The sequence below is a fragment of the Pelodiscus sinensis genome, chromosome 26, assembly GCF_052426305.1.
Source record: "Pelodiscus sinensis isolate ZL-2025 chromosome 26, ASM5242630v1, whole genome shotgun sequence".
Taxonomy (NCBI): Eukaryota; Metazoa; Chordata; order Testudines; family Trionychidae; genus Pelodiscus; species Pelodiscus sinensis.
This window is the reverse complement of record NC_143077.1, coordinates 18,651,208-18,788,306: the sequence shown is the minus strand read 5'-3', so window position 1 is coordinate 18,788,306 and position 137,099 is coordinate 18,651,208. Positions and strand designations below refer to the sequence as shown.

Genomic DNA, 137,099 nt, shown 5'->3' with positions numbered 1-137,099 from the left:
ATTCCTCATGAGAAGCAGGACTCCCGGTGCCAACGGGAGCACCCACTCAGTTCGAATTAGTGGGTCTTCACTAGACCTGCTTATTTGGACCCTGGTGATCAACTGCAGCAGCATTGATCTTCTGCATAGTGTAGACGTGGCCTTACTTGAGCATCAACTAAAAAGCAAAGGAAGAGAGAAGTGGAGAAGACCAGAGGACAGAGAAAGAGGGTGAAAGGAGATGATAATTAAGAAACTAAAGAGGAGGAATGGGTGGAGAGGTGGAAAACGGGAAATTTTTAAATGTAATTCAATCTGTTGCCTGCACATTCTCCCCCAGGAGTTTCCTGGCACATGGGCAGCATCAGCTTTTGTTTATTTTTAAAATATCCACAAGTCATAAAGTGCCTGAACTTACAAATGCTCAGCACCTCCAGCAAAGTAAGGAGCACTCTCAACTCCACTGAGTGCCACAGGAGCATGAGGACTCAGCCCCTGGTACAATCCAGTTCAGAGCCTGTTTGTAAACGATCAGTCACTTAACTCTGTACCAAGGCCCCTAAATATCCATTTTGGACATCTACAATAAGTGCTGGCACTTACCACCACAAAATGCTTGCCTCAGCCTGCTCTCGCCGACTAACATCCGCATGGAGCTCATGCCGTACAGGGTCATTCCCACAAAAGGAATGCACTTGAGTGCTGAAAAGAAGGACCAGAAGAAAAGGAAGACAGACAATTGACTGTTATCTGCCTTCTTACTATCGCATTTAGAAACACCGCTGGGTCGGATGCTATGGGCTCCTAGGTCATTTTGTGCTGCGTACACAAATGATAAGGCAGCAGTAAAAAATCAGTGGGGGATTTACCCTGAGGAGGAGCATTCTCCACCAATGTGCAGCTGTGCCGGATGCCCAATCCTCTCCCAGAGTAGGAGAGAGAGCACTGGGGAGGGATGAGAAATGGAATGGAGAAGAGCTCCACTAGACCTGATTTTCCTCAATCCTGTCCTTTAAGAACTTCAAATGGGGCATAAGAGCTTGCACCTTGGTGTGGATAGCTCATGGTCTAGCAACTAGAACCAGCCACAGCAGTTCATCTCATGCCCCCCAAATAGCACTCTGTGTAGCTGTACAGAGCGTGAACCTCTGTCCTTAAATGGAAGACAATAACTTTGAAACAAAAGATGGAAGTTGACATACTATAGGCTGATGATAGGTTGCCCAGTGTAATCAAAGTGAACTCGTCAGACAGCTCCAGTGGTTTCAGATGACATTGAAGCTCATACATCACCTCATTGAAATAGCAGCGTGCCAGAGCCACTAATGTGTTGCTCGCTGCCACTTTTAGTTCATTTGTTGCTTCCTTAAAAAATACAAAAAGAGAGAGACTGAAGTGATTAAAGCCAACTATACCAGCCAATGCTGCTCAAATGAATCAAGTTTTTATTTCTGTTTTCCACCCAACTTTCTGTGAACAGAATCATTAGTCATAAATAATCATTGAATCGTTTGGCTAAACACTTGTCAGCCTTTCAGTTGTTTGCAAGCTGCTTAGACTATTCGCTATTAGCTATTTGTGGTGGATGATTGGCTATCATAGTGACATGATATTTTTCCCTCAGAGGAGGTGGGCAGCTTCAAGATATTCAGAGAATTTTCCTGAATAAACTATACCCTAAATCCAAATACTGCTTCTTTTGGAAATAGCTCAGATTCTGTTTTAAGGTTTCATCCTGCTGCTTAACACCATAGTATCAGAGCACCTTCCACAGAAAATCAGTATCAATAATGAAATCCCTAGTAGACTTCACAAAATACTTGCTTGTTAAGAAACGGTAGGCCTCTCTGCATCTGATATATGTCACAACATCCTGACCTTACAAAGCACTTAAGCACATGTGTAACTTGAACAAGATGAAACTAGTCACATGCTGCTTAGGACCTGGGATTTCTGGAGGACGGTGTGGGGATCTATGGGCCCCTAGCAGTCATTAATCCTGGAGTTTCAGTATATAGTTTACAAAAAATGTTTTAATTAGTTTAAGCTTTCATTCCTGTCATTAGCATATAGGGAAAACTAACTTACCTGAGTATCAGAGGGGTAGCCGTGTTAGTCTGAATCTGCAAAAGCAGTAAAGTGGGTCTTTGACCACAAAAGCTTATGCTCCAACACTTCCGTTAGTCTAACTTACCTGAGTCTCTCTCATGTGGTTTGAGGCAAGTGTTATTATTTTGCTCAGTAGCCTTCTCTCTAGGACCTGGGCATCCTGCTGTAATACTTTCTCCAGGATACAGTAAATGTCTACTCTGTTTTTCTGGGGACAAAACATAAAAGAACAATTGGGGAAAATGTTTCCTTGATGACAATATAGTAATGCTATAAGCTAATATAGTAACGCAATATAGTAACACTTACGCTAATAAGCTTCTGCCCAAAAGAGTTTACAATCTAAACATGAAACAACTAGCCCAGGCTAAAAGAGCAGATCAATAGCCAGGAAAATAATTCAGGTCTTCTGATTCACTATCTGGAGTCCTCTCCACTAGACCACACTGATTCCACAGCCTGCATACTCACTCAAGTAACCCCTTGTCTTCATTTGTGTAAAACTTGCTATGCCCTCCACAATCACCCCAGCTAGCAGCACTTCAGAAGAAGCTGAGCAATTCACAAATTTTTTAATCAGAATAAGGGCCCTGCACTGCCCCCTTATCTAATTTTGTTTATTATTGTTGTTATTATTATTATTATTGTTATTGTTGTTGTTGTTATTATTATTAGCATCTTGCCCTTTTTTATCCACTCCAGGCAGAATTTGTAAATACAATTATAAAATACCCAACTCCTGCAGTAAATCTTCTGCAGCTTTTAGGGAAAATTAGCTCAGGAGTTACCTCTACATTGACAGTAGCACACTTGAAGGTCTCTTTTATGGGGTCCATCAAAGTTGAAATTCACAGATGATACTAAATATGGAGGAGTTGTAGGTATGAGTTGTGACAGAGAAATAATAAAGAGGGGCACAGAGAAATTAGAAACCTAAGCAGAACAAGACTGATTTCAGAGAACTGCAAACTAGCGCACCTAGAGAGGGGGTCAATATAACTGACATAATGAGAGGGAGAAAAGTGGGAAACAACAAGTGACCTGGAGTGACAGTGAAAAAAAAAGACAGCCATCTGGGCTGGGTTTGTTACATACAGGAATCTTGTCATAAAGCAGGAAGTTTCTCATTGTTCATCTGAGGTGTGACTGCTTCTGGCTTATTTCACTTTTTTGGCACCACATTCCCCAGAAAAGATCAACAGCTTGGAAGTAATTCAGGAGAAAATTTTAAAAAGTGCAGGGAGGCCAGCAGAACTGACTTTTAAATAGAGACCTGCAACCTCTATGGGATCTGACCTCATGCATCAGGGTGAGGTTGGGTGGGTGTAGGGGAGCCTGCCTTGACAGTAAATGGCCACGTCTCCCTTTAACACGTGCGGATCTCTAACAAGCAAAACCCAGGCCTGTCTCAAGTCTGGTGCACATAAACATGCAGGCAAGGTCATGGGAGAAGCTGTGAGAGGAAGGAATGTTTTGCATAACAATGCAGATGAAGCGTGGTACCTGAGACCATGTCAAGAACACATGGCAAGCAATCTTGTACAGGTACTTCTGTTTCTGATAACCACAAATTACAGATGCAGCCATACAACTGTCAACTATGCACATAGCAGCAACATCCTGAGTGACAGGATGTACTCCAGATAGGGTATTGGGCATGTTCCATATCCTACACAATACGTAATCAATTGGTAAATATTATTAGAACAACCAAGTCTCGCTTTGCTATAAAATGGGCTTAGTAAGAACAATCAGTGGGAGGGAATGAGCAGGATTGACCCACAGGTACTGCTCGATGTAACTAGAAGTAAATAGGCCCTTCACACCGGTGAGCCAGTGCATGGTGTTCCAATGCATGGGAAGAAAAGGAACCCTGACCTCCTGCCTGCTACTGTAGGTAGCATACGGGTGAAGTGTAAGTGAACTAGTCTTTCTTATTGTATTATAGTAGCTCTTTTATTAATTGCTTTTGCATTGCTTTGCACTATATTATTGCTTTAGAATGTATGGCATTTAAGGTTTAAATTGTGTAGTAATTGTTTTTAAGGCTTGTAAAACTTAAACAACTGTAATAACTGCTTAAAGCTTGCAATAAATAAGAAAGTGGTTAAGTACCCCTGGAGTGTCCCGGTTTCTCTTGGATCTAAAATAAATCGAATCACATCACACTGGGAAAACAACTGGACTCCCGTGGGCTCGGCTCAGATCAGGTCAGCTCTCCTCCACAGAGTCAGCACAACCATGACTGCCTACTCCAGCCAGCCACCACCTCCTTGCTGCATAGCATGCACTGTGGAGTGAGGATGCTTAGGAGTCAGTGTTTCCTACCCTGCAGCACGTACATTGCACAGCAGAGAGCAGTATCAGAGACATAAAATTTAGACTTTAACATCAGGAAAAATGCCCCAGCTATAAGACATCTATCAGGTTATTACATAGTCTTCATTGGAAAGTGGTGGAAACCCAGTCACTAGGAGCTTTTAAAATTGGTTTGGCCCCAAAAAATGAAAAAGGCACTGCTGGGAAATTGGATGATCCAACAAGCCTTTCACATCTGTCTCCTGTGAGTCTATAACTCTGAATTCAGGCAGCTGAAGGGGTGAACTGCCTGCTAAGGTCATAAAGCACTTTGGAATGTTCAAAGCCAATGGTTGGCTACACATTCCAGTGGTTGTGCTTTTAAAGGATGCAGCTGCAAACTGCTATCACTGCTCTAGTGGGGAGAGGCTCTGCCTCTTTCCATTCATTTTTAAATGTAAGGAGGATTTTCAATTGAAAATCATAATTGATAACTTATGAATACATGAGCCCCACACTATTCAAGCGAGTCAGAAATGAACTGCTTGTCTTGGCTTCCTGGTACTTGAAACTAAAATGCCTTCTGTGTTGACCCTTAATAGAGAAATGGACTTTGCTGGATGCGAGTATTAATAAAAGAAAAAGGGGTTTGGATTATTTAAGAACCCTTCAAAGCTATATCCCAATCATATGTCATTATAATTAAGAAGTGTTGTCTTGGATTTAGAGCAGAGAGTCAGTTCACATGGGTTTTATTCACCATTCTTCTACTAACTCACTATGTGGTGTTGAGCAAGTTATTTAATTCCCCATGACACAGCCCATCAGTAAATAGGGAAGTTTATCACTCTCCCAAAGGTGCTGTAAAACCTAATTCATGAGTAAGTAGGTAAGTGCTTTGAGGTTTTTGGATGAAGATGCTAAAGGAGGACAAAATACTGCTATAAGAGATTATAGATACCCCTACAGTGCACTTTTATAATATACAGCCCATGTACTCCAGTGTGTACAAAAGGACAGTGCTCCTCTGAGTGTCTCTTTATTATATCATCCTGACCTGTAACAGAATTTTGCATGATGAGTTTTGCATGAAGACAGAAGGGTAAATACTGATTACACTGAAGGTGGGCTGAGCCAAGTTCTGTATTGAATTACTTCCATGAAGTCAAACAGAATTTGGAGTGGAAACATGGAAAACAGATGTGATTTGATGAAACTGCCCTACCTCATCCTGCTGAAGTTTTTCTAGCAGAACAGTCACAACGACAGCCAGTTTGGTCTCAGCAATCTTGACAATCTGAAGGGCAATAGTGGCCTTATCTTGATCGTCCATGTGGTCCAGGAGTAAAACAACCTCGCTGTAAACAACTGAAATTAAAGGAAAGGATTCTGCTGGTTATCATTGATATTGGGATTCGGTGCTTGTGTCTTTAATTCACTGTCTAGTAAAGACTCTGTAGGAGACCAGACATGGTGATAAGTGGACCTGGGAGTCATGCAAATCCTTTTCTTCCCTCATGGTGACCATGTCTGTTTGCAGAACTATTGTGGGGGGACGGATTATAATAAGGAAAAGCTGCTCCTTTTAAATAAGATCCCCACATAAAATCATCTTTTCCACCTTTACTATTAATTTAGGCATTTTGCTAGCACACAGAATAATTTATAGCCAAGATTTTTAAAGCTGGGTGCCTAAACTAAAACTCCTAAATCCATATTAACACGCCTACATCCTGATTCAGCAACTTAATCACATGCCTAACTCTATGCCAACAAATAAATCTAAAGTTAAACACGTGCATGCTGAAGTGTTTTGCTAAGCCAGGGTGTCATTTCCAAAAGTGCTGAGCACCCAGAATTACCTATGGATAGTGCAAAGAACTTCTAGGGGTTCAGTATCTCTTGAAAATCAAGCCACTTTTTAAAGACCCCACTGTATGAATTTAGAAGTCAAACTTTATGCACTCTGTTTTGAAAAAAAGGCTTCAGTTTTATTTTATGGTAATTTAAATACTTGCAGAGAAGACACACGGACTAGGTATTTGTCCAGTTGCCTCTAGAGACCCTAAAAGATTTTCCCCCAATGCACAACATAAGAACATAAGAACGGCCGTACTGGGTCAGACCAAAGGTCCATCTAGCCCAGTATCCTGTCTGCTGTGTTGACATACCCTTCAAGAGTGACAATTTTTAGTCCAAGACAAGTTTTGGTTTCAGCATAGGGTTGCTAGGTGAAACGTAATGGTTTGTGACATACAGAAGATTAAAGTACATGATCTAATGACCTACCACCCTTAAACTCTATGAAACTGTGAAATAGTTGATGTATTAATAAAATCAGGATTTTATCTCCTATGTGTGTCTCAGCAGAAATTCTCCTGGAGACTTAATATTTAACAAGAAATCTGAAATGCCATATTTATCTGTCTCCATTGTAACAGCATTCCAAGGCATGGAGGAGGAATTGATCAGAATTTACCCTTCCCATGAAAGATTGCTCAAGATTAGGCGATTACCCACCCTTACCCTTCGATTCCAACACCCAGATGCAGATGGAATCAGAACTGTAACTTACATTGCCCATACAGTTGCAATAGTAATGGTGTAGGATTAAGAGCACTAGTGTTGCTAAGAAACGCTTGGTTATCCTCCATTTAATATGCTAGCTATCCACTTAATATCTTAAGTAGACAGCAGGTACATCTAGACTGCAGAGTTTGTCCAGGATACCAGAGATATCCCAGAAAAGCTCTGCCACGTCCAAGGAATGCGTCTGCTTTTCCAAAAAAATATTGGAAAAGCAGACATGTTTTTTCAGCATCTTTGTAAACCTCGTTCTACGAGGAAGAAGGGATGTTCTGAAAGAGGCTTTTTTTCTGACATTTGGCCCAGTGTAGATGGGCCAACTGTCAGAAAAGCCTCTTTCAGAAGAAAAGTGATCGAACTTTGTAGTCTAGACACAGTCAGCTAGAAGAGAAGTCCTTCTGTGTTTTCTCTTCTAATTTCTCCCATCTCTGATGCTTTGCACCACTAGATTTTGGCTCCAAGGATGCAGAAGCCATAAAATAAGGACCCATATTAAACATAAAACAACTGGAGAAAGGAAAGAAGACCTTCCCCATAACATCCAAGAGTGACACAGATTGTCAGGAAAGTTTCCAGGTTCAGAGGCTGTAGGCCAGTCCTTCAACTCAAGTCAATTAAAAGGGAAGTCAGCAGAGGCTCACTGGATTTACAGCAGCTAATGATCTGGTCATAGAAATGGAGAATATTACACGTTTCTATGCACCCATGCTCTTGAATGTGTATGTGTGGATACAGGTTGGATATAAAAAATACAATAGTGACCCTTACCTCTATCAATTACCTCCTGTTCACTCACAAATGTATTCATGGTTTAGTCTTTCCTCAACACCTTCTCTCAATCCTTTCTCCAACTAGCTCCAGTACTGAGAGATAGATGGCCTCTCAGTCTGTCAACCAGAACTTCCAGTTGAAATTACACAAGCACTATTGTGACATCCTTGTGACCAAAGCAAATTCCATAAACTGTTGATGACCAGGTAGGCACACAGGGACTCTGTCACTGTGCTGGAGAGAACTATGGTTAAGATGACCTGTCACCTGTCCATGACTTTTACTAAAAATGGCCCTAAATAAATTTTAGGTGCTGGGGATAGGCAGCGCTCCAGCAGACTCCACTGCTCTGAGAGCAGGCTGGGGTGCCACTACTACTTCCACTCCAGGTGGGGGAACTGCCCAGGATACCCTGACTGCTCTCCAACCAATGCTCCAGCACAGCATCTGGCCCCAGGGATGCCCTGAGATGTACCACGCCAACTACTGTGGAAATCACAAAGGTCCCAGAAAGTCCCAGAATCCATGATTTCTGTGACAGAAATGTAGCCGTGTTAGTCTCGTGTAGCTGAAACAAAAACCAGGACTATGTAGAACTTTAAAGACTAACAAGGTGGTTTACTAGATGATGAGCTTTCTTGGGCCAGACCCACTTCCTCAGATCAAATAGTGGAAGAAAATTGGCACAACCATATATACCAAAGGATACAATCAAAAAAATGAACACATGAAATTTGATTTGTCCTTTTCATATGTGTACATTTTTTTGATTGTATCCTTTGGTATATATGGTTGTGTCAATTTTCTTCCACTCTTTGATCTGAGGAAGTGGGTCTGGCCCACGGAAGCTCATCACCTAATAGACCATCTTGTTAGTCTTTAAAGTGCTACATAGTCCTGGTTTTTGTTTCATGATTTCTGTGACCTCCATGAATGATTCACAGCCTTATTCATAATCACTTTCACCCAAATAGGCCTCTACCTACAGGTTCACAACCATCTCCTCCCTGTTGGTCAGAATCAATTCTTAAATGCCTATGCCCTGGGTTACTTCCTTCAGTTTCTGAAACAAAGCATTGTCCCCATGACATTCCAAGAACTTATTGGATATTTTGTGTTTTCCCATATTACTTTTCCCACTGATGTCTAGGTAGGTAAAGTCCCTCATTACTATTAGGGCCTGTGTTCTGGATATTTGTTTTATTTGTTCTAGAAATGCCTCATCTCCCTCCTCCTCCTCCTGGTTTGGATGTGTTTTCCCCACTTCGTCTTTACCCAGAGACTTTCAACTGGTCTGCCTCTTGCCTCTTTCTGGAACTCAGAACAAGTGTACAATACAACACCACCTCCCTTTTATTCCTACATGCTCTTCCTGAACAAGATGTACCCCTCTATGCCAATACTGCACTTATGAGATTTATCCCATCAAGTATCTGAGATGCCACTTAAGCTCAGTTATGACTTGTCTATTAGTACTCCCAATTCTGACTGCTTAGGCCTGTTATTCCTTGAATTTGTGAGTAGACGTCTAAAGCAGTGATACTCAAAATGGTCCATGAAACCACTTTGAGAAAACTGCTAACTGGCTACACTGGTGTGTTTATTTACTGGTGCCGCAGCCACAAAGCCTCGTGGCTCCCATTGGATCCGATTTGCTGTTTGCAGCCAAAGGGAGCCATGGGAAGCAGCAGCCACAGCTCCTTTTGCTATGACTGGCTAACCAGAGTCAAAGGGACCTGCAAGGCTCCGTGGCCTCAGTGCTGGTAAATAAACACACCGGCGCGGCCGGTTAGCAACTTTCTCAAAGTGGTTTCACGGATCACTTTGAGAAACACTGATCTAAGGTATTGATCAAATTCCCCCCAGGGATTTCCCTCTTGTTGCTCCTGTAATTCTACTCTAATTTTCCATATCTGATTCTCCCCAAAGAACTAGTCCTCTATTAAAGATACCTTTTGAACCTAGTTGCCTTTTGTCACCTGCCCCTACTCAACTTAGTTTAAAGCCCTTCTAATAAGATTGGTGAGTCACTGCATTAAGATGTCCTTCCCTTTTGTGGTCAGATCCACCCCATCTCTTCCCAGCAAACCTCCTTCCTGCAACAGTATGCCATGACTGAGGAAGTCAAAACCTCCCATCCATCCATCTTCATCACACTATTGTGTGGACATGCTTACCATTTAGTGTAAAGAGCAGAAAAAACACTCAGTGCAGGAAACAAGGAGACTCAAACTGAAGCTGTCAAGTTCACATGCTTCCATTTTCAGTAACTGATCCATCTGGATCTCTCAAGTTAGTGGGGATGTCCAAGGCAGAAAAATATTTCTGTAGATCAGCATGTGATTATTTGCATTGCGGTACTGCCTCATAGTCCCAGTCATAGGCCAGAATCTCATTGCCTTACCACCTGTACAAACTCAGAATAAGATGGTCCTTAACTGTCATTAAGTAATATTTATTCACAGCACAACAGAGAAGATAATTAAGCAAGAAGATAAGCCTACTTTGACCAGGTACCAACATGAAACTAGTGTAATAATACTACATATTTAGGAAACTTTCTCCCTGATTCAGGGTCTGTTGTGGCTAAGCCCCAGTTCCATACCATTGTGCAAACTGGGGTCTTATACAACTGCGCTAGATAGAAAGTGTACAGCAGTACAGTTCAAGAGTACTCCATATTTAATACATGCACAGGAGGCCACTTCCTCAAGAAGCTAAGGGCATGGTCAGCACAGAGAGACTTCCTGTCTCTGCTAGTTTTACGCATCCCTCACTGTCTACACCTGCTCCATAAGTTCAGGCCTTTCAAAAACACCGCATCATGTACAGGTAACTGTAACAATGCTTGTTCGTTGTATCTGTTCACATGAGGGCAAGGCATCCAATATCAGTCCACTATGGGTGGATCAGCAATAGGAATAATGTTTGTGCATGTGACAAAGAACCCCAGGACCACAGAACAGATTAAGGACACCAATGTGTGTGGCAAAGTCATCACAAACACCGTGCAGACGTCAGGGAGCTCATAAGTTAGCATATAACCTTAATTCAGATCTTGGTGCAATAGTATATCCTCAAAAGGAAACTTTCCTTATTAATTGGTTGTATTTTACTTATCAGTTGGTTGTATTTTACAAGATAAAAAGCTGAATCTTTGGTTGAATGTTAGTTTATTTGCCCCAGGGCCAGATTTTTACAAAAACAAGTCATGTGCACATACACAACTAAGAGTTCTGCAGCAACGCACACTGTCCTGCAGCAATTAGTAGTGGGATCCTGCCCTTAGCAAGTCCTGGGCTTACAATTCACAGGCTTATCTCACTAATGAGTATCAATTGATCAGCCTGTACTGAATATGGCTTGACAATTTGCCATCACTCAAAACACATTACAATCAGAGAGGATGATAAATATACCATTTATTCACCATTATGTACAAAGTCCAACATGTCCAAGGAGGCAAGAAAACAAAACTGGTGAATACAGAAAAAACATTACAGCCTCTCTCCGAGTTACAGACCAAACACTTGGCTGTAACTCGATCAGTTTGTAACTTGGACCCCATTGAGTTACACGTGACCGCGCTGTTTGTAAGCGTGGGTCACATTCGTAACTCAGGGACCGCCTTTACGACTGCTCCATGGGAGCTTTGGTCGTAAGTGCGAACGGTCGTAACTCGACCATTCGCAACTCGGGGAGCAGCTGTACTGCAAAAAATAGACTGATAGCAAGAAGCTTTTGTACAATGTGCAGTAAGATGCACACCTTAATCCCGCTCAGTGTTTGACTGACTCTAATTCAACCTAAGTTTTGTCAGAGTAGGGTATGAGGCCCAGATCCTCAAAGGTATTTAGACTAATTTCCATTGAAACCAATGGGAGCCAGGAACCTCAATACCTGGGAGGATCTGAGCAAGGACGGCAGAATTTGATGCAACAACAATATGCATTTCTAGAGAGATTTTCTTTTTTAAATAATTTTACTAACTCTCTGATTCAAATATAAGCCATTATTAGCAAATAATTATATTTTTCCTATCCCTATTAGAGCACAGACAAATAGGAGAGTGGAAATAACATGATTTATTTAAAAGATTTTAACCAGGTTCTTTCATGGAAAAAAATTAAAGATCCAGCACTGTACAGATCACTCTGCTGAGATGTGAGCCAAATGACTTAAAGCAGAATTCCAATATTACTTCTCTTTTTTGAAAGTTTTCTCACAAACTCCTCAAAATATCTGCCTCCACCTAGTGGTGTGGGTTTGCATAACTTTTGTTATTTATATTCCCTGTTGTAGAAATACATCAAATTATACTCCGCATGATTCTATGATTCTATCTGTAGGGACAGGGACAGGGACAGGGACAGGGACAGGGATAATCCTGGGAAGAGGCTCTTTTTTCCTTCACTACTCTATAGAGGTTCTTATACTGCTTGTTGTCAGCAAGACATGAGAAGTCATTCTTCCACTCTACTCTGCGCTGGTTAGGCCTCAGTTGGAGTATTGTGTCCAGTTCTGGGCACCATATTTCAAGAAAGATGTGGAGAAACTGGAGAGGGTCCAGAGAAGAGCAACAAGAATGATTAAGCAATGGGCTTAAACTGCAGCAAGGGAGATTTAGGTTGGACATTAGGAAAAAGTTCCTAACTATCAGGGTAGTCAAACACTAGGGCTGTGTCTAGAATGAATCCTTTTTCCGTAAAAGGGATGCAAATTAGACACATCACAATTGCAAATGAAGTGGGGATTTAAATCCCCCCCACTTCATTTGCATAAACATGGCTGCCGCTTTTTTCCGGCTCGGAGCTTTGCCGGAAAAAAGTGCCAGTCTAGATGCGGATCTTTCGGAAAATAAAGCCTTTTCCAAAAGATCCATTATACCTCTTAAAAAAAGGAATAAGGGATCTTTCGGAAAAGGCTTTATTTTCCGAAAGATCCCCGTCTAGACTGGCGCTTTTTCCGGCAAAGCTCCGAGCCAGAAAAAAGCGGCAGCCATGTTTATGCAAATGAAGCAGGGGGGATTTAAATCCCCGCTTCATTTGCAATTGCGATGTGTCTAATTTGCATCCCTTTTACGGAAAAAGGATGCAGTCTAGACACAGCCTGGAAGAAATTGCCCAGGGAGGTTGTGGAATCCCCATCTCTGGAGATATATAAGAGTAGGTTAAATGAATGTCTATCAGGGATGGTCTAGACAGTATTTGGTCTTTCCATGAGGGTAGGGGCCTGGATTCGATGACCTCTCAAGGTCCCTTCATCCATAAACATTTTTACAGACAAAGGGAACGTGATGCAATTGACCTGACCTTGGGATCCCCTCCCGGAGGCCCTATGGTCCGACCATACCCTGCCTAGAGAGACAATAGAAAAGTCCTCCAGGCAGACTGGAGTGGCTGTGGGAGAAGCAACCAATCAGGGCCAGGAAAGTCCTATAAAAGCAGCTGAAAGACCAGTATCAGTCAGTGTCTCTGGAGGCCACAAGGTATGCAGAACCAGGAGACAGGCTGCCTGAGAGAGTGGCAGCACTGCAGACAGCTCCTTGTGAAGAGCTATTGGCGAGTGCTGGACTGTGATGGGACTTTGAAAGAAAGCCCTGAGGTAAGGGCAAAAATGCTGTATTTTGGTGGGGTAGCTCTGGGGACACCACTCTCTTTGAGTGGGGAACAAACTTGAAAGGACATAAGAGAGCTAACCAAGATAGGCGCCGATTAGATGTGTACCCTGGAAGGGGTTTTGATGAGCACACACAATGAGTGAGACTCGGCCAGAGACTGTGTCACCGAAGTCAGACAAGAGAGTGCAGGCACGTGTGCTTAGCCAGAAGGGGTACTCAAGAGAGGTGAATGCTGCTCTGTTACACAGAGCAGTCCAATATGCACATAAGGGGTGTGGCGCTCCCTGCCTCCGAGCTACCCAAAGTGTGTGGTGCTCCAGCAGCAATTTATAGGGTCTTGGGCTCTGGCTGCTGCTGCATTAGCAGCAGCCCTTATTGGAAAACTTGAGAGCCCCAAGCCCTCTCTATCCCTTCCCCCAAATCCCACTCCTGCTTCACCCCACTGGGTACTGAGACTAGGGCCAGGACACTCTGCTTCCCGGCCACCACCATAGTGAAGTAGAGCAACCCAGCTGGGAGATGGTGGAGCACAGTAGGCTGTTGGTTGTTCCAGTTCCCACCACTGTGGTGTGTGCTTAGGGGCATGACCCCCTCTGACCGCCCTGTGCTAGATTTCCCCAGATAATTCCCTGGGCACCATGGGTCCCATCCATCAGATGGTTGAGGCATCCACTGTGGGGCCTGGACAGCTCGCATGGGCCAATACAAACTGCCTCCTGTGTTGCATCATTTAATGAAGCATCTCTTGTAAACAGGCAAGACTAGGAAGAGCTGACAATTACGCTCACCATTGTTCCCAACTGGATGGACTGGACGCCATTCACAGCGAAGGTGTCCCATCCCTCTGGTCAGGAGAGATGAGAACCCTAAGCTGACTCAATGCAATGGCAGCCACGTCAGCTGACAGAACAGTAGCACAAAAGAGTGGCAGGGCAAACTCAGAACAATATTTTTTTTTAAAAAAAGAGAAAATTGAAAGTTTCAGCAACAAGACAAAAAACAGGAGAAAATGACTCAAGTGGAGAATTAGGTGGGAGTGAGGGAGTGAGGGTCCGTCTACACTACAGCGCTAATTCGAACTAACTTAGTTCGAATTAGTTAATTCGAACTAAGGTAATTCGAACTAACGCATCTAGACTAAAAACTAGTTCGAATTAGCGTTTTGCTAATTCGAACTAGCATGTCCATATTGAGTGGGCCCTGAACAGGGCTTCAGGATGGCCGGAAGCAGTGCCGGCAGGGCATCAGAGGAGGACTTAGAGCGTGGAGCTGCTGTCTCAGGCTAGCCGAGGGCTGCGCTTAAAGGGACCCGACCCCCACCCCGGACAGACAGTTCTCACGGGTGCCCTGCTTGAAAACCAGTCCTGGCTTGGAGTGCCCGGAGTGCCCACACTGGGCACATCACACCACTCGGCCATCAGACCGGCTGCACTTGCCGCAGGCTGCCATCTGGGGAGAGGGAGCAATTGGGGGGCTGCAGGAGAGCTTCCACCCCCAGAAGTCCGCAGAGCCAGCCCAGTCCTCCCCATCGGGGGCTCGTACCCCATTCCTCCCTCACCTCCTTCCACTTACCCCTCCCTAGCCCCCCTTCCTGATGTACAAAATAAAGATAACGTTTCTTCCAACATGGACTCCGTCTTTATTGAACAAAACTGGGGGAGACTGGGAAAAGGAGGTGGGAGAGGGGAAGAGAAAGGCTGAGAGAGGGGAGGGCAACTAACATGATCAGGGGTTGGGAACAGGTCCCAGATGAAGAAAGGCTACAGAGACTGGGACTGTTCAGCTTAGAAAAGAGCAGATGGAGCGGGGACAGGATAGAGGTCTCTAAAAGCAGGGGTTGGGTGGAGAGGGTGCATTCAGAAAAGTTCTTCCTGAGTTCCCCTAAAGAAGGACTAGAGGACACGAAAGGAAAGGACTGGGTAGCAGGCTTGAAACTAGTAAGAGAAAGTTGTTGTTCTTGTTGACAAAGCAAAGAGTTAACGTGTGGAACTCCTTGCTGCAGGAGGCTGTGACGGCTACAACTAGAACAGAGTTTAAAGGGAAGTGAGATCAAGCCATGGAGGTTGGGTCCATGGAGTAGTCTTAGCCAGGGGGTAGGAGTGGTGTCCCTGCCCAAAGTTTGTGGAAGACTGGAGAGGGATGGCACGAGACAAATGGCTTGGTCACTGTCTTCGGTCCATCCCCTCCAGGGTCCCTAGGGTTGGCCGCTGTCGGCAGACAGGCTACTGGGCTAGATGGACCTTTGGTCTGACCCAGGACGGCCATTGTAAGCTCAGAGCTCAGGGTCGGGGGTCTCAGTGGACCCCCTTGATTATCATGCACACCTGCTCCTGGGTGGCCAGGCTGGCAGCTCTCCTGCCCTAGCTGGCCACTTTCCTGTGCCTAGTGGGGAGATCGTGGACGAGATCCACGATGTCCGCACTAGCCCAGGAAGGTGCCCGCCTCTTGCGGTCCCGGGCAAGGTCCCGGGAGCCGCCAGCCTGGTCCCGGGAAGAGGGGGTGGTCTGGGGGACATCGGGTGGGTGGCTCTGTGCCATGCCAGGTGCAGGGTCTTCCAGCTGGGTGCTGGCAGGCTTGCACCTGGCACGGGCACCGTAGCCAGCCTGTGCCCCTTTAAAGGGTCCGGGGCCGGGAGGGGGGCATAGAGTTTCCCTGGTGTTGGCCAGAGTGGCCACCAGGGAAAGCTGGGGAGGGCTAGCCTCCCACTAGTTCGAATTAAGGGGCTACACAGCCCTTAATTCGAACTAGTAAGTTCGAACTAGGCTTAATCCTCGTAAAATGAGGTTTTCCTAGTTCGAACTAAGCGCTCCGCTAGTTCGATTCAAATTCGAACTAGCGGAGCGCTAGTGTAGCGGCTATGAATGTTAGTTCGAACTAACATTGTAGTGTAGACATACCCTGAGGGAGTCTTTCTTAGTATACCTGCGGGGCAGGAAACCCTATTCAGACCTAAAGGGCAGACACCAAGTCTAAGGGCCTTATGCCCAGAACCTCAGAGGTATTTAGGCTCTTAGGCTATGTCTGCACTGCAGTGTTTTTCCAGAATAACTGCCGTTAGTCCAGAAAAAAAGACTTGCGTCCATACTGCTATTGCATTCTTTTGACAAAAAGTTGAAAGAACGGAGGGGTTCTTTCACGAGGAAGACGTCTTTGTCTGAAAGAGCAGAAGAGGGAGTTCTTTTGAAAGAAGAGGCCTCCAGGAAATAGCACAGGTGCCCTGGTGGCCACCCCGTCCAAACTAATCAGAACTCTATAGTCCCTGTCTCCGGCCAGCTCTTAAAGCTGCAGGCACCTGGGACAACACTTGTGGCAGGGGGCTGGCCCAGAGAGCTCAGCCAGAGGCCCGAAGAGGTTTGTGCCATCGTGGTCCGGGGCAGAGATCCTGGCCTTCCTGTAGGTGTGGGGTGAGCAGGAGACCCTGCAGGATCTCGGCTCCCAGTGGCACAACGCCGACATATACGGTCGGATGGCCGAGGCTCGGGCCACAAGAGGCCACCACTTCCAGAACCTCATACAAGTATGGAGCAAAGTGAAGGAGCTCTGCCAGGGCTATGCGAGGGCAAGGGAGCACAGCTCTCTCTCTGGGGCAGGACCCCACTCCTAGCCCTACTACGCTGAGCTCCACCACATCCTGGGGGGTGGTTCAGCCCCTTCCTCACCCCTGGTGGTGGACTTGAGGCTGGAGACGCTCATCTTTGCCAACCCAGGGCTCCCAGGCCAGGAGGAGGAGGAATCCGACGACGAGCTGGAGGAGGAGGAGGAGACGGCCAGCACAGTCACCCTCACCCTCAAGCCCGTACCCCAGGGCCCGGATGTCTTACACGCATTCTCTGAGCACGGGGAGGAATCATCAGGTGAGTGCTCTGTTTTTCACACACACAGGGCAGGGAAGGCGGGCGCAGAGGGGATGGGATGCAATCGTCGCTTGGTCATCTTGGCCTGGATATTGTGCTACGCTCCGTGCACGTGGAACTACATGCAGTGCCAGTCTGCAACATGCAGGCTCAGGAGGCAGCCCCAAAGCACCTCCAGGCAGGGCTGGCCCGAGCCCTTTGGCACCCTGGGCCCAGGCATGCGGCGCCACCCCCAGGCGCAGGGTGCATGCGTGGGCCTGCCCCCCAGGGCGCTCGGCGCATGCGCGAGCTGGTCACGGCCATTGGCGCGCAGCCCGGGGCCTGCCCCCAGGGTGCACAGCACATGCGCTGCCCAGCCTGGCCCGGCCAGCGCTGCTGGCACGCACGCCGGGCCGTGCAGGGCCCCGCAGCCATGGGTGGAAGGGTGCTGTTGGCCAGCGCCGCGGGGCCGGCGCTGCGGGATCCGGGCACGTGGCTTCTAATGGCAGCTGTAAGGGACGCCATGCACCCCTTACAGCTGCCATCAGGCGCCCCTCATCGGTTGGTGCCTTGGGCAGCTGCCCGGCTCACCCATGCCTCCATCCGGCCCTGTCCCCAGGGTCCTGTTCACGGGCTCTGGGGAGGCCACACACACATCTGACCCCTGGGGGAGATGGGGAGATGCCCTCCCACCACTAACCACTGCTGGAAGCAGGCTGGGGACAAGGGCACACACATGGCTGCACACAGACTTAGGAGTGCCGCACACGACACACGGGAATGCCTGCACACTTGAGGCACCACCCACTTCCACGGACAGCGCTGGCAGGTGTGCGTGCAGCCCCCTTGGAAGAGCAGACTGCTCCAGGCCCCTCTCCTGCCCATGGCATCCCACTGTGGCCAACCACTTCCCTTGCCCTGCCTGTCTGTGGGATGAGGATGGGGGGGAGCAAGAAGCATGGTCCCCTGGGCACCTCAGGGCCTCTGTGAGGCAGGGCCGATGTCCAGGCCACACATAGCCTTGCTCCTGGAACATCCCTGCCCTCTAGCCTGAGGACTCTTGTTCTCAGCTCACAGAGGAGGGCACGGACTCAGGGACAGTGTCTGCATGGATGACTGACCGCCTCTTCCTCTTTATTCTCCACAGCCGGACTAGCGTCACTAATGGGCGATCACCGCCAGCTGAGGCAGCCGCCTGACCCTGGGGGAGCCACAAGTGCAGGAGAGTCCAGGGGGACCTGATGAGACAGCACGTGGTCATCCTCCAAGGCATGCAACGGATCCTGGCCCAGAAGGACCAGGAGGACGCTCAGGGGCTGTGTCTGCATTTGTAAGATTTTGAGCAAAAACTTGCCGCCTGTCTATACTGGCCGCGAGTTCTTGCGCAAGAACTATGATGGCCATCGGAGCTTTCTTGCGCAAGAGAGCGTCTACACCGGCACGGATGCTTTTGCGCAAAAGCACATCTCTTGCACAAAAGTACATGCCAGTGTAGACGCTCTCTTGCACAAATACTTTAACGCAAAAACTCTTGCGTTAAAAGTATTTGTGCAAAATCTTGCCAATGTAGATGTAGACAGGGTGTGTCTAGACTACAGGGTTTTTTCAAAAAAAGTGGCCTTTTTTTGAAAAATCTTCCCCTGCATCTAAACTGCTGCCATGTTCTTTTGAAAGTAAATCGAAAGACCATGGCTGGTTTTTTAACTATGGAAAACCTTGTTTTACGAGGAATAACGCCTTTTTTCAAAAATGCTCTTTCAAAAAAAGGCACTATGTATTGCAAACTGTGCTTTTTCGAAAGCAAGCATCCCGACTGTCTCGGTGCTCTCTTTTGAAAAAGTGGCTTGCTTTTTCCAAAGTACCGGTTGTAGTCTAGATGCTCTTTCGAAAGAGGCTTGCAGTCTAGATGGGACCCAAATATGGGCTCAGATGGTGCAGCAGAGCCAAAACATGTGTGCTACCATATATGAAATGACGGCACACCCAGCAACTGTCCCTGTCCCTGTCCCTGTCCCCGCTGCTCCCACTGCCCTCCCTGCTCCAGCTTCTCCTGTTGTCCCAGGCCCCACCCACCCCCCGAGGTTGCCGAGGTCCTGAGACCTGAGGTGGCACTTCCAGCTGCACCACGCACCACTCCCAGCCCTGAATCCCCCTCCTCCTTGGCCCTATCCAGGGAAGAAAAGGAGGAGTTGCACTATATGTAAGAGAGCACTATGACTGCTCTGAACTCCAGTATAAAGAGGGAGAAAAACCTGTTGAGAGTCTATGGGTTAAGTTTAAAGGAGCAAACAACAGCAGTGATGTTGTGGTTGGTGTCTGCTACAAGCCACCGAATCAGGTGGATGAGGTAGATGAGGCTTTCTTCGGACACCTGAGAGAAGCTTCCAGAACTCAGGCCCTGGTTCTTGTGGGGGACTTTAATCACCCTGACATCTGTTGGGAAACCAAAATGGCAGTACACAGGCAATTCAGGAAGTTTTTGGACAATATTGGGGATAACTTCTTGACCCAAGTGCTGAAGGATCCAACCAGGGGCCATGCGCAGCTTGACCGTCTGCTCACAAACAGGGAGAAACTAATAGGGGAAGTAGAGGTGGGTGACAACCTTGGAGGCAGTGATAATGAGATGGTAGATTTCAGGATCCTGACCAAAGGAAGAAAAGAGAGTAGTAAAATACACACTTTGGACTTCAAAAAAGCAGATTTTGACTCCCTCAGAGACCTGATGGGCAGAATCCCCTGGGATGCTAACATGAAGGGGAAAGGAGTCCAGGACAGCTGGCAGTATTTTAAAGAAGCCTTATTGAAGGCACAGAAAGTAACCATCCCGACACGTAGCAAGAGAGGCAAACATGGTAGGAGACCGGATTGGCTTACAGGGGAGATCCTTGGTAAACTTAAGCCCAAAAAGGAAGCTTACAAAAAGTGGAAACTTGGACAAATGACCAGGGAGAGCTATAAATGTATAGCTCAAGAATGCCGGGGGGTTATCAGGAAGGCGAAAGCGGAAATGGAATTGCGATTGGCTACGGATGTGAAGGATAACAAGAAAGGTTTCTACAGGCATGTTAATAATAAGAAAGTGGTCAGACAGGGTGTGCGGCCCTTACTGGATGAAGGAGGTAACCTAGTGGCAGATGATGTGGGGAAAGCTGAAGTACTCAATGCTTTCTTTGCCTCTGTATTCACGGACAAGGTGGGCTCCCGGACTAATGCGCTAAATGACACAAGATGGGATGAAGATGGACAGCCCTTGGTGGGTAAAGAACAGGTTAGGAACTATTTAGAAAAGCTAAACGTACACAAATCCATAGGTCCAGACTTAATGCATCCGAGGGTGCCGAAGGAGTTGGCAAATGTCATTGAGGAGTCTTTGGCCATTATCTTTGAAAAGTCGTGGAGGTCGGGAGAAATCCCGGATGATTGGAAAAAGGCAAATGTAGTGCCCATCTTCAAAAAAGGGAAGAAGGACGATCCAGGGAACTATAGGCTGGTCAGTCTTACCTCGGTTCCTGGAAAAATCATGGAAGCGATCCTTAAGGAATCCATTTTGCGGTACTTGGAAGAGAGGAAACTGATTAGGAATAGTCAGCATGGATTCACAAAGGGCAAGTCATGCCTGACCAATCTGATTAGCTTCTATGATGAGGTAACTGGCTCTGTGGACGTGGGAAAGTCAGTGGATGTGATATACTTGACTTTAGCAAGGCTTTTGATACCGTCTCCCACAATATTCTTGCCAGCAAGTTAAGGGAATGTGGATTGGATAAATGAACGGTAAGATGGATAGAAAGATGGCTAGAGGGCCGGGCCCAGCGGGTAGTGATCAATGGCTCAATGTCAGGATGGTGGTTGGTTTCTAGCGGAGTGCCCCAAGGTTTGGTTCTAGGACCGGTTTTGTTCAATATCTTTATTAATGACCTGGATGAGGGGATGGATTGCACCCTCAGCAAGTTTGCAGATGATACTAAGCTAGGGGGAGAAGTAGATACGCTTGAGGGCAGAGAGAGGGTCCAGAGTGACTTAGACAAATTGGAGGATTGGGCCACAAGAAATCTGATGAGGTTCAACAAGACGGAAGAATCCAAAGCATAGTTACAAGCTGGGGACCAACCAGCTAAGTAGTAGTTCTGCAGAAAAGGACCTGGGGGTTACAGTGGATAAGAAGCTGGATATGAGTCAACAGTGTGCCCTTGTAGCCAAAAAGGCTAATGGCATATTAGGTTGCATTAAGAGGAGCATTGCCAGCAGATCCAGAGATGTCATTATTCCCCTTTATTCGGCTTTGGTGAGGCCACATCTGGAGTATTGTGTCCAATTCTGGGCCCCCCACTACAAAAAGGATGTGGACACATTGGAGAGAGTCCAGCAGAGGGCAACCAAAATGATTAGGGGGCTGGAGCATATGACTTATGAGGAGAGGCTGAGGGAGTTGGGTCTGTTTAGTCTGCAGAAGATAGGAGTGAGGGGGGATTTGATAGCAACCTTCAACTTCCTGAAGGGAGGTTCCAAAGAGGCTGGAGAGAGGCTGTTCTCAGTAGTGACAGATGGCAGAACAAGGAGCAATGGTCTCAAGTTGTGGTGGGAGAGGTCCAGGTTGGATATTAGGAAAAACTATTTCACTAGGAGGGCAGTGAAGCACTGGGATGGGTTCCCTAGGGAAGTAGTGGAGTCTCCATCCCTAGAGGAGTTTAAGTCTTGGCTTGACAAAGCCCTGGCCGGGTTGATTTAGTTGGGATTGGTCCTGCCTAGAGCAGAGGGCTGGACTTGATGACCTCCTGAGGTCTTTTCCAGCTCTATGGTTCTATGATTCTATGATTCTAGGTTCTGAATCCTGCTCCTCCCTAGTTACTTTTATTATGGACAAAATACAAAGTTCTTGGTTTTCAACACAAAACTGGTATCTGTACTGATATCAAGGAAGGGGGGAAGGGAAAGATTGTTGTGGGAAAGGCAGAGAGGGGCAAGGCACAGGCCTCTAGTGGGGGGGGGGGGTCATGGGGAGAGTTGATGGGGTCTTTCAAAGAAACTCTCCCTCAGAGCTTCCCAGATGTGCACCCTCATTTGATGGGCCTGATGGATGGCAGCTGTGCACGGCGCATTCCACATGGATACAGGCCCTGTTTAGGTGGGTATTAAATTGGTCCCTGCTGAGGTCCAGGTGGCAGGTGTATAGCTTCATCAGCCATGGCATGAGGAGTAGGCCACATCCCCCATGATGCACAGTGGCATCTATGTTATACCAAATAAAAGCAAGCAGGATCTTATGAGGGGGATAAGGCAAAAAGCCACGTTTATTGTAAAGATAATAATAAAAAATGAAGAAAAGATAGAAGCAAACAACGTTGTTTAACTACTTAACCCTTATACATATAAACATTCATTCATCCATTTATTCAGGTTCTGTGTATTTGTTATAGTTACCAGCCTGGAAGTTGCTTGTGACAGAAAAATGGCCAGGTATTCTGTACACAAGTGATGGTAGTGGGGAGCGAAGTCCTGATCAGATGTGCATCTGAAGCTCCTGGTAGGCTGGCAGCAGAACCTTGGACTCTGATTCCATCGTTTTTTAGTCCAGTTCTTATAGGAATTTTTTCCTATGCCAGTCTATGGAAATTGCTGCATCATGCTGATGTCTCCAGGGTGGCTGCCAGGTGCTTGACAGTGACCTTCAGTATTTGACACCTTTTGGTTGCACTGGCACCTGACGCCTTTTTCAGCCCTTTGTTGCTGTATTCTCAGGCTGGCACCTCTCAGAACCATTCACTCATCATCCAAGCACTCCGGGTACGTCTACACTACAGCGCTAGTTCGAACTAACTTAGTTCGAATTAGTTAATTCGAACTAAGCTAGTTCGAACTAACGCGTCTAGAACTAAAAACTAGTTCGAACTAGCGTTTTGCTAGTTCGAACTAGCAAGTCCACATTGAGTGGACTCTGAACAGGGCTTAAGGATGGCCGGAAGCAGTGCCGGCAGGGCATAAAAGGAGGACTTAGAGCATGGAGATGCTGTCTCAGGCTAGCCGAGGGCTGCGCTTAAAGGGTCCCGACCCCCACCCCGGAAACACAGTTCTAAGGGGTGCCCCGCTTACAAAGAAGTTCTGGCTTGGAGTGCCCTGAGTGCCCACACTGGGCACATCACACCACTCGGCCATCAGCCCGGCTGCACTTGCCGCAGGCTGCCATCTGGGGAGAGGGAGTAATTGGGGGGCTGCAGGAGAGCTTCCACCCCCAGAAGCCCGCAGAGCCAGCCCAGTCCTCCCCATCGGGGGCTCGTACCCCATTCCTCCCTCACCTCCTTCCCTAGCCCCCCTTCTTATTGATGTACAAAATAAAGATAACGTTTCTTCCAATATTGACTCTGTCTTTATTGAACAAAACTGGGGGAGACTGGGAAAAGGAGGTGGGAGAGGGGAAGAGAAAGGCTGGGAGAGGGGAGGGCAACTAACATGATCAGGGGTTGGGAACAGGTCCCAGATGAAGAGAGGCTACAGAGACTGGGACTGTTCAGCTTAGACAAGAGGAGACGGAGGGGGGACAGGATAGAGGTCTCTAAAAGCAGGGGTTGGGTGGAGAGGGTGCATTCATAAAAGTTCTTCCTGAGTTCCCCTAAAGAAGGACTAGAGGACACCAAAGGAAAGGACTGGGTAGCAGGCTTGAAACTAGTAAGAGAAAGTTGTTGTTGTTGTTGACCAAGCAAAGAGTTAACCTGTGGAACTCCTTGCTGCAGGAGGCTGTGAAGGCTACAACTAGAACAGAGTTTAAAGGGAAGGGAGATCAAGTCATGGAGGTTGGGTCCATGGAGTCCTATTAGCCAGAGGGTAGGAGTGGTGTCCCTGCCCAAAGTTTGTGGAAGGCTGGAGAGGGATGGCACGAGACAAATGGCTTGGTCATTGTCTTCGGTCCATCCCCTCCAGGGTCCCTAGGGTTGGCCGCTGTTGGCAGACAGGCTACTGGGCTAGATGGACCTTTGGTCTGACCCAGTACGGCCATTGTAAGCTCAGGGCTCAGTGTCGGGGGTCTCAGTGGACCCCCTTGATTTTCATGCACACCTGCTCCTGGGTGGCCAGGCTGGCAGCTCTCCTGCCCTAGACCGCCACTTTCCTGTGCCTAGTGCGGAGATCGTGGACGAGGTCCACGATGTCCGCACTAGCCCAGGAAGGTGCCCGCCTCTTGCGGTCCAGGGCAAGCTCCCGGGAGCCGCCAGCCTGGTCCCGGCAAGAGGGGGTGGGCTGGGGGGCATCGGGTGGGTGGCTCTGTGCCGTGCCAGGTGCAGGGTCTGCTAGCTGGGTGCTGGCAGGCTTGCACCTGGCACGGGCACCGTAGCCAGCCCGTGCCCCTTTAAGGGGTCCGGGGCCGGGAGGGGGGCATAGAGTTTCCCTGGTGTTGGCCAGAGTGGCCACCAGGGAAACCTGGGGAGGGCTAGCCTCCCACTAGTTCGAACTAAAGGGCTACACAGCCCTTAGTTCGAACTAGCTTGTTCGAACTAGGCGTTAGTCCTCGTAAAATGAGGTTTACCTAGTTCGAATTAAGCGCTCCGCTAGTTCGATTCAAATTCGAACTAGCGGAGCGCTAGTGTAGCGGCTATTAAAGTTAGTTCGAACTAACGTCCGTTAGTTCGAACTAACTTTGTAGTGTAGACATACCATCCCTCTCTTACATACATTCCTTAATTAATGTTTCCCATACAATATTTTTGTATAATAATAACTTTACATATCTCAGAGTTGTAGTTACAAAAAGTTTCTGGATGGTATTGCTTAAAACATTCTCTGAGTGCTGAATAAAGTTACAATGTTTTAAAGAGAACAGGCGTTAAGTAAGTAATAATGCCCTTAGTCAATTACAGGGCTTGGCTCCCATAGCAGAGTTAGTGGATTGACAGTGCATTGTTACAATGTATCTCTGCAATGTCAATTTCAAGCAGCCCCTTGCACAAGCTTGAGCATGCCCTGGAGCACAGAGGGGGGGCTGTTTCTGGCTACATAGGATTCTATTCTTAACAGTTCTAAATTACATAACCTAATACATTATATTCTAAAGGGGCAATAATAATGATAAATCTAAACATTTAACAATCTTAACAAATAATAATAATAATAAGAAGAAGAATTAATAATAAATCTAAACACTTTAAGTTGTGGGGAACAAATTATGGGGAGTCACTTTCATTTGGGGGAATCATTTTCAATATATGAATATGTTATCCCTACATCTGCACATCCCCAACCTGACAGTCACGCTGGGGGAAGAATGTGCCAACCTCCAGCTAGTGGTAGAGGCTGGAATTCCTGAAAATGTGTGCATCGTGAGCTCTGCCCAACCACCCAACAAAAATGTCCATGAACTGTCCATGGTGGTAGACCAGGGCCTGCAGCACCATGCAGAAATAGCCCTTGCAGTTGATGTATTGGGCGGCTCGATGCTGTGGTGCATGCATGGGAATATGGGTTCCATCTATGGCCCCACAGCAGGTGGGGAAGCCCAGGGTGGCAAATCTGGCCATGATGGGGTCCAGGTCTCCCAAGCAGATGACCCTGTATAGCAGGATGGAGTTAGGCCTTCACCACCTGCAGAAGGAGACAAAGAAATACAGAAAACAGAGAATGAGAGGGGGTGCCTGAGCCCTTGGGAGGTTCTGGAGTCCCTCTTCCTCCTTTCCCCCTCAAACACCGCAGGAGCCACCCCCTATGAGTCGTCCCCCACCCCCTGCAGGGCTGTGTGAGGGCGGGATGGCACATCCCCCCCAGGGATGGGACTTTCCCTCCACTCCCAGCCCACCCCCCCACAGCCTCGCACCCCTTTCCCTAGGGTCCCCTTTTCCAAGACTTCTCTCCCCCCCCCAGAGATTCTGAGAACACCTTACTTCCATGAGGAGGGTCCGGACAGTGGACTTTCCCATGCCAAACTACTTGCCCATAGACCACTAACTGTCTGGGGTGGCGAGCTTCCAGACAGCGATGGTGACCCACTTGTCCAGGGGGATGGCGGGTCGTATCTGGGTATCCTGTCAATGGAGGGCAGGGGCAAGCCAGGCACACAGCTCCATGAAGGTGGCCTTCCTCATACGAAAGTTATGGAGCCATTGCTGGTTGTCCCACCACTCCATGACCAGCTGGTCGCACCAGTCGGAACTGGTGTCCAGCCTCCAAAACCGTCTCTTCACTGTGGGATGCAGTTGCCAGGGCCTTGCTCCGCACACAGGGAGAGGGTCTCAGTGATGAGCTCGGTGTCGAGCTCGTGCAGGGCCAGGAAGCAGCCTGCACAAACAGAAGCTGCAGCAGTGTGGGGCCATCGCATGCCCACAGGCAGCTTCGGCTCCATGGCAAAGAGTATGCTGTGGTGTCCAAAAGCCGGGCAAGCAGAGCACACACTGCAAAAGCTTTGCTGTCCCTCGGAGAGGTAGGCAAGCAAGCAGCGGGGTCCCTTTAAGCACATGTCTCAGCTAGCCTTAGGCAACAGCACCCAGAAGCAACTACTGGTAAACCTCATTGCAGGAGGAATAACAGCTAATTCAATGTAGGGCTTTAATTTGGAATCCCGTTTCACTGCCGCGTGTAGACGCGGGCAGTTACTTCGGCCTAGTCAATTTCTAAAATGGCGACTGGACGGGAACATGCTAATGAAACGCGGGATATTTAAATCCTGCGCTTCATTTGCAATTTCGGTCACCCTCATTAGCCTCCCTAGATCGAACTAGGGGGCTAGTGTAGACATACCCTTCCAGAAAAGCTTATTCCAAAAGAAGCTTGCAGTCTAGACGTAGCCCTAAAGTCCATTGCTTTCAATGGATGTTAGAAGGCTAAATACCTTTATGGATCTGGGCCCTACTCCTACAAAATGATCCACACAGATAGATCTGTGTGTCTGCATTCATGTCAATGGTACTCTACACAGACACAATGAAAGATTAAGGAGTAAAGGATATTTATTTGTGATATATCTCTTCAGACACGCACATACATGCCTGCATACACAGTAGCCCAACAGTTAGTTTGTTCTTTTAAAGAAATGATGTGACACACATAAGGCTGACTCAAAGGCAGGGACTCATAAAAACGTGTAGTGATATATGCCTGTCAACTTGTACAACTATAATCATTAGGAAATACAACTTAAACCAGTTTTATTTCCTAACATGCAGCGCACATGTAGGCAGGGAATAGCAAGCACTTTGAAATGTATCCACACACTTGCTGAGCTGTCTATGGAGAGCGACAGTCTACATCCATAAACTCCAAGGCTGGCATGTCGGATCCAAAGCAATGAGCAAAAGTCTTAGTGTCATCAACTTCCACAGATGTCAGTGGGAGCTACAGATACTGAGAGCTTCTCAGCACAGTATGATTAACTATGTGTGTGGCCAACTTTAGCAGGATTTTGTTTTGTTTAGTTTTGTTTTTCCTCCAAGCCCTAGCTCTTGGATTCATGATTATGTACAACTCAGTTTTTGCCTTCAAAAAGTAAGTTTCTATCCGTCATGATTACAGAGAAGTTTAAAATATGACATGAGTTCACCCAAATGACTCAGAATCCAGAAAACAGTCCAAAAATAATATTTTTTTAAAAAACCTCATGATTTTTAAGCCAAATGAATGACTTTTTTCAGGCCTGACCTGAGATATTTGTTATGCTTGGGTTTAGAAATATTAATAACATGTTAGAAGTAATTTATATGCTGGGCTCTTGCAGTGCATTAGAAAGCCTGATGAGTGCTATCCCACGAGAAGTACTGTTTTCCAACTGAACAGGGGAGAGGATCTGTGGGATCACGTGAGGATTACTTGTATTCCCTCCCTCTGGGGTATCTGGTGTTGGCCACTGTTGGCAGACAAGATACTGGGTTAGATGCACCTTTGGTCTGACCCAGTCTGGCCATTCCTTTGTTCGTATCAAGCACCCATGCTGAGTGAGAATGTGAATGGAGCAGACAGGGTATGTCTACTAGGGATGTTAAAAGTTGATTAAATAGGTAACTATGTGACCACTGAAAATCTCATGGGCAACATGCTGCATGCTCTTAAATAAGCATTATATTGCTGAGCCCACAGCGATGCCTCCCTGAGAGCAGGCCTGTCAGCCCCTGCTGGCCTGGCTCCCAGGGAAGTGGTTTCCCTGCCACAGTGAAGCTACATCCCTGGGAACTGCCTACATCCCTAATGTCTTCACCAGTGGCCTCCAACCTTTTTATGCACAAGAACATTTTTTAAGTATTAGGGCAACTCCCACCCTACCCCTGAGGCTCCACAGACTTCATTCCCCGCTCTCTCCATCACTTGCTCTCCCCACACACACACTTTCATTAGGCTGGGACAGGGGGTGCAGGCTCCAGGCTGGACCCAAGAGTTCTGGGAGCAGGAGGGGGTAAGAGATGCAAGCTCTGGGAGGGAAACTGGGTGCAGGAAAGGGGCTCTAGGCTGGAGCACAGTGGTAGGGTGCAGGTGAGGTATAGAGTACTGAGCAAACACCCAGGCCAAGGAGAAAGTCTCTGAATGCTTATGGGAAGCAAGGCTTTGCATTCCCCCCCTCAGTGACCCCTAGCATGCAGGACAGCTGCCTCCCAGGCTGGAGGCCCAAGGAAAAAGCCTGTGTGGGTGGGCGCACAACAGGGCTTGGTGCAGTAATTTGCTTGACCACAAGCCCTCTCATGGGGTGGTCTCGGCTACTGCCTAACTCCATCTGCACTGCTAGCCAAGGCAGCACCTTCTCCTCAGTGCGCACAGGCTCCAGCCTCAACTCCCCTGGGCAGCTGGATAGCCAATCTGTTATAATCTCCACTCCCTCCCCATCCTATCATTCCAGACTCCCTGCTGAATGCACAGGGGCAATCCCATCCCCTGAGTCTGTGGGGGCCGTTCTCAGACAAACACCTTCCTGCTGGCCAGATCCACCATATGCCACAGCAGCTGGATCAGCTCTTATCAGATCCCAATCTAGACCCCCCAGCATCAGCAGTCTTCCTGGACAAGATCACAGAGTAGTTAGGAAGGGAGGAGGGAGAAGCCTGTGGTAATAGCAGCAGCAGAAGGCAGCAAATTGACGGTGGAGACAGCTAAAAGTGGGAGAAAGCACCAGCAAATGGGTGACAGGGCAGGAGCAGAGGTGGCAGCAGCAGGAAGGATGAACATTAGATGGGTCCCAAGAGAAGGGGGAGGAAAGAAATAGCAAAAGAGAGGGATAAATGGATGAGAGGCAGCAGGAGACAGAGGAGCCAATAGCATGGGCAAGGGCCAGCAGTACTTGGTAGGAGAAGGCACTTCTAGCAAATGGCAAAGTTGTTTATGAGATCAACATGTCTTCTAGTGCCCAAAGGAGCTCAGCTGAGACCTGGCCATCCAGGCTCTCGCTCTGCATGGTCATTGCAAATGGCCCTTCTCCCTGCTGGAGAAATGTGAACAGCTCTGACACCGCTGTGTGATCATTAAATACTGCCAATGCTGTTCTCTCCTGGGACTCTAGGGGTATGTCTACACTACCCTCCTAGTTCGAACTAGGAGGGTACCGTAGGCATACCGCACTTGCAAATGAAGCCCGGGCTTTGAATTTCCTGGGCTTCATTTGCATAAGCCGGGCGCCGACATTTTAAAATCCCGGCTCGTTCGAACCCCGTGCCGCGCGGCACGGACTAGGTAGTTCGGACTAGGCTTCCTAGTCCGAATTACCGTTACTCCTCGTGGCCACAACTTCACAGAGTGAGGGAAAGTGAAGGGGGAAACTGAGGTTCCAGGCTTCCCATAGACCAGACTTATTTTTCTGGAGTTCTGGAGTTAGTGGATTAGACTCTGGCGTAGGGATAAAAATAAGGCTTCAGAGGTAGGTACCTTATCCACTGTGACACTGAAGGAGCCCTCCAACCTCCCTACCTTCAGGGCCCCCTTTATCCTTCCTGTGTTCAAGGGTGCCAGGTTCGTTCTCTGTGACACTGGTGGTGGCTGTCCCCAAGGGGACAGTGTGTGAGACAAGACTCCCAGCAAGTAGGATAGGGACAGGGTGCAGGATCTGGGAGGTAGCTGGGGTGCAGAAGCAGGCTGGGAGTAGGGTTTCTGGCCAGTTGGAGGGAGCAAGAACGAGGGAGGGTGCAGTGTGTGGCCAGGAGAGAGGGTTAAAGAACAAAGGAGGGTGTCGGAGTAAGCTGGGGATGCTGGGTGTTGGTGGGGAGGTAAATGACAGGATTAGGGTGTAAGTGAGGGGGTCTGGACATGAGGGGGAACCTTACCCGGCTTCGTGCTCCCTTGCAGCAATGGCTGCAGCCACGCTGTCCTTGCTGCCCCAGAGGGAGGCCCTGCTTCTGCGGGCCACGTGGTTCCGCAGGCCGGAGACACTGCGGCTGTGGCCATGCGATCCAGGGCTGACCCCGAGGCACTGCAGCCACAGGCCACCCCAGAGGCTGGAGGTGCCACTGCCGCAGCCACGCGGCCGGACCCCGGGTACCACCTGCCACAGAGGCACCATGGCCTGGGGCTGGCCCAGGAGGTGCCACTGTCATGGCTACACAGCAGGCCCTACAGGCTGCCCCAGAGGCACTGCAGTCACATGGCCCGGGGCCAGCCCCAGAGGTGCCACTACTGCGGATACATGGCCTGGGGCTCGCCCTGGAGTCACTGCTACCACAATGATGTGACCCAGGGCTGGCCCTGAAGGTGCTGCTACTGTGTCTTAGGGCTGGCCTGGAGGCACCACTACTGCAGCCAGGCCGCCCGGGTCCAGCCCTGGAGGTGCCGTGGTATCAGCGTCTCCATCCTCCGGAGCCAACCCCAGACTGTGTGGCCGCAGAAGCAGTGTCTCCTGGGCTGGCCCCTGGCTGCCTGGCTGCGGTAGCAATGCTTCCAGGCTGGCCCTAGAGAGGTGCTGGAGTCCTGGCGCTGCCTCCTCTCCGGTGGCAGTGTGGGGCATGTAGGGGCTCAGCTGAGCTCCTCCCCATCATGAGTCCTGTAATTAGGAGGAGGGGTCTGTAATTGCCTCGCGGGCCGGATCAAAGCCCAAAGCGAGCTGGATCCAGCCCGCTGAGAGACTTTTGTCCACCCCGATCTAAAGAATAGCCACATCTCCTGAATAGGAGTGAAACCCTTATGAATTTGTAGACAAAAGACATTTTCTGTGAAAAATCCCTTTTTGTGAAAAATGTGATGTAATTGAGAGTCCAGCTTTCCATGAATAATTAGATTAGAGAGAAGTTTTTGACCTGCCCTAGTGAAAATGAATAGCCATTCAACATTTGAGGGCACATGTAGGCTGTGTCTGCATTGGCACGATCTTGCGCCAAAGTGGCCGCTTTTGCGCAAAAACGTGCTGCCTGTCTACACTGGAGGGGAGTTCTTGTGCAAGAACACGGACGTTCTAATGTGAGAAATCGGGGCTTCTTGTGCAAGAACTGTGATGCTCCTGCTCAGGAATAAGCCCTTTTGCACAACTGTTCTTGCGCAAGAGGCCAGTGTAGACAGGAAACATGAATTTCTTGCGCAAGAAAGCTCAATGGCTAAAATGGCCATCGGAGCTTTCTTGCGCGAGAGAGCGTCTACACTGGCACGGATGCTCTTGTGCAAAGGCACATGCCAGTGTAGACGCTCTCTTGCGTAAATACTTTAAGATTGAAAAATGTATATTTAGTTGTGATTAGGTTATTTTTCTTTGTTTTGTTGTTTGGTTAAACTCTGTGCTAAGCCCATGTGCCTCCCTCCTCCCCCTCCCCCCGACACACACACACACACACACACGCTATATCTAATCTGCACCCAGAGATATTATTTTTCTCTATGTTATACTTTGTTTTTCTCAGTTGCTCTGTAACATCTAGCAACCAAGTAGTCTTTATTAGTATATCTGGGTATGTCTACACTACAACGCTAGTTCGAACTAACTTAGTTCGAATTAGTTAATTCGAACTAAGCTAATTCGAACTAATGCGTCTAGAACTAAAAACTAGTTCGAATTAGCGTTTTGCTAATTCGAACTAGCAAGTCCACATTGAGTGGACTCTAAACAGGGCTTAAGGATGGCCGGAAGCAGTGCCGGCAGGGCATCAGAAGAGGACTTAGAGCATGGAGATGCTGTCTCAGGCTAGCCGAGGGCTGCGCTTAAAGGGTCCCGACCCCCACCCCGGACAGACAGTTCTCAGGGGTGCCCTGCTTGAAAACCAGTCCTGGCTTGGATTGCCCGGAGTACCCACACTGGGCACATCACACCACTCGGCCATCAGCCCGGCTGCACTTGCCGCAGGCTGCCATCTGGGGAGAGGGGGCAATCGGGGGGCTGCAGGAGAGCTTCCACCCCCAGAAGCCCGCAGAGCCAGCCCAGTCCTCCCCATCGGGGGCTCGTACCCCATTCCTCCCTCACCTCCTTCCACTTACCCTTCCCTAGCCCCCCTTCCTGATGTACAAAATAAAGATAACGTTTCTTCCAACATTGACTCTATCTTTATTGAACAAAACTGGGGGAGACTGGGAAAAGGAGGTGGGAGAGGGGAAGAGAAAGGCTGGGAGAGGGGAGGGCAACTAACATGATCAGGGGTTGGGAACAGGTCCCAGATGAAGAGAGGCTACAGAGACTGGGACTGTTCAGCTTAGACAAGAGGAGACGGAGGGGGGACAGGATAGAGGTCTCTAAAAGCAGGGGTTGGGTGGAGAGGGTGCATTCATAAAAGTTCTTCCTGAGTTCCCCTAAAGAAGGACTAGAGGACACCAAAGGAAAGGACTGGGTAGCAGGCTTGAAACTAGTAAGAGAAAGTTGTTGTTGTTGTTGACCAAGCAAAGAGTTAACCTGTGGAACTCCTTGCTGCAGGAGGCTGTGAAGGCTACAACTAGAACAGAGTTTAAAGGGAAGGGAGATCAAGTCATGGAGGTTGGGTCCATGGAGTAGTCTTAGCCAGGGGGTAGGAGTGGTGTCCCTGCCCAAAGTTTGTGGAAGGCTGGAGAGGGATGGCACGAGACAAATGGCTTGGTCACTGGCTTCGGTCCATCCCCTCCAGGGTCCCTAGTGTTGGCCGCTGTCGGGAGAAAGGCTACTGGGCTAGATGGACCTTTGGTCTGACCCAGGACGGCCATTGTAAGCTCAGGGCTCAGGGTCGGGGGTCTCAGTGGACCCCCTTGATTTTCATGCACACCTGCTCCTGGGTGGCCAGGCTGGCAGCTCTCCTGCCCTAGCCGGCCACTTTCCTGTGACCTAGTGCGGAGGTCGTGGACGAGGTCCACGATGTCCGCACTAGCCCAGGTGGGTGCCCGCCTCTTGCGGTCCCAGGCAAGCTCCCGGGAGCCGCCAGCCTGGTCCCGGGAAGAGAGGGTGGGCTGGGGGGCATCGGGTGGGTGGCTCTGTGCCGTGCCAGGTGCAGGGTCTGCCGGGTGGGTACTGGCAGGCTTGCACCTGGCACGGGCACCGTAGCCAGCCCGTGCCCCTTTAAGGGGTCCGGGGCCGGGAGGGGGGCATAGAGTTTCCCTGGTGTTGGCCAGAGTGGCCACCAGGGAAACCTGGGGAGGGCTAGCCTCCCACTAGTTCGCATTAAGGGGCTACACAGCCCTTAATTCGAACTAGTAAGTTCGAACTAGGCTTAATCCTCGTAAAATGAGGTTTTCCTAGTTCGAACTATTCGCTCCGCTAGTTCGATTCAAATTCGAACTAGCGGAGCGCTAGTGTAGTGGCTAGGAATGTTAGTTCGAACTCACGTCCGTTAGTTCAAACTAACATTGTAGTGTAGACATACCCTCTTTTAGTTTTGTTAATAAAAACAACTTTTTGAAGGCGACGCTATGATTCTTGTATCCTAGAAAGCAGCAGGAGGTCTGTGTACGCAAGCCTAGACTGAGAGGTCATCTAGCAGAGATTACAATTTGTTTTCTGTTTCTTTTCCAAGCTCTCTTGGCGGAAAAGAGTTTGGGGATACCCCCTTGGAAGAACTCAAAGCCTAAGAAGAAAGGTGGGTTTTTTATTCACTTGGCAGAGGCAGCCACCTCCCAAGGTGCAGGGATCTGTGACCTCAAGGAAGCTGGTTTTTAGTTGTAAGCAGAATGCTGTTAAGGCAAGGTCTTTAAGGTCTCTGGCAGGTCTGTACCTTCTGCACTCTGAATGCCAGAGTGGGGAACAGAGTTGACCACCCTCCCCCTCCAATGGCAACAGCCTCCCTGCTCTCTGCCTCCAGGCTGCGCTGACACCCCAGAAGCATCTGAGCCCAGCCCGGCCTGACCCCATGGGCCTGGCGTGGGGAGCTGGGCCCAGGGACACCCCAGGGGTGGGATCCAGCTGAGTGCCAGGTCCCAGCTCTCCCCAGGGAACGCCGCCGCCCTGCAGCCTGGGGCCTGGGTGGGGAAGCAGGGACCCGGGGAAGGATTTAGGCCCCGGGGACAGTAACTGGCCATGAGCTCCCAGGGCACCGCGGGGCAGCTGGGCCGATGGGCCCCTGGGCTGTGTAACGAGGGGGCAGGGAGCAGGCACGGGGGGGGGGATTTCCCCAGCCTGAGGCCTTGGGGAGGCCGATCCTGGATCATGCGCCCGGCTCTGGCCCCGTTTCAAAGGCTGCTGGCAAAGTGCAGCGTGGGCAGGGCAGGGCCCTCTGCTGCTAGAGGGGATTTGCCGACTCCCTGGGCTTCCTTGGCTCCATTTTCTCCCACCCCCTGCGAGTTAGCCCAGGCTCTCACACACTCACCGAGCAGCAAGAGGAACAGAGACAGGAGCATCGGGGCTGCGGCAGGAACCGAGAGGGTGGAAATGGCCAAACGACGTCGGCTTCTGACGAGACCAGGAAGGGACAATCTGCAGTCGCTGTCTGCTCCGACCTGCCCCCCGCTGCCCCTCTGGGCTCCCAGCAGAAAGCCCCCCTCCCCGTGCAGAGTCTCTGCCAGCCCCTCAGGGCTGGGCTGGGAACCCAGATGCTGTCGCTGCTCTGATCCTCGTCAGGGCGTACGGGGAGGGAGCAGAGATGCCGCGGCCCTTCTGCTCTGCCCCGTCCTCTCCTCGTGTCTGATCGTCACTGTTCTTCATTTCCTGTCCTCTACATACCCCACCACCACCCACATCTTTATTTAGCGCCGGAAGCCTGAGAATCAAACACGTGTAGTTACAGGACTCAGCGAAAGCTACCATGTTAGATGTAGTCCTGGCCTCGCGGGAAGGTTTAACATGAACTACACTGAACTCATACATAGAGCTCAAAGTGCTGTATCAGGGAAACAGGTGGGGAAACTGAGGCACGGGAAGGTGGGAACGGGAGTGTCCTGAAGTCACCCAGCAGGACAGAGCCAAGAATAGAAGTCAAGTCTTTGTCTATACATTCAGCATTAAAACACTGAGCGCACGGGGTGATTTTTTACACCTCTAAGCAATGTTCCCTCTAATTATTTTCATTTGTGTGCGCCATAAATATTGTTATGTGCACTGAGGTATGTGTGGATATGCATCACCGGTGGCAACACCTATTCCCGGCTATGGGCACTGTGCTCCTCAGCTGGGCTGCATGTAAATGAAGGGTAGCGGTGGTCGGAGACTCTCTTCTAAGGGGGACGGAGGTGCCCATCTGTCGCCCTGACATTTCATCCCAGGAGGTATGCTGTCTGCCGGGGGCCGTATCCAAGATGTTACGGAGGCATTGTCAAGGATTATCCGGCCCTCTGACTACTACCCCATGCTACTCATCCATGTGGGCACAAATGATACTGAGAGGTGTGACACTGAGCGGATCAAGAGTAACTACAGGACACTGGGGGTATGTCTAGACTACAGGCTTTTGTCGACAGAAGTTTTGCCAACAGATACTGTGGACAAAGCTTCTGTCAACAAAGAGCGTCCAGACTACTTACAGTTCTGTTGACAAAGCAGGCTGCAATAACGCCTTCTATTGACAGAACTCTGTTGACAAAAGGTGTTATTCCCTGTAGAATGAGACCGCCTTGGCTTAACCACGAGATCTTGCATGATCTAAAAATAAAAAAGGAGTCATATAAAAATGGAAACTAGGACAACTAACAAAGGATGAATATAGGCAAACAACACAGGAATGCAAGGGCAAGATTAGAAAGGCAAAGGCACAAAATGAGTTCAAACTAGCTACGGGAATAAAGGGAAACAAGATGACTTTTTATGAATACATTAGGATGAAGAGGAAGCCTAAGGACAGGGTAGGCCCACTGGTCAGTGAGGAGAAACAGTAACAGGAATGGCAGAGATGCTTAATGACTGCTTTGTTTCGGTCTTCACTGAGAAGTCTGAAGGAATGCCTAACATAGTGAATGCTAGTGGGAAGGGGGTAGTTTTAGAAGATAAAATAAAAAAAGAACAAGTTAAAAATCACCTAGAAAAGTTAGTTGACTGCAAGTCACCAGGGCCTGATGAAATTTATCCTAGAATACTCAAGGAGCTGATAGAGCTGAGCCTCTAGCTATCATCTTTGGAAAATCATGGGAGACAGGAGAGATTCCAGAAGACTGGAAAAGGGCAAATATAGTGCCCATTTATAAAAAGGGAAATAAGAACAACCCAGGAAACTACAGACCAGTTAGCTTAACTTCTGTGCTATGGAAGATAGTGGAGCAAGTAATTAAGGAAATCGTCTGTAAACACTTGGAAGGTGGCAAGGTGATAGGGAACAGCCAGCATGGATTTGTAAAGAACAAATCATGTCAAATCAATCTGATAGCTTTCTTTGATAGGATAACGAGTCTTGTAGATAAGGGAGAAGCGGTAGATGTGGTAAACCTAGACTTTAGTAAGGTGTTTGATATGGTCTCACATGATATTCTTATCAATAAACTAGGCAAATACAACTTAGATGAGGCTACTATAAGGTGGGTGCATAACTGGCTGAATAACCGTACTCAGGGTATGTCTACACTACAAAATTAATTCGAACTAACAGACGTTAGTTCGAATTAACTTTGATAGGCGCTACACAGGCAAACTGCTAGTTCGAACTTAATTCTAACTAGCAGAGCGCTTAATTCGAACTAGGTAAACCTCATTCTACGAGGACTAACGCCTAGTTCGAATTAACTAGTTCGAATTAAGGGCTGTGTAGCCACTTAATTCGAACTAGTGGGAGGCTAGCCCTCCCCAGCTTTCCCTGGTGGCCACTCTGGGCAACACCAGGGAAACTCGTCTGCCCCCCCTCCTGGCCCCGGAGCCCTTAAAGGGGCATGGTCTGGCTACGGTGCCCGTGCCAGATGCAAGCCTGCCAGCACCCAGACAGCAGACCCTTCACCTGGCACGGCACGAACCAGCTATCCACTGCCACCCAGCCCTCCCCCTCTTCCCGGGACCAGGCTGGCAGCTCCCGGGAGCCTGCTCGGGTCCGCAAGAGGCGGGCGCCCACCTGGTCTAGTGCGGAGATTGTGGACCTCATCCACAACGTCCGCAGTAGGCACAGGAAAGTGGCCGTCTAGGGCAGGAGAGCTGCCAGCCTGGCCACCCAGGAGCAGGTTTGCATGAAAATCAAGGTGGTCCAGTGAGACCCCCGACCCTGAGCCCTGAGCTTAGAATGACCGTACTGGGTCAGACCAAAGGTCCATCTAGCCTAATAGCCTGTCTGCTGACAGCGGCCAACACTAGGTACTCTGGAGGGGATGGACCGAAACAATGATCAAGCCACTTGTCTCGCGCCATCCATTTCCAGCCTTCCACAAACAGAGGGCAGGGACACCATTTCTACCCCCTGGCTAATAGCACTCCATGGACCCAACCTCCATGGCTTTATCTCACTTCTCTTTAAACTCTGATAGAAATGTAGCCGTGTTAGTCTGGGGTAGCTGAAGCAAAATGCAGGACAATGTAGCACTTTAAAGACTAACAAGATGGTTTATTAGATGATGAGCTTTCGTGGGCCAGACCCACTTCCTCAGATCAGGTGGGTCTGGCCCACGAAAGCTCATCATCTAATAAACCATCTTGTTAGTCTTTAAACTCTGTTCTAGTTCTAGCCTTCAGAGCCTCCTGCAGCAAGGAGTTCCACAGGTTGACTATTTGCTTTGTGAAGAAGAACTTTCTGTTGTTAGTTTGAAGCCTGCTACCCATTCATTTCATTTGGTGTCCTCTAGTCCTTCTATTATGGGAACTAATGAAGAACTTCTCTTTATGCACCCTTTCCACACCACTCATGCTTTTATAGACCTCTACCATATCCCCCCTCAGTCTCCTCTTTTCTAAGCTGAAAAGTCCCAGTCTCTGTAGCTTTTCTTCATATGAGACCTGTTCCAAACCCCTGATCATTTTAGTTGCCCTCCCCTCTCCCACCCTCTCTCTTCCCCTCTCCCACTTCCTTTTCCCAGTCTCGCCGAGTTTTGTTCAATAAAGAGAGTTTCTATTTTTGAACACGTGTCCTTTATTTTGTACATCAGGAAGGGGAGCTAGGGAGGGGTAAGTGGAAGGAGGTGAGGGAGGAATGGGGTACGAGCCCCCGATGGGGAGGACTGGGGTGGCTCTGTGGGCTCCTCGGGGTGGAAGCTCTCCTGCAGCCCCCCGATTGACCCCCTCCCTGGATGGCAGCCTGCGGCAAGTGCAGCTGGGCTGATGGCCGAGTGCTGTGATGTGCCGAGTGTGGGCACTCAGGGCAATCCAAGCCAGGACTGCTTTGCTGTCCCTCATCGAGTTAGACAAGCAAGCGGGGAACCCCTGAGAACTGTCTGTCCGGGGTGGGGGTTGGGTCCCTTTAAGCACAGCCGTCGGCTAGCCTGAGACATTCCTGAGTCCTAACCTGATGCCCTGCCGGCACTGCTTCCAGCCATCCTTAACCCTTGTTCAGGATCCACTCAATGCGGACTTGCTAGTTCAAATTAGCAAAATGCTAATTCGAACTAGTTTTAGGTCTAGATGCACTAGTTCGAATTAGCTTAGTTCAAATTAACTAATTCAAATTAAGTTAGTTTGAATTAGTGCTGTAGTGTAGACATACCCACAGAGAGCAGTTATTAATGGTTCACAATCCTGCTGGTAAGGTATAACAAGCGGGGTTTCTCAGGGGTCCGTTTTGGGACCGGCTCTGTTCAATATCTTCATCAACGATTAAGATATTGGCATAGAAAGTACGCTTTTTAAGTTTGCAGATGATACCAAGCTGGGAGGGGTTGCGACCGCTCTGGAGAATAGGGTCATAATTCAAAATGATCTAGACAAATTGGAGAAATGGTCTAAGGTAAACAGGATGACAAATGCAAAGTGCTCCACTTACGAAGGGTCTACTATAAGGTGGGTGCATAACAATCAGTTTCACACATACAGAATGGGGAGCGACTGTCTAGGAAGGAGTACGGCAGAAAGGGATTTATGGATTATAGTGGACCACAAGCTGAATATGAGTCAGCAGTGTGATGCTGTTGCAAAAAAAGCAAACATTATTCTGGGAACAGGTGTATTGTGAGCAAGACACGAGAAGTAATTCTTCCGCTCTACTCTGCGCTGGTTAGTCTTCAGTTGGAGTATCGTGTCCAGTTCTGGGAACCACATTTGAAGAAAGATGTGGAGAAAATGGAGAGGGTCCAGAGAAGAGCAAGAAGCATGATTAAAGGTCTAGAGAACATGACATATGAAGGAAAGCTGAAAGAGCTGGGTTTGTTTAGGTTAGAAAACAGAGAAGATTGAGGGGGGACATGATAGCTGTTTTCAGGTATCTAAAAGGGTGTCATAAGGAGGCGGGAGAAAACTTGTTCATCTTGGCCTCTGGGGATAGGACAAGAAGCAATGGGCTTAAACTGCAGCAAGAGAGGTTTAGGTTGGACATTAGGAAAAAGTTCCTAACTATCAGGGTAGTCAAGCAGCAGGAGTGACATCAAGGGAGCTGGTTCCTTTGTGTGACAGGTCCCCTCTGTCTTCTCGGCCCTGCTGGTGACAAGTCCCGGTGGCTCTTTGGCTCTGAGTGGCTGTTTGGAGGTTGTGGGAAGAAGAAGCATTTTAATCATCCAATAAGGCTCCTGCAGGCTGTGAGACTCAGCCAGGGCAATGGATGGGGGCGGGGGGCTGCTGCTTGGCTCTCTTGTTCCTGGTGGGGGCTCTCCTGAGAGCGTTGAAAGATGTGAGGGTGGAAGGGGGATGGGTCCCTGCGAGGGGCGTGTGGGGCCCAACCTGCCCTGGGTCCCTGACATGGGGGGCGCGTGACCCCTACTGGCCGCTGGAGTCACCCTGGTCCCTTCCCTCCCGCACAGAGCCCCCCTGCGCCTCGGCGGAGAGCTGCTGGGAGCTGGTGGACTCCCGGGTGGAGGAAGTCGCCTTTTATGACATCGAAGAGCAGCTCCACACCCGGGACACGGTAGGAACCTTCTCCACACGGGGGGGACCCGAGTGTGTCCGGCCCCTTCCCAGCACGTCCCCCCCCCTGGAAGGGGCTTGTCCCTGGGGATCCCCCTGAGGCTCCTTCTCCTGCATGACATGGGGCCCCCAAACTGGGGGCTCTTGTCATGCAGCAGCTGGGCCCCCCACAAGCCTCCCCTCCTAGCCTGCAAACCTGCCGCCATGTGACATGGGCCCTGGTGCCATGCATGGAGAGGACGCAATGGGGGGCACCTGGGTTTGCTGCCTCTTATGCCATAGTTCAGCGGTGATGATGGCTTAATGCCTGGAGCTAAGCGTGTTTTCTCTGTGTGTGAATTGAATCAACCAAGTTCAAAAGGAAACGGAAACAAGATAAATTCGATCCTGTGCCCCCAGTAGGTTACCAATGAGGAGAGACCCAGGGACTTACTCATGCCCCACAGATACCCTGCCCCCAAGTGGCCAGTGGGTGAGTGGCCAGGTCCCTAGCAAGGGATGGGACACGGGCTGTGTTTGTGCTGCTGCTGGCTAGAGAGCAGGAGAAAGCTGGGGGCCAGGAAGGTTTGATTCTGATCCTGGCTCTGGGAGGCGAGTGGGGACTAGTGGTTAGAGTCGAGGGCCTGGCAGGCAGGACTCCTGAGTGTTGCCAGCAGAGGTCGCCATAGGGCAGAAGAAGGGGTTGAGAGAAATGGGACGGGAGCTGCAGGGCAATAAGGGCTGGGAGGGAGATGAGCCGAGGACAGTGCTGAGAGAGGGGGGAAGGGGTTTGAGAGCAGACAGGATGGGGCAGAAAGGACGGAGATTTGAGGGGACATGGGAAGGGGCAGCAGGGCGGAGGTTTGGGGGGAGATGGAGGAAGGTCCAGCGGGGGCCACAGACATTGTTGGAAGGGGGTGGCGAGAGGGGGGATGGGAACGGGTCCCCCCTCACCGAGTCAGGGTCAGCGGATGGGGTGTGGGGATTTGTTTTCCCTCCAAAACTCCAGCTGAGCTGGGGCAACTCTGTCCGGTGGGGGGGGGGGAACAAGGGGCAGGCGACACCCCCCATGGCCATGGGGCAGATACACACTGACACACTCATGAACGGGGAACGCTGGTGCCCCCCAGCCAGGTGGGGGGAGTTTCCATTGTCCCCTCTTCCCTTCCCCCCTCAGCACCTGCTCCCTTTATCCCCGCTCTCCCCCCATATTCCCCTCCCCCCAGTGGGCACCATTTCCCTGAGGGGAGGGGGACAATGGTGGCAGCCATCGTAGCTGAGGGCGGGGGATCGGCATTGAAAGGACACGGGGGGAGGATGGCCAGTGGTGGCCGGGGGGCCCTGGTTTTCCTGGGCGGCAATTGGAAGGCAAACTTTGCGGGTACGACCCCCACACAAGGACTCACCCCCGCCTGTCCCTGGATGGGGGTGAGCGGAGTCAGCCCGGCTCCCCGTCCTGCTGGAGTCGCCCGAGCAGAGACGCTTGTTTGTTTCCACAGGAGCCGGGCTCCGGGGAGGTGGCTCCGGTGCTTTTCACTCTCTGTGTGGACAGCAAGGGCTGTGGCTGACCCTGCTCCCAGTGTAAGCGGGGGAAAGGCCCTCGTAACCCCAGCAAGGCTGGGCCAGGATCCCTGGAGGCGCGACCCCCCAGTCTTGTCCTGGGCACTTAGCACAGGGGCAGGGAGTCCCCAGCTTGGGGTGGTCTCTGTGCTCCGGATGCTTCCCGACCACAGCTCGTTACATAGAGCTCAGGGCAAACACAATTTATTAAACAGCAATTAATTAAAAAATAGAGGAAAGAGGGGGAGGTGAAAGGAAACAAGTGACCGCCCTGTGGGTACAGGGACACCACAAAGAGCCATCTCGGCAAGGGAAAGGAAGTTCACAATCTGTTTCTCACACGTGCCAGGCCCTGGCCGTGCTGCGCTGACACCCCACGGTGACCATCGTACCTCAGAGCAGCCCCCGGCAGCCCGTGTTCCCCACAGCGACAGAGCCGGGCTGGGCTGGGTACAAAGTGTTGTGCTAGCAGGGCCAGCTCAACCATACAGGCGAATTAGACGTCGCCTTGGGAGCCAGGCTTCCTGGGGCACCAAATTAAACAGAAGAGATTTTGTCTGTATTTCAAATATCTTCACGTGTGTGATCTCCTCTGAACAAAGTGTCAAACATTGTACCTGTCAAACAGCGCCACGTGGCCATGTCAGAAGCTGAGCTGCTTATAGCGCCTAGAGGAGCACAGTGGGGTACGTCAATCCAGTTAAAACGTGGCCGGGCACAGTTTGAAAAGAGCCACGCCGAGGTCTGCTGACTGGCAGCTCAGTTGGTTTCAGTAGCCCAGTGCTGGCCAGTCACACAGCTCGGTCCGTGTTGCTCGCTCCTTAGCGAAGGCCGGTCAGCCACCCGCAGCAGCTGTTTGCCGTGAGACGAGCCGTGATCCCGAAGGCGCTGTGCCCATGAGAATCGTGTCTTGTGCTGGACTTCAAACGTCTGGGAAGAGGTTTTATCCAGATTGTAAAAGGAGCATCACAAGCACTTGGAACATTTCTTGTCGACTACTGCAGTTAAAGTAGCAGTAAGGCCGGTTTCCTTTCTCTCTACGGCAATGGTCCATAACAGACATTCTGCCCTATTGTTTAATTGTTAAATAGTTTAAAAACAGTTCTCAATGAATGCTGATATGATAAAAGAAATGAGAACTTACCAGCTGTATGGCACTGAGGTGGCATCGCATGCACGGTAACATGCCCAGAAAGATGTCAGTAAAATAGAGAGCTACACGCTCAATTGTAAAGTCGTCACTTTTCTCTTGCCTTATGTTATTTATTTCCTCCATATTCCATCATTCTTACTAATCCTTTTGTTGATAGCCCTGCCCAGAAACACTGGGTGCAACTCAAAATGGTTAGAACGCAAAGGTTTATGTTGAGCCAGGTGGTGTGGGGCCAAAAAGCTTGAGAGCCGCTGCTCTGGGATGTGCCCTGCAGCCTCAGGGGGAGGGGAGGTCACCTCCTCTGAAGCTGGGTTGGGGGAGAGGGAAGAGGTTTCTGCTGTAGGGCTCCCTAAAGCTGGCCCTGGCCTCTGTCACGTGGTGGTGGGGGGGGTGTCTCTGTGTTTCCGATGTGACTTGAGGTATCGCCCCTTCCTGACAGCACGTCCCTGCCCCCAAAAGTGGGAGCTGGAAAAAAAACTGTAAAGAGTCTCTGAGGAGCAGGGATATGTGCGTGTGGGGGAGACCCCCAGACACCCGGGCACAGAAAGGGCAGCTCCCCTGGGCCCTGACTGGGCTCTCATCGCCCAGCCATCCTCACCACTGCCCTACTTCTGTCCTGCTCCTCACCCCCACCCTCCGCTGTTCCCATCCCCTGTTCTCCTCCATCTCCTCCCCCTTCCCTCCTCCTTCTCCTCCCCATTTCTACCTGCCCAGCTCTCTGCCCATCCCCATCCTCTCCCTCCTCCCCATCTGTCCCCCTCTTATGTGAGGGGCTTTGCTGGAAATGTCCCTTCCCCCCCCAGCCAGGGAGATCTCCCCTCCGGGAACAATTCACCCCCCCCATCTCGCTCCCTCCCCTCCACATTGTTTCCTCCATTCCCCACAGTTGAAAATTGAGTTCCCCCGTCCCCTCAGGTGACAGTCGGGCTCCTCCATCCCCTCAGGTGACAGTTGGGCTCCCCCATATGCAGCTGCCTAGGTAAGTGCCCCCCAGCCCGGCACCCACATCCCCTCCCCCACTGCCTGTCCCAGGCGACCACCTGAACCTGCGTCCCCCTTTCCCCAGGTCACAGCTCCCTCCCTGACCCTGCACCCCCCCCCGATACCCCTCCCCCAGGCCAGACTCCTCTCTGGCACCCTGTGACGGCGCGTTGGGGTCCCCCGCCTCCTGCACCCCCGTAATGGCACGAACAGACTCCACCAGCCGGTAGAATAGAGGTGGTTTATTGCTTCTTCAGGATACAGCACAGCACAGATGTCATCAGGCTACAGGGCAGGTCTAGGATGCCTCAGCCCCCCTTGATATAGGGAAGGGGGTCTCGGCTTCTAAACCCCCCAGCCTGTAGCTGAGGCTGCTTCCTCCATGCTCCCAGACAGAAACTAAATAACTCTCCTCCAGCTCTGCCCCCCAGCCAGGGCAGGCTTCCACCCCCTCCCTGCACCCAGGATCCTACCCTAAACTCCCTTCTGCACCCAACCACCCCGTCCCAGACCCCAAACCCCTCGGTAGAAATGTGGCCCTTGATCAGTTACCAAAATGCCCCCCCATTAAAAATTATTGACAAATGTTTTTTCAAATGTTGTTTAATCAGAGTTTAAATCCAGTTCTATACAATTAGGAGGGTTGGGGAGAGGGGGACGCAGCTGCTGGCTCCTCAGCTCCCTCACTGGCTGTCTTCCTGCTGCAAGGGAAGCAGAATCCGTCACATTCATCCCTGGGGACTCAGGGGTACTGGGCCCCCCCAGCATTTCCCCCTCCTCCCCCCTGCGCTGAGACTTGTTCTGCTCTCTGGTCACCCCCCGTCAGGCCCGCAGGGTGAGCTTCTGACCCACCCAGCAGGGACGTGGGGTGGGGGCAGCATGAGGAAAGGGGCGGGGGACTCCCTGAGGGGATGGGAAGGAGACCCTGGCCCTGCCCCGCTCTCCTGCATCTGCTCCGGCTGCTCACCATGTATCCCAGGAGCTGATGGGCCTGCCCATGCAGGGCGTGGGCCAGGACCAGCCCGGCCTGGCTGGGGCGCCTCAGGGGGGAGCGGGCAGCGAGCAGAGCCTTGTCTAAAAAGCAGTTCTCCTGCTCTGGCGTGAAGAGCTGCCCAAAGACCTGAAATCAAGAGCACGGGAGGTTTCAGCTGACGGCCCAGAGCCCGGCCCCAACTCCTGGGGCTAAAACAGCTTCCTCCTTCTGCAAACTCCCTTCCAGACCCTGCACCCAGACGCTCTCCTCACCCTGCACCCCAACCCCTGCCCCAGGTCACACCTTCCTCCTGCCCCCAAGACCCTCCCAGACCTCACCCCCCTCCGCACAACAGAGCAGCCCTAGGCCACTGGCCAACATCTTGGAGCGACCTCCATCAAAAAGTGTTGCCCCCCCCCGCCCTGCTTCCCCTCCTACGGGAGATCCGGGGCAAGGTGCGGCGCTGCCCCTAGGAAGCGCCGCCCCTTTGAAACGCCGGGACAGCGTCACAAAGGGGCAGCGCCGCCCTGTCCACGGCTCGAATAGTCGAGGGAAAATGCATCGACCATTCGATCAGCGACTCCCCGCTCCCACCCCGCGTCCTACCCGCACGAGGGCCCCAGCCAGCCCCACCCCCGAGCCCTGCCCTGCCCTGGCAGCGCGTCCTTACCTCTCCCACCCGCACGGTGTTGCTGTGCGCCAGGACCCATCTCTCCTTATAGTAGTGCCTGCACCACAGGTCCTCTGCCTGGTGGATGTTGAGGCCTGCAAGAGACAAACCAGGGTGATTCTGCTGGCAGGTCTGAGCCCTTCCCCTCCCACGGGTCCCTGCAGGCATCCCTGGGCAAATGGAGGGGCACAGGGGGCAGAAGGGGAACACAGAGGGACGCATCCCCCCTTGGGCCAGTCTGGGGGAAAAGGGCTGGGTCCCCTCCCCCCGCCGCCGGCACCCTCAGGGTGTCCCTGGGGCCCAGGTCCCGGCTGGGTTCCTTACCCCTGTGGTGCAGGAGGAGTCGGTACAGGCTGTGCACCCCCTTCCGGGCCAGCCGGCTGACGTCTTCGGATGGGTCCGAAATAAAAAGGCCCAGCTGGGCCACGTGGTGACCCATCCTCGGCCAGTCGGCGGAGTTCTGAGGGGAGAGAAGAGGGGGGGTCCCTCAGCATCCTGGGGCTGCACGTCCCATGCTAACGGCCGCCGAGGCGGTTCTGAGCTCGGGGACGGACAGAGACACCTCCCGGGGCGGGGCGGGGCGGGGCGGGGCCGGCCTTGCGAGGAGACAACCCTGAGCAATGGCCCCGACTGAAGGGTCACTCCGGGGGTGGAACAAGGGGATCCACTGACGGCCACTCCCCAGTCTGGGGCCCAGGTGCCCCCCGGAAAGGCCCAGGGTCGCCCCTCCCCGGGGAAAGGAGAACGCGGCCCATTCCCGGCCCATTCCCAGCTCTGCCTCCCGGGGACGCTCCCAGCCCCGCGCCCTGCAGCCCCAGACCCCCCGGCTCCGAGGTCACTTACCTCAAACCCCGGGAGGGTGGTGGCGACTCCCAGCAGGGCCGTGGTGCTGCCAAGGGCCCTGGCTCGCTCCTGGGGCAGGCGGGACTCCAGCCACGGGCTCAGGTGCTGGGGGGGAAAGAGGCAGGTCAGGACCCGTAGGGAGGCGCCGGTTCTGGGCAGAGCCTGGGGCTCCTCTCAGACTGTGCCCCCCCACCCCCAGCCACTGACACAGCTCCTCTCTCGGCCCCCGAGGAAGCAGGGCCAATGGCCCCGTCCCCCCCACGGGGCTCACCTCCATGATCAGCTGCAGCCTGGCGGTGTCTGGGGACTCGGCGAGGAGGCTTGCCAGTAGGGCCTGGAGGTCGACGGGAAGGGCCCGGATGAACTGCTGCAAGACAAGGGGGAGCCCTGGGTCAGAGGGGGGTTGGGGAATCCAGGCCACCCGCTGGCCCCGGGGTGCAGCCTTGAGCAGGGTCTGAGCCGCCTCGCAGAGCAGGGAGGAGCCCAGGCTGGGCATGGAAGGGACGGGCCCCCAGGGAGAGCAACGGGAAACCTGGAGGGAAGGATCCAAACCTGCAGCTTCTTCTCTCCCTCTGCCCCCACCCCCACTCCTCTCTGGAGCTCCAGCCCAGCCCGGGAGCAGGGCCCGGAGGGACGTACCTGTGTGTGGATGGGCTCCTGCTGCCAGTCCCCAGACACAGTCTGTCCCACGGCCGCCCTCAGCAGGGGGCTCAGGAGCTGGGCCTGTAGGGGAGGCTGCAAGGTGCTGGCAGGAGAGAGGGGCAGAGACTGTTCATTCAGCAGCAGGGCTGTGTCCAGACTCAGGGGGTTTTTCGGGAAAAGTAGCCTTTTTCCGAAAAAACATCACCTGCGTCTAGACTGCAGTCGCGTTCTTTCGAAATTAAATCGAAAGAACGCGGCTTTTCTTTCCACGGCGGTAAACCTCATTTCACGAGGAAGAACGCCTTCTTTGGAAAGTGCTTCTTTCGAACGAAGGCGTTCTTGAATGGAACTAGGGCTTCTTCGAAAGAGAGCATCCAGACTCACTGGGTGCTCCCTTTCGAAAGAGGCTTGCAGTCTAGACATAGCCCAGGAGACAGAGACTTTCCCACTCCCTGGTCAGGGGATCTGCTCTGGGGGGGAGTCGGCGGGGGGGGGGGGTCGGTACCTGAGGCTGCAGGCGGCGTTGAGGCAGTCGGCCAAGACCAGTGCGGGGGGGGAGTCCTCCATGATCTCCTGTGAGACCCAAGGAGACAAAGGGGCGTGTGAGGCTGGGGCCCCCAAGAGACGCTCACACGGCCAGCGCCCCCACCCAGCAGGATCCAACCCCACTGCCTCCCGCTGGCCTGTAGCCCCCCTGCCCGGCACAGGGCCCCTCCCAGCACCCCCCTCCCAAACCGGGACCAGCTCAATCCTTGTCCCCAGGCCGTCTCCTGCCCCTCACTGCCCTGGTGACCAGCCTCTGAACCTCCTCATCCCTGCTCCCCAGGCGCATCCTCAGCAGCCCGCTCTGCTAACCTTCCAGCTCCCCCCCCATGGCCCGGGGAGACCCCTCCCTGTTCCGAATCCCCCTCCCTGTCCAGCACCCCAGACCTGCCCCATTTCTGTGTCCCTCCCTCCTCCAGCATCCCCACCCACCCTCCCCATGTCCACCTCCCCCTCCCCCTCCAGCACTCCTGGCCCCACCCATCCAATTTCCAGCACCCCCACCCGCCGCCATGGCCCAGGCAGACCCCTGTCCACCCCAGGTATCCCCTCCCCTCCTCCCGGCCGCCGCGACTCGCTCACCACGATCCTGGCCATCATGGTGTCCTTGCAGCAGCGCGGCGCCAGGGTGTCCTCGCCCCTTTGGAGGGCGGCGAGGCAGGCGGGGGGGACGGCCAGGAGGAACCGCTGCAGGGCGGCTGGGCTCTGCACCCCAGAGAGAGTCTGTGAGCCTGGGGCCTGCCTGCCCCCCACGGACAGCTGCAGGGCTCAGGCCTCCCAGGAGTGGAGGTGGGAGCTGCCGGTTGTCCAAGCACCCACACTCCCCCCCCAACTGCTTCCTCAGGCTTGTGGGGGCCCAGCTGGTGCATGACAAGAGACCTCAGCTTGGGGGGCCCAGGTCATGCAGGAAAAGGGGCCCCAGGGGGATCCCCAGGGACAAGCCCCTCCCGGAGGGGGGGACGTGCTGGGAAGGGGCCGGACAATCTCGGGTCCCCCCCGTGTGGAGAAGGTTCCTACCGTGTCCCGGGTGTGGAGCTGCTCTTCAATATCATAGATGGCCCCTTCCTCCACCCGGGAGTCCATCCGCTCCTGGCAGAGCTCCGCCGAGGCGCAGGGGGGCTCTGTGCGGGAGGGAAGGGACCAGGGTGACTCCAGCGGCCAGCAGGGGTCACGCGCCCCCATGTCAGGGACCCAGGGCAGCTTGGGCCCCACACGCCCCTCGCAGGGACCCATCCCCCTTCCACCCTCACATCTGCCAACGCCCTCAGCAGAGCCCCCACCAGGAACAAGAGAGCCAAGCAGCAGCTCCCGCCCCCATCCATTGCCCTGGCTGCGGGGCAGACACTGGGGCTGCCCCCCCGTGTACTGGGTGAGCCCCTGGGCCCAGCATGTTCACGGCCCCTCACCTGGGTCTGAGCGGCTGCAGGAGGTGGCCCGGCTGCAGCTGGAGGCCCAGGCGCTGCTGCTCACTGAGCTGGACCCACAGCTGCAGGGGCTGGTGCGGAGAGGCTGGGGGCTCCCGGAGACTGGCAGGTCCCCGGGGGCCGGGCAGGGCGATGCCCCCTGGTGGTAATGGGGGCTGGGCTCCTGGGGCAGGTGTTTCTCTCCACAGAGGAGGCCCCAGAGCCACCCTACCCGGCTGCCCCGCTGGGCTGGGTCCCGCCTTCCCAGCCGCCTCTGGAGCCAGGTCCGGAGGGGCCTGGCCGGTGGGCGAGTCGCCCCGAGCTGGTGGGATTCAGCTTCCCCGCCCGCGGGGACGGAGGAGCTGCTTCCCACCGGCCCTGGGGCCATCTTCAGGGCTTTCCGGAACCACAGCCTGATGTGTTTGGCCATGCTGCAAATGAGGGGAGCAAAGGGGAGCTTGGGGCGCAGCCTGCAGAGCGAAATCCAGGGGTTCCAGCTCCCCAGAGCGACTGCCCCCAGCCCCCAAATGGCCCCTTGCTTATCGGCTCGGTCTTGCACAGGCACTTCTGGCCCTTGACCGAGGGCTGGGCCTGCCTGGAACCCAGCCGGCCCCGGGCGGGATCCAAACCCCTGGGGGCTCTTACCTTCTGCAAAACGCTGTCCGGATGTGGAACTCACAGAGGACAAAGCAACTGTGAGCAGGAGACGCACCAGAGCTAAAGCAACCGGGGGTCTCCAAAGTCCCCTGGGCCCGCCCCCCCCTTTTCTCAGCCTGAGATGTGGGTTCCTCTGTGAGGTCACCACCTCCCCACCTGCCCTTTGCCTGATCTGCTGAGGGCTGCCCAAAGCCCCTGTGAGGTCACTGCCCCCCCCCACCTCACCCTGCCAGGCAAATGTCCTGCCTCTGGCCACCCCTCTGGGAAGTTGGAGCCATTCCTAGGGGTCCCCCCCACTCCCTGACTGGGCATCCTGCAGCCAGCAGCTCCAGTAGCCCCATAGGCTGCTCCCTGCCCTACGCTGCAGACTTCTTGCACAAGAACTGTTTCACACCGGAGTTCTTGCGCAAAAGGTCTCGTGCAAGAGCACCTCCACCCTGCCATGTGCTTTTGCACAAGAGTGTCCATGGCATTGTGAACGCTTTCTCGTGCAAGAAAGCTCTGATGACCATTTTAGCCATAAAAGTGTCTTGCTCAAGAAGCCCCTGGTGCCCGTCCACGCTGCCTTCTTGCACAACAGCTCTTGCACAAAAGGGGCTTATTCCTCGTGGGGAGAGGAATAACTCCTGTGCAAGAAGCCCTCTTTTCTGATGCTTTCCTGCAAATTTACTTGCACAAGAATTCACGTGCAGTGTAGACGCGCCACAAGTTTTTGCACAAGAACAGCTGTTCTTGAGCAAAATGCCTGCAGTGCAGACGTGGCCTTGGTGTCACCCAGCACTGGACTTCCTGGCCAGGAGCAAGAGTTAGAGCCTCCCACTCGCCCCGCTGCCTCTCACGGGCTCCCGTCCGGCCCCAGCCCTGGGCTTTGCCCTAGCGCATCCCAGCAAGGCCTCTGGCCTGCACTAGACCCATTGACATGTGGAGAATCCACCACTGCCCTGGGGCGCTTTTGTCTATGGGACTCGGACTCACAGCTGAGCATGGAGCCCGATTTTAGTTCGAACTAGCGGGGTAGTGTAGACATACCCCCTGAGACTCACTGGTGCTGGCTCACCCCCTGTCCTGCTCGTGGCTCCGTTGTCCTCCTCCCCACAGCCCCCCCCCAGCTCTAAATGCTGCTCACATCAGTTCCCCTTCCCCGTGGCCAGGCCCTGCAGGGCTCTGGGGGCTGGTTTGCTGCCCTCAGCCCTGCAGTAGCCTGCTCCCCAGTTTGCAGCCCCTCCCATCATGCGTGGGGTCTCCTGGTACCGGAGGGAGGACGGGGGCAGACCAGGAAGGTTAATTTGATGTTGCAGCGGCAGGAAGAGGAGGGGTGGCGCAGAGGAGCTGTCAGTACATTATCCCAATACGCCATCCCAGTGCAGGCGTCGCACTCAGCTCTACCTGCAGAGGAGTCTCTATCTGCGGTGAGCAGAAAGGGGGTCTAGGACACACACACAAGTAGCCCCAGAACCACGCAGGAGCAGAGTCGTTCTGCGAAAGGGAGAGGTTTATTGGGTCTGCGAGGGTGGCCGTAGGGGGGTGTCGTGTGTGTGCCACTCATCTCCGTCTGGGCAGCGGCACCGGTCGGGCTCACAACTGGGCACAGGACCCGACCACGGCACCATCGATCTCCAGTGTATCGATCTGCTGGAAGCCGCGGCAGAGCTGAATTGCAGAACGGCTGCCCATTGGCAAAGACCTTGAAATGCTGGTTCCTGCAGCCGATGGAGAGGAACCCACTCCTCCTGGGGGGAGGAGCAGCCAAGAGAGGGACCCACTCAGACCGGTCTGGCAGCGTGACGTAGTGGAACCAGCGCTGCCTAGGTAGCGTTTTACCTCCCCCCAGTCTGCTTCTGAGACCGAGTTTCCCCCTCTGCCCCATGGGCTAACAACAAGGCACTTTACAAACATTCTCTGTGTCATCGGCATTGTATGAAGGGGGAAACTGAGGCATGGAGCGGCATCTGATTTATATAGCTCAACCCAGTTGTGACGTAGTGGGGGTACCGGGCTGGTTTCTATGCTGCTGGCTCTGGGGGAACCCCCACTGGCTGCTGTGGGTACCACGACCCAGCAAAACAGGATGAGTCACTATGCAAACCAGTGGCCAGACACCCCCCATGGAGAGGAACAAAGGAAGGTGGAATGCTGCCTTGGCTGGGGGGCAGGGCTGGAAGTGAGGGAGTTGGTTGCTGGCTGTCGGAGGGCATGGAGGAGAGCCTAGGGAGAGGAGCTGGAGTTTAGGGGCCCAGTCTCCCCCATCTCAAGGGGGCCTGAGGCATCCTAGCCCAGTTCCTGTGACCAGATTACATCTGTGCTGCGCTGTGCTGGAGGAGCAATAAACCACCCTCAATTCCACTGGCTGGTGCAGTCTGTTTGCGCCATTTCGGGGTGCAGGAGACGGGGGACCCCAACGCGCCGTCACACTGGTGTCAGAAGTGGGATGCACTGCACCCCGTGGATGGAGCTTCCAGCGGCAAGCGACAAGGCGCAGTAGAGGCAAGAGCCCTGGAGCCAGGCGTACTGGAGACAGAGCGAAGCGGTTCCTGGGAATCGTGGGGCGCTGCAGCACTAGACTGGTGAGTCTGCACCGAGGGGCCCAGCGGGCAGATGGCCTACGCCCGACTCTTGAAGGCAGAGCTGGTGGGGCTGTGCAGAGAGAGGGGCTTGCCTGTGCGGAAAGCAGCCAAGGCCCAGCTGATTACCCAGCTGGAAGAGAATGACCAGCCACAGGGCCAGGATCTTGTCCCCAGGGGAAGCAGCCAGACCCCCCCTGAGAGTGTGTCAGGCTCAGAGAGGGGGAGGAGCGCTGGAACCCAACGGAGAGATGAGACAGCGTCTCCCGGGAGGCCTGCAAGTAGCCCATCTAGGGCAGGGGCCAGCCCAGCGGAGCTGCGGCGCCTGGAGATCCAGCTGCGGATCAGGGAATTGGAAGTAGAGGACCGAGAGAGGGAGCGCCAAGATCGAGAGAGGCAGCGACAGCATGAGCTGGCCATGGCAGAGCGGAGAACCGGCGGGGCACCGGCTGCGCCAAGTGCGGATGGGCCCCAGGGTCCCAGGACTGCCAGACGCTTGGAGAGGCTCGTGGTGGCCCAATTGAAGGACATGGGCGACATAGACGGGTTCCTCAGCTCCTTTGAGAGGGCCTGTGGACTGCAACGGGTTCCCCCAGCTGACTGGCTGCAGGAGCTCATCCCCGCACTGAGCCAGGAGGCGGCCGGAGTGCTCAGTCAGCTGGAGGACCTACAGCCAGGGGATTACAACCGAGTCAAGGAGGCCCTGCTGCACAAGTTCGGGCTGACCCCCGAGATATACAGGAAGAAGTTCCGGGGGGTACAGAAAGGGCCACGGGAGACCTATGTGGACCTGGCCTCCCGCCTGGCGCAATACTGCCGCAAGTGGGTGTCTGGAGTTGGAGCCCAGACCGCAGAGGAGCTGCTCAAGCTGGTCATGATGGAGCAGTTCTATGAAGCGTGCCCACCCAAACTGAGGCTGTGGCTCAAGGACCGGAGACCAGAGAACCCCCAGGAGGCCGGGAGACTGGCGGATGAGTTCACGGAGAGCCGGTCCGGGTGTGAACGGGAGTCCCGGAGAGAAAGGGAACCGCGCAGAGACCGGATCTCGGCTGAGCGACGGAGGGAGTCAACTACGGGGCGAGACCAAGGAACAGGTCGTCTGCGCCCCAGAGAACCAGCCAGGGCCTGGACAGAGACAGCCCAAAGCCTAACTTGCCAGCGCTGTGGGCAAAAAGGCCACAAGAGGGCTCAGTGCACCAGGTCCCAGGACCGGGGACTTTCCAGGGTTAACTGGCTGGGGCGGGAGGAAGGGCAGGCTGCCCCAGAGGCAGGGGCTGGCAGGCAAACCTCAGCTCAGAGAGAGGGGAAGGATGCTCAGTGCACCTCCCCTGGGAGGTCTGATTCTCAGGAGGCGGATTCCTCCGTGTACCGGGTGGGGGCAGGACGGCCCCTGCGGAGCGAGTGCCTCATACCCCTGGAGGTGGATGGTAGGAAGGTGACGGGCTTCTGGGACACGGGGGCGGAGGTGACTCTGGCCCGATCTGACATAGTGGCCCAGGAGCGGATACTACCCCACGCGCAGCTGACCCTGAAGGGCATAGACGGGTCCCCGTTTAAGGTGCCTGTAGCCAGGGTGCATCTGAAATGGGGGGCGAAGGAAGGCCTCAAGGAAGTGGGGGTGCACCCGCACTTGCCCACCGAGGTGCTGATGGGGAACGACCTAGAGGAGTGGCCCCATGAATCCCAGCGGGCTCTAGTCACTACCCGGAGCCAGAGCCAGCGGGGGGCTGACAACGTGGGTCCAGGGAAGGACTCCTGGCAGCGTCCTCAGGGTCCCATCCCAGTGGACACGGGGTCCAGCCAGGCTGGGACTCCGGACCTAGGCAGAGGTGGGGGACAGGTCCCGATCCCTGCCTCAGCAGCTGAATTCCAGGCTGAGGTGCAGGCAGACCCCTCCTTGCAGAGGCTGAGGGACCAGGCTGGCCTCCGTGCAGCTCAGCCCCGGGGGAGAGGTGGCCAGGAGAGATTCCTGCGGGAGCGTGGGCTCCTGTTCCGTGAGTGGCTCCCCCCCAGGAAGGCGAGGGCATGGAGGGTAGAGCGGCAGCTGGTCGTCCCCCGAAAGTATCGCCTCAAGCTGCTGTATTTGGCCCACGATGTCCCCGTTGGGGGCCACCGGGGGATCCGGAGCACCCGGCTGAAGCTGCTCCAGCACTTCTATTGGCCGGGAATCTTTACAGCCGTGCAGCGGTACTGCCGGTCCTGTGACTCCTGCCAGAGGGGCGGGAAGGCCCAAGACAGGAGGAACGCGGCTTGGGGGTCTCTACCCCAGATAGACCCTCTGGGCTTGCTGAGAGAGTTATGGGAGGGGAAGTCCTCCCTGGATGGAGCATCGGGGGTGGAAGCCGCCCTGGCTGTCCAGAGAAGGCTCGCTGGGCTCATGGCCCCGGCCCGAGAGACCCCGGCCAGAGATCAAGGCCAGCCGAAGGGTGGGTGTGACCCCCGAGGACAGGCCTGGGCCAGTCACCCTGGAGCGGGGCGGCGAGTGGACAGAGGGAAGCCAATTCATGTGGGGCCTCGCCACGGCCGGCCCGAGTTAAGGGGAGCACCCATGTCCCCGGGGCGGGTTCCCACGCAGAGGACCCGAACTTCCCTAGGTCACGAGCGGAGTGACCCTGCTCAGTTCGCTCTCGGAGGGGGGAGAACTGTGACGTAGTGGGGGTACCGGGCTGGTTTCTATGCTGCTGGCTCTGGGGGAACCCCCACTGGCTGCTGTGGGTACCACGACCCAGCAAAACAGGATGAGTCACTATGCAAACCAGTGGCCAGACACCCCCCATGGAGAGGAACAAAGGAAGGTGGAATGCTGCCTTGGCTGGGGGGCAGGGCTGGAAGTGAGGGAGTTGGTTGCTGGCTGTCGGAGGGCATGGAGGAGAGCCTAGGGAGAGGAGCTGGAGTTTAGGGGCCCAGTCTCCCCCATCTCAAGGGGGCCTGAGGCATCCTAGCCCAGTTCCTGTGACCAGATTACATCTGTGCTGCGCTGTGCTGGAGGAGCAATAAACCACCCTCAATTCCACTGGCTGGTGCAGTCTGTTTGCGCCATTTCGGGGTGCAGGAGACGGGGGACCCCAACGCGCCGTCACACCAGTCCCCACCCCTCTCGGTCTGCAGGAAAAGAAGCCAAGTGCTCTTGTTCCCACTACTCCTCCATTCCCCTGCTTCCACCTGATGTCAAATACACAAAGCTCACTACTTCTTCTTTCCTGCACTTAAGCCAAGCAGATCAGGATGGGGAGGAGACATGAGGGAGCCCCCAGGCTCTTGCTCTCTCTCGCACATACACACACATATATTACTTTAGAAAATGCCAGGTGTGAGCTAGAGGAGAATCTCCATTAACTGTTAGCACTATAGGGCATATGATACATACATAAAGCATTTACAGTCCATCCAGCAGAGGGCAACAATACACCCCGCACACATGTAGCTCCCCCTCCTTTTCCAAATGCCCCAAGATTTAAACTACTGGAGACTACCCATTAGCTGCTAGTTGTATAGGAACTATGGGTATGTCTACACTACAAAGTTAATTCGAACTAACAGCCGTTAGTTGGAATTAACTTTCATAGGTGCTACACATACAAACCGCTAGTTTGGACTTAATTCGAACTAGGTAAACTTCATTCTACCAGGAGTAACGCCAAATTCGAATTCAGTAGTTGGAATTAAGGGCTGTGTAGCCACTTAATTCGAAGTAGCTGGAGGCCAGCCCTCCCCAGGTTCCCCTGGTGGCTGCTCTGGGCCAAAGCAGGAAAACTCCTCTCCTCTCCCCAGCCCTGGGGCCCTTAAAGGGGTAGACTCTGGCCAGACGGCACTTGCCAGAGCCAGCCCTGCCAGCAGTCTCTGCCCCGAACCAGGGGCTGCAGGATGAGCCAGGCAGCCAGTGCCAGCGAGCCGTCCCCCCGCCCAGTCCCCCAGCACCCAGGGGCCAGCCAGGGGCCGTAGATGGCGCGCACCCTCCTGGTCTAGTGTGGAGGTCATGGACCTCATTGAGGTTTGGGGGCAGGGCCCCAGCGTCCATGATCTCTGTACTAGGAGGAGGAACGTGGCCGTCTACGGGCGCATAGCGGCCGCCATGGCCCGAAAGGGACACAGGCCACCCAGGAGCAGGCGAATCCTGGTGTTCTGGCTGTGGGGGAAAAAGACAGCCACAAGATGGCGTTTGGAGTCACACGGGCGAGTCGCCTGTCCAAGCGGGACCGAGTCCCTTCCAAAGAGAAACCATGGCAGCCATGCAAGTCCAAGGCTGCACAGGAAACCTCAGGAGCTGCGACTGGGGCTCAGTTCGCGCGGCCACGCTTCCCAGGGGAGGCATGAGACAGGCCCAGAGGTCTGCGCAGCAAACAGGCCCGCAGGAGGGAGGCGGCTAAGAACCCGCGCGGCTCGTGCGTTTCTCCCTCTCAGCTGGCGTAGAGGCGGGAGGGGAACGACACCTGCCCGGCTGGAGCTTTTGCGCTTGGGCTCGGGGCTTAAGCCCCGAGGCCGAGGCCCCGGCGCGGTTGCTGGGAGACGGGCTCCTGTGGCACGGCACGGCCCCTGAACCTTGCCGGCCACAAGGTGACCTCACCGAGGCCGAGAGGGATGGCTTGGAGGTGGCAAAAGGGAGCCCGCTAGCAAGCGCCAGGAGGCCGAGCGTAGCCACGTCCCCGGGTGGGCTCGAATCACCATCCTTTCGGTTAACAGCCGAACGCGCTGACCCATTGCGCCACAGAGACCTCGAAGGGCTTTCCGAAACGCTGCCTAGCAGCCTGCTCCTCTGCCTGGCCGTGCCAGTGCAGCCCAGGTGCTAGAGTGGATTGCGGGCAGTCTAGCCCCAAGGGAGCAGAGTGGCGCAGCGGAAGCGTGCTGGGCCCATAACCCAGAGGTCGATGGATCGAAACCATCCTCTGCTACGTGTGGGCGGGCCTCTTTTGACTCCGCGCCTTCACTCCAGGCTGCAAGTAGCTAAAGGCCAGGCCAGGATGCCGCCTGCGGGGAAGCTCTCGGCAGCCCCCCGCTTCCTGTGTGGGAGGCACGGAGGCCTCCTCTTCTGTCCTCAGGCAACAGGGCTTCCTCCTGCCCTTTTCCCACCCACAAGGGCCGCCGGGACCCGCTCAGGGAGCGCGCCAGGGAGGCTCTCCAGACGCTCGTGGAACAAAGCACTTCTGGACCACGCTACCCAGAGCCTTCATTCAGGCCTAGACAAAACGCCTAGACAAAGAGCTGCCACAGCATCAACACTGGCCTTGCTCTACTACTCCCAGGCACGCCAAACCCCTCACAAAGAGAACTTCTGCCTTCGCCATACTGCTCAACAACAGGACACGCGAGCAATTCCCTCCGACGCGCCGCTTCTCCCGCATCGCCACCACCCACGCTCTTTAGGCACACGCCGGCTGACCAAAACCCATCTCATCCCATCAAAAGCTTCTGCCCAGCCCGAGAGGACCAGCTACGTTCCCGGCTCAATTCATCCCTTACAGTCAGAGCCAAAAATCACCAGCTGACGGTCCTTCAGAATCCTCAATGGAAAGGGGGAGAGGGAATTGTGGGAGCACGGGCAGCACTCGCCACGGTCTCGGTTGAGGCTTGCAGCAGTCATGGAAGAGAGAGCTGGCTTCGGTCAAGTCTCGGGAGTACGGCCACGGCTTGGACGGGTCCTTCAGTCCTTGGCTCAGAGCTTCGGTTGGTAGCCCACATCCTCCCGAGGTAAAAAAGCAGGAGGGCTTTCCTTCCAGGGCCTTTTGCATCTTCTGCCGTGGGAGGCGAATCCTGGTGTTCTGGCTGTGGGGGAAAAAGACAGCCACAAGATGGCGTTTGGAGTCACACGGGCGAGTCGCCTGTCCAAGCGGGACCGAGTCCCTTCCAAAGAGAAACCATGGCAGCCATGCAAGTCCAAGGCTGCACAGGAAACCTCAGGAGCTGCGACTGGGGCTCAGTTCGCGCGGCCACGCTTCCCAGGGGAGGCATGAGACAGGCCCAGAGGTCTGCGCAGCAAACAGGCCCGCAGGAGGGAGGCGGCTAAGAACCCGCGCGGCTCGTGCGTTTCTCCCTCTCAGCTGGCGTAGAGGCGGGAGGGGAACGACACCTGCCCGGCTGGAGCTTTTGCGCTTGGGCTCGGGGCTTAAGCCCCGAGGCCGAGGCCCCGGCGCGGTTGCTGGGAGACGGGCTCCTGTGGCACGGCACGGCCCCTGAACCTTGCCGGCCACAAGGTGACCTCACCGAGGCCGAGAGGGATGGCTTGGAGGTGGCAAAAGGGAGCCCGCTAGCAAGCGCCAGGAGGCCGAGCGTAGCCACGTCCCCGGGTGGGCTCGAATCACCATCCTTTCGGTTAACAGCCGAACGCGCTGACCCATTGCGCCACAGAGACCTCGAAGGGCTTTCCGAAACGCTGCCTAGCAGCCTGCTCCTCTCCCTGGCCGTGCCAGTGCAGCCCAGGTGCTAGAGTGGATTGCGGGCAGTCTATCCCAAAGGGAGCAGAGTGGCGCAGCGGAAGCGTGCTGGGCCCATAACCCAGAGGTCGATGGATCGAAACCATCCTCTGCTACGTGTGGGCCGGCCTCTTTTGACTCCGCGCCTTCACTCCAGGCTGCAAGTAGCTAAAGGCCAGGCCAGGATGCCGCCTGCGGGGAAGCTCTCGGCAGCCCCCCGCTTCCTGTGTGGGAGGCACGGAGGCCTCCTCTTCTGTCCTCAGGCAACAGGGCTTCCTCCTGCCCTTTTCCCACCCACAAGGGCCGCCGGGACCCGCTCAGGGAGCGCGCCAGGGAGGCTCTCCAGACGCTCGTGGAACAAAGCACTTCTGGACCACGCTACCCAGAGCCTTCATTCAGGCCTAGACAAAACGCCTAGACAAAGAGCTGCCACAGCATCAACACTGGCCTTGCTCTACTACTCCCAGGCACGCCAAACCCCTCACAAAGAGAACTTCTGCCTTCGCCATACTGCTCAACAACAGGACACGCGAGCAATTCCCTCCGACGCGCCGCTTCTCCCGCATCGCCACCACCCACGCTCTTTAGGCACACGCCGGCTGACCAAAACCCATCTCATCCCATCAAAAGCTTCTGCCCAGCCCAAGAGGACCAGCTACGTTCCCGGCTCAATTCATCCCTTACAGTCAGAGCCAAAAATCACCAGCTGACGGTCCTTCAGAATCCTCAATGGAAAGGGGGAGAGGGAATTGTGGGAGCACGGGCAGCACTCGCCACGGTCTCGGTTGAGGCTTGCAGCAGTCATGGAAGAGAGAGCTGGCTTCGGTCAAGTCTCGGGAGTACGGCCACGGCTTGGACGGGTCCTTCAGTCCTTGGCTCAGAGCTTCGGTTGGTAGCCCACATCCTCCCGAGGTAAAAAAGCAGGAGGGCTTTCCTTCCAGGGCCTTTTGCATCTTCTGCCGTGGGAGGCGAATCCTGGTGTTCTGGCTGTGGGGGAAAAAGACAGCCACAAGATGGCGTTTGGAGTCACACGGGCGAGTCGCCTGTCCAAGCGGGACCGAGTCCCTTCCAAAGAGAAACCATGGCAGCCATGCAAGTCCAAGGCTGCACAGGAAACCTCAGGAGCTGCGACTGGGGCTCAGTTCGCGCCGCCACGCTTCCCAGGGGAGGCATGAGACAGGCCCAGAGGTCTGCGCAGCAAACAGGCCCGCAGGAGGGAGGCGGCTAAGAACCCGCGCGGCTCGTGCGTTTCTCCCTCTCAGCTGGCGTAGAGGCGGGAGGGGAACGACACCTGCCCGGCTGGAGCTTTCGCGCTTGGGCTCGGGGCTTAAGCCCCGAGGCCGAGGCCCCGGCGCGGTTGCTGGGAGACGGGCTCCCGTGGCACGGCACGGCCCCTGAACCTTGCCGGCCACAAGGTGACCTCACCGAGGCCGAGAGGGATGGCTTGGAGGTGGCAAAAGGGAGCCCGCTAGCAAGCGCCAGGAGGCCGAGCGTAGCCACGTCCCCGGGTGGGCTCGAATCACCATCCTTTTGGTTAACAGCCGAACGCGCTGACCCATTGCGCCACAGAGACCTCGAAGGGCTTTCCGAAACGCTGCCTAGCAGCCTGCTCCTCTGCCTGGCCGTGCCAGTGCAGCCCAGGTGCTAGAGTGGATTGCGGGCAGTCTATCCCAAAGGGAGCAGAGTGGTGCAGCGGAAGTGTGCTGGGCCCATAACCCAGAGGTCGATGGATCGAAACCATCCTCTGCTACGTGTGGGCCGGCCTCTTTTGACTCCGCGCCTTCACTCCAGGCTGCAAGTAGCTAAAGGCCAGGCCAGGATGCCGCCTGCGGGGAAGCTCTCGGCAGCCCCCCGCTTCCTGTGTGGGAGGCACGGAGGCCTCCTCTTCTGTCCTCAGGCAACAGGGCTTCCTCCTGCCCTTTTCCCACCCACAAGGGCCGCCGGGACCCGCTCAGGGAGCGCGCCAGGGAGGCTCTCCAGACGCTCGTGGAACAAAGCACTTCTGGACCACGCTACCCAGAGCCTTCATTCAGGCCTAGACAAAACGCCTAGACAAAGAGCTGCCACAGCATCAACACTGGCCTTGCTCTACTACTCCCAGGCACGCCAAACCCCTCACAAAGAGAACTTCTGCCTTCGCCATACTGCTCAACAACAGGACACGCGAGCAATTCCCTCCGACGCGCCGCTTCTCCCGCATCGCCACCACCCACGCTCTTTAGGCACACGCCGGCTGACCAAAACCCATCTCATCCCATCAAAAGCTTCTGCCCAGCCCAAGAGGACCAGCTACGTTCCCGGCTCAATTCATCCCTTACAGTCTGTCACGTTGCTGAATTGGAGGGAAGCAGCCAGATCGCTGCTACACTCCTAGGTGGGGGTGTTGGCCCCAGAAATTGGTATGGGGGGGCCATGTGGGGTATTGAATGGGAGCTTATTGTTTGTTAATCTTATGTACACTATTTATGTGAGTATATAATGTGTATGTGTGTAGGTAGGAATCTGTGATCTGTGTGGAAGCTGAATATTTCTGTGAATGTGTTAAGCATGGCTATGGACAGGCTGAGTAGCAAAGCCTTGTGGAACAATGACTCTCAATAGGCTATGGACACACCCAAAGAATGGGATTTGTCACCTGAGGGCAGCCAGCAGGAAACATAGAGATTGGCCTCTGACCAGGTGACCTGCTGCATACAAGAAGAGGCCAGGAAGGAGTATAAAGAGGCCATGTGGTCGAGGCCATTTTGTTCTCAGCTCAGCACTTCATCCCAGAGGCAGCACTGCAGGGATTGAAGAGCCCGGAAGACCTGTGAACCCATCCTGATCGTAGGATGTGCAATAAGGACTTTTAACCAGCAGCTGCAACATCTCTGCTAGAGCCTGCATCGAGGACTGGGAGATTCGGTGCATGTAACGTACTGTACTTTAATAACCTTACTCTCAGGCTTTTCTTTCTTGTAATAATAAACCTTTAGATATAGATTCTAAAGGATTGGCCCAGCGTGATTTGTGGGTAAGGTCCAGAGGGTAAATTGACCAGGGATCTGTGGCTGGTTTCTTGGAACCGGACGGAACTTGTTCGGGGTAGGTGGGATTGGGTGCTAGGACCCCCCACCCGTGTATGAGGCCCGGGGCCATCTGGGGCACGGATATTGCTGGGGTGTCGGAGGGGTTTTGCTCGGGAGGCTTCAGGCAGGCTGCTGAAGCGCTCTGTGAGACTGGTTTGTGGCCTGTGTGGAGAGGTCGTCAGTCGGGGGCTGTAAGGAACCCCGGATTTGAGCAATTCGCCCTGAGCGGACGCCCTAAGCTGTGGCCAGATACGGCCCGGTCCGTCACAGTGGCGTAGTCGGCAGGATCCACAGATCTTGGTCAATTGAGCTTTGGGATCTGGACCCCACGCTGTCTAAATTTGATTTTTGGTGTTGAGAGTTTGGTTGATTAAAGAGCCGCTGCAATGAACCCGGAATTATATGAGAGTCTGAGCAAAAGTACTCTGAAGGATTTGTGCTTGGGGAGAGGCATTGCCTTTAGGAAAAGGGCCTCTAAACTAGATCTGGTAGTGCTGTTATTAACCAGAGATGTGGATGAAAAGGAGCAGAAGCAAGCCAAGGAGGCTGCTGAAAGAAGGCGGAAGGCAGATGAAGAAATTGCTAAGAGAAAGCAGGAGATGGATCTGGAACTTGAGATGAGAAAAGCAGAACATGCAGAGAGAATGGCAGAGCATGCAAAGAAGATGGCCCTAGCCAGGGAGGAAAATGCTAGACTTGACCTCCAGCTTAAGAGACTAAAAGAACAAGAGGGTTCGATGTGTAACTCTGTGGGTAGGCGGTGTGCTTATGATATGGCAGACGTATTTTACCCAGCCGATGTGAAAACCCAACCCCAAAGCATGTGTAAATGCAAACCTTTTGTGTTACCTGTAGCTAGCAGGGAGGTTTGGGAAGGGGGTGCATGTGGGTATGAAAAGTTTCCTGGAGCTGGTCAGTCTCCCTGTAACCAAGGGGAAAGTGTCTCTACATGTGTGCCTGTGGCAGATGCCTGTGTGTCTGTGCAGGGGGGCAGTGAGCCTGTGGGTGAGGGCCCGTCTGATGCCTCAGAGGTGAGGCTGGAATCGGAATCAGAACCAGGGCAGGAAGAGCCCAGAAGTCAGGGAAATGTTTCTCTGGGGCAGCCTGGAGTGGCTGGCCAGAGTGAAGTTTTAGTTGAGGAGTTGGTGGCTGGTGAGGTTTGTGGAATTGAACCTGCACAAGCTGAAAGTGATTTGTGTGAAGAAGCACAGTGTGTGCAAGCTGGCAATTTGGCTGGTGGAAGTAGCAGTGGGGCAGTAAAGGAAGCTGTCCCAGTGGCTAGCTATATGCCTGAGATTAGCCAGGGGTGTTGGGACAAGGGAGAAGCTGTCTCTGGTTGTCTGGCTGTGTGTGGGGAAGAGTTTCTTCCTATGTCTGCGGAAGGTGCCCCACAGCCTGTGAAGGCTGAGAGCAGTGTGGTTGTCCCAGAGTTGGGTCTGGATATGGCTAAGGCCCAGGAAGGGGGTGACCCAAGGTTTGTGTCTGCTGGGAGAGGGATGAGGTGACTCACGTAGAGACAGTCAGTGTTTTACCAGAACCCCAGAGACCAGACAGTGGTGACCCTGATATTGTGCCTGATGCTGCTGTGTTGCTGGCAGAGGGGGGAGCTACTCGGTGGGAGCAGGGAGACCCCTTAGCCCGGGCACAAGGAGAGAATGAGGGCGTGTTAACTCTGGTGCCTAATGATGGTGTGGACGTTTACAGCCATCTAGAGAGCTGCACAGGGAGTGAAGATGCCTCTGACCCTGTCTCTTGTGGGTCTGTCTATGTGCCTGAGAGGGGATTATCTGTGAATCCACCTGAGGGGCCAGAGATAACTCAGGGACTATGGGAAGTGCAGGAGGAATTGGTTGGGGCTCAGCAGGGCAATGCTACTGCAGAGCCAGGGAAGGGTGAACGGCTGCTTAAGGAATCTCATAGGGAGGAGAGTCCTGGCAGTGCTTGTAGAGGTGACAGGGCCTTGCTGGGAGAAGGCATTCAGGAGAAAGCTCTGCCTGTAAACGGCAGCAGCTTCTTGTGTGAGGCACTTGTTTTGGTGCCGGACAGACAGAATTTGTCTGTTAACAGTGACTCCAATGACTTGGGTTTAGGGAAACCCAGTGTGGATGGTGTTGGAGAATTCTCAGAGGGACTGAGGGTTGTTCCAGATGAGGCAGGAACATCCAGAGAACTGGAGCAGGCTGCTAACCCAGTGACTGTGGGTGACCAGCTTGCTGGGAAGTCAGTGTGTGTGGGACAGGATTGTTCCCAGGTGAATGAGGAGAGTGGGAACTTAGTGTCTCAGATTCAGGAGAAGGACTGTGTAGCCAAGTATGCAGAGCAGAACAGCTGTGTGGTCACTCTCTCTAGGATGCAGGAGATGGCAGTTATGCTCCCATCTCTGGACACTGTGGACACTCATACTCAATCAGGGAGGTTGATATCTGGTTCCATGTGGAAACAGAGGTTGGAGAGGGACAGAGGAGAGACTTGGGAGTCTACAGCTTACTGCTGTTACCCCACTGAGTGGGGGAAGGGGGAGAATTCCAGGGCCATTGTGAGCCAGGGAGTCACGCCCAGCCAGCCCTTTGTCTTGGTCTGGCCAGAGGTTTCAGGCCTGGAGCCCAGAGGACAAGGGGGAGGGGCAGGACTTGCTTTGACAAAGAAGATTTGCAGGTTGAACCTGAAGGGAAAAAACTGCAATGGTGTGGGGCCAGAGAAGGGGCATGATGGGGAATGTCAGTATACACCTGATATAGGATTGTTTTTCTTACTGATGTTAATTCTTGTAACCAATGTATTATTGTTGCAGAGAATTGTAACGGTATACAATGTGCATGAGCTTATGAAAATACCATGTAATCTGTCTGGAGATGTACCAAACGACAGACGGTATGTAAGGGGACATTGTAATGTTGCTCTTTCATGGTTAACACTTGTAACTGGTTTTGGAACTTCTTACAGGACAAAAAGGGTTCCAGCCAGAAGGTCCTGTGTAAGAAGGAAACTGAGGCACACCACCATTTTGACGGGGGAGGCCTGTGATGCCCTCAGTGATGTTACTGGCATCACTTCCTGCATCAATTTTGCGTTGGGGGTGTCACGTTGCTGAATTGGAGGGAAGCAGCCAGATCGCTGCTGCACCCCTAGGTGGGGGTGTTGGCCCCAGAAATTGGTATGGGGGGGCCATGTGGGGTATTGAATGGGAGCTTATTGTTTGTTAATCTTATGTACACTATTTATGTGAGTATATAATGTCTATGTGTGTAGGTAGGAATCTGTGATCTGTGTGGAAGCTGAATATTTCTGTGAATGTGTTAAGCATGGCTATGGACAGGCTGAGTAGCAAAGCCCTGTGGAACAATGACTCTCAATAGGCTATGGACACACCCAAAGAATGGGATTTGTCACCTGAGGGCAGCCAGCAGGAAACATAGAGATTGGCCTCTGACCAGGTGACCTGCTGCATACAAGAAGAGGCCAGGAAGGAGTATAAAGAGGCCATGTGGTCGAGGCCATTTTGTTCTCAGCTCAGCACTTCATCCCAGAGGCAGCACTGCAGGGATTGAAGAGCCCGGAAGACCTGTGAACCCATCCTGATCGTAGGATGTGCAATAAGGACTTTTAACCAGCAGCTGCAACATCTCTGCTAGAGCCTGCATCGAGGACTGGGAGATTCGGTGCATGTAACGTACTGTACTTTAATAACCTTACTCTCAGGCTTTTCTTTCTTGTAATAATAAACCTTTAGATATAGATTCTAAAGGATTGGCCCAGCGTGATTTGTGGGTAAGGTCCAGAGGGTAAATTGACCAGGGATCTGTGGCTGGTTTCTTGGAACCGGACAGAACTTGTTCGGGGTAGGTGGGATTGGGTGCTAGGACCCCCCACCCGTGTATGAGGCCCGGGGCCATCTGGGGCACGGATATTGCTGGGGTGTCGGAGGGGTTTTGCTCGGGAGGCTTCAGGCAGGCTGCTGAAGCGCTCTGTGAGACTGGTTTGTGGCCTGTGTGGAGAGGTCGCCAGTCGGGGGCTGTAAGGAACCCCGGATTTGAGCAATTCGCCCTGAGCGGACGCCCTAAGCTGTGCCCAGATACGGCCCGGTCCGTCACACAGTCAGAGCCAAAAATCACCAGCTGACGGTCCTTCAGAATCCTCAATGGAAAGGGGGAGAGGGAATTGTGGGAGCACGGGCAGCACTCGCCACGGTCTCGGTTGAGGCTTGCAGCAGTCATGGAAGAGAGAGCTGGCTTCGGTCAAGTCTCGGGAGTACGGCCACGGCTTGGACGGGTCCTTCAGTCCTTGGCTCAGAGCTTCGGTTGGTAGCCCACATCCTCCCGAGGTAAAAAAGCAGGAGGGCTTTCCTTCCAGGGCCTTTTGCATCTTCTGCCGTGGGAGGCGAATCCTGGTGTTCTGGCTGTGGGGGAAAAAGACAGCCACAAGATGGCCTTTGGAGTCACACGGGCGAGTCGCCTGTCCAAGCGGGACCGAGTCCCTTCCAAAGAGAAACCATGGCAGCCATGCAAGTCCAAGGCTGCACAGGAAACCTCAGGAGCTGCGACTGGGGCTCAGTTCGCGCCGCCACGCTTCCCAGGGGAGGCATGAGACAGGCCCAGAGGTCTGCGCAGCAAACAGGCCTGCAGGAGGGAGGCGGCTAAGAACCCGCGCGGCTCGTGCGTTTCTCCCTCTCAGCTGGCGTAGAGGCGGGAGGGGAGCGACACCTGCCCGGCTGGAGCTTTCGCGCTTGGGCTCGGGGCTTAAGCCCCGAGGCCGAGGCCCCGGCGCGGTTGCTGGGAGACGGGCTCCTGTGGCACGGCACGGCCCCTGAACCTTGCCGGCCACAAGGTGACCTCACCGAGGCCGAGAGGGTTGGCTTGGAGGTGGCAAAAGGGAGCCCGCTAGCAAGCGCCAGGAGGCCGAGCGTAGCCACGTCCCCGGGTGGGCTCGAACCACCATCCTTTCGGTTAACAGCCGAACGCGCTAACACATTGCGCCACAGAGACCTCGAAGGGCTTTCCGAAACGCTGCCTAGCAGCCTGCTCCTCTGCCTGGCCGTGCCAGTGCAGCCCAGGTGCTAGAGTGGATTGCGGGCAGTCTATCCCAAAGGGAGCAGAGTGGCGCAGCGGAAGCGTGCTGGGCCCATAACCCAGAGGTCGATGGATCGAAACCATCCTCTGCTACGTGTGGGCCAGCCTCTTTTGACTCCGCGCCTTCACTCCAGGCTGCAAGTAGCTAAAGGCCAGGCCAGGATGCCGCCTGCGGGGAAGCTCTCCGCAGCCCCCCGCTTCCTGTGTGGGAGGCACGGAGGCCTCCTCTTCTGTCCTCAGGCAACAGGGCTTCCTCCTGCCCTTTTCCCACCCACAAGGGCCGCCGGGACCCGCTCAGGGAGCGCGCCAGGGAGGCTCTCCAGACGCTCGTGGAACAAAGCACTTCTGGACCACGCTACCCAGAGCCTTCATTCAGGCCTAGACAAAACGCCTAGACAAAGAGCTGCCACAGCATCAACACTGGCCTTGCTCTACTACTCCCAGGCACGCCAAACCCCTCACAAAGAGAACTTCTGCCTTCGCCATACTGCTCAACAACAGGACACGCGAGCAATTCCCTCCGACGCGCCGCTTCTCCCGCATCGCCACCACCCACGCTCTTTAGGCACACGCCGGCTGACCAAAACCCATCTCATCCCATCAAAAGCTTCTGCCCAGCCCAAGAGGACCAGCTACGTTCCCGGCTCAATTCATCCCTTACAGTCAGAGCCAAAAATCACCAGCTGACGGTCCTTCAGAATCCTCAATGGAAAGGGGGAGAGGGAATTGTGGGAGCACTCGCCACGTTCTTGGTTGAGGCTTGCAGCAGTCATGGAAGAGAGAGCTGGCTTCGGTCAAGTCTCGGGAGTACGGCCACGGCTTGGACGGGTCCTTCAGTCCTTGGCTCAGAGCTTCGGTTGGTAGCCCACATCCTCCCGAGGTAAAAAAGCAGGAGGGCTTTCCTTCCAGGGCCTTTTGCATCTTCTGCCGTGGGAGGCGAATCCTGGTGTTCTGGCTGTGGGGGAAAAAGACAGCCACAAGATGGCGTTTGGAGTCACACGGGCGAGTCGCCTGTCCAAGCGGGACCGAGTCCCTTCCAAAGAGAAACCATGGCAGCCATGCAAGTCCAAGGCTGCACAGGAAACCTCAGGAGCTGCGACTGGGGCTCAGTTCGCGCGGCCACGCTTCCCAGGGGAGGCATGAGACAGGCCCAGAGGTCTGCGCAGCAAACAGGCCCGCAGGAGGGAGGCGGCTAAGAACCCGCGCGGCTCGTGCGTTTCTCCCTCTCAGCTGGCGTAGAGGCGGGAGGGGAGCGACACCTGCCCGGCTGGAGCTTTCGCGCTTGGGCTCGGGGCTTAAGCCCTGAGGCCGAGGCCCCGGCGCGGTTGCTGGGAGACGGGCTCCTGTGGCACGGCACGGCCCCTGAACCTTGCCGGCCACAAGGTGACCTCACCGAGGCCGAGAGGGATGGCTTGGAGGTGGCAAAAGGGAGCCCGCTAGCAAGCGCCAGGAGGCCGAGCGTAGCCACGTCCCTGGGTGGGCTCGAACCACCACCCTTTCGGTTAACAGCCGAACGCGCTGACCCATTGCGCCACAGAGACCTCGAAGGGCTTTCCGAAACGCTGCCTAGCAGCCTGCTCCTCTGCCTGGCCGTGCCAGTGCAGCCCAGGTGCTAGAGTGGATTGCGGGCAGTCTAGCCCCAAGGGAGCAGAGTGGCGCAGCGGAAGCGTGCTGGGCCCATAACCCAGAGGTCGATGGATCGAAACCATCCTCTGCTACGTGTGGGCCGGCCTCTTTTGACTCCGCGCCTTCACTCCAGGCTGCAAGTAGCTAAAGGCCAGGCCAGGATGCCGCCTGCGGGGAAGCTCTCGGCAGCCCCCCGCTTCCTGTGTGGGAGGCACGGAGGCCTCCTCTTCTGTCCTCAGGCAACAGGGCTTCCTCCTGCCCTTTTCCCACCCACAAGGGCCGCCGGGACCCGCTCAGGGAGCGCGCCAGGGAGGCTCTCCAGACGCTCGTGGAACAAAGCACTTCTGGACCACGCTACCCAGAGCCTTCATTCAGGCCTAGACAAAACGCCTAGACAGAGAGCTGCCACAGCATCAACACTGGCCTTGCTCTACTACTCCCAGGCACGCCAAACCCCTCACAAAGAGAACTTCTGCCTTCGCCATACTGCTCAACAACAGGACACGCGAGCAATTCCCTCCGACGCGCCGCTTCTCCCGCATCGCCACCACCCACGCTCTTTAGGCACACGCCGGCTGACCAAAACCCATCTCATCCCATCAAAAGCTTCTGCCCAGCCCAAGAGGACCAGCTACGTTCCCGGCTCAATTCATCCCTTACAGTCAGAGCCAAAAATCACCAGCTGACGGTCCTTCAGAATCCTCAATGGAAAGGGGGAGAGGGAATTGTGGGAGCACTTGCCACGGTCTCGGTTGAGGCTTGCAGCAGTCATGGAAGAGAGAGCTGGCTTCGGTCAAGTCTCGGGAGTACGGCCACGGCTTGGACGGGTCCTTCAGTCCTTGGCTCAGAGCTTCGGTTGGTAGCCCACATCCTCCCGAGGTAAAAAAGCAGGAGGGCTTTCCTTCCAGGGCCTTTTGCATCTTCTGCCGTGGGAGGCGAATCCTGGTGTTCTGGCTGTGGGGGAAAAAGACAGCCACAAGATGGCGTTTGGAGTCACACGGGCGAGTCGCCTGTCCAAGCGGGACCGAGTCCCTTCCAAAGAGAAACCATGGCAGCCATGCAAGTCCAAGGCTGCACAGGAAACCTCAGGAGCTGCGACTGGGGCTCAGTTCGCGCGGCCACGCTTCCCAGGGGAGGCATGAGACAGGCCCAGAGGTCTGCGCAGCAAACAGGCCCGCAGGAGGGAGGCGGCTAAGAACCCGCGCGGCTCGTGCGTTTCTCCCTCTCAGCTGGCGTAGAGGCGGGAGGGGAACGACACCTGCCCGGCTGGAGCTTTCGCGCTTGGGCTCGGGGCTTAAGCCCCGAGGCCGAGGCCCTGGCGCGGTTGCTGGGAGACGGGCTCCTGTGGCACGGCACGGCCCCTGAACCTTGCCGGCCACAAGGTGACCTCACCGAGGCCGAGAGGGATGGCTTGGAGGTGGCAAAAGGGAGCCCGCTAGCAAGCGCCAGGAGGCCGAGCGTAGCCACGTCCCTGGGTGGGCTCGAACCACCATCCTTTCGGTTAACAGCCGAACGCGCTGACCCATTGCGCCACAGAGACCTCGAAGGGCTTTCCAAAACGCTGCCTAGCAGCCTGCTCCTCTGCCTGGCCGTGCCAGTGCAGCCCAGGTGCTAGAGTGGATTGCAGGCAGTCTAGCCCAAAGGGAGCAGAGTGGCGCAGCGGAAGCGTGCTGGGCCCATAACCCAGAGGTCGATGGATCGAAACCATCCTCTGCTACATGTGGGCCGGCCTCTTTTGACTCCGCGCCTTCACTCCAGGCTGCAAGTAGCTAAAGGCCAGGCCAGGATGCCGCCTGCGGGGAAGCTCTCGGCAGCCCCCCGCTTCCTGTGTGGGAGGCAAGGAGGCCTCCTCTTCTGTCCTCAGGCAACAGGGCTTCCTCCTGCCCTTTTCCCACCCACAAGGGCCACCGGGACCCGCTCAGGGAGCGCGCCAGGGAGGCTCTCCAGACGCTCGTGGAACAAAGCACTTCTGGACCACGCTACCCAGAGCCTTCATTCAGGCCTAGACAAAACGCCTAGACAAAGAGCTGCCACAGCATCAACACTGGCCTTGCTCTACTACTCCCAGGCACGCCAAACCCCTCACAAAGAGAACTTCTGCCTTCGCCATACTGCTCAACAACAGGACACGCGAGCAATTCCCTCCGACGCGCCGCTTCTCCCGCATCGCCACCACCCACGCTCTTTAGGCACACGCCGGCTGACCAAAACCCATCTCATCCCATCAAAAGCTTCTGCCCAGCCCAAGAGGACCAGCTACGTTCCCGGCTCAATTCATCCCTTACAGTCAGAGCCAAAAATCACCAGCTGACGGTCCTTCAGAATCCTCAATGGAAAGGGGGACAGGGAATTGTGGGAGCACGGGCAGCACTCGCCACGGTCTCGGTTGAGGCTTGCAGCAGTCATGGAAGAGAGAGCTGGCTTCGGTCAAGTCTCGGGAGTACGGCCACGGCTTGGACGGGTCCTTCAGTCCTTGGCTCAGAGCTTCGGTTGGTAGCCCACATCCTCCCGAGGTAAAAAAGCAGGAGGGCTTTCCTTCCAGGGCCTTTTGCATCTTCTGCCGTGGGAGGCGAATCCTGGTGTTCTGGCTGTGGGGGAAAAAGACAGCCACAAGATGGCGTTTGGAGTCACACGGGCGAGTCGCCTGTCCAAGCGGGACCGAGTCCCTTCCAAAGAGAAACCATGGCAGCCATGCAAGTCCAAGGCTGCACAGGAAACCTCAGGAGCTGCGACTGGGGCTCAGTTCGCGCGGCCACGCTTCCCAGGGGAGGCATGAGACAGGCCCAGAGGTCTGCGCAGCAAACAGGCCCGCAGGAGGGAGGCGGCTAAGAACCCGCGCGGCTCGTGCGTTTCTCCCTCTCAGCTGGCGTAGAGGCGGGAGGGGAACGACACCTGCCCGGCTGGAGCTTTCGCGCTTGGGCTCGGGGCTTAAGCCCCGAGGCCGAGGCCCTGGCGCGGTTGCTGGGAGACGGGCTCCTGTGGCACGGCACGGCCCCTGAACCTTGCCGGCCACAAGGTGACCTCACCGAGGCCGAGAGGGATGGCTTGGAGGTGGCAAAAGGGAGCCCGCTAGCAAGCGCCAGGAGGCCGAGCGTAGCCACGTCCCTGGGTGGGCTCGAACCACCATCCTTTCGGTTAACAGCCGAACGCGCTGACCCATTGCGCCACAGAGACCTCGAAGGGCTTTCCAAAACGCTGCCTAGCAGCCTGCTCCTCTGCCTGGCCGTGCCAGTGCAGCCCAGGTGCTAGAGTGGATTGCGGGCAGTCTAGCCCAAAGGGAGCAGAGTGGCGCAGCGGAAGCGTGCTGGGCCCATAACCCAGAGGTCGATGGATTGAAACCATCCTCTGCTACATGTGGGCCGGCCTCTTTTGACTCCGCGCCTTCACTCCAGGCTGCAAGTAGCTAAAGGCCAGGCCAGGATGCCGCCTGCGGGGAAGCTCTCGGCAGCCCCCCGCTTCCTGTGTGGGAGGCAAGGAGGCCTCCTCTTCTGTCCTCAGGCAACAGGGCTTCCTCCTGCCCTTTTCCCACCCACAAGGGCCGCCGGGACCCGCTCAGGGAGCGCGCCAGGGAGGCTCTCCAGACGCTCGTGGAACAAAGCACTTCTGGACCACGCTACCCAGAGCCTTCATTCAGGCCTAGACAAAACGCCTAGACAAAGAGCTGCCACAGCATCAACACTGGCCTTGCTCTACTACTCCCAGGCACGCCAAACCCCTCACAAAGAGAACTTCTGCCTTCGCCATACTGCTCAACAACAGGACACGCGAGCAATTCCCTCCGACGCGCCGCTTCTCCCGCATCGCCACCACCCACGCTCTTTAGGCACACGCCGGCTGACCAAAACCCATCTCATCCCATCAAAAGCTTCTGCCCAGCCCAAGAGGACCAGCTACGTTCCCGGCTCAATTCATCCCTTACAGTCAGAGCCAAAAATCACCAGCTGACGGTCCTTCAGAATCCTCAATGGAAAGGGGGAGAGGGAATTGTGGGAGCACGGGCAGCACTCGCCACGTTCTCGGTTGAGGCTTGCAGCAGTCATGGAAGAGAGAGCTGGCTTCGGTCAAGTCTCGGGAGTACGGCCACGGCTTGGACGGGTCCTTCAGTCCTTGGCTCAGAGCTTCGGTTGGTAGCCCACATCCTCCCGAGGTAAAAAAGCAGGAGGGCTTTCCTTCCAGGGCCTTTTGCATCTTCTGCCGTGGGAGGCGAATCCTGGTGTTCTGGCTGTGGGGGAAAAAGACAGCCACAAGATGGCGTTTGGAGTCACACGGGCGAGTCGCCTGTCCAAGCGGGACCGAGTCCCTTCCAAAGAGAAACCATGGCAGCCATGCAAGTCCAAGGCTGCACAGGAAACCTCAGGAGCTGCGACTGGGGCTCAGTTCGCGCGGCCACGCTTCCCAGGGGAGGCATGAGACAGGCCCAGAGGTCTGCGCAGCAAACAGGCCCGCAGGAGGGAGGCGGCTAAGAACCCGCGCGGCTCGTGCGTTTCTCCCTCTCAGCTGGCGTAGAGGCGGGAGGGGAACGACACCTGCCCGGCTGGAGCTTTCGCGCTTGGGCTCGGGGCTTAAGCCCCGAGGCCGAGGCCCCGGCGCGGTTGCTGGGAGACGGGCTCCTGTGGCACGGCACGGCCCCTGAACCTTGCCGGCCACAAGGTGACCTCACCGAGGCCGAGAGGGATGGCTTGGAGGTGGCAAAAGGGAGCCCGCTAGCAAGCGCCAGGAGGCCGAGCGTAGCCACGTCCCTGGGTGGCCTCGAACCACCATCCTTTCGGTTAACAGCCAAACGCGCTGACCCATTGCGCCACAGAGACCTCGAAGGGCTTTCCGAAACGCTGCCTAGCAGCCTGCTCCTCTGCCTGGCCGTGCCAGTGCAGCCCAGGTGCTAGAGTGGATTGCGGGCAGTCTAGCCCCAAGGGAGCAGAGTGGCGCAGCGGAAGTGTGCTGGGCCCATAACCCAGAGGTCGATGGATCGAAACCATCCTCTGCTACGTGTGGGCCGGCCTCTTTTGACTCCGCGCCTTCACTCCAGGCTGCAAGTAGCTAAAGGCCAGGCCAGGATGCCGCCTGCGGGGAAGCTCTCGGCAGCCCCCCGCTTCCTGTGTGGGAGGCACGGAGGCCTCCTCTTCTGTCCTCAGGCAACAGGGCTTCCTCCTGCCCTTTTCCCACCCACAAGGGCCGCCGGGACCCGCTCAGGGAGCGCGCCAGGGAGGCTCTCCAGACGCTCGTGGAACAAAGCACTTCTGGACCACTCTACCCAGAGCCTTCATTCAGGCCTAGACAAAACGCCTAGACAAAGAGCTGCCACAGCATCAACACTGGCCTTGCTCTACTACTCCCAGGCACGCCAAACCCCTCACAAAGAGAACTTCTGCCTTCGCCATACTGCTCAACAACAGGACACGCGAGCAATTCCCTCCGACGCGCCGCTTCTCCCGCATCGCCACCACCCACGCTCTTTAGGCACACGCCGGCTGACCAAAACCCATCTCATCCCATCAAAAGCTTCTGCCCAGCCCAAGAGGACCAGCTACGTTCCCGGCTCAATTCATCCCTTACAGTCAGAGCCAAAAATCACCAGCTGACGGTCCTTCAGTATCCTCAGTGGAAAGGGGGAGAGGGAATTGTGGGAGCACTCGCCACGTTCTCGGTTGAGGCTTGCAGCAGTCATGGAAGAGAGAGCTGGCTTCGGTCAAGTCTCGGGAGTACGGCCACGGCTTGGACGGGTCCTTCAGTCCTTGGCTCAGAGCTTCGGTTGGTAGCCCACATCCTCCCGAGGTAAAAAAGCAGGAGGGCTTTCCTTCCAGGGCCTTTTGCATCTTCTGCCGTGGGAGCACCTGAAAGTAAAACAGCTGCGGCAGGCGTACGCCATGGCCACCAGGGGCGGCGCCGCAGCAGGGGTGCCACCTGCCCCTACTTCCCTGCCCTCGACCGACTCTTGGGGGGCGGGGCGGTCCATGCCAGCCCGGGAGGCAGCGAGCCGGGACTGGAGGGCCCTGACCTGGGCACACCGGAGGGGCCACCACAAGGAGTTCCAGCACTGGAGTCGGCAGGGTCATCCAGGGAGACCGTACCGGGGAAGTAGTTCCAATTAAGTAGTTCGGGGGAGGAGGCGGGAGGGAGACCAGGGACCGCGCACGTGGGCCATGCCTCCCACGGATCACACAGACACCTGTGCACGTGCAAGCACATGCCATGCCACGCTCCAGCTGCGTGACACCCAGGGGCCGTGGCCCAATAGGCACATGCATGTCTGAAGAGACCTGACATGCTCCTGACCCTGGGGCGGTACCACAACTTCACGAGTTTTGCTTACAACACACCTGTTGATACAACCTAGAATCATATTTGCTTTTTTTGCAACAGCATCACACTGTTGACTCATATTCAACTTGTGGTCCACTGTGACCCCTAGATCCCTTTCCACCATGCTCCTTCCTAGACAGTCGCATCCCATCTTGTATGTATGGAACTGATTGTTCCTTCCTAAGTGGAGCACTTTGCATTTCTCTTTATTAAACCTCATCCTGTTTTCCTCTGACCATTTCACTAACTTGCTAAGGTCATTTTGAATTATGTCCCTCTCCTCCAAAGAAGTTGCAACCCCACCCAGTTTGGTATCATCTGCAAACTTAATAAGCGTACTCTCTATCCCAATATCTACATCATTGATGAAGATATTGAACAGTACGGGTCCCAAAACAGACCCTTGAGGAACTCCACTTGTTATCCCTTTCCAGCAGGATTTAGAACCGTTAACAACAACTCTCTGACTACGGTTATCCAGCCAATTATGCACCCACCTTATCGTGGCCCTATCTAAGTTATATTTGCCTAGTTTATCAATAAGAATATCATGCGAGACCGTATCAAATGCCTTACTAAAGTCTAGGTATATGACATCCACCGCTTCTCCCTTATCCACAAGGCTCGTTATCCTATCAAAGAAAGCTATCAGATTAGTTTGGCATGACTTGTTCTTCACAAACCCATGCTGGCTATTCCCTATCACTTTATTACCTTCCAAGTGTTTGCATATGATTTCCTTAATTACCTGCTCCATTATCTTCCCTGGGACAGACGTTAAACTGACCGGTCTGTAGTTTCCTGGGTTGTTCTTATTCCCCTTTTTATAGATGGGCACAATATTTGCCCTTTTCCAGTCTTCTGGAATCTCCCCTGTCTGCCATGATTTTTCAAAAATCATAGCTAAAGGCTCAGATAGCTCCTCTATCAGCTCCTTGAGTATCCTGGGATGCATTTCATCAGGACCTGGTGAACAGTGGGATGGGGAATGTGGGAGTATGGGGAGCTCAGGGCGGGGGATGAGGAGTGTGAGGATGTGGGGGAGCTCAGGGCAGGGGGTGGGGAGTGTGGGAGGATGGGGAGCTCAGGGAAGGGGTATGGTGGAGCTCAGGACAGGGGGCTGGGGAGTGTATGGGAGTGGGGAGCTCAGGGCAGGGAGTCCAGGAGTGAGGGGGGGCGTAGTGCAGGGATTGTGGTGCAGGAGTCAGGGGTAGGTGGGGGGGGGGGTGTTTGGAGGCTCAGGGCAGGGGACTGGGAGTGCAGCCACTACACTACTTGGCCACCAGATCCCTGGAGTACACTGTGGCTGTGCAGCCCAGCGTGCTGACAGCACCCAAAGCCCCGCCCCCAGCCCGCCAGGCTTAGTGGGGCACCCCAGAGCGGCTTCCTATCGCCCTTGTCTAGCACAACATGGACAGTTGGTTCCCACTACCGTGATCTCCTGGGAGACTGAGACACCATTCTGCCAGGACGGCCCAAGCTGCTGAGGGAAATTGCCCCCCACCATCCCGTCTGTCCAGGTCCCTCTGCCTCTGGGTTTGTTCTTCAAGGGCCAGACGCGTGGGGCTGGGACTGTCCTTGTTCTGTGTTTGCAGAGTGCCCAGCAGAATGGCTCCTGCTTCACCCCTGGCCTAGAAATAACCAGACCAGGCAGTTTGGGGAGGGAAGAACCAGGGAAGGGAAGGTTTGGGGCCGGGGGCTAAGAGGCGGGGCTGGGAGGCAGGGCTGGGGTGGAGATGCAGATGTAGGGAGTTGGGGTGGAGGCTGGAAGAAATGGAACTCAAGGAGCTGGAAGGGTTGGTGAAGGATGGAGTAAAGGGAGGGGGGCCAGGCTACTGGACATGGAGGTGCCAGCCACAGGAGGGAGGAAGAGACGTTTGTTTGACAGGACCCCAGGGATTTGGGAGCGAGGAACAGTGGGAGGGGAGTGGGAAACATTTGGGGAGAGGAACCTTTGGGAGACCTGGTGGTGAGGAGGGCGGCAGTCAATGGGAGAGGAGACAAAAAGGAGCAGGTGCTGCCTGGGTCCAAGGAGGTGGGGAGAGATGGGGTCTGGGTGTCACGAGTACCAGAGTTAGCTGCACCTCCGTCCTACTCCCTACCTGGTATCTCTGCCCCCTCCCTCCCGAACTTTCCTTCTGCATGTCTCTGGGCCTCTCTGTCAGTGCCAGAGGGGATCCCTTCCCCCCCACCCCCCCATGGCTGGATTCTTCCCTTCCCGAGACATGCAGTCACCATCTCAGTGGGGTGGGAGCCCTTTGATGCTTCGCCTGCGTGTTCCCAGCCGAGAAGGGGCGGCTAATCCCGCAGAAGCAGAGCCCTGCACTTTTGAGTACCTGGACCCAGGGTTTTGCTGCTTTATAGCGGGTGGGGTTAAAATAACGGAACGTCTCTTGTCCCACCAATCCCCCAGGACTCACCCCTCTTCTCTGCATTGCGCAGCGTCCGGGGGATACCGCCCCGCGGGGACACTCATGCCCGTGTCCAAGGGGCTGTCCCGTAGCCTATGTCAGTGTGAAAAGCATTAAAGGACCCTGCCCCAGAGGGAGAGCGTCTCTGGGGGCGTTGTCCCCGGATGACTGCAGTGCTTTGTCCACACCAGAGTAGTGAGAGGCAGCCGCAGCCAGGGTTGCCAGATGGTCAATAAAAATACCAGACATACTTGCCATTGCATCACAACCTAGAGTACATCTTATTTAGAAAATTGAGATATTTTCTCAATTTATCTCCTGGACATAAAGCTCAAATACTGGACTGTCCGGTTCAAACGGGACACCTGGCAACCCTAGCCGCAGCCCCTGCCCGGAAAAGCTCCCAAGCTAAGCACCTGGGGGATTTAGGAGCACCAAGCAGTGGGCACAAAGCACAGTCACACACTTGTGCTCCCAACTCCCTTAGGGCTTTGAAAATGCTCCCCTTAGACGAGTTAGAATCAGTGTCCCCGTTTCACAGACGGGAGCTGAGGCCCACTCAGGGGAGTGGCAGGGCCAAGGGCTCTGCAGCAGACCTGGGACTTGAACCTCAGTCTCCCAGAAGTTCCACAACCAGCCCGCTCTGCTTTGCTAAAGGAGCAGGCGGGACTGTTTGTGCAGGAGGAGGAGCTGGGCTGGCTGGCTGGCTGGGTGGGGCAGGCCACAGCAGGGCTCAGCCCTTGGCCTGGCTGAGAGCGAGGAGAGGCCTGCAGGCTGAGGGGCAGTGTGACGGACTGGGCCGTGTCTGGGCACAGCTGAGGGCTTCCGCTCAGGGCGAATTGCTCAACTTCAGGGCTCCTTACAGTCCCCAGACTGGTTACCTCTCCAAACAGGCCACAAACCAGTCTCACAGAGCGCTTCAGCTGCCTGCCTGAAGCCTCACGAGCAAAACCCCTCCGGCACCCCAGCAATATCCATGCCCCCGATGGCCCCGGGCCTCATACACCGGTGGGGGTCCTAGCACCCAATCCCACCTACCCCGAACAAGTTCTGTCTGGTCCCAAGAAACCAGCCACAGATCCCTGGTCAATTTACCCTCTGGATCTTACCCACAAATCATGCTGAGCCAATCCTTTAGCATCTAACACCTAAAGGTTTATTATTACAATAAAGAAAAGCATGAGAGTAAGGTTGTTAAAGGAATAGTATGTTACATGCACCGAATCTCCCAGTTCTCGATGCAGCCTCTAGCAGAGATGTTACAGCTGCTGGTTTAAGAGTTCTTGTTGCACATCCTAGGGTCAGGATGGGTTCACAGGTCTCTCGGGCTCTTCGATCCCTGCAATGCTGCCTCTGGGATGAAGTGCTGAGCTGAGAACCAAGATGGCATCGACCACATGGCCTATTTATCCCTCCTTCCTGGCCTCTTCTTGGCTGCAGGAGATCACCTGGTCCTCAGCCTCTCTCTGCTGGCCGCTCTTAGGTGTCCGCCCTCATGCTTTAGGTGTGTCCTTGGCCCATTCAGTGCCATTGTCCCACAGGGCCTCGCTAATTAGCATGTCCACAGGCCGGGCTCTGCCCAATGCTCAACCACATGCAGAGAAATATTCAGGATCCACACAGACAACAGATTCCTAACTACACACACAGACGTTATACAACCACATAAATAGCTTACATAGGACTATCAGATAATAAGCTTCTATTCAGCACCCCACATGGCCCCCTTTTCTACCATTTTCTGGGGCCAACACCCCCACCTATGGGTGCAGCAGTGATCTGGCTGCTCCCCTCAAGATCCAGTAATGTGACAGGCAGTGACTGGAGGAGCTGCCTGGGCATAGACTGTAACCCAGGGGCCCACAGTGCAGCAATCATCAGCAGTGTCTGTGTCTCCCCAGCCCCCATTCAGAGCTGAGTACAGGTACCTCCCCAGCCCCCTCCCCACCCCCGTCTCCTGCTCACAGCAGGTCAATAGGGTTCTCCCATTCTTGGGCCTCTGGTTCCCATGCAGCTGCTCCCAACAGGAGTCCCTTGCAGCCCGGCAGGCTGGGGCAGGCCCCATCTCTCCAGCACCAAGGTGATGACGGATACAGACACCAGGAGGAGCGAGACGAGGGTGCAGCCAATGGCCTAGCGGGCAGGAGATGTGGCCGGCCCTGCAAATGGAAAGGACCTGGTGACAGTCGGGTGCAAAGTGGCAAATGGCTCTGCAGTGCCAGCACTAGGCACAGAGCAGCTGCCGTGTAGAGACCTTGGGTGAGTGCCCAGAGGGCTAGATCTACAGGGGATCATGCTGCAGGGGGCATGTTCCCCCGACAGGAGGCCGAAGTGACAGAGGCTGTTGGGGACTCTCCTCCCTTTGCCCAGGTGGTGTTGGAGGAGCAGGGAAGGACCCAGGTTTGCTCAGGCTGCACCAGGACTTGGTGCAAAGGCCTGACAGGAGCCAGCAACGGACACAGCAGCCCAGACCCTCTCGCCTCTCCCCAGTATGGCTGGCAGCTCACAGGGGCGACCCCGCCCTGGGCACGAGGCCTTGGCACCGGCTGTGGGCTCAGGAGGGGGCGGACATGGGACATAAGCGATGCCGAAGGGAGGGGTGTGGGCATTAGAGGCCACTACCATTGCTCCGCCCCCTTCCCCGCACCTACCCCTGCCCCTGTTCTGAGGCCACGCCCCCACTCATTCCACTCCCCCCTCCCTCTGCTGCTTGGGCTCCCCCACCCTCACTCAGGTTCGCTGGCCTGAGGCTGGGGTTACGGTGCAGGATGGCTGGGGAGTGGGGCGCGGGAGAGGCTGCGGGTTGCAGGCTCTGGGACAGGTTCAGGGCAGCGATGGGAGTTTGGGTGCAGACTCAGAGGCAGTTAACTGTGGGAGGAGGATCCAACAGGAGGCTGGGGTTTGGGGTGGGGGGTGTCTACCCCAGCTGCCTGAGAGATACTAGACTGACTCTGGTTTCCTTGTGTCTCCCCGGCTGGGCTCTCACTCCCACTTCTCCTCTCAGGGTCCCTGCCGGCTCCCCTGCTCTATCTGAATGCGTCCCTGGCGCCTCCAACCCCCCGCAAGCCTCACGAATGTGGCCCCGACTGAGACATCTCACTCCCCTGGCACTCCAGCCCCAGCACAGATTAACTCTCCTGGGTTCCAGGGAGAGTGGCATTTGCGGGTCCCTCTCAATCTGAGGGGGGGCCAAAAATGAGGGATCCCCGAACCTCAGTCCTCCCTGTCCCTTCCCCTCACCTCAGTGAGGCTTGTGGGTTTTGGAAGAAGGGTTTTTGTATTTTGCTTTTCTCGTGTGTGGTCCCCAACTGGTTTTTCTGGGGGTCAGTGGCCCTGGAGACAAAAAAGGTTCCTCATCCCTGCCTTTAAGAAAGAAAACTTTGAAACCCTTTGTGGTAGACAGAAATTAACATTTGACCTTATTGAAAATGAAGTTTCCTAAAGTTAAAACACCTAATCTGTGTAAACATTCAAATTAAACCAGTCACCCAAGCTCCAGCAGTAGCACAATGGCGCCGCGTGATGATGCAATGGACGGTGCGCACCCAGGCTCCTCCCCTCAGCTCTCTTCTGCACCCAACCGCCCCGTCCCAGACCCCAAACTCCTCGGTAGAAATGTGGCCCTTGACCACTTGCCAAAATGCCCCCCCCCCATTAAAAATTATTGACAAAGCCTGATCCAAATGTTTTTTGAAACGTTATTTAATCCGAATTTAAATACATTCTATACAATTGGGAGGGCTGGGGGGAGGGGGACACAGCTGCTGGCTCCTCAGCTCCTTGTGCTCTCACTGGCTGTCTTCCTGCTGCAAGGGAAGCAGAATCCGTCACATTCATCCCTGGGGACTCAGGGGTACTGGGCCCCCCCAGCATTTCCCCCCTCCTCCCCCCTGCGCTGAGACTTGTTCTGCTCTCTGGTCACCCCCGTCAGGCCCGCAGGGTGAGCTTCTGACCCACCCAGCAGGGACGTGGGGTGGGGGCAGCATGAGGAAAGGGGCGGGGGACTCCCTGAGGGGATGGGAAGGAGACCCTGGCCCTGCCCCGCTCTCCTGCATCTGCTCCGGCTGCTCACCATGTATCCCAGGAGCTGATGGGCCTGCCCATGCAGGGCGTGGGCCAGGACCAGCCCGGCCTGGCTGGGGCGCCTCAGGGGGGAGCGGGCAGCGAGCAGAGCCTTGTCTAAAAAGCAGTTCTCCTGCTCTGGCGTGAAGAGCTGCCCAAAGACCTGAAATCAAGAGCACGGGAGGTTTCAGCTGACGGCCCAGAGCCCGGCCCCAACTCCTGGGGCTAAAACAGCTTCCTCCTTCTGCAAACTCCCTTCCAGACCCTGCACCCAGACGCTCTCCTCACCCTGCACCCTAACCCCTGCCCCAGGTCACACCTTCCTCCTGCCCCCAAGACCCTCCCAGACCTCACCCCCTCCGCACAACAGAGCAGCCCTAGGCCACTGGCCAACATCTTGGAGCGACCTCCATCAAAAAGTGTTGCCCCCCCCGCCCTGCTTCCCCTCCTACGGGAGATCCGGGGCAAGGTGCGGCGCTGCCCCTAGGAAGCGCCGCCCCTTTGAAACGCCGGGACAGCGTCACAAAGGGGCAGCGCCGCCCTGTCCACGGCTCGAATAGTCGAGGGAAAATGCATCGACCATTCGATCAGCGACTCCCCGCTCCCACCCCGCGTCCTACCCGCACGAGGGCCCCAGCCAGCCCCACCCCCGAGCCCTGCCCTGCCCTGGCAGCGCGTCCTTACCTCTCCCACCCGCACGGTGTTGCTGTGCGCCAGGACCCATCTCTCCTTATAGTAGTGCCTGCACCACAGGTCCTCTGCCTGGTGGATGTTGAGGCCTGCAAGAGACAAACCAGGGTGATTCTGCTGGCAGGTCTGAGCCCTTCCCCTCCCACGGGTCCCTGCAGGCATCCCTGGGCAAATGGAGGGGCACAGGGGGCAGAAGGGGAACACAGAGGGACGCATCCCCCCTTGGGCCAGTCTGGGGGAAAAGGGCTGGGTCCCCTCCCCCCGCCGCCGGCACCCTCAGGGTGTCCCTGGGGCCCAGGTCCCGGCTGGGTTCCTTACCCCTGTGGTGCAGGAGGAGTCGGTACAGGCTGTGCACCCCCTTCCGGGCCAGCCGGCTGACGTCTTCGGATGGGTCCGAAATAAAAAGGCCCAGCTGGGCCACGTGGTGACCCATCCTCGGCCAGTCGGCGGAGTTCTGAGGGGAGAGAAGAGGGGGGGTCCCTCAGCATCCTGGGGCTGCACGTCCCATGCTAACGGCCGCCGAGGCGGTTCTGAGCTCGGGGACGGACAGAGACACCTCCCGGGGCGGGGCGGGGCGGGGCGGGGCCGGCCTTGCGAGGAGACAACCCTGAGCAATGGCCCCGACTGAAGGGTCACTCCGGGGGTGGAACAAGGGGATCCACTGACGGCCACTCCCCAGTCTGGGGCCCAGGTGCCCCCCGGAAAGGCCCAGGGTCGCCCCTCCCCGGGGAAAGGAGAACGCGGCCCATTCCCGGCCCATTCCCAGCTCTGCCTCCCGGGGACGCTCCCAGCCCCGCGCCCTGCAGCCCCAGACCCCCCGGCTCCGAGGTCACTTACCTCAAACCCCGGGAGGGTGGTGGCGACTCCCAGCAGGGCCGTGGTGCTGCCAAGGGCCCTGGCTCGCTCCTGGGGCAGGCGGGACTCCAGCCACGGGCTCAGGTGCTGGGGGGGAAAGAGGCAGGTCAGGACCCGTAGGGAGGCGCCGGTTCTGGGCAGAGCCTGGGGCTCCTCTCAGACTGTGCCCCCCCCCCCCCCAGCCACTGACACAGCTCCTCTCTCGGCCCCCCGAGGAAGCAGGGACAATGGCCCCGTCCCCCCCACGGGGCTCACCTCCATGATCAGCTGCAGCCTGGCGGTGTCTGGGGACTCGGCGAGGAGGCTTGCCAGTAGGGCCTGGAGGTCGACGGGAAGGGCCCGGATGAACTGCTGCAAGACAAGGGGGAGCCCCGGGTCAGAGGGGGGTTGGGGAATCCAGGCCACCCGCTGGCCCCGGGGTGCAGCCTTGAGCAGGGTCTGAGCCGCCTCGCAGAGCAGGGAGGAGCCCAGGCTGGGCATGGAAGGGACGGGCCCCCAGGGAGAGCAACGGGAAACCTGGAGGGAAGGATCCAAACCTGCAGCTTCTTCTCTCCCTCTGCCCCCACCCCCACTCCTCTCTGGAGCTCCAGCCCAGCCCGGGAGCAGGGCCCGGAGGGACGTACCTGTGTGTGGATGGGCTCCTGCTGCCAGTCCCCAGACACAGTCTGTCCCACGGCCGCCCTCAGCAGGGGGCTCAGGAGCTGGGCCTGTAGGGGAGGCTGCAAGGTGCTGGCAGGAGAGAGGGGCAGAGACTGTTCATTCAGCAGCAGGGCTGTGTCCAGACTGAGGGGTTTTTTCGGGAAAAGTAGCCTTTTTCCGAAAAAACATCACCTGCGTCTAGACTGCAGTCGCGTTCTTTCGAAATTAAATCGAAAGAACGCGGCTTTTCTTTCCACGGCGGTAAACCTCATTTCACGAGGAAGAACGCCTTCTTTGGAAAGTGCTTCTTTCGAACGAAGGCGTTCTTGAATGGAACTAGGGCTTCTTCGAAAGAGAGCATCCAGACTCACTGGGTGCTCTCTTTCGAAAGAGGCTTGCAGTCTAGACATAGCCCAGGAGACAGAGACTTTCCCACTCCCTGGTCAGGGGATCTGCTCTGGGGGAGTCGGCGGGGGGGGGTCGGTACCTGAGGCTGCAGGCGGCGTTGAGGCAGTCGGCCAAGACCAGTGGGGGGGGGGAGTCCTCCATGATCTCCTGTGAGACCCAAGGAGACAAAGGGGCGTGTGAGGCTGGGGCCCCCAAGAGACGCTCACACGGCCAGCGCCCCCACCCAGCAGGATCCAACCCCACTGCCTCCCGCTGGCCTGTAGCCCCCCTGCCCGGCACAGGGCCCCTCCCAGCACCCCCCTCCCAAACCGGGACCAGCTCAATCCTTGTCCCCAGGCCGTCTCCTGCCCCTCACTGCCCTGGTGACCAGCCTCTGAACCTCCTCCTCCCTGCTCCCCAGGCGCATCCTCAGCAGCCCGCTCTGCTAACCTTCCAGCTCCCCCCCCCATGGCCCGGGGAGACCCCTCCCTGTTCCGAATCCCCCTCCCTGTCCAGCACCCCAGACCTGCCCCATTTCTGTGTCCCTCCCTCCTCCAGCATCCCCACCCACCCTCCCCATGTCCACCTCCCCCTCCCCCTCCAGCACTCCTGGCCCCACCCATCCCATTTCCAGCACCCCCACCCGCCGCCATGGCCCAGGCAGACCCCTGTCCACCCCACGTATCCCCTCCCCTCCTCCCGGCCGCCGCGACTCGCTCACCACGATCCTGGCCATCATGGTGTCCTTGCAGCAGCGCGGCGCCAGGGTGTCCTCGCCCCTTTGGAGGGCGGCGAGGCAGGCGGGGGGGACGGCCAGGAGGAACCGCTGCAGGGCGGCTGGGCTCTGCACCCCAGAGAGAGTCTGTGAGCCTGGGGCCTGCCTGCCCCCCACGGACAGCTGCAGGGCTCAGGCCTCCCAGGAGTGGAGGTGGGAGCTGCCGGTTGTCCAAGCACCCACACTCCCCCCCCAACTGCTTCCTCAGGCTTGTGGGGGCCCAGCTGGTGCATGACAAGAGACCTCAGCTTGGGGGGCCCAGGTCATGCAGGAGAAGGGGCCCCAGGGGGATCCCCAGGGACAAGCCCCTCCCGGAGGGGGGGACGTGCTGGGAAGGGGCCGGACAATCTCGGGTCCCCCCCGTGTGGAGAAGGTTCCTACCGTGTCCCGGGTGTGGAGCTGCTCTTCAATATCATAGATGGCCCCTTCCTCCACCCGGGAGTCCATCCGCTCCTGGCAGAGCTCCGCCGAGGCGCAGGGGGGCTCTGTGCGGGAGGGAAGGGACCAGGGTGACTCCAGCGGCCAGCAGGGGTCACGCGCCCCCATGTCAGGGACCCAGGGCAGCTTGGGCCCCACACGCCCCTCGCAGGGACCCATCCCCCTTCCACCCTCACATCTGCCAACGCCCTCAGCAGAGCCCCCGCCAGGAACAAGAGAGCCAAGCAGCAGCTCTCGCCCCCATCCATTGCCCTGGCTGCGGGGCAGACACTGGGGCTGCCCCCCCCGTGTACTGGGTGAGCCCCTGGGCCCAGCATGTTCACGGCCCCTCACCTGGGTCTGAGCGGCTGCAGGAGGTGGCCCGGCTGCAGCTGGAGGCCCAGGCGCTGCTGCTCACTGAGCTGGACCCACAGCTGCAGGGGCTGGTGCGGAGAGGCTGGGGGCTCCCGGAGACTGGCAGGTCCCCGGGGGCCGGGCAGGGCGATGCCCCCTGGTGGTAATGGGGGCTGGGCTCCTGGGGCAGGTGTTTCTCTCCACAGAGGAGGCCCCAGAGCCACCCTACCCGGCTGCCCCGCTGGGCTGGGTCCCGCCTTCCCAGCCGCCTCTGGAGCCAGGTCCGGAGGGGCCTGGCCGGTGGGCGAGTCGCCCCAAGCTGGTGGGAATCAGCTTCCCCGCCCGCGGGGACAGAGGAGCTGCTTCCCACCGGCCCTGGGGCCATCTTCAGGGCTTTCCGGAACCACAGCCTGATGTGTTTGGCCATGCTGCAAATGAGGGGAGCAAAGGGGAGCTTGGGGCGCAGCCTGCAGAGCGAAATCCAGGGGTTCCAGCTCCCCAGAGCGACTGCCCCCAGCCCCCAAATGGCCCCTTGCTTATCGGCTCGGTCTTGCACAGGCACTGCAAGGACCTGAGTCTCCTGCCCATCAACAGCCCCTGCTCGGCCAATCAGGGGAGAGTCTAAGGTGTGTGTGGGGGGGGGGGGGTGGAGCGTTCTCCCCAAAGACACCGGCATAGACCTGGTCCAGCCCCACCTCCCCAGTCCCCACAATGGGGGCTGCATCCCCTGCCCCACGGCTCCTGCAAACCACCCCCCCTCCTTCAGCTAGTCTGTTGGGTCACAAGCTGGGGGGGCAGCAGGGGAAGGTCACAGAAGAGGCAAGAACAGAGCAGAAATGTGGGCGTCATGGAGGAAAAGGGAAACCAACCAGGAGAAAGCCCCAGTGGCGCTAAGGACACAGCCCAGGTGAGGAATCACCTTCTGGCCCTTGACCGAGGGCTGGGCCTGCCTGGAACCCAGCCGGCCCCGGGCGGGATCCAAACCCCTGGGGGCTCTTACCTTCTGCAAAACGCTGTCCGGATGTGGAACTCACAGAGGACAAAGCAACTGTGAGCAGGAGACGCACCAGAGCTAAAGCAACCGGGGGTCTCCAAAGTCCCCTGGGCCCGCCCCCCCCTTTTCTCAGCCTGAGATGTGGGTTCCTCTGTGAGGTCACCACCTCCCCACCTGCCCTTTGCCTGATCTGCTGAGGGCTGCCCAAAGCCCCTGTGAGGTCACTGCCCCCCCCCACCTCACCCTGCCAGGCAAATGTCCTGCCTCTGGCCACCCCTCTGGGAAGTTGGAGCCATTCCTAGGGGTCCCCCCCACTCCCTGACTGGGCATCCTGCAGCCAGCAGCTCCAGTAGCCCCATAGGCTGCTCCCTGCCCTACACTGCAGGCTTCTTGCACAAGAACTGTTTCACACCGGAGTTCTTGCGCAAAAGGTCTCGTGCAAGAGCACCTCCACCCTGCCATGTGCTTTTGCACAAGAGTGTCCGTGGCACTGTGAACGCTTTCTCGTGCAAGAAAGCTCTGATGACCATTTTAGCCATAAAAGTGTCTTGCTCAAGAAGCCCCTGGTGCCCGTCCACGCTGCCTTCTTGCACAACAGCTCTTGCACAAAAGGGGCTTATTCCTCGTGGGGAGAGGAATAACTCCTGTGCAAGAAGCCCTCTTTTCTGATGCTTTACTGCAAATTTACTTGCACAAGAATTCACGTGCAGTGTAGACGCGCCACAAGTTTTTGCACAAGAACAGTTGTTCTTGAGCAAAATGCCTGCAGTGCAGACGTGGCCTTGGTGTCACCCAGCACTGGACTTCCTGGCCAGGAGCAAGAGTTAGAGCCTCCCACTCGCCCCGCTGCCTCTCACGGGCTCCCGTCCGGCCCCAGCCCTGGGCTTTGCCCTAGCGCATCCCAGCAAGGCCTCTGGCCTGCACTAGACCCATTGACATGTGGAGACTCCACCACTGCCCTGGGGCGCTTTTGTCTATGGGACTCGGACTCACAGCTGAGCATGGAGCCTGATTTCTCCCAGGACTTGGGCTCTTTCCTGGCCAGGCCCTGGAACTGGTTCCACCTTTGTCTGCCAGGGACCGATACTGTCTCTCCAGGGAGGCCCTGCAGTGCAGGCACCTTCCTTTCCCCCCTCGGGAGCAGTCATTGTTCTGCACCCCACAAAGCAGTGGGGGGCTCCTGGCTGCCCCAGCTCCAATCTCTGAGCTTCTCTCTCAACGGGGGCCAGGCCTGGAGGCTCTAGTCCCCCTGGGTATGTATTTCTACACTACCCCGCTAGTTTGAACTAGGGGGGTAATGTATGCATACCGAACTTGCTAATGAAGCCCGGGATTTGAATTTCCCGGGCTTCATTAGCATAAAGCCGGCGCCGCCATTTTTAAAAGCCGGCTAGTGCGAACCCCTCCCATCATGCGTGGGGTCTCCTGGTACCGGAGGGAGGACGGGGGCAGACCAGGAAGGTTAATTTGATGTTGCAGCGGCAGGAAGAGGAGGGGTGGCGCAGAGGAGCTGTCAGTACATTATCCCAATACGCCATCCCAGTGCAGGCGTCGCACTCAGCTCTACCTGCGCTGAGCAGAAAGGGGGTCTAGGACACACACACAAGTAGCCCCAGAACCACGCAGGAGCAGAGTCGTTCTGCGAAAGGGAGAGGTTTATTGGGTCTGCGAGGGCGGCCGTAGGGGGGTGTCGTGTGTGTGCCACTCATCTCCGTCTGGGCAGCGGCACCGGTCGGGCTCACAACTGGGCACAGGACCCGACCACGGCACCATCGATCTCCAGTGTATCGATCTGCTGGAAGCCGCGGCAGAGCTGAATTGCAGAACGGCTGCCCATTGGCAAAGACCTTGAAATGCTGGTTCCTGCAGCCGATGGAGAGGAACCCACTCCTCCTGGGGGGAGGAGCAGCCAAGAGAGGGACCCACTCAGACCGGTCTGGCAGCGTGACGTAGTGGAACCAGCGCTGCCTAGGTAGGGTTTTACCTCCCCCCAGTCTGCTTCTGAGACCGAGTTTCCCCCTCTGCCCCATGGGCTAACAACAAGGCACTTTACAAACATTCTCTGTGTCATCGGCATTGTATGAAGGGGGAAACTGAGGCATGGAGCGGCATCTGATTTATATAGCTCAACCCAGTCCCCACCCCTCTCGGTCTGCAGGAAAAGAAGCCAAGTGCTTTTGTTCCCACCAGTCCTCCATTCCCCTGCTTCCACCTGATGTCAAATACACAAAGCTCACTACTTCTTCTTTCCTGCACTTAAGCCAAGCAGATCAGGATGGGGAGGAGACATGAGGGAGCCCCCAGGCTCTTGCTCTCTCTCGCACATACACACACATATATTACTTTAGAAAATGCCAGGTGTGAGCTAGAGGAGAATCTCCATTAACTGTTAGCACTATAGGGCATATGATACATACATAAAGCATTTACAGTCCATCCAGCAGAGGGCAACAATACACCCCGGACACATGTAGCTCCCCCTCCTTTTCCAAATGCCCCAAGATTTAAACTACTGGAGACTACCCATTAGCTGCTAGTTGTATAGGAACTATGGGTATGTCTACACTACAAAGTTAATTCGAACTAACAGCCGTTAGTTGGAAGTAACTTTCATAGGTGCTACACATACAAACCGCTAGTTTGGACTTAATTCGAACTAGGTAAACTTCATTCTACCAGGAGTAACGCCAAATTCGAATTCAGTAGTTGGAATTAAGGGCTGTGTAGCCACTTAATTCGAAGTAGCTGGAGCCCAGCCCTCCCCAGGTTCCCCTGGTGGCTGCTCTGGGCCAAAGCAGGAAAACTCCTCTCCTCTCCCCAGCCCTGGGGCCCTTAAAGGGGTAGACTCTGGCCAGACGGCACTTGCCAGAGCCAGCCCTGCCAGCAGTCTCTGCCCCGAGCCGGCGGCTGCAGGATGAGCCAGGCAGCCAGTGCCAGCGAGCCGTCCCCCCGCCCAGTCCCCCAGCACCCAGGGGCCAGCCAGGGGCCGTAGATGGCGCGCACCCTCCTGGTCTAGTGTGGAGGTCATGGACCTCATTGAGGTTTGGGGGCAGGGCCCCAGCGTCCATGATCTCTGTACTAGGAGCAGGAACGTGGCCGTCTACGGGCGCATAGCGGCCGCCATGGCCCGAAAGGGACACAGGCCACCCAGGAGCAGGCGAATCCTGGTGTTCTGGCTGTGGGGGAAAAAGACAGCCACAAGATGGCGTTTGGAGTCACACGGGCGAGTCGCCTGTCCAAGCGGGACCGAGTCCCTTCCAAAGAGAAACCATGGCAGCCATGCAAGTCCAAGGCTGCACAGGAAACCTCAGGAGCTGCGACTGGGGCTCAGTTCGCGCGGCCACGCTTCCCAGGGGAGGCATGAGACAGGCCCAGAGGTCTGCGCAGCAAACAGGCCCGCAGGAGGGAGGCGGCTAAGAACCCGCGCGGCTCGTGCGTTTCTCCCTCTCAGCTGGCGTAGAGGCGGGAGGGGAGCGACACCTGCCCGGCTGGAGCTTTCGCGCTTGGGCTCGGGGCTTAAGCCCTGAGGCCGAGGCCCCGGCGCGGTTGTTGGGAGACGGGCTCCTGTGGCACGGCACGGCCCCTGAACCTTGCCGGCCACAAGGTGACCTCACCGAGGCCGAGAGGGATGGCTTGGAGGTGGCAAAAGGGAGCCCTCTAGCAAGCGCCAGGAGGCCGAGCATAGCCACGTCCCGGGGTGGGCTCAAACCACCATCCTTTCGGTTAACAGCCGAACACGCTGACCCATTGCGCCACAGATACCTCGAAGGGCTTTCCGAAACGCTGCCTAGCAGCCTGCTCCTCTGCCTGGCCGTGCCAGTGCAGCCCAGGTGCTAGAGTGGATTGCGGGCAGTCTAGCCCCAAGGGAGCAGAGTGGCGCAGCGGAAGCGTGCTGGGCCCATACCCCAGAGGTCGATGGATCGAAACCATCCTCTGCTACGTGTGGGCCGGCCTCTTTTGACTCCGCGCCTTCACTCCAGGCTGCAAGTAGCTAAAGGCCAGGCCAGGATGCCGCCTGCGGGGAAGCTCTCGGCAGCCCCCCGCTTCCTGTGTGGGAGGCACGGAGGCCTCCTCTTCTGTCCTCAGGCAACAGGGCTTCCTCCTGCCCTTTTCCCACCCACAAGGGCCGCCGGGACCCGCTCAGGGAGCGCGCCAGGGAGGCTCTCCAGACGCTCGTGGAACAAAGCACTTCTGGACCACGCTACCCAGAGCCTTCATTCAGGCCTAGACAAAACGCCTAGACAAAGAGCTGCCACAGCATCAACACTGGCCTTGCTCTACTACTCCCAGGCACGCCAAACCCCTCACAAAGAGAACTTCTGCCTTCGCCATACTGCTCAACAACAGGACACGCGAGCAATTCCCTCCGACGCGCCGCTTCTCCCGCATCGCCACCACCCACGCTCTTTAGGCACACGCCGGCTGACCAAAACCCATCTCATCCCATCAAAAACTTCTGCCCAGCCCAAGAGGACCAGCTACGTTCCCGGCTCAATTCATCCCTTACAGTCAGAGCCAAAAATCACCAGCTGACGGTCCTTCAGAATCCTCAATGGAAAGGGGGAGAGGGAATTGTGGGAGCACTCTCCACGTTCTCGGTTGAGGCTTGCAGCAGTCATGGAAGAGAGAGCTGGCTTCGGTCAAGTCTCGGGAGTACGGCCACGGCTTGGACGGGTCCTTCAGTCCTTGGCTCAGAGCTTCGGTTGGTAGCCCACATCCTCCCGAGGTAAAAAAGCAGGAGGGCTTTCCTTCCAGGGCCTTTTGCATCTTCTGCCGTGGGAGGCGAATCCTGGTGTTCTGGCTGTGGGGGAAAAAGACAGCCACAAGATGGCGTTTGGAGTCACACGGGCGAGTCGCCTGTCCAAGCGGGACCGAGTCCCTTCCAAAGAGAAACCATGGCAGCCATGCAAGTCCAAGGCTGCACAGGAAACCTCAGGAGCTGCGACTGGGGCTCAGTTCGCGCGGCCACGCTTCCCAGGGGAGGCATGAGACAGGCCCAGAGGTCTGCGCAGCAAACAGGCCCGCAGGAGGGAGGCGGCTAAGAACCCGCGCGGCTCGTGCGTTTCTCCCTCTCAGCTGGCGTAGAGGCGGGAGGGGAACGACACCTGCCCGGCTGGAGCTTTCGCGCTTGGGCTCGGGGCTTAAGCCCCGAGGCCGAGGCCCCGGCGCGGTTGCTGGGAGACGGGCTCCCGTGGCACGGCACGGCCCCTGAACCTTGCCGGCCACAAGGTGACCTCACCGAGGCCGAGAGGGATGGCTTGGAGGTGGCAAAAGGGAGCCCTCTAGCAAGCGCCAGGAGGCCGAGCGTAGCCACGTCCCCGGGTGGGCTCGAACCACCATCCTTTCGGTTAACAGCCGAACGCGCTGACCCATTGCGCCACAGAGACCTCGAAGGGCTTTCCGAAACGCTGCCTAGCAGCCTGCTCCTCTGCCTGGCCGTGCCAGTGCAGCCCAGGTGCTAGAGTGGATTGCGGGCAGTTTAGCCCCAAGGGAGCAGAGTGGCGCAGCGGAAGCGTGCTGGGCCCATAACCCAGAGGTCGATGGATCGAAACCATCCTCTGCTACGTGTGGGCCGGCCTCTTTTGACTCCGCGCCTTCACTCCAGGCTGCAAGTAGCTAAAGGCCAGGCCAGGATGCCGCCTGAGGGGAAGCTCTCGGCAGCCCCCTGCTTCCTGTGTGGGAGGCACGGAGGCCTCCTCTTCTGTCCTCAGGCAACAGGGCTTCCTCCTGCCCTTTTCCCACCCACAAGGGCCTCCGGGACCCGCTCAGGGAGCGCGCCAGGGAGGCTCTCCAGACGCTCGTGGAACAAAGCACTTCTGGACCACGCTACCCAGAGCCTTCATTCAGGCCTAGACAAAACGCCTAGACAAAGAGCTGCCACAGCATCAACACTGGCCTTGCTCTACTACTCCCAGGCACGCCAAACCCCTCACAAAGAGAACTTCTGCCTTCGCCATACTGCTCAACAACAGGACACGCGAGCAATTCCCTCCGACGCGCCGCTTCTCCCGCATCGCCACCACCCACGCTCTTTAGGCACACGCCGGCTGACCAAAACCCATCTCATCCCATCAAAAGCTTCTGCCCAGCCCAAGAGGACCAGCTACGTTCCCGGCTCAATTCATCCCTTACAGTCAGAGCCAAAAATCACCAGCTGACGGTCCTTCAGAATCCTCAATGGAAAGGGGGAGAGGGAATTGTGGGAGCACGGGCAGCACTCGCCACGGTCTCGGTTGAGGCTTGCAGCAGTCATGGAAGAGAGAGCTGGCTTCGGTCAAGTCTCGGGAGTACGGCCACGGCTTGGACGGGTCCTTCAGTCCTTGGCTCAGAGCTTCGGTTGGTAGCCCACATCCTCCCGAGGTAAAAAAGCAGGAGGGCTTTCCTTCCAGGGCCTTTTGCATCTTCTGCCGTGGGAGGCGAATCCTGGTGTTCTGGCTGTGGGGGAAAAAGACAGCCACAAGATGGCGTTTGGAGTCACACGGGCGAGTCGCCTGTCCAAGCGGGACCGAGTCCCTTCCAAAGAGAAACCATGGCAGCCATGCAAGTCCAAGGCTGCACAGGAAACCTCAGGAGCTGCGACTGGGGCTCAGTTCGCGCGGCCACGCTTCCCAGGGGAGGCATGAGACAGGCCCAGAGGTCTGCGCAGCAAACAGGCCCGCAGGAGGGAGGCGGCTAAGAACCCGCGCGGCTCGTGCGTTTCTCCCTCTCAGCTGGCGTAGAGGCGGGAGGGGAACGACACCTGCCCGGCTGGAGCTTTCGCGCTTGGGCTCGGGGCTTAAGCCCCGAGGCCGAGGCCCCGGTGCGGTTGCTGGGAGACGGGCTCCCGTGGCACGGCACGGCCCCTGAACCTTGCCGGCCACAAGGTGACCTCACCGAGGCCGAGGGATGGCTTGGAGGTGGCAAAAGGGAGCCCGCTAGCAAGCGCCAGGAGGCCGAGCGTAGCCACGTCCCCGGGTGGGCTCGAACCACCATCCTTTCGGTTAACAGCCGAACGCGCTGACCCATTGCGCCACAGAGACCTCGAAGGGCTTTCCGAAACGCTGCCTAGCAGCCTGCTCCTCTGGCTGGCCGTGCCAGTGCAGCCCAGGTGCTAGAGTGGATTGCGGGCAGTCTAGCCCCAAGGGAGCAGAGTGGCGCAGCGGAAGCGTGCTGGGCCCATAACCCAGAGGTCGATGGATCGAAACCATCCTCTGCTACGTGTAGGCCGTCTTCTTTTGACTCCACGCCTTCACTCCAGGCTGCAAGTAGCTAAAGGCCAGGCCAGGATGCCGCCTGCGGGGAAGCTCTCGGCAGCCCCCCGCTTCCTGTGTGGGAGGCACGGAGGCCTCCTCTTCTGTCCTCAGGCAACAGGGCTTCCTCCTGCCCTTTTCCCACCCACAAGGGCCGCCGGGACCCGCTCAGGGAGCGCGCCAGGGAGGCTCTCCAGACGCTCGTGGAACAAAGCACTTCTGGACCACGCTACCCAGAGCCTTCATTCAGGCCTAGACAAAACGCCTAGACAAAGAGCTGCCACAGCATCAACACTGGCCTTGCTCTACTACTCCCAGGCACGCCAAACCCCTCACAAAGAGAACTTCTGCCTTCGCCATACTGCTCAACAACAGGACACGCGAGCAATTCCCTCCGACGCGCCGCTTCTCCCGCATCGCCACCACCCACGCTCTTTAGGCACACGCCGGCTGACCAAAACCCATCTCATCCCATCAAAAGCTTCTGCCCAGCCCAAGAGGACCAGCTACGTTCCCGGCTCAATTCATCCCTTACAGTCAGAGCCAAAAATCACCAGCTGACGGTCCTTCAGAATCCTCAATGGAAAGGGGGAGAGGGAATTGTGGCAGCACGGGCAGCACTCGCCACGTTCTCGGTTGAGGCTTGCAGCAGTCATGGAAGAGAGAGCTGGCTTCGGTCAAGTCTCGGGAGTACGGCCACGGCTTGGACGGGTCCTTCAGTCCTTGGCTCAGAGCTTCGGTTGGTAGCCCACATCCTCCCGAGGTAAAAAAGCAGGAGGGCTTTCCTTCCAGGGCCTTTTGCATCTTCTGCCGTGGGAGGCGAATCCTGGTGTTCTGGCTGTGGGGGAAAAAGACAGCCACAAGATGGCGTTTGGAGTCACACGGGCGAGTCGCCTGTCCAAGCGGGACCGAGTCCCTTCCAAAGAGAAACCATGGCAGCCATGCAAGTCCAAGGCTGCACAGGAAACCTCAGGAGCTGCGACTGGGGCTCAGTTCGCGCGGCCACGCTTCCCAGGGGAGGCATGAGACAGGCCCAGAGGTCTGCGCAGCAAACAGGCCCGCAGGAGGGAGGCGGCTAAGAACCCGCGCGGCTCGTGCGTTTCTCCCTCTCAGCTGGCGTAGAGGCGGGAGGGGAACGACACCTGCCCGGCTGGAGCTTTCGCGCTTGGGCTCGGGGCTTAAGCCCCGAGGCCGAGGCCCCGGTGCGGTTGCTGGGAGACGGGCTCCCGTGGCACGGCACGGCCCCTGAACCTTGCCGGCCACAAGGTGACCTCACCGAGGCCGAGAGGGATGGCTTGGAGGTGGCAAAAGGGAGCCCGCTAGCAAGCGCCAGGAGGCCGAGCGTAGCCACGTCCCCGGGTGGGCTCGAACCACCATCCTTTCGGTTAACAGCTGAACGCGCTGACCCATTGCGCCACAGAGACCTCGAAGTGCTTTCCGAAACGATGCCTAGCAGCCTGCTCCTCTGCCTGGCCGTGCCAGTGCAGCCCAGGTGCTAGAGTGGATTGCGGGCAGTCTAGCCCAAAGGGAGCAGAGTGGCGCAGCGGAAGCGTGCTGGGCCCATAACCCAGAGGTCGATGGATCGAAACCATCCTCTGCTATGTGTGGGCCAGCCTCTTTTGACTCCGCGCCTTCACTCCAGGCTGCAAGTAGCTAAAGGCCAGGCCAGGATGCCGCCTGCGGGGAAGCTCTCGGCAGCCCCCCGCTTCCTGTGTGGGAGGCACGGAGGCCTCCTCTTCTGTCCTCAGGCAACAGGGCTTCCTCCTGCCCTTTTCCCACCCACAAGGGCCGCCGGGACCCGCTCAGGGAGCGCGCCAGGGAGGCTCTCCAGACGCTCGTGGAACAAAGCACTTCTGGACCACGCTACCCAGAGCCTTCATTCAGGCCTAGACAAAACGCCTAGACAAAGAGCTGCCACAGCATCAACACTGGCCTTGCTCTACTACTCCCAGGCACGCCAAACCCCTCACAAAGAGAACTTCTGCCTTCGCCATACTGCTCAACAACAGGACACGCGAGCAATTCCCTCCGACGCGCCGCTTCTCCCGCATCGCCACCACCCACGCTCTTTAGGCACACGCCGGCTGACCAAAACCCATCTCATCCCATCAAAAGCTTCTGCCCAGCCCAAGAGGACCAGCTACGTTCCCGGCTCAATTCATCCCTTACAGTCAGAGCCAAAAATCACCAGCTGACGGTCCTTCAGAATCCTCAATGGAAAGGGGGAGAGGGAATTGTGGGAGCACGGGCAGCACTCGCCACGTTCTCGGTTGAGGCTTGCAGCAGTCATGGAAGAGAGAGCTGGCTTCGGTCAAGTCTCGGGAGTACGGCCACGGCTTGGACGGGTCCTTCAGTCCTTGGCTCAGAGCTTCGGTTGGTAGCCCACATCCTCCCGAGGTAAAAAAGCAGGAGGGCTTTCCTTCCAGGGCCTTTTGCATCTTCTGCCGTGGGAGGCGAATCCTGGTGTTCTGGCTGTGGGGGAAAAAGACAGCCACAAGATGGCGTTTGGAGTCACACGGGCGAGTCGCCTGTCCAAGCGGGACCGAGTCCCTTCCAAAGAGAAACCATGGCAGCCATGCAAGTCCAAGGCTGCACAGGAAACCTCAGGAGCTGCGACTGGGGCTCAGTTCGCGCGGCCACGCTTCCCAGGGGAGGCATGAGACAGGCCCAGAGGTCTGCGCAGCAAACAGGCCCGCAGGAGGGAGGCGGCTAAGAACCCGCGCGGCTCGTGCGTTTCTCCCTCTCAGCTGGCGTAGAGGCGGGAGGGGAACGACACCTGCCCGGCTGGAGCTTTCGCGCTTGGGCTCGGGGCTTAAGCCCCGAGGCCGAGGCCCCGGTGCGGTTGCTGGGAGACGGGCTCCCGTGGCACGGCACGGCCCCTGAACCTTGCCGGCCACAAGGTGACCTCACCGAGGCCGAGAGGGATGGCTTGGAGGTGGCAAAAGGGAGCCCGCTAGCAAGCGCCAGGAGGCCGAGCGTAGCCACGTCCGCGGGTGGGCTCGAACCACCATCCTTTCGGTTAACAGCCGAACGCGCTGACCCATTGCGCCACAGAGACCTCAAAGGGGTTTCCGAAACGCTGCCTAGCAGCCTGCTCCTCTGGCTGGCCGTGCCAGTGCAGCCCAGGTGCTAGAGTGGATTGCGGGCAGTCTAGCCCCAAGGGAGCAGAGTGGCGCAGCGGAAGCGTGCTGGGCCCATAACCCAGAGGTCGATGGATCGAAACCATCCTCTGCTACGTGTGGGCCGTCTTCTTTTGACTCCGCGCCTTCACTCCAGGCTGCAAGTAGCTAAAGGCCAGGCCAGGATGCCGCCTGCGGGGAAGCTCTCGGCAGCCCCCCGCTTCCTGTGTGGGAGGCACGGAGGCCTCCTCTTCTGTCCTCAGGCAACAGGGCTTCCTCCTGCCCTTTTCCCACCCACAAGGGCCGCCGGGACCCGCTCAGGGAGCGCGCCAGGGAGGCTCTCCAGACGCTCGTGGAACAAAGCACTTCTGGACCACGCTACCCAGAGCCTTCATTCAGGCCTAGACAAAACGCCTAGACAAAGAGCTGCCACAGCATCAACACTGGCCTTGCTCTACTACTCCCAGGCACGCCAAACCCCTCACAAAGAGAACTTCTGCCTTCGCCATACTGCTCAACAACAGGACACGCGAGCAATTCCCTCCGACGCGCCGCTTCTCCCGCATCGCCACCACCCACGCTCTTTAGGCACACGCCGGCTGACCAAAACCCATCTCATCCCATCAAAAGCTTCTGCCCAGCCCAAGAGGACCAGCTACGTTCCCGGCTCAATTCATCCCTTACAGTCAGAGCCAAAAATCACCAGCTGACGGTCCTTCAGAATCCTCAATGGAAAGGGGGAGAGGGAATTGTGGCAGCACGGGCAGCACTCGCCACGTTCTCGGTTGAGGCTTGCAGCAGTCATGGAAGAGAGAGCTGGCTTCGGTCAAGTCTCGGGAGTACGGCCACGGCTTGGACGGGTCCTTCAGTCCTTGGCTCAGAGCTTCGGTTGGTAGCCCACATCCTCCCGAGGTAAAAAAGCAGGAGGGCTTTCCTTCCAGGGCCTTTTGCATCTTCTGCCGTGGGAGGCGAATCCTGGTGTTCTGGCTGTGGGGGAAAAAGACAGCCACAAGATGGCGTTTGGAGTCACACGGGCGAGTCGCCTGTCCAAGCGGGACCGAGTCCCTTCCAAAGAGAAACCATGGCAGCCATGCAAGTCCAAGGCTGCACAGGAAACCTCAGGAGCTGCGACTGGGGCTCAGTTCGCGCGGCCACGCTTCCCAGGGGAGGCATGAGACAGGCCCAGAGGTCTGCGCAGCAAACAGGCCCGCAGGAGGGAGGCGGCTAAGAACCCGCGCGGCTCGTGCGTTTCTCCCTCTCAGCTGGCGTAGAGGCGGGAGGGGAGCGACACCTGCCCGGCTGGAGCTTTCGCGCTTGGGCTCGGGGCTTAAGCCCTGAGGCCGAGGCCCCGGCGCGGTTGCTGGGAGACGGGCTCCTGTGGCACGGCACGGCCCCTGAACCTTGCCGGCCACAAGGTGACCTCACCGAGGCCGAGAGGGATGGCTTGGAGGTGGCAAAAGGGAGCCCGCTAGCAAGCGCCAGGAGGCCGAGCGTAGCCACGTCCCCGGGTGGGCTCGAACCACCATCCTTTCGGTTAACAGCCGAACGCGCTGACCCATTGCGCCACAGAGACCTCGAAGGGCTTTCCGAAACGCTGCCTAGCAGCCTGCTCCTCTGCCTGGCCGTGCCAGTGCAGCCCAGGTGCTAGAGTGGATTGCGGGCAGTCTAGCCCCAAGGGAGCAGAGTGGCGCAGCGGAAGCGTGCTGGGCCCATAACCCAGAGGTCGATGGATCGAAACCATCCTCTGCTACGTGTGGGCCGTCCTCTTTTGACTCCGCGCCTTCACTCCAGGCTGCAAGTAGCTAAAGGCCAGGCCAGGATGCCGCCTGCGGGGAAGCTCTCGGCAGCCCCCCGCTTCCTGTGTGGGAGGCATGGAGGCCTCCTCTTCTGTCCTCAGGCAACAGGGCTTCCTCCTGCCCTTTTCCCACCCACAAGGGCCGCCGGGACCCGCTCAGGGAGCGCGCCAGGGAGGCTCTCCAGACGCTCGTGGAACAAAGCACTTCTGGACCACGCTACCCAGAGCCTTCATTCAGGCCTAGACAAAACGCCTAGACAAAGAGCTGCCACAGCATCAACACTGGCCTTGCTCTACTACTCCCAGGCACGCCAAACCCCTCACAAAGAGAACTTCTGCCTTCGCCATACTGCTCAACAACAGGACACACGAGCAATTCCCTCCGACGCGCCGCTTCTCCCGCATCGCCACCACCCACGCTCTTTAGGCACACGCCGGCTGACCAAAACCCATCTCATCCCATCAAAAGCTTCTGCCCAGCCCAAGAGGACCAGCTACGTTCCCGGCTCAATTCATCCCTTACAGTCAGAGCCAAAAATCACCAGCTGACGGTCCTTCAGAATCCTCAATGGAAAGGGGGAGAGGGAATTGTGGGAGCACTCGCCACGTTCTCGGTTGAGGCTTGCAGCAGTCATGGAAGAGAGAGCTGGCTTCGGTCAAGTCTCGGGAGTACGGCCACGGCTTGGACGGGTCCTTCAGTCCTTGGCTCAGAGCTTCGGTTGGTAGCCCACATCCTCCCGAGGTAAAAAAGCAGGAGGGCTTTCCTTCCAGGGCCTTTTGCATCTTCTGCCGTGGGAGGCGAATCCTGGTGTTCTGGCTGTGGGGGAAAAAGACAGCCACAAGATGGCGTTTGGAGTCACACGGGCGAGTCGCCTGTCCAAGCGGGACAGAGTCCCTTCCAAAGAGAAACCATGGCAGCCATGCAAGTCCAAGGCTGCACAGGAAACCTCAGGAGCTGCGACTGGGGCTCAGTTCGCGCGGCCACGCTTCCCAGGGGAGGCATGAGACAGGCCCAGAGGTCTGCGCAGCAAACAGGCCCGCAGGAGGGAGGCGGCTAAGAACCCGCGCGGCTCGTGCGTTTCTCCCTCTCAGCTGGCGTAGAGGCGGGAGGGGAACGAAACCTGCCCGGCTGGAGCTTTCGCGCTTGGGCTCGGGGCTTAAGCCCCGAGGCCGAGGCCCCGGCGCGGTTGCTGGGAGACGGGCTCCTGTGGCACGGCACGGCCCCTGAACCTTGCCGGCCACAAGGTGACCTCACCGAGGCCGAGAGGGATGGCTTGGAGGTGGCAAAAGGGAGCCCGCTAGCAAGCGCCAGGAGGCCGAGCGTAGCCACGTCCCCAGGTGGGCTCGAACCACCATCCTTTCGGTTAACAGCCGAACGCGCTGACCCATTGCGCCACAGAGACCTCAAAGGGCTTTCCGAAACGCTGCCTAGCAGCCTGCTCCTCTGCCTGGCCGTGCCAGTGCAGCCCAGGTGCTAGAGTGGATTGCGGGCAGTCTAGCCCCAAGGGAGCAGAGTGGCGCAGCGGAAGCGTGCTGGGCCCATAACCCAGAGGTCGATGGATCGAAACCATCCTCTGCTACGTGTGGGCCGGCCTCTTTTGACTCCGCGCCTTCACTCCAGGCTGCAAGTAGCTAAAGGCCAGGCCAGGATGCCGCCTGCGGGGAAGCTCTCGGCAGCCCCCCGCTTCCTGTGTGGGAGGCACGGAGGCCTCCTCTTCTGTCCTCAGGCAACAGGGCTTCCTCCTGCCCTTTTCCCACCCACAAGGGCCGCCGGGACCCGCTCAGGGAGCGCGCCAGGGAGGCTCTCCAGACGCTCGTGGAACAAAGCACTTCTGGACCACGCTACCCAGAGCCTTCATTCAGGCCTAGACAAAACGCCTAGACAAAGAGCTGCCACAGCATCAACACTGGCCTTGCTCTACTACTCCCAGGCACGCCAAACCCCTCACAAAGAGAACTTCTGCCTTCGCCATACTGCTCAACAACAGGACACGCGAGCAATTCCCTCCGACGCGCCGCTTCTCCCGCATCGCCACCACCCACGCTCTTTAGGCACACGCCGGCTGACCAAAACCCATCTCATCCCATCAAAAGCTTCTGCCCAGCCCAAGAGGACCAGCTACGTTCCCGGCTCAATTCATCCCTTACAGTCAGAGCCAAAAATCACCAGCTGACGGTCCTTCAGAATCCTCAATGGAAAGGGGGAGAGGGAATTGTGGGAGCACTGGCAGCACTCGCCACGTTCTCGGTTGAGGCTTGCAGCAGTCATGGAAGAGAGAGCTGGCTTCGGTCAAGTCTCGGGAGTACGGCAACGGCTTGGACGGGTCCTTCAGTCCTTGGCTCAGAGCTTCGGTTGGTAGCCCACATCCTCCCGAGGTAAAAAAGCAGGAGGGCTTTCCTTCCAGGGCCTTTTGCATCTTCTGCCGTGGGAGGCGAATCCTGGTGTTCTGGCTGTGGGGGAAAAAGACAGCCACAAGATGGCGTTTGGAGTCACACGGGCGAGTCGCCTGTCCAAGCGGGACCGAGTCCCTTCCAAAGAGAAACCATGGCAGCCATGCAAGTCCAAGGCTGCACAGGAAACCTCAGGAGCTGCGACTGGGGCTCAGTTCGCGCGGCCACGCTTCCCAGGGGAGGCATGAGACAGGCCCAGAGGTCTGCGCAGCAAACAGGCCCGCAGGAGGGAGGCGGCTAAGAACCCGCGCGGCTCGTGCGTTTCTCCCTCTCAGCTGGCGTAGAGGCGGGAGGGGAACGACACCTGCCCGGCTGGAGCTTTCGCGCTTGGGCTCGGGGCTTAAGCCCCGAGGCCGAGGCCCCGGCGCGGTTGCTGGGAGACGGGCTCCCGTGGCACGGCACGGCCCCTGAACCTTGCCGGCCACAAGGTGACCTCACCGAGGCCGAGAGGGATGGCTTGGAGGTGGCAAAAGGGAGCCCGCTAGCAAGCGCCAGGAGGCCGAGCGTAGCCACGTCCGTGGGTGGGCTCGAACCACCATCCTTTCGGTTAACAGCTGAACGCGCTGACCCATTTCGCCACAGAGACCTCGAAGTGCTTTCCGAAACGCTGCCTAGCAGCCTGCTCCTCTGCCTGGCCGTGCCAGTGCAGCCCAGGTGCTAGAGTGGATTGCGGGCAGTCTAGCCCCAAGGGAGCAGAGTGGCGCAGCGGAAGCGTGCTGGGCCCATAACCCAGAGGTTGATGGATCGAAACCATCCTCTGCTACGTGTGGGCCAGCCTCTTTTGACTCCGCGCCTTCACTCCAGGCTGCAAGTAGCTAAAGGCCAGGCCAGGATGCCGCCTGCGGGGAAGCTCTCGGCAGCCCCCCGCTTCCTGTGTGGGAGGCACGGAGGCCTCCTCTTCTGTCCTCAGGCAACAGGGCTTCCTCCTGCCCTTTTCCCACCCACAAGGGCCGCCGGGACCCGCTCAGGGAGCGCGCCAGGGAGGCTCTCCAGACGCTCGTGGAACAAAGCACTTCTGGACCACGCTACCCAGAGCCTTCATTCAGGCCTAGACAAAACGCCTAGACAAAGAGCTGCCACAGCATCAACACTGGCCTTGCTCTACTACTCCCAGGCACGCCAAACCCCTCACAAAGAGAACTTCTGCCTTCGCCATACTGCTCAACAACAGGACACGCGAGCAATTCCCTCCGACGCGCCGCTTCTCCCGCATCGCCACCACCCACGCTCTTTAGGCACACGCCGGCTGACCAAAACCCATCTCATCCCATCAAAAGCTTCTGCCCAGCCCAAGAGGACCAGCTACGTTCCCGGCTCAATTCATCCCTTACAGTCAGAGCCAAAAATCACCAGCTGACGGTCCTTCAGAATCCTCAATGGAAAGGCGGAGAGGGAATTGTGGGAGCACGGGCAGCACTCGCCACGTTCTCGGTTGAGGCTTGCAGCAGTCATGGAAGAGAGAGCTGGCTTCGGTCAAGTCTCGGGAGTACGGCCACGGCTTGGACGGGTCCTTCAGTCCTTGGCTCAGAGCTTCGGTTGGTAGCCCACATCCTCCCGAGGTAAAAAAGCAGGAGGGCTTTCCTTCCAGGGCCTTTTGCATCTTCTGCCGTGGGAGGCGAATCCTGGTGTTCTGGCTGTGGGGGAAAAAGACAGCCACAAGATGGCGTTTGGAGTCACACGGGCGAGTCGCCTGTCCAAGCGGGACCGAGTCCCTTCCAAAGAGAAACCATGGCAGCCATGCAAGTCCAAGGCTGCACAGGAAACCTCAGGAGCTGCGACTGGGGCTCAGTTCGCGCGGCCACGCTTCCCAGGGGAGGCATGAGACAGGCCCAGAGGTCTGCGCAGCAAACAGGCCCGCAGGAGGGAGGCGGCTAAGAACCCGCGCGGCTCGTGCGTTTCTCCCTCTCAGCTGGCGTAGAGGCGGGAGGGGAACGACACCTGCCCGGCTGGAGCTTCCGCGCTTGGGCTCGGGGCTTAAGCCCTGAGGCCGAGGCCCCGGCGCGGTTGCTGGGAGACGGGCTCCAGTGGCACGGCACGGCCCCTGAACCTTGCCGGCCACAAGGTGACCTCACCGAGGCCGAGAGGGATGGCTTGGAGGTGGCAAAAGGGAGCCCGCTAGCAAGCGCCAGGAGGCCGAGCGTAGCCACGTCCCCGGGTGGGCTCGAACCACCATCCTTTCGGTTAACAGCCAAACGCGCTGACCCATTGCGCCACAGAGACCTCGAAGGGCTTTCCGAAACGCTGCCTAGCAGCCTGCTCCTCTGCCTGGCCGTGCCAGTGCAGCCCAGGTGCTAGAGTGGATTGCGGGCAGTCTAGCCCCAAGGGAGCAGAGTGGCGCAGCGGAAGCGTGCTGGGCCCATAACCCAGAGGTCGATGGATCGAAACCATCCTCTGCTACGTGTGGGCCGGCCTCTTTTGACTCCGCGCCTTCACTCCAGGCTGCAAGTAGCTAAAGGCCAGGCCAGGATGCCGCCTGCGGGGAAGCTCTCGGCAGCCCCCCGCTTCCTGTGTGGGAGGCACGGAGGCCTCCTCTTCTGTCCTCAGGCAACAGGGCTTCCTCCTGCCCTTTTCCCACCCACAAGGGCCGCCGGGACCCGCTCAGGGAGCGCGCCAGGGAGGCTCTCCAGACGCTCGTGGAACAAAGCACTTCTGGACCACGCTACCCAGAGCCTTCATTCAGGCCTAGACAAAACGCCTAGACAAAGAGCTGCCACAGCATCAACACTGGCCTTGCTCTACTACTCCCAGGCACGCCAAACCCCTCACAAAGAGAACTTCTGCCTTCGCCATACTGCTCAACAACAGGACACGCGAGCAATTCCCTCCGACGCGCCGCTTCTCCCGCATCGCCACCACCCACGCTCTTTAGGCACACGCCGGCTGACCAAAACCCATCTCATCCCATCAAAAGCTTCTGCCCAGCCCAAGAGGACCAGCTACGTTCCCGGCTCAATTCATCCCTTACAGTCAGAGCCAAAAATCACCAGCTGACGGTCCTTCAGAATCCTCAATGGAAAGGCGGAGAGGGAATTGTGGGAGCACGGGCAGCACTCGCCACGTTCTCGGTTGAGGCTTGCAGCAGTCATGGAAGAGAGAGCTGGCTTCGGTCAAGTCTCGGGAGTACGGCCACGGCTTGGACGGGTCCTTCAGTCCTTGGCTCAGAGCTTCGGTTGGTAGCCCACATCCTCCCGAGGTAAAAAAGCAGGAGGGCTTTCCTTCCAGGGCCTTTTGCATCTTCTGCCGTGGGAGGCGAATCCTGGTGTTCTGGCTGTGGGGGAAAAAGACAGCCACAAGATGGCGTTTGGAGTCACACGGGCGAGTCGCCTGTCCAAGCGGGACCGAGTCCCTTCCAAAGAGAAACCATGGCAGCCATGCAAGTCCAAGGCTGCACAGGAAACCTCAGGAGCTGCGACTGGGGCTCAGTTCGCGCGGCCACGCTTCCCAGGGGAGGCATGAGACAGGCCCAGAGGTCTGCGCAGCAAACAGGCCCGCAGGAGGGAGGCGGCTAAGAACCCGCGCGGCTCGTGCGTTTCTCCCTCTCAGCTGGCGTAGAGGCGGGAGGGGAACGACACCTGCCCGGCTGGAGCTTCCGCGCTTGGGCTCGGGGCTTAAGCCCTGAGGCCGAGGCCCCGGCGCGGTTGCTGGGAGACGGGCTCCAGTGGCACGGCACGGCCCCTGAACCTTGCCGGCCACAAGGTGACCTCACCGAGGCCGAGAGGGATGGCTTGGAGGTGGCAAAAGGGAGCCCGCTAGCAAGCGCCAGGAGGCCGAGCGTAGCCACGTCCCCGGGTGGGCTCGAACCACCATCCTTTCGGTTAACAGCCAAACGCGCTGACCCATTGCGCCACAGAGACCTCGAAGGGCTTTCCGAAACGCTGCCTAGCAGCCTGCTCCTCTGCCTGGCCGTGCCAGTGCAGCCCAGGTGCTAGAGTGGATTGCGGGCAGTCTAGCCCCAAGGGAGCAGAGTGGCGCAGCGGAAGCGTGCTGGGCCCATAACCCAGAGGTCGATGGATCGAAACCATCCTCTGCTACGTGTGGGCCGGCCTCTTTTGACTCCGCGCCTTCACTCCAGGCTGCAAGTAGCTAAAGGCCAGGCCAGGATGCCGCCTGCGGGGAAGCTCTCGGCAGCCCCCCGCTTCCTGTGTGGGAGGCACGGAGGCCTCCTCTTCTGTCCTCAGGCAACAGGGCTTCCTCCTGCCCTTTTCCCACCCACAAGGGCCGCCGGGACCCGCTCAGGGAGCGCGCCAGGGAGGCTCTCCAGACGCTCGTGGAACAAAGCACTTCTGGACCACGCTACCCAGAGCCTTCATTCAGGCCTAGACAAAACGCCTAGACAAAGAGCTGCCACAGCATCAACACTGGCCTTGCTCTACTACTCCCAGGCACGCCAAACCCCTCACAAAGAGAACTTCTGCCTTCGCCATACTGCTCAACAACAGGACACGCGAGCAATTCCCTCCGACGCGCCGCTTCTCCCGCATCGCCACCACCCACGCTCTTTAGGCACACGCCGGCTGACCAAAACCCATCTCATCCCATCAAAAGCTTCTGCCCAGCCCAAGAGGACCAGCTACGTTCCCGGCTCAATTCATCCCTTACAGTCAGAGCCAAAAATCACCAGCTGACGGTCCTTCAGAATCCTCAATGGAAAGGCGGAGAGGGAATTGTGGGAGCACGGGCAGCACTCGCCACGTTCTCGGTTGAGGCTTGCAGCAGTCATGGAAGAGAGAGCTGGCTTCGGTCAAGTCTCGGGAGTACGGCCACGGCTTGGACGGGTCCTTCAGTCCTTGGCTCAGAGCTTCGGTTGGTAGCCCACATCCTCCCGAGGTAAAAAAGCAGGAGGGCTTTCCTTCCAGGGCCTTTTGCATCTTCTGCCGTGGGAGGCGAATCCTGGTGTTCTGGCTGTGGGGGAAAAAGACAGCCACAAGATGGCGTTTGGAGTCACACGGGCGAGTCGCCTGTCCAAGCGGGACCGAGTCCCTTCCAAAGAGAAACCATGGCAGCCATGCAAGTCCAAGGCTGCACAGGAAACCTCAGGAGCTGCGACTGGGGCTCAGTTCGCGCGGCCACGCTTCCCAGGGGAGGCATGAGACAGGCCCAGAGGTCTGCGCAGCAAACAGGCCCGCAGGAGGGAGGCGGCTAAGAACCCGCGCGGCTCGTGCGTTTCTCCCTCTCAGCTGGCGTAGAGGCGGGAGGGGAACGACACCTGCCCGGCTGGAGCTTCCGCGCTTGGGCTCGGGGCTTAAGCCCTGAGGCCGAGGCCCCGGCGCGGTTGCTGGGAGACGGGCTCCAGTGGCACGGCACGGCCCCTGAACCTTGCCGGCCACAAGGTGACCTCACCGAGGCCGAGAGGGATGGCTTGGAGGTGGCAAAAGGGAGCCCGCTAGCAAGCGCCAGGAGGCCGAGCGTAGCCACGTCCCCGGGTGGGCTCGAACCACCATCCTTTCGGTTAACAGCCAAACGCGCTGACCCATTGCGCCACAGAGACCTCGAAGGGCTTTCCGAAACGCTGCCTAGCAGCCTGCTCCTCTGCCTGGCCGTGCCAGTGCAGCCCAGGTGCTAGAGTGGATTGCGGGCAGTCTAGCCCCAAGGGAGCAGAGTGGTGCAGCGGAAGCGTGCTGGGCCCATAACCCAGAGGTCGATGGATCGAAACCATCCTCTGCTACGTGTGGGCCGGCCTCTTTTGACTCCGCGCCTTCACTCCAGGCTGCAAGTAGCTAAAGGCCAGGCCAGGATGCCGCCTGCGGGGAAGCTCTCGGCAGCCCCCCGCTTCCTGTGTGGGAGGCACGGAGGCCTCCTCTTCTGTCCTCAGGCAACAGGGCTTCCTCCTGCCCTTTTCCCACCCACAAGGGCCGCCGGGACCCGCTCAGGGAGCGCGCCAGGGAGGCTCTCCAGACGCTCGTGGAACAAAGCACTTCTGGACCACGCTACCCAGAGCCTTCATTCAGGCCTAGACAAAACGCCTAGACAAAGAGCTGCCACAGCATCAACACTGGCCTTGCTCTACTACTCCCAGGCACGCCAAACCCCTCACAAAGAGAACTTCTGCCTTCGCCATACTGCTCAACAACAGGACACGCGAGCAATTCCCTCCGACGCGCCGCTTCTCCCGCATCGCCACCACCCACGCTCTTTAGGCACACGCCGGCTGACCAAAACCCATCTCATCCCATCAAAAGCTTCTGCCCAGCCCAAGAGGACCAGCTACGTTCCCGGCTCAATTCATCCCTTACAGTCAGAGCCAAAAATCACCAGCTGACGGTCCTTCAGAATCCTCAATGGAAAGGCGGAGAGGGAATTGTGGGAGCACGGGCAGCACTCGCCACGTTCTCGGTTGAGGCTTGCAGCAGTCATGGAAGAGAGAGCTGGCTTCGGTCAAGTCTCGGGAGTACGGCCACGGCTTGGACGGGTCCTTCAGTCCTTGGCTCAGAGCTTCGGTTGGTAGCCCACATCCTCCCGAGGTAAAAAAGCAGGAGGGCTTTCCTTCCAGGGCCTTTTGCATCTTCTGCCGTGGGAGGCGAATCCTGGTGTTCTGGCTGTGGGGGAAAAAGACAGCCACAAGATGGCGTTTGGAGTCACACGGGCGAGTCGCCTGTCCAAGCGGGACCGAGTCCCTTCCAAAGAGAAACCATGGCAGCCATGCAAGTCCAAGGCTGCACAGGAAACCTCAGGAGCTGCGACTGGGGCTCAGTTCGCGCGGCCACGCTTCCCAGGGGAGGCATGAGACAGGCCCAGAGGTCTGCGCAGCAAACAGGCCCGCAGGAGGGAGGCGGCTAAGAACCCGCGCGGCTCGTGCGTTTCTCCCTCTCAGCTGGCGTAGAGGCGGGAGGGGAACGACACCTGCCCGGCTGGAGCTTCCGCGCTTGGGCTCGGGGCTTAAGCCCTGAGGCCGAGGCCCCGGCGCGGTTGCTGGGAGACGGGCTCCAGTGGCACGGCACGGCCCCTGAACCTTGCCGGCCACAAGGTGACCTCACCGAGGCCGAGAGGGATGGCTTGGAGGTGGCAAAAGGGAGCCCGCTAGCAAGCGCCAGGAGGCCGAGCGTAGCCACGTCCCCGGGTGGGCTCGAACCACCATCCTTTCGGTTAACAGCCAAACGCGCTGACCCATTGCGCCACAGAGACCTCGAAGGGCTTTCCGAAACGCTGCCTAGCAGCCTGCTCCTCTGCCTGGCCGTGCCAGTGCAGCCCAGGTGCTAGAGTGGATTGCGGGCAGTCTAGCCCCAAGGGAGCAGAGTGGCGCAGCGGAAGCGTGCTGGGCCCATAACCCAGAGGTCGATGGATCGAAACCATCCTCTGCTACGTGTGGGCCGGCCTCTTTTGACTCCGCGCCTTCACTCCAGGCTGCAAGTAGCTAAAGGCCAGGCCAGGATGCCGCCTGCGGGGAAGCTCTCGGCAGCCCCCCGCTTCCTGTGTGGGAGGCACGGAGGCCTCCTCTTCTGTCCTCAGGCAACAGGGCTTCCTCCTGCCCTTTTCCCACCCACAAGGGCCGCCGGGACCCGCTCAGGGAGCGCGCCAGGGAGGCTCTCCAGACGCTCGTGGAACAAAGCACTTCTGGACCACGCTACCCAGAGCCTTCATTCAGGCCTAGACAAAACGCCTAGACAAAGAGCTGCCACAGCATCAACACTGGCCTTGCTCTACTACTCCCAGGCACGCCAAACCCCTCACAAAGAGAACTTCTGCCTTCGCCATACTGCTCAACAACAGGACACGCGAGCAATTCCCTCCGACGCGCCGCTTCTCCCGCATCGCCACCACCCACGCTCTTTAGGCACACGCCGGCTGACCAAAACCCATCTCATCCCATCAAAAGCTTCTGCCCAGCCCAAGAGGACCAGCTACGTTCCCGGCTCAATTCATCCCTTACAGTCAGAGCCAAAAATCACCAGCTGACGGTCCTTCAGAATCCTCAATGGAAAGGGGGAGAGGGAATTGTGGCAGCACGGGCAGCACTCGCCACGTTCTCGGTTGAGGCTTGCAGCAGTCATGGAAGAGAGAGCTGGCTTCGGTCAAGTCTCGGGAGTACGGCCACGGCTTGGACGGGTCCTTCAGTCCTTGGCTCAGAGCTTCGGTTGGTAGCCCACATCCTCCCGAGGTAAAAAAGCAGGAGGGCTTTCCTTCCAGGGCCTTTTGCATCTTCTGCCGTGGGAGGCGAATCCTGGTGTTCTGGCTGTGGGGGAAAAAGACAGCCACAAGATGGCGTTTGGAGTCACACGGGCGAGTCGCCTGTCCAAGCGGGACCGAGTCCCTTCCAAAGAGAAACCATGGCAGCCATGCAAGTCCAAGGCTGCACAGGAAACCTCAGGAGCTGCGACTGGGGCTCAGTTCGCGCGGCCACGCTTCCCAGGGGAGGCATGAGACAGGCCCAGAGGTCTGCGCAGCAAACAGGCCCGCAGGAGGGAGGCGGCTAAGAACCCGCGCGGCTCGTGCGTTTCTCCCTCTCAGCTGGCGTAGAGGCGGGAGGGGAACGACACCTGCCCGGCTGGAGCTTTCGCGCTTGGGCTCGGGGCTTAAGCCCCGAGGCCGAGGCCCCGGCGCGGTTGCTGGGAGACGGGCTCCCGTGGCACGGCACGGCCCCTGAACCTTGCCGGCCACAAGGTGACCTCACCGAGGCCGAGAGGGATGGCTTGGAGGTGGCAAAAGGGAGCCCGCTAGCAAGCGCCAGGAGGCCGAGCGTAGCCACGTCCCCGGGTGGGCTCGAACCACCATCCTTTCGGTTAACAGCCGAACACGCTGACCCATTGCGCCACAGAGACCTCGAAGGGCTTTCCGAAACGCTGCCTAGCAGCCTGCTCCTCTGGCTGGCCGTGCCAGTGCAGCCCAGGTGCTAGAGTGGATTGCGGGCAGTCTAGCCCCAAGGGAGCAGAGTGGCGCAGCGGAAGCGTGCTGGGCCCATAACCCAGAGGTCGATGGATCGAAACCATCCTCTGCTACGTGTGGGCCGTCTTCTTTTGACTCCGCGCCTTCACTCCAGGCTGCAAGTAGCTAAAGGCCAGGCCAGGATGCCGCCTGCGGGGAAGCTCTCGGCAGCCCCCCGCTTCCTGTGTGGGAGGCACGGAGGCCTCCTCTTCTGTCCTCAGGCAACAGGGCTTCCTCCTGCCCTTTTCCCACCCACAAGGGCCGCCGGGACCCGCTCAGGGAGCGCGCCAGGGAGGCTCTCCAGACGCTCGTGGAACAAAGCACTTCTGGACCACGCTACCCAGAGCCTTCATTCAGGCCTAGACAAAACGCCTAGACAAAGAGCTGCCACAGCATCAACACTGGCCTTGCTCTACTACTCCCAGGCACGCCAAACCCCTCACAAAGAGAACTTCTGCCTTCGCCATACTGCTCAACAACAGGACACGCGAGCAATTCCCTCCGACGCGCCGCTTCTCCCGCATCGCCACCACCCACGCTCTTTAGGCACACGCCGGCTGACCAAAACCCATCTCATCCCATCAAAAGCTTCTGCCCAGCCCAAGAGGACCAGCTACGTTCCCGGCTCAATTCATCCCTTACAGTCAGAGCCAAAAATCACCAGCTGACGGTCCTTCAGAATCCTCAATGGAAAGGCGGAGAGGGAATTGTGGGAGCACGGGCAGCACTCGCCACGTTCTCGGTTGAGGCTTGCAGCAGTCATGGAAGAGAGAGCTGGCTTCGGTCAAGTCTCGGGAGTACGGCCACGGCTTGGACGGGTCCTTCAGTCCTTGGCTCAGAGCTTCGGTTGGTAGCCCACATCCTCCCGAGGTAAAAAAGCAGGAGGGCTTTCCTTCCAGGGCCTTTTGCATCTTCTGCCGTGGGAGGCGAATCCTGGTGTTCTGGCTGTGGGGGAAAAAGACAGCCACAAGATGGCGTTTGGAGTCACACGGGCGAGTCGCCTGTCCAAGCGGGACCGAGTCCCTTCCAAAGAGAAACCATGGCAGCCATGCAAGTCCAAGGCTGCACAGGAAACCTCAGGAGCTGCGACTGGGGCTCAGTTCGCGCGGCCACGCTTCCCAGGGGAGGCATGAGACAGGCCCAGAGGTCTGCGCAGCAAACAGGCCCGCAGGAGGGAGGCGGCTAAGAACCCGCGCGGCTCGTGCGTTTCTCCCTCTCAGCTGGCGTAGAGGCGGGAGGGGAACGACACCTGCCCGGCTGGAGCTTTCGCGCTTGGGCTCGGGGCTTAAGCCCCGAGGCCGAGGCCCCGGCGCGGTTGCTGGGAGACGGGCTCCTGTGGCACGGCACGGCCCCTGAACCTTGCCGGCCACAAGGTGACCTCACCGAGGCCGAGAGGGATGGCTTGGAGGTGGCAAAAGGGAGCCCGCTAGCAAGCGCCAGGAGGCCGAGCGTAGCCACGTCCCCGGGTGGGCTCGAACCACCATCCTTTCGGTTAACAGCCGAACGCGCTGACCCATTGCGCCACAGAGACCTCAAAGGGGTTTCCGAAACGCTGCCTAGCAGCCTGCTCCTCTGCCTGGCCGTGCCAGTGCAGCCCAGGTGCTAGAGTAGATTGCGGGCAGTCTAGCCCCAAGGGAGCAGAGTGGCGCAGCGGAAGCGTGCTGGGCCCATAACCCAGAGGTCGATGGATCGAAGCCATCCTCTGCTACGTGTGGGCCAGCCTCTTTTGACTCCACGCCTTCACTGCAGGCTGCAAGTAGCTAAAGGCCAGGCCAGGATGCCGCCTGCGGGGAAGCTCTCGGCAGCCCCCCGCTTCCTGTGTGGGAGGCACGGAGGCCTCCTCTTCTGTCCTCAGGCAACAGGGCTTCCTCCTGCCCTTTTCCCACCCACAAGGGCCGCCGGGACCCGCTCAGGGAGCGCGCCAGGGAGGCTCTCCAGACGCTCGTGGAACAAAGCACTTCTGGACCACGCTACCCAGAGCCTTCATTCAGGCCTAGACAAAACGCCTAGACAAAGAGCTGCCACAGCATCAACACTGGCCTTGCTCTACTACTCCCAGGCACGCCAAACCCCTCACAAAGAGAACTTCTGCCTTCGCCATACTGCTCAACAACAGGACACGCGAGCAATTCCCTCCGACGCGCCGCTTCTCCCGCATCGCCACCACCCACGCTCTTTAGGCACACGCCGGCTGACCAAAACCCATCTCATCCCATCAAAAGCTTCTGGCCAGCCCAAGAGGACCAGCTACGTTCCCGGCTCAATTCATCCCTTACAGTCAGAGCCAAAAATCACCAGCTGACGGTCCTTCAGAATCCTCAATGGAAAGGGGGAGAGGGAATTGTGGGAGCACTCGCCACGGTCTCGGTTGAGGCTTGCAGCAGTCATGGAAGAGAGAGCTGGCTTCGGTCAAGTCTCGGGAGTACGGCCACGGCTTGGACGGGTCCTTCAGTCCTTGGCTCAGAGCTTCGGTTGGTAGCCCACATCCTCCCGAGGTAAAAAAGCAGGAGGGCTTTCCTTCCAGGGCCTTTTGCATCTTCTGCCGTGGGAGGCGAATCCTGGTGTTCTGGCTGTGGGGGAAAAAGACAGCCACAAGATGGCGTTTGGAGTCACACGGGCGAGTCGCCTGTCCAAGCGGGACCGAGTCCCTTCCAAAGAGAAACCATGGCAGCCATGCAAGTCCAAGGCTGCACAGGAAACCTCAGGAGCTGCGACTGGGGCTCAGTTCGCGCGGCCACGCTTCCCAGGGGAGGCATGAGACAGGCCCAGAGGTCTGCGCAGCAAACAGGCCCGCAGGAGGGAGGCGGCTAAGAACCCGCGCGGCTCGTGCGTTTCTCCCTCTCAGCTGGCGTAGAGGCGGGAGGGGAGCGACACCTGCCCGGCTGGAGCTTTCGCGCTTGGGCTCGGGGCTTAAGCCCTGAGGCCGAGGCCCCGGCGCGGTTGCTGGGAGACGGGCTCCTGTGGCACGGCACGGCCCCTGAACCTTGCCGGCCACAAGGTGACCTCACCGAGGCCGAGAGGGATGGCTTGGAGGTGGCAAAAGGGAGCCCGCTAGCAAGCGCCAGGAGGCCGAGCGTAGCCACGTCGCCGGGTGGGCTCGAACCACCATCCTTTCGGTTAACAGCCGAACGCGCTGACCCATTGCGCCACAGAGACCTCGAAGGGCTTTCCGAAACGCGGCCTAGCAGCCTGCTCCTCTGGCTGGCCGTGCCAGTGCAGCCCAGGTGCTAGAGTGGATTGCGGGCAGTCTAGCCCCAAGGGAGCAGAGTGGCGCAGCGGAAGCGTGCTGGGCCCATAACCCAGAGGTCGATGGATCGAAACCATCCTCTGCTACGTGTGGGCCGTCTTCTTTTGACTCCGCGCCTTCACTCCAGGCTGCAAGTAGCTAAAGGCCAGGCCAGGATGCCGCCTGCGGGGAAGCTCTCGGCAGCCCCCCGCTTCCTGTGTGGGAGGCACGGAGGCCTCCTCTTCTGTCCTCAGGCAACAGGGCTTCCTCCTGCCCTTTTCCCACCCACAAGGGCCGCCGGGACCCGCTCAGGGAGCGCGCCAGGGAGGCTCTCCAGACGCTCGTGGAACAAAGCACTTCTGGACCACGCTACCCAGAGCCTTCATTCAGGCCTAGACAAAACGCCTAGACAAAGAGCTGCCACAGCATCAACACTGGCCTTGCTCTACTACTCCCAGGCACGCCAAACCCCTCACAAAGAGAACTTCTGCCTTCGCCATACTGCTCAACAACAGGACACGCGAGCAATTCCCTCCGACGCGCCGCTTCTCCCGCATCGCCACCACCCACGCTCTTTAGGCACACGCCGGCTGACCAAAACCCATCTCATCCCATCAAAAGCTTCTGCCCAGCCCAAGAGGACCAGCTACGTTCCCGGCTCAATTCATCCCTTACAGTCAGAGCCAAAAATCACCAGCTGACGGTCCTTCAGAATCCTCAATGGAAAGGGGGAGAGGGAATTGTGGGAGCACGGGCAGCACTCGCCACGTTCTCGGTTGAGGCTTGCAGCAGTCATGGAAGAGAGAGCTGGCTTCGGTCAAGTCTCGGGAGTACGGCCACGGCTTGGACGGGTCCTTCAGTCCTTGGCTCAGAGCTTCGGTTGGTAGCCCACATCCTCCCGAGGTAAAAAAGCAGGAGGGCTTTCCTTCCAGGGCCTTTTGCATCTTCTGCCGTGGGAGGCGAATCCTGGTGTTCTGGCTGTGGGGGAAAAAGACAGCCACAAGATGGCGTTTGGAGTCACACGGGCGAGTCGCCTGTCCAAGCGGGACCGAGTCCCTTCCAAAGAGAAACCATGGCAGCCATGCAAGTCCAAGGCTGCACAGGAAACCTCAGGAGCTGCGACTGGGGCTCAGTTCGCGCGGCCACGCTTCCCAGGGGAGGCATGAGACAGGCCCAGAGGTCTGCGCAGCAAACAGGCCCGCAGGAGGGAGGCGGCTAAGAACCCGCGCGGCTCGTGCGTTTCTCCCTCTCAGCTGGCGTAGAGGCGGGAGGGGAACGACACCTGCCCGGCTGGAGCTTTCGCGCTTGGGCTCGGGGCTTAAGCCCCGAGGCCGAGGCCCCGGCGCGGTTGCTGGGAGACGGGCTCCTGTGGCACGGCACGGCCCCTGAACCTTGCCGGCCACAAGGTGACCTCACCGAGGCCGAGAGGGATGGCTTGGAGGTGGCAAAAGGGAGCCCGCTAGCAAGCGCCAGGAGGCCGAGCGTAGCCACGTCCCCGGGTGGGTTCGAACCACCATCCTTTCGGTTAACAGCCGAACGCGCTGACCCATTGCGCCACAGAGACCTCGAAGGGGTTTCCGAAACGCTGCCTAGCAGCCTGCTCCTCTGCCTGGCCGTGCCAGTGCAGCCCAGGTGCTAGAGTAGATTGCGGGCAGTCTAGCCCCAAGGGAGCAGAGTGGCGCAGTGGAAGCGTGCTGGGCCCATAACCCAGAGGTCGATGGATCGAAGCCATCCTCTGCTACGTGTGGGCCAGCCTCTTTTGACTCCACGCCTTCACTGCAGGCTGCAAGTAGCTAAAGGCCAGGCCAGGATGCCGCCTGCGGGGAAGCTCTCGGCAGCCCCCCGCTTCCTGTGTGGGAGGCACGGAGGCCTCCTCTTCTGTCCTCAGGCAACAGGGCTTCCTCCTGCCCTTTTCCCACCCACAAGGGCCGCCGGGACCCGCTCAGGGAGCGCGCCAGGGAGGCTCTCCAGACGCTCGTGGAACAAAGCACTTCTGGACCACGCTACCCAGAGCCTTCATTCAGGCCTAGACAAAACGCCTAGACAGAGAGCTGCCACAGCATCAACACTGGCCTTGCTCTACTACTCCCAGGCACGCCAAACCCCTCACAAAGAGAACTTCTGCCTTCGCCATACTGCTCAACAACAGGACACGCGAGCAATTCCCTCCGACGCGCCGCTTCTCCCGCATCGCCACCACCCACGCTCTTTAGGCACACGCCGGCTGACCAAAACCCATCTCATCCCATCAAAAGCTTCTGGCCAGCCCAAGAGGACCAGCTACGTTCCCGGCTCAATTCATCCCTTACAGTCAGAGCCAAAAATCACCAGCTGACGGTCCTTCAGAATCCTCAATGGAAAGGGGGAGAGGGAATTGTGGGAGCACTCGCCACGGTCTCGGTTGAGGCTTGCAGCAGTCATGGAAGAGAGAGCTGGCTTCGGTCAAGTCTCGGGAGTACGGCCACGGCTTGGACGGGTCCTTCAGTCCTTGGCTCAGAGCTTCGGTTGGTAGCCCACATCCTCCCGAGGTAAAAAAGCAGGAGGGCTTTCCTTCCAGGGCCTTTTGCATCTTCTGCCGTGGGAGGCGAATCCTGGTGTTCTGGCTGTGGGGGAAAAAGACAGCCACAAGATGGCGTTTGGAGTCACACGGGCGAGTCGCCTGTCCAAGCGGGACCGAGTCCCTTCCAAAGAGAAACCATGGCAGCCATGCAAGTCCAAGGCTGCACAGGAAACCTCAGGAGCTGCGACTGGGGCTCAGTTCGCGCGGCCACGCTTCCCAGGGGAGGCATGAGACAGGCCCAGAGGTCTGCGCAGCAAACAGGCCCGCAGGAGGGAGGCGGCTAAGAACCCGCGCGGCTCGTGCGTTTCTCCCTCTCAGCTGGCGTAGAGGCGGGAGGGGAGCGACACCTGCCCGGCTGGAGCTTTCGCGCTTGGGCTCGGGGCTTAAGCCCTGAGGCCGAGGCCCCGGCGCGGTTGCTGGGAGACGGGCTCCTGTGGCACGGCACGGCCCCTGAACCTTGCCGGCCACAAGGTGACCTCACCGAGGCCGAGAGGGATGGCTTGGAGGTGGCAAAAGGGAGCCCGCTAGCAAGCGCCAGGAGGCCGAGCGTAGCCACGTCGCCGGGTGGGCTCGAACCACCATCCTTTCGGTTAACAGCCGAACGCGCTGACCCATTGCGCCACAGAGACCTCGAAGGGCTTTCCGAAACGCGGCCTAGCAGCCTGCTCCTCTGGCTGGCCGTGCCAGTGCAGCCCAGGTGCTAGAGTGGATTGCGGGCAGTCTAGCCCCAAGGGAGCAGAGTGGCGCAGCGGAAGCGTGCTGGGCCCATAACCCAGAGGTCGATGGATCGAAACCATCCTCTGCTACGTGTGGGCCGTCTTCTTTTGACTCCGCGCCTTCACTCCAGGCTGCAAGTAGCTAAAGGCCAGGCCAGGATGCCGCCTGCGGGGAAGCTCTCGGCAGCCCCCCGCTTCCTGTGTGGGAGGCACGGAGGCCTCCTCTTCTGTCCTCAGGCAACAGGGCTTCCTCCTGCCCTTTTCCCACCCACAAGGGCCGCCGGGACCCGCTCAGGGAGCGCGCCAGGGAGGCTCTCCAGACGCTCGTGGAACAAAGCACTTCTGGACCACGCTACCCAGAGCCTTCATTCAGGCCTAGACAAAACGCCTAGACAAAGAGCTGCCACAGCATCAACACTGGCCTTGCTCTACTACTCCCAGGCACGCCAAACCCCTCACAAAGAGAACTTCTGCCTTCGCCATACTGCTCAACAACAGGACACGCGAGCAATTCCCTCCGACGCGCCGCTTCTCCCGCATCGCCACCACCCACGCTCTTTAGGCACACGCCGGCTGACCAAAACCCATCTCATCCCATCAAAAGCTTCTGCCCAGCCCAAGAGGACCAGCTACGTTCCCGGCTCAATTCATCCCTTACAGTCAGAGCCAAAAATCACCAGCTGACGGTCCTTCAGAATCCTCAATGGAAAGGGGGAGAGGGAATTGTGGGAGCACGGGCAGCACTCGCCACGTTCTCGGTTGAGGCTTGCAGCAGTCATGGAAGAGAGAGCTGGCTTCGGTCAAGTCTCGGGAGTACGGCCACGGCTTGGACGGGTCCTTCAGTCCTTGGCTCAGAGCTTCGGTTGGTAGCCCACATCCTCCCGAGGTAAAAAAGCAGGAGGGCTTTCCTTCCAGGGCCTTTTGCATCTTCTGCCGTGGGAGGCGAATCCTGGTGTTCTGGCTGTGGGGGAAAAAGACAGCCACAAGATGGCGTTTGGAGTCACACGGGCGAGTCGCCTGTCCAAGCGGGACCGAGTCCCTTCCAAAGAGAAACCATGGCAGCCATGCAAGTCCAAGGCTGCACAGGAAACCTCAGGAGCTGCGACTGGGGCTCAGTTCGCGCGGCCACGCTTCCCAGGGGAGGCATGAGACAGGCCCAGAGGTCTGCGCAGCAAACAGGCCCGCAGGAGGGAGGCGGCTAAGAACCCGCGCGGCTCGTGCGTTTCTCCCTCTCAGCTGGCGTAGAGGCGGGAGGGGAACGACACCTGCCCGGCTGGAGCTTTCGCGCTTGGGCTCGGGGCTTAAGCCCCGAGGCCGAGGCCCCGGCGCGGTTGCTGGGAGACGGGCTCCCGTGGCACGGCACGGCCCCTGAACCTTGCTGGCCACAAGGTGACCTCACCGAGGCCGAGAGGGATGGCTTGGAGGTGGCAAAAGGGAGCCCGCTAGCAAGCGCCAGGAGGCCGAGCGTAGCCACGTCCCCGGGTGGGCTCGAACCACCATCCTTTCGGTTAACAGCCGAACGCACTGACCCATTGCGCCACAGAGACCTTGAAGGGCTTTCCGAAACGCTGCCTAGCAGCCTGCTCCTCTGCCTGGCCGTGCCAGTGCAGCCCAGGTGCTAGAGTGGATTGCGGGCAGTTTAGCCCCAAGGGAGCAGAGTGGCGCAGCGGAAGCGTGCTGGGCCCATAACCCAGAGGTCGATGGATCGAAACCATCCTCTGCTACGTGTGGGCCGGCCTCTTTTGACTCCGCGCCTTCACTCCAGGCTGCAAGTAGCTAAAGGCCAGGCCGGGATGCCGCCTGCGGGGAAGCTCTCGGCAGCCCCCCGCTTCCTGTGTGGGAGGCACGGAGGCCTCCTCTTCTGTCCTCAGGCAACAGGGCTTCCTCCTGCCCTTTTCCCACCCACAAGGGCCGCCGGGACCCGCTCAGGGAGCGCGCCAGGGAGGCTCTCCAGACGCTCGTGGAACAAAGCACTTCTGGACCACGCTACCCAGAGCCTTCATTCAGGCCTAGACAAAACGCCTAGACAAAGAGCTGCCACAGCATCAACACTGGCCTTGCTCTACTACTCCCAGGCACGCCAAACCCCTCACAAAGAGAACTTCTGCCTTCGCCATACTGCTCAACAACAGGACACGCGAGCAATTCCCTCCGACGCGCCGCTTCTCCCGCATCGCCACCACCCACGCTCTTTAGGCACACGCCGGCTGACCAAAACCCATCTCATCCCATCAAAAGCTTCTGCCCAGCCCAAGAGGACCAGCTACGTTCCCGGCTCAATTCATCCCTTACAGTCAGAGCCAAAAATCACCAGCTGACGGTCCTTCAGAATCCTCAATGGAAAGGGGGAGAGGGAATTGTGGCAGCACTCGCCACGTTCTCGGTTGAGGCTTGCAGCAGTCATGGAAGAGAGAGCTGGCTTCGGTCAAGTCTCGGGAGTATGGCCACGGCTTGGACGGGTCCTTCAGTCCTTGGCTCAGAGCTTCGGTTGGTAGCCCACATCCTCCCGAGGTAAAAAAGCAGGAGGGCTTTCCTTCCAGGGCCTTTTGCATCTTCTGCCGTGGGAGGCGAATCCTGGTGTTCTGGCTGTGGGGGAAAAAGACAGCCACAAGATGGCGTTTGGAGTCACACGGGCGAGTCGCCTGTCCAAGCGGGACCGAGTCCCTTCCAAAGAGAAACCATGGCAGCCATGCAAGTCCAAGGCTGCACAGGAAACCTCAGGAGCTGCGACTGGGGCTCAGTTCGCGCGGCCACGCTTCCCAGGGGAGGCATGAGACAGGCCCAGAGGTCTGCGCAGCAAACAGGCCCGCAGGAGGGAGGCGGCTAAGAACCCGCGCGGCTCGTGCGTTTCTCCCTCTCAGCTGGCGTAGAGGCGGGAGGGGAACGACACCTGCCCGGCTGGAGCTTTTGCGCTTGGGCTCGGGGCTTAAGCCCCGAGGTCGAGGCCCCGGCGCGGTTGCTGGGATACGGGCTCCTGTGGCACGGCACGGCCCCTGAACCTTGCAGGCCACAAGGTGACCTCACCGAGGCCGAGAGGGATGGCTTGGAGGTGGCAAAAGGGAGCCCGCTAGCAAGCGCCAGGAGGCCGAGCGTAGCCACGTCCCTGGGTGGGCTCGAACCACCATCCTTTCGGTTAACAGCCAAACGCGCTGACCCATTGCGCCACAGAGACCTCGAAGGGGTTTCCGAAACGCTGCCTAGCAGCCTGCTCCTCTGCCTGGCCGTGCCAGTGCAGCCCAGGTGCTAGAGTGGATTGCGGGCAGTCTAGCCTCAAGGGAGCAGAGTGGCGCAGCGGAAGCGTGCTGGGCCCATAACTCAGAGGTCGATGGATCGAAACCATCCTCTGCTACGTGTGGGCCGGCCTCTTTTGACTCCGCGCCTTCACTCCAGGCTGCAAGTAGCTAAAGGCCAGGCCAGGATGCCGCCTGCGGGGAAGCTCTCGGCAGCCCCCCGCTTCCTGTGTGGGAGGCACGGAGGCCTCCTCTTCTGTCCTCAGGCAACAGGGCTTCCTCCTGCCCTTTTCCCACCCACAAGGGCCGCCGGGACCCGCTCAGGGAGCGCGCCAGGGAGGCTCTCCAGACGCTCGTGGAACAAAGCACTTCTGGACCACGCTACCCAGAGCCTTCATTCAGGCCTAGACAAAACGCCTAGACAAAGAGCTGCCACAGCATCAACACTGGCCTTGCTCTACTACTCCCAGGCACGCCAAACCCCTCACAAAGAGAACTTCTGCCTTCGCCATACTGCTCAACAACAGGACACGCGAGCAATTCCCTCCGACGCGCCGCTTCTCCCGCATCGCCACCACCCACGCTCTTTAGGCACACGCCGGCTGACCAAAACCCATCTCATCCCATCAAAAGCTTCTGCCCAGCCCAAGAGGACCAGCTACGTTCCCGGCTCAATTCATCCCTTACAGTCAGAGCCAAAAATCACCAGCTGACGGTCCTTCAGAATCCTCAATGGAAAGGCGGAGAGGGAATTGTGGGAGCACGGGCAGCACTCGCCACGTTCTCGGTTGAGGCTTGCAGCAGTCATGGAAGAGAGAGCTGGCTTCGGTCAAGTCTCGGGAGTACGGCCACGGCTTGGACGGGTCCTTCAGTCCTTGGCTCAGAGCTTCGGTTGGTAGCCCACATCCTCCCGAGGTAAAAAAGCAGGAGGGCTTTCCTTCCAGGGCCTTTTGCATCTTCTGCCGTGGGAGCACCTGAAAGTAAAACAGCTGCGGCAGGCGTACGCCATGGCCACCTGGGGCGGCGCCGCAGCAGGGGCTGCCACCTGCCCCTACTTCCCTGCCCTCGACCGACTCTTGGGGGGCGGGGCGGTCCGTGCCAGCCCGGGAGGCAGCGAGCCGGGACTGGAGGGCCCTGACCTGGGCACACCGGAGGGGCCACCACAAGGAGTTCCAGCACTGGAGTCGGCAGGGTCATCCAGGGAGACCGTACCGGGGAAGTAGTTCCAATTAAGTAGTTCGGGGGAGGAGGCGGGAGGGAGACCAGGGACCGCGCACATGGGCCATGCCTCCCACGGATCACACAGACACCTGTGCACGTGCAAGCACATGCCATGCCACGCTCCAGCTGCGTGACACCCAGGGGCCGTGGCCCAATAGGCACATGCATGTCTGAAGAGACCTGACATGCTCCTGACCCTGGGGCGGTACCACAACTTCACGAGTTTTGCTTACAACACACCTGTTGATACAACCTAGAATCATATTTGCTTTTTTTGCAACAGCATCACACTGTTGACTCATATTCAACTTGTGGTCCACTGTGACCCCTAGATCTCTTTCCACCATGCTCCTTCCTAGACAGTCGCATCCCATCTTGTATGTATGGAACTGATTGTTCCTTCCTAAGTGGAGCACTTTGCATTTCTCTTTATTAAACCTCATCCTGTTTACCTCTGACCATTTCCCTAACTTGCTACGGTCATTTTGAATTATGTCCCTCTCCTCCAAAGAAGTTGCAACCCCACCCAGTTTGGTATCATCTGCAAACTTAATAAGCGTACTCTCTATCCCAATATCTACATCATTGATGAAGATATTGAACAGTACGGGTCCCAAAACAGACCCTTGAAGAACTCCACTTGTTATCCCTTTCCAGCAGGATTTAGGACCGTTAACAACAACTCTCTGACTACGGTTATCCAACCAATTATGCACCCACCTTATCGTGGCCCTATCTAAGTTATAGTTGCCTAGTTTATCAATAAGAATATCATGCGAGACCGTATCAAATGCCTTACTAAAGTCTAGGTATATGACATCCACCGCTTCTCCCTTATCCACAAGGCTCGTTATCCTATCAAAGAAAGCTATCAGATTAGTTTGGCATGACTTGTTCTTCACAAACCCATGCTGGCTATTCCCTATCACTTTATTACCTTCCAAGTGTTTGCATATGATTTCCTTAATTACCTGCTCCATTATCTTCCCTGGGACAGACGTTAAACTGACCGGTCTGTAGTTTCCTGGGTTGTTCTTATTCCCCTTTTTATAGATGGGCACAATATTTGCCCTTTTCCAGTCTTCTGGAATCTCCCCTGTCTGCCATGATTTTTCAAAAATCATAGCTAAAGGCTCAGATAGCTCCTCTATCAGCTCCTTGAGTATCCTGGGATGCATTTCATCAGGACCTGGTGAACAGTGGGATGGGGAATGTGGGAGTATGGGGAGCTCAGGGCGGGGGATGAGGAGTGTGAGGATGTGGGGGAGCTCAGGACAGGGGGCTGGGGAGTGTATGGGTGTGGGGAGCTCAGGGCAGGGAGTCCAGGAGTGAGGGGGGGGCGCAGTGCAGGGATTGTGGTGCAGGAGTCAGGGGTAGGTGGGGGGGGGTGTTTGGAGGCTCAGGGCAGGGGACTGGGAGTGCAGCCACTACACTACTTGGCCACCAGATCCCTGGAGTACACTGTGGCTGTGCAGCCCAGCGTGCTGACAGCACCCAAAGCCCTGCCCCCAGCCCGCCAGGCTTTGTGGGGCACCCCAGAGCGGCTTCCTATCGCCCTTGTCTAGCACAACATGGACAGTTGGTTCCCACTACCGTGATCTCCTAGGAGACTGAGACACCATTCTTCCAGGACGGCCCAAGCTGCTGAGGGAAATTGCCCCTCACCATCCTGTCTGTCCAGGTCCCTCTGCCTCTGGGTTTGTTCTTCAAGGGCCAGACGTGTGGGGCTGGGACTGTCCTTGTTCTGTGTTTGCAGAGTGCCCAGCAGAATGAGTGGATGTCATATACCTAGATCTTACCCACAAATCATGCTGAGCCAATCCTTTAGCATCTAACACCTAAAGGTTTATTATTACAATAAAGAAAAGCATGAGAGTAAGGTTGTTAAAGGAATAGTATGTTACATGCACCGAATCTCCCAGTTCTCGATGCAGCCTCTAGCAGAGATGTTACAGCTGCTGGTTTAAGAGTTCTTGTTGCACATCCTAGGGTCAGGATGGGTTCACAGGTCTCTCGGGCTCTTCGATCCCTGCAATGCTGCCTCTGGGATGAAGTGCTGAGCTGAGAACCAAGATGGCATCGACCACATGGCCTATTTATCCCTCCTTCCTGGCCTCTTCTTGGCTGCAGGAGATCACCTGGTCCTCAGCCTCTCTCTGCTGGCCGCTCTTAGGTGTCCGCCCTCATGCTTTAGGTGTGTCCTTGGCCCATTCAGTGCCATTGTCCCACAGGGCCTCGCTAATTAGCATGTCCACAGGCCGGGCTCTGCCCAATGCTCAACCACATGCAGAGAAATATTCAGGATCCACACAGACTACAGATTCCTAACTACACACACAGACGTTATACAACCACATAAATAGCTTACATAGGACTATCAGATAATAAGCTTCTATTCAGCACCCCACATGGCCCCCTTTTCTACCATTTTCTGGGGCCAACACCCCCACCTATGGGTGCAGCAGTGATCTGGCTGCTCCCCTCAAGATCCAGTAATGTGACAGGCAGTGACTGGAGGAGCTGCCTGGGCATAGACTGTAACCCAGGGGCCCACAGTGCAGCAATCATCAGCAGTGTCTGTGTCTCCCCAGCCCCCATTCAGAGCTGAGTACAGGTACCTCCCCAGCCCCCTCCCCACCCCCGTCTCCTGCTCACAGCAGGTCAATAGGGTTCTCCCATTCTTGGGCCTCTGGTTCCCATGCAGCTGCTCCCAACAGGAGTCCCTTGCAGCCCGCCAGGCTGGGGCAGGCCCCATCTCTCCAGCACCAAGGTGATGACGGATACAGACACCAGGAGGAGCGAGACGAGGGTGCAGCCAATGGCCTAGCGGGCAGGAGATGTGGCCGGCCCTGCAAATGGAAAGGACCTGGTGACAGTCGGGTGCAAAGTGGCAAATGGCTCTGCAGTGCCAGCACTAGGCACAGAGCAGCTGCCGTGTAGAGACCTTGGGTGAGTGCCCAGAGGGCTAGATCTACAGGGGATCATGCTGCAGGGGGCATGTTCCCCCGACAGGAGGCCGAAGTGACAGAGGCTGTTGGGGACTCTCCTCCCTTTGCCCAGGTGGTGTTGGAGGAGCAGGGAAGGACCCAGGTTTGCTCAGGCTGCACCAGGACTTGGTGCAAAGGCCTGACAGGAGCCAGCAACGGACACAGCAGCCCAGACCCTCTCGCCTCTCCCCAGTATGGCTGGCAGCTCACAGGGGCGACCCCGCCCTGGGCACGAGGCCTTGGCACCGGCTGTGGGCTCAGGAGGGGGCGGACATGGGACATAAGCGATGCCGAAGGGAGGGGTGTGGGCATTAGAGGCCACTACCATTGCTCCGCCCCCTTCCCCGCACCTACCCCTGCCCCTGTTCTGAGGCCACGCCCCCACTCATTCCACTCCCCCCTCCCTCTGCTGCTTGGGCTCCCCCACCCTCACTCAGGTTCGCTGGCCTGAGGCTGGGGTTACGGTGCAGGATGGCTGGGGAGTGGGGCGCGGGAGAGGCTGCGGGTTGCAGGCTCTGGGACAGGTTCAGGGCAGCGATGGGAGTTTGGGTGCAGACTCAGAGGCAGTTAACTGTGGGAGGAGGATCCAACAGGAGGCTGGGGTTTGGGGTGGGGGGTGTCTACCCCAGCTGCCTGAGAGATACTAGACTGACTCTGGTTTCCTTGTGTCTCCCCGGCTGGGCTCTCACTCCCACTTCTCCTCTCAGGGTCCCTGCCGGCTCCCCTGCTCTATCTGAATGCGTCCCTGGCGCCTCCACCCCCCCCAAGCCTCACGAATGTGGCCCCGACTGAGACATATCACTCCCCTGGCACTCCAGCCCCAGCACAGATTAACTCTCCTGGGTTCCAGGGAGAGTGGCATTTGCGGGTCCCTCTCAATCTGAGGGGGGGCCAAAAATGAGGGATCCCCGAACCTCAGTCCTCCCTGTCCCTTCCCCTCACCTCAGTGAGGCTTGTGGGTTTTGGAAGAAGGGTTTTTGTATTTTGCTTTTCTCGTGTGTGGTCCCCAACTGGTTTTTCTGGGGGTCAGTGGCCCTGGAGACAAAAAAGGTTCCTCATCCCTGCCTTTAAGAAAGAAAACTTTGAAACCCTTTGTGGTAGACAGAAATTAACATTTGACCTTATTGAAAATGAAGTTTCCTAAAGTTAAAACACCTAATCTGTGTAAACATTCAAATTAAACCAGTCACCCAAGCTCCAGCACTAGCACAATGGCGCCGCGTGATGATGCAATGGACGGTGCGCACCCAGGCTCCTCCCCTCAGCTCTCTTCTGCACCCAACCGCCCCGTCCCAGACCCCAAACTCCTCGGTAGAAATGTGGCCCTTGACCACTTGCCAAAATGCCCCCCCCCCCATTAAAAATTATTGACAAAGCCTGATCCAAATGGTTTTTGAAACGTTATTTAATCCGAATTTAAATACATTCTATACAATTGGGAGGGTTGGGGGGAGGGGGACGCAGCTGCTGGCTCCTCAGCTCCTTGTGCTCTCACTGGCTGTCTTCCTGCTGCAAGGGAAGCAGAATCCGTCACATTCATCCCTGGGGACTCAGGGGTACTGGGCCCCCCCAGCATTTCCACCCTCCTCCCCCCTGCGCTGAGACTTGTTCTGCTCTCTGGTCACCCCCCGTCAGGCCCGCAGGGTGAGCTTCTGACCCACCCAGCAGGGACGTGGGGTGGGGGCAGCATGAGGAAAGGGGCGGGGGACTCCCTGAGGGGATGGGAAGGAGACCCTGGCCCTGCCCCGCTCTCCTGCATCTGCTCCGGCTGCTCACCATGTATCCCAGGAGCTGATGGGCCTGCCCATGCAGGGCGTGGGCCAGGACCAGCCCGGCCTGGCTGGGGCGCCTCAGGGGGGAGCGGGCAGCGAGCAGAGCCTTGTCTAAAAAGCAGTTCTCCTGCTCTGGCGTGAAGAGCTGCCCAAAGACCTGAAATCAAGAGCACGGGAGGTTTCAGCTGACGGCCCAGAGCCCGGCCCCAACTCCTGGGGCTAAAACAGCTTCCTCCTTCTGCAAACTCCCTTCCAGACCCTGCACCCAGACGCTCTCCTCACCCTGCACCCTAACCCCTGCCCCAGGTCACACCTTCCTCCTGCCCCCAAGACCCTCCCAGACCTCACCCCCTCCGCACAACAGAGCAGCCCTAGGCCACTGGCCAACATCTTGGAGCGACCTCCATCAAAAAGTGTTGCCCCCCCGCCCTGCTTCCCCTCCTACGGGAGATCCGGGGCAAGGTGCGGCGCTGCCCCTAGGAAGCGCCGCCCCTTTGAAACGCCGGGACAGCGTCACAAAGGGGCAGCGCCGCCCTGTCCACGGCTCGAATAGTCGAGGGAAAATGCATCGACCATTCGATCAGCGACTCCCCGCTCCCACCCCGCGTCCTACCCGCACGAGGGCCCCAGCCAGCCCCACCCCCGAGCCCTGCCCTGCCCTGGCAGCGCGTCCTTACCTCTCCCACCCGCACGGTGTTGCTGTGCGCCAGGACCCATCTCTCCTTATAGTAGTGCCTGCACCACAGGTCCTCTGCCTGGTGGATGTTGAGGCCTGCAAGAGACAAACCAGGGTGATTCTGCTGGCAGGTCTGAGCCCTTCCCCTCCCACGGGTCCCTGCAGGCATCCCTGGGCAAATGGAGGGGCACAGGGGGCAGAAGGGGAACACAGAGGGACGCATCCCCCCTTGGGCCAGTCTGGGGGAAAGGGCTGGGTCCCCTCCCCCCGCCGCCGGCACCCTCAGGGTGTCCCTGGGGCCCAGGTCCCGGCTGGGTTCCTTACCCCTGTGGTGCAGGAGGAGTCGGTACAGGCTGTGCACCCCCTTCCGGGCCAGCCGGCTGACGTCTTCGGATGGGTCCGAAATAAAAAGGCCCAGCTGGGCCACGTGGTGACCCATCCTCGGCCAGTCGGCGGAGTTCTGAGGGGAGAGAAGAGGGGGGGTCCCTCAGCATCCTGGGGCTGCACGTCCCATGCTAACGGCCGCCGAGGTGGTTCTGAGCTCGGGGACGGACAGAGACACCTCCCGGGGCGGGGCGGGGCGGGGCGGGGCCGGCCTTGCGAGGAGACAACCCTGAGCAATGGCCCCGACTGAAGGGTCACTCCGGGGGTGGAACAAGGGGATCCACTGACGGCCACTCCCCAGTCTGGGGCCCAGGTGCCCCCCGGAAAGGCCCAGGGTCGCCCCTCCCCGGGGAAAGGAGAACGCGGCCCATTCCTGGCCCATTCCCAGCTCTGCCTCCCGGGGACGCTCCCAGCCCCGCGCCCTGCAGCCCCAGACCCCCCGGCTCCGAGGTCACTTACCTCAAACCCCGGGAGGGTGGTGGCGACTCCCAGCAGGGCCGTGGTGCTGCCAAGGGCCCTGGCTCGCTCCTGGGGCAGGCGGGACTCCAGCCACGGGCTCAGGTGCTGGGGGGGAAAGAGGCAGGTCAGGACCCGTAGGGAGGCGCCGGTTCTGGGCAGAGCCTGGGGCTCCTCTCAGACTGTGCCCCCCCCCCCCTGGCCACTGACACAGCTCCTCTCTCGGCCCCCCGAGGAAGCAGGGACAATGGCCCCGTCCCCCCCACGGGGCTCACCTCCATGATCAGCTGCAGCCTGGCGGTGTCTGGGGACTCGGCGAGGAGGCTTGCCAGTAGGGCCTGGAGGTCGACGGGAGGGGCCCGGATGAACTGCTGCAAGACAAGGGGGAGCCCTGGGTCAGAGGGGGGTTGGGGAATCCAGGCCACCCGCTGGCTCCGGGGTGCAGCCTTGAGCAGGGTCTGAGCCGCCTCGCAGAGCAGGGAGGAGCCCAGGCTGGGCATGGAAGGGACGGGCCCCCAGGGAGAGCAACGGGAAACCTGGAGGGAAGGATCCAAACCTGCAGCTTCTTCTCTCCCTCTGCCCCCCTGCCCCCACTCCTCTCTGGAGCTCCAGCCCAGCCCGGGAGCAGGGCCCGGAGGGACGTACCTGTGTGTGGATGGGCTCCTGCTGCCAGTCCCCAGACACAGTCTGTCCCACGGCCGCCCTCAGCAGGGGGCTCAGGAGCTGGGCCTGTAGGGGAGGCTGCAAGGTGCTGGCAGGAGAGAGGGGCAGAGACTGTTCATTCAGCAGCAGGGCTGTGTCCAGACTCAGGGGGTTTTTCGGGAAAAGTAGCCTTTTTCCGAAAAAACATCACCTGCGTCTAGACTGCAGTCGCGTTCTTTCGAAATTAAATCGAAAGAACGCGGCTTTTCTTTCCACGGCGGTAAACCTCATTTCACGAGGAAGAACGCCTTCTTTGGAAAGTGCTTCTTTCGAACGAAGGCGTTCTTGAATGGAACTAGGGCTTCTTCGAAAGAGAGCATCCAGACTCACTGGGTGCTCTCTTTCGAAAGAGGCTTGCAGTCTAGACATAGCCCAGGAGACAGAGACTTTCCCACTCCCTGGTCAGGGGATCTGCTCTGGGGGGGAGTCGGCGGGGGGGGTCGGTACCTGAGGCTGCAGGCGGCGTTGAGGCAGTCGGCCAAGACCAGTGGGGGGGGGGAGTCCTCCATGATCTCCTGTGAGACCCAAGGAGACAAAGGGGCGTGTGAGGCTGGGGCCCCCAAGAGACGCTCACACGGCCAGCGCCCCCACCCAGCAGGATCCAACCCCACTGCCTCCCGCTGGCCTGTAGCCCCCCTGCCCGGCACAGGGCCCCTCCCAGCACCCCCCTCCCAAACCGGGACCAGCTCAATCCTTGTCCCCAGGCCGTCTCCTGCCCCTCACTGCCCTGGTGACCAGCCTCTGAACCTCCTCATCCCTGCTCCCCAGGCGCATCCTCAGCAGCCCGCTCTGCTAACCTTCCAGCTCCCCCCCCCCCCATGGCCCGGGGAGACCCCTCCCTGTTCCGAATCCCCCTCCCTGTCCAGCACCCCAGACCTGCCCCATTTCTGTGTCCCTCCCTCCTCCAGCATCCCCGCCCACCCTCCCCATGTCCACCTCCCCCTCCCCCTCCAGCACTCCTGGCCCCACCCATCCCATTTCCAGCACCCCCACCCGCCGCCATGGCCCAGGCAGACCCCTGTCCACCCCACATATCCCCTCCCCTCCTCCCGGCCGCCGCGACTCGCTCACCACGATCCTGGCCATCATGGTGTCCTTGCAGCAGCGCGGCGCCAGGGTGTCCTCGCCCCTTTGGAGGGCGGCGAGGCAGGCGGGGGGGACGGCCAGGAGGAACCGCTGCAGGGCGGCTGGGCTCTGCACCCCAGAGAGAGTCTGTGAGCCTGGGGCCTGCCTGCCCCCCACGGACAGCTGCAGGGCTCAGGCCTCCCAGGAGTGGAGGTGGGAGCTGCCGGTTGTCCAAGCACCCACACTCCCCCCCCAACTGCTTCCTCAGGCTTGTGGGGGCCCAGCTGGTGCATGACAAGAGACCTCAGCTTGGGGGGCCCAGGTCATGCAGGAGAAGGGGCCCCAGGGGGATCCCCAGGGACAAGCCCCTCCCGGAGGGGGGGACGTGCTGGGAAGGGGCCGGACAATCTCGGGTCCCCCCCGTGTGGAGAAGGTTCCTACCGTGTCCCGGGTGTGGAGCTGCTCTTCAATATCATAGATGGCCCCTTCCTCCACCCGGGAGTCCATCCGCTCCTGGCAGAGCTCCGCCGAGGCGCAGGGGGGCTCTGTGCGGGAGGGAAGGGACCAGGGTGACTCCAGCGGCCAGCAGGGGTCACGCGCCCCCATGTCAGGGACCCAGGGCAGCTTGGGCCCCACACGCCCCTCGCAGGGACCCATCCCCCTTCCACCCTCACATCTGCCAACGCCCTCAGCAGAGCCCCCGCCAGGAACAAGAGAGCCAAGCAGCAGCTCCCGCCCCCATCCATTGCCCTGGCTGCGGGGCAGACACTGGGGCTGCCCCCCCGTGTACTGGGTGAGCCCCTGGGCCCAGCATGTTCACGGCCCCTCACCTGGGTCTGAGCGGCTGCAGGAGGTGGCCCGGCTGCAGCTGGAGGCCCAGGCGCTGCTGCTCACTGAGCTGGACCCACAGCTGCAGGGGCTGGTGCGGAGAGGCTGGGGGCTCCCGGAGACTGGCAGGTCCCCGGGGGCCGGGCAGGGCGATGCCCCCTGGTGGTAATGGGGGCTGGGCTCCTGGGGCAGGTGTTTCTCTCCACAGAGGAGGCCCCAGAGCCACCCTACCCGGCTGCCCCGCTGGGCTGGGTCCCGCCTTCCCAGCCGCCTCTGGAGCCAGGTCCGGAGGGGCCTGGCCGGTGGGCGAGTCGCCCCGAGCTGGTGGGATTCAGCTTCCCCGCCCGCGGGGACGGAGGAGCTGCTTCCCACCGGCCCTGGGGCCATCTTCAGGGCTTTCCGGAACCACAGCCTGATGTGTTTGGCCATGCTGCAAATGAGGGGAGCAAAGGGGAGCTTGGGGCGCAGCCTGCAGAGCGAAATCCAGGGGTTCCAGCTCCCCAGAGCGACTGCCCCCAGCCCCCAAATGGCCCCTTGCTTATCGGCTCGGTCTTGCACAGGCACTGCAAGGACCTGAGTCTCCTGCCCATCAACAGCCCCTGCTCGGCCAATCAGGGGAGAGTCTAAGGTGTGTGGGGGGGGGGGGTGTGTGGAGCCTTCTCCCCAAAGACACCGGCATAGACCTGGTCCAGCCCCACCTCCCCAGTCCCCACAATGGGGGCTGCATCCCCCGCCCCACGGCTCCTGCAAACCACCCCCCCTCCTTCAGCTAGTCTGTTGGGTCACAAGCTGGGGGGGCAGCAGGGGAAGGTCACAGAAGAGGCAAGAACAGAGCAGAAATGTGGGCGGGATGGAGGAAAAGGGAAACCAACCAGGAGAAAGCCCCAGTGGCGCTAAGGACACAGCCCAGGTGAGGAATCACCTTCTGGCCCTTGACCGAGGGCTGGGCCTGCCTGGAACCCAGCCGGCCCCGGGCGGGATCCAAACCCCTGGGGGCTCTTACCTTCTGCAAAACGCTGTCCGGATGTGGAACTCACAGAGGACAAAGCAACTGTGAGCAGGAGACGCACCAGAGCTAAAGCAACCGGGGGTCTCCAAAGTCCCCTGGGCCCGCCCCCCCCTTTTCTCAGCCTGAGATGTGGGTTCCTCTGTGAGGTCACCACCTCCCCACCTGCCCTTTGCCTGATCTGCTGAGGGCTGCCCAAAGCCCCTGTGAGGTCACTGCCCCCCCCACCTCACCCTGCCAGGCAAATGTCCTGCCTCTGGCCACCCCTCTGGGAAGTTGGAGCCATTCCTAGGGGTCCCCCCCACTCCCTGACTGGGCATCCTGCAGCCAGCAGCTCCAGTAGCCCCATAGGCTGCTCCCTGCCCTACACTGCAGGCTTCTTGCACAAGAACTGTTTCACACCGGAGTTCTTGCGCAAAAGGTCTCGTGCAAGAGCACCTCCACCCTGCCATGTGCTTTTGCACAAGAGTGTCCATGGCACTGTGAACGCTTTCTCGTGCAAGAAAGCTCTGATGACCATTTTAGCCATAAAAGTGTCTTGCTCAAGAAGCCCCTGGTGCCCGTCCACGCTGCCTTCTTGCACAACAGCTCTTGCACAAAAGGGGCTTATTCCTCGTGGGGAGAGGAATAACTCCTGTGCAAGAAGCCCTCTTTTCTGATGCTTTACTGCAAATTTACTTGCACAAGAATTCACGTGCAGTGTAGACGCGCCACAAGTTTTTGCACAAGAACAGTTGTTCTTGGGCAAAATGCCCGCACTGCAGCCGCAATGTGTACGTTAGGCATGTCCACTGGGAGCAGAGGAGAGGGTAGAGGAGTGGGGTCCTGGGATGGGCATGTTAATGTGGGGTTCACCCTTGGCTCACTCTGCACCTTTTGGGTGACCCTGCCTTGTTCTGTGCCTCAGTTTCCCCCCACTGCACCATGGGACCAGGGACTCTGCCCCACCTCGGTGTGCTTGGATGCAGTCAGGCCAGTCTGTGACAATTATAAAATTGTCAGACATATGGATGAACATAATTTGTTGGGGAAAGTCAACATGGTGTCTGTAAAGGGAAATCATGCCTTACTAATAGCGAGAGTTCTTTGAGGGAGTCAACTATCATGTGGTCAAGGGGGATCCAGTGGAGATAGTGCATTTAGATTTCCAGAAAGCCTCTGACAAGGTCCCTCACCCAAGGTTCTTAAGTAAAGCATGTTGTCATGGGAGAATAGGCTCGGCTTATGGTCTCCCCATAACCCTCCTGCAGCTGGTTCTGCCGCATCCAGCCGCTCAGACCCATACCCTCCCCATTGGACACATGCCTCAGTTTCCCTCCAATGGGCACATGCCCTGGTCTCAGATCTCCCCACAGGCGCATGCCCCTGGCTCTCTGCAATACTCACCGAGGAAAAGGATGGTGAGAGCAGATCCCATAATGGGACAGTGAAGGGTACCACCGATCCCCTAATGCGCAGCTCCACCCCTCCTCAAATAAGGTACTCAGCTGGTGGTTGCAGCTACAGGAAGTCAATAATATTTCATCTCTTCTGGTATCCCTTGCCTCTTATCGGCAGGCGACATCTCGTGCAATCACAGTTAATTAGAGGTCTTTGCAAAACCGAGGAAATGATCAGCCTGGCTCAGTGTCCTGCAGCTCCAGCTTGTCCGTATCCCTGTGGGGAGAAAGGGAAGTCTCCTCTGTCTGTGGGGAGCCAGGAGACCACAGGTTCTGAAATTCAATCATTGACTGACCATTATTTCCATGACGATTCCCCTCCCCCTTTCTTTGTTTCTAGATCCAAGTGGTTGGTGACTCATGTAAATAAAATCAGGAAGTGATCATGCAATTAAAGGAAGCTGTTGTGAGGCCTGTTAGTGAAGGGACAGAGTTAAGGGTGTTTAGGGAACAGTAAGTGGCATTTCCTGGCTTTGGAGGCTTTGATTCTTTAAAGCCTCCTGCTCAGCTTGCAAACCTGCCCACGTGCAACACAGGCCCTGGCACCATGCGAGGAATGGGCATGAAGGGGAACACCTGGGTTCACTGCCCCTTGCACCATAGCTGAGCGGTGTTGGCGGCTTTACACTGTAGTGCTTGGTTCTAAGGGTCTTTAGTCAGCCTGTGAATTAAATCAGCCAGGTTCAAAAGAAAATGGGAGCAAGAGAAATTCCATTCAACCCAATGGGTCACCAACCAGGAGAGACTCAGGGACTTTCGCATGTGCCACATAAACCTTGCCCACTGAGCTGCCAGTGGGTGTGTGGCTAGGCCCCTAGAGAGGGACATAAGCTGTGTTTGTGCAGCTGCTGGCTACCTGGCAGGAGTAAGCTAGTAGTCAGGCACATTTGGCCCTGGTCCCAGCTCTGGGAGGGGAGTGGGGACTAAGGGTTAGAGGAGGAGGTTGGGAACTAGGACTCCCATGTAACAGCTAAGAACCAAGCCCTTTCTGTTTGCAGATCCTGGTTGGGCCTGGGCAGCCCTTAGACCTGCTGTGGGGAGCCAGGCTCATAAGCCTCCCCCAGCAACACACAGACAGCCCCTTCCCTCCCCCTCTCCCCCCCCCCCCCCCGCCATCTGCAGAACGATACGGATGCTGAGAGCATCTCTGGGCAGGCTCAGCTGAAGGGACTTGCCCCAGGCCAGGTGTTCCCCTCCCTTGGAGACCAACATCATTCCCCTTCTCATGGGCCCACAGGTCACATCCACACTTGGCCCGTTGGCCCTGGGGGAACCCGCTTCAGGGCGACAGCCCCTTCTCGTATGGTCCTTGGGGCCACACACTCCTGGGGGGCACTAGAGCCCTTTATTTCCAACCTTCTACTGTGCTGCTTTCCATGGGAACCTCCCAACCAGCACACACAGGGACAAGGGCCGGCAATTCCTCCTGTGGCCGCTAGGTGGCGCTGCAGCCTTGCACTGCCCCATTCCCCAGAGAATCTGGATTTGTGCTGCTCTGATCTGGCCCCTCTGCATTTGATGGGATAAATGAGGCCCTGTTGCACTCGCGGCTGGCTGAGTCAGGCTATGTCTGCACTCGCCGCTTCTTGCCTGAGAAATATGCAAATGAGGCTAAGCGTGGAATATCGCCTAATGAGCCACCATTTTTGCAGAAGAGGCTCTTGCGCCAGAAGGAGCTGTCTGCACGGCCCCTTTTTGTGCAAGAAAAACCCTCTTGCGCGATGCTGTTACGCCGATTATTTTCAGGAATAACGGCATTGCGCAAGAGTGTAAAGCTGCAAAGTTGCCATCCCCACTCAGCTATGCAGGAAAGAGCAGCAAACCCATCACACCTGCTTTTCTCCCCATCACACCTGTTCTTCTCATGGTGCCAGGGCTCATGTTGCACATGGGCAGGATTGCAGGCTAAGCAGTAGGCTTTGAAAAGTCAAACTCTCCGGAACCAAGAAATGCCACTTACTGTTTCCCAAACACCCTTAACTCTGCCCCCTCATGCACATGCCTTATGACACCTTCCTTTAAATGGTCAGTCAAAGACTGAATTTCAGATCCTGTACACATCTGTGTCAAGGCTGTCCCCAACTCTGGCATGATGAATGCAGAAGTGGGTCCCTCAAAAGCACTCCAGAATCTTGCCTCTGCAGGCTCTGGTACAACACCTCCCCCTAAAAAAATCCTAATACCCAGATTTTGGGGAATCCGCTGCCATCACCCAAGTAAATCCAAGAAAACCAGGGAAGAGATCACTTGGGAAACCTCCTACCTAAGGTAAAACTCTCCCCATGCCCCAAGCTCTGTTTTACTTGGAGTTGGGAAAACAGGAGATTCACAGACAACAATGAACTCTGCCCTTGTAAGTAGGCACTGAGTCCTAAGGACACAACAATCAACCAATCCCGGTTAATTACAAGATACAACAATTCTTTATTATCAAAATAAAACTACAGTAGCAAGCACAGTAAAGTGGTTAGATGGAAAGAGCCACCTAATTGATAAACATACTCAGGGAAACCTCATGGGCTAAAACTTGGTTACAAAGAAAAAAGAAAAACACAATTAACAGCTTAGACATTATTTCCAAATCCCCAAACAAGGAAAACAACAAATCCTGACGGACTAGCTAAACTTTTCCCTACTTACACATTCTAAGAAATCCGTTCTTGGAGAGAGAATCATAGAATCATAGAATACTAGGGCTGGAAGGGACCCCGAGAGGTCATCGAGTCCTGTCCCCTGCCCCCTTGGCAGGACCAAATACTGTCTAGACCATCCCTGATAGACATTTATCTAACCTACTCTTAAATATCTCCAGAGATGGGGATTCCATAACCTCCCTGGGCAATTTATTCCAGTGTTTGACAACCCTGACAGTTAGGAACTTTTTCCTAATGTCCAACCTAAACCTCCCTTGCTGCAGTTTAAGCCCATTGCTTCTTGTTCTATCCCCAGAGGCCAAGATGAACAAGTTTTCTCCCTCCCCCTTATGACACACTTTCAGATACCTGAAAACGACTATCATGTCTCCTCTCAATCTTCTCTTTTCTAAACTAAACAAACCCAATTCTTTCAGCCTTCCTTCATAGGTCCTGTTCTCTAGACCTTTAATGAGTCTTGTTGCTCTTCTCTGGACCCTCTCCAATTTCTTCACATCTTTCTTGAAATGCGGTGCCCAGAACAGGACACAATACTCCAACTGAGGCCTAACCAGCGCAGAGTAGAGCAGAAGAATGACTTCTCATGTCTTGCTCACAACACACCTGTTAATGCATCTCAGAATCATGTTTGCTTTCTTTGCAACAGCATCACACTGCTGACTCATATTCAGCTTGTGGTCCACTATAACCCCTAGATCCCTTTCTGCCGTACTCCTTCCTAGACAGTCGCTTCCCGTTCTCCCATTTCCCTCAGTCTTGGAGGAGACTACTCTACCTCTCAAACACAGAAGAGAGAGAGAAAACCCCTGTTTTTCAGTTTGAATTTTCTACCCGCATTGTTATTGACTTACCACCTGATACTTGGCTAGCTACAGGGTTAACCCCTTAGTCACCAGACACTGGTCAGCACTGCTGATTATGACAACCCGGCTCCCAGCCTAGTGTACCCTCCCCAAAGAAGACGACCTCCCTCCTCCCTCCCCACAGAGACATGGACAAGCTGGGGCTGCTGGACATTTGGCCAGGCTGATGATTTCAGGGTTTCCTCGGTTTTGCAGAGACCTCTGGTAACTGTGACCACATGAGATTTTGCCTGCAGATGAGAAACAAGGGGTGGTGGATGCAGTGGAACTCCTTATTTGAGGCTGGGTGGAGCTGGGAAAAGGGGTGTGGCTGGTGCCCCTCACTGGCCCATTATGGCATCTGCTCTCACCATCGCCTTCCTCAGTGAGTATTGCAGATAGACAGGAGTGGACAGGGGGGATCTGAGACCAGGGGGTGGGCTCATTGGGGTGGGTCTGAGACCAGGGGGTGGGCCCATGGGGTGGGTCTGAGACCAGGGGGTGGGCCCATGGGGATGGGTCTGAGACCAGGGGGTGGGCCCATGGGGGTGGGTCTGAGACCAGGGGGTGGGCCCATGGGGGTGGGTCTGAGACCAGGGGGTGGGCCCATGAGGGTGGGTCTGAGACCAGGGGGTGCGCCCATTGGGGTGGGTCTGAGACCAGGGGGTGGGCCCAAGGGGATGGGTCTGAGACCAGGGGGTGGGCCCATGGGGGTGGGTCTGAGACCAGGGGGTGGGCCCATGGGGGTGGGTCTGAGACCAGGGGGTGCGCCCATGGGGGTGGGTCTGAGACCAGGGGGTGGGCCCATGGGGATGGGTCTGAGACCAGGGGGTGGGCCCATGGGGGTGGGTCTGAGACCAGGGGGTGGGCCCATGGGGGTGGGTCTGAGACCAGGGGGTGCGCCCATGGGGGTGGGTCTGAGACCAGGGGGTGGGCCCATGGGGATGGGTCTGAGACCAGGGGGTGGGCCCATTGGGGTGGGTCTGAGACCAGAGGGTGGGCCCATGGGGGTGGGTCTGAGACCAGGGGGTGGGCCCAAGGGGATGGGTCTGAGACCAGGGGGTGGGCCCATGGGGATGGGTCTGAGACCAGGGGGTGGGCCCATTGGGGTGGGTCTGAGACCGGGGGGGGCCCACAGGGAGAGGGGAGGGAATCTGAGACCAGCGCATGTACCCATGGGACTGAGGGTGAGGCATGACTGGGTGGGGCAGTACCAGATGCGGGCGGGGGAAGGGATTCAGGAGAGACCATAAGCTGAGCCTGTTCTCTGGGGGGTGTCACTGCATCACTCTCTGGGGACCATCCTCCCTGCCCCATTGATCTAGTGACTTCCTCTATGGAGGCAGAGGACAGGTGCTGACTGCGGCATACAGGATGGGTTTGGGGACAGGGCCCCCCGCTTAGTCTGCAGCGCTGGGGGGTCCAGTTCGGCATAGGTGAGTCCCTCAGCGCGGG

General features: G+C 57.2%; 30 non-coding genes across 30 annotated transcripts; 9 read left to right on the top strand and 21 right to left on the bottom strand.

The window, feature by feature from the left end:
• Positions 1–57,014: 57,014 nt before the first annotated feature.
• Positions 57,015–57,088, bottom strand: TRNAN-GUU (transfer RNA asparagine (anticodon GUU)). Its single transcript has one exon. It is a non-coding gene; the product is annotated as a tRNA-Asn (tRNA).
• Positions 57,089–66,759: 9,671 nt separating this feature from the next.
• Positions 66,760–66,833, bottom strand: TRNAN-GUU (transfer RNA asparagine (anticodon GUU)). The gene has a single exon. It is a non-coding gene; the product is annotated as a tRNA-Asn (tRNA).
• A 1,551-nt stretch (positions 66,834–68,384) lies between these two features.
• On the bottom strand, positions 68,385–68,458 carry TRNAN-GUU (transfer RNA asparagine (anticodon GUU)). The gene has a single exon. It is a non-coding gene; the product is annotated as a tRNA-Asn (tRNA).
• A 1,551-nt stretch (positions 68,459–70,009) lies between these two features.
• TRNAN-GUU (transfer RNA asparagine (anticodon GUU)) lies at positions 70,010–70,083 on the bottom strand. Its single transcript has one exon. It is a non-coding gene; the product is annotated as a tRNA-Asn (tRNA).
• Positions 70,084–71,643: 1,560 nt separating this feature from the next.
• On the bottom strand, positions 71,644–71,717 carry TRNAN-GUU (transfer RNA asparagine (anticodon GUU)). The gene has a single exon. It is a non-coding gene; the product is annotated as a tRNA-Asn (tRNA).
• Positions 71,718–91,740: 20,023 nt separating this feature from the next.
• Positions 91,741–91,814, bottom strand: TRNAN-GUU (transfer RNA asparagine (anticodon GUU)). Its single transcript has one exon. It is a non-coding gene; the product is annotated as a tRNA-Asn (tRNA).
• A 1,558-nt stretch (positions 91,815–93,372) lies between these two features.
• TRNAN-GUU (transfer RNA asparagine (anticodon GUU)) lies at positions 93,373–93,446 on the bottom strand. Its single transcript has one exon. It is a non-coding gene; the product is annotated as a tRNA-Asn (tRNA).
• A 1,560-nt stretch (positions 93,447–95,006) lies between these two features.
• TRNAN-GUU (transfer RNA asparagine (anticodon GUU)) lies at positions 95,007–95,080 on the bottom strand. The gene has a single exon. It is a non-coding gene; the product is annotated as a tRNA-Asn (tRNA).
• Positions 95,081–98,274: 3,194 nt separating this feature from the next.
• Positions 98,275–98,348, bottom strand: TRNAN-GUU (transfer RNA asparagine (anticodon GUU)). The gene has a single exon. It is a non-coding gene; the product is annotated as a tRNA-Asn (tRNA).
• A 105-nt stretch (positions 98,349–98,453) lies between these two features.
• TRNAM-CAU (transfer RNA methionine (anticodon CAU)) lies at positions 98,454–98,525 on the top strand. Its single transcript has one exon. It is a non-coding gene; the product is annotated as a tRNA-Met (tRNA).
• A 1,374-nt stretch (positions 98,526–99,899) lies between these two features.
• TRNAN-GUU (transfer RNA asparagine (anticodon GUU)) lies at positions 99,900–99,973 on the bottom strand. Its single transcript has one exon. It is a non-coding gene; the product is annotated as a tRNA-Asn (tRNA).
• A 105-nt stretch (positions 99,974–100,078) lies between these two features.
• On the top strand, positions 100,079–100,150 carry TRNAM-CAU (transfer RNA methionine (anticodon CAU)). The gene has a single exon. It is a non-coding gene; the product is annotated as a tRNA-Met (tRNA).
• Positions 100,151–103,167: 3,017 nt separating this feature from the next.
• On the bottom strand, positions 103,168–103,241 carry TRNAN-GUU (transfer RNA asparagine (anticodon GUU)). Its single transcript has one exon. It is a non-coding gene; the product is annotated as a tRNA-Asn (tRNA).
• Positions 103,242–103,346: 105 nt separating this feature from the next.
• Positions 103,347–103,418, top strand: TRNAM-CAU (transfer RNA methionine (anticodon CAU)). Its single transcript has one exon. It is a non-coding gene; the product is annotated as a tRNA-Met (tRNA).
• A 1,383-nt stretch (positions 103,419–104,801) lies between these two features.
• On the bottom strand, positions 104,802–104,875 carry TRNAN-GUU (transfer RNA asparagine (anticodon GUU)). Its single transcript has one exon. It is a non-coding gene; the product is annotated as a tRNA-Asn (tRNA).
• Positions 104,876–104,980: 105 nt separating this feature from the next.
• Positions 104,981–105,052, top strand: TRNAM-CAU (transfer RNA methionine (anticodon CAU)). Its single transcript has one exon. It is a non-coding gene; the product is annotated as a tRNA-Met (tRNA).
• A 1,383-nt stretch (positions 105,053–106,435) lies between these two features.
• On the bottom strand, positions 106,436–106,509 carry TRNAN-GUU (transfer RNA asparagine (anticodon GUU)). The gene has a single exon. It is a non-coding gene; the product is annotated as a tRNA-Asn (tRNA).
• A 1,560-nt stretch (positions 106,510–108,069) lies between these two features.
• On the bottom strand, positions 108,070–108,143 carry TRNAN-GUU (transfer RNA asparagine (anticodon GUU)). Its single transcript has one exon. It is a non-coding gene; the product is annotated as a tRNA-Asn (tRNA).
• Positions 108,144–108,248: 105 nt separating this feature from the next.
• TRNAM-CAU (transfer RNA methionine (anticodon CAU)) lies at positions 108,249–108,320 on the top strand. Its single transcript has one exon. It is a non-coding gene; the product is annotated as a tRNA-Met (tRNA).
• A 1,383-nt stretch (positions 108,321–109,703) lies between these two features.
• On the bottom strand, positions 109,704–109,777 carry TRNAN-GUU (transfer RNA asparagine (anticodon GUU)). The gene has a single exon. It is a non-coding gene; the product is annotated as a tRNA-Asn (tRNA).
• Positions 109,778–109,882: 105 nt separating this feature from the next.
• Positions 109,883–109,954, top strand: TRNAM-CAU (transfer RNA methionine (anticodon CAU)). Its single transcript has one exon. It is a non-coding gene; the product is annotated as a tRNA-Met (tRNA).
• A 1,383-nt stretch (positions 109,955–111,337) lies between these two features.
• On the bottom strand, positions 111,338–111,411 carry TRNAN-GUU (transfer RNA asparagine (anticodon GUU)). The gene has a single exon. It is a non-coding gene; the product is annotated as a tRNA-Asn (tRNA).
• A 1,551-nt stretch (positions 111,412–112,962) lies between these two features.
• Positions 112,963–113,036, bottom strand: TRNAN-GUU (transfer RNA asparagine (anticodon GUU)). Its single transcript has one exon. It is a non-coding gene; the product is annotated as a tRNA-Asn (tRNA).
• A 105-nt stretch (positions 113,037–113,141) lies between these two features.
• TRNAM-CAU (transfer RNA methionine (anticodon CAU)) lies at positions 113,142–113,213 on the top strand. The gene has a single exon. It is a non-coding gene; the product is annotated as a tRNA-Met (tRNA).
• A 1,383-nt stretch (positions 113,214–114,596) lies between these two features.
• Positions 114,597–114,670, bottom strand: TRNAN-GUU (transfer RNA asparagine (anticodon GUU)). The gene has a single exon. It is a non-coding gene; the product is annotated as a tRNA-Asn (tRNA).
• A 1,551-nt stretch (positions 114,671–116,221) lies between these two features.
• TRNAN-GUU (transfer RNA asparagine (anticodon GUU)) lies at positions 116,222–116,295 on the bottom strand. The gene has a single exon. It is a non-coding gene; the product is annotated as a tRNA-Asn (tRNA).
• Positions 116,296–116,400: 105 nt separating this feature from the next.
• Positions 116,401–116,472, top strand: TRNAM-CAU (transfer RNA methionine (anticodon CAU)). Its single transcript has one exon. It is a non-coding gene; the product is annotated as a tRNA-Met (tRNA).
• A 1,383-nt stretch (positions 116,473–117,855) lies between these two features.
• TRNAN-GUU (transfer RNA asparagine (anticodon GUU)) lies at positions 117,856–117,929 on the bottom strand. The gene has a single exon. It is a non-coding gene; the product is annotated as a tRNA-Asn (tRNA).
• A 105-nt stretch (positions 117,930–118,034) lies between these two features.
• On the top strand, positions 118,035–118,106 carry TRNAM-CAU (transfer RNA methionine (anticodon CAU)). Its single transcript has one exon. It is a non-coding gene; the product is annotated as a tRNA-Met (tRNA).
• A 1,374-nt stretch (positions 118,107–119,480) lies between these two features.
• TRNAN-GUU (transfer RNA asparagine (anticodon GUU)) lies at positions 119,481–119,554 on the bottom strand. The gene has a single exon. It is a non-coding gene; the product is annotated as a tRNA-Asn (tRNA).
• Between the last annotated feature and the right edge of the window lie 17,545 nt (positions 119,555–137,099).